At 38.6% G+C, this 144179-nt stretch overlaps 5 protein-coding genes across 10 annotated transcripts; 1 reads left to right on the top strand and 4 right to left on the bottom strand.

Annotated features, from left to right (window-relative positions):
* Positions 1 to 41360: 41360 nt before the first annotated feature.
* Positions 41361 to 45442, bottom strand: LOC118824213. Its single transcript, XM_036594223.1, has 3 exons — positions 45312 to 45442; positions 44659 to 44727; positions 41361 to 43624 (listed from the first exon to the last, which is right to left on the bottom strand). Exons 2-3 carry the CDS (start codon positions 44692 to 44694, stop codon positions 42563 to 42565), a joined length of 1098 nt encoding a protein of 365 aa, XP_036450116.1. The 5' UTR covers positions 44695 to 44727; positions 45312 to 45442; the 3' UTR covers positions 41361 to 42562.
* A 6936-nt stretch (positions 45443 to 52378) lies between these two features.
* On the bottom strand, positions 52379 to 63564 carry LOC118824212. Of its 2 annotated transcripts, none has more exons than XM_036594222.1 (4): positions 63520 to 63564; positions 57563 to 57673; positions 56896 to 56964; positions 52379 to 55892 (listed from the first exon to the last, which is right to left on the bottom strand). In XM_036594222.1, the coding sequence occupies exons 1-4, from the start codon at positions 63556 to 63558 to the stop codon at positions 54831 to 54833; spliced, it is 1281 nt and encodes a 426-aa protein (XP_036450115.1). In that variant the 5' UTR covers positions 63559 to 63564; the 3' UTR covers positions 52379 to 54830. The 2 variants fall into 2 exon arrangements, with proteins under 2 accessions (XP_036450115.1, XP_036450114.1); XM_036594221.1 differs by lacking the exon at positions 63520 to 63564 and adding an exon at positions 61619 to 61778.
* A 1532-nt stretch (positions 63565 to 65096) lies between these two features.
* Positions 65097 to 98605, bottom strand: pygb (phosphorylase, glycogen; brain). The gene is made up of 20 exons (XM_036594220.1): positions 97905 to 98605; positions 88812 to 88913; positions 87990 to 88068; positions 87746 to 87849; positions 87473 to 87604; positions 86067 to 86178; positions 81031 to 81113; positions 77281 to 77424; positions 76258 to 76350; positions 74605 to 74751; positions 73999 to 74162; positions 73709 to 73823; positions 72572 to 72673; positions 72208 to 72355; positions 70661 to 70719; positions 70350 to 70491; positions 69511 to 69718; positions 69218 to 69352; positions 67492 to 67558; positions 65097 to 67106 (listed from the first exon to the last, which is right to left on the bottom strand). Exons 1-20 carry the CDS (start codon positions 98145 to 98147, stop codon positions 66954 to 66956), a joined length of 2532 nt encoding a protein of 843 aa, XP_036450113.1. The 5' UTR covers positions 98148 to 98605; the 3' UTR covers positions 65097 to 66953.
* A 1-nt stretch (position 98606) lies between these two features.
* Positions 98607 to 101835, top strand: LOC118824214 (barrier-to-autointegration factor-like). Of its 2 annotated transcripts, none has more exons than XM_036594225.1 (4): positions 98607 to 99041; positions 99691 to 99758; positions 100884 to 101073; positions 101410 to 101835. In XM_036594225.1, the coding sequence occupies exons 3-4, from the start codon at positions 100948 to 100950 to the stop codon at positions 101554 to 101556; spliced, it is 273 nt and encodes a 90-aa protein (XP_036450118.1). In that variant the 5' UTR covers positions 98607 to 99041; positions 99691 to 99758; positions 100884 to 100947; the 3' UTR covers positions 101557 to 101835. The 2 variants fall into 2 exon arrangements, with proteins under 2 accessions (XP_036450118.1, XP_036450117.1); XM_036594224.1 differs by having other exon boundaries at positions 98607 to 99154.
* A 1215-nt stretch (positions 101836 to 103050) lies between these two features.
* On the bottom strand, positions 103051 to 125608 carry entpd6 (ectonucleoside triphosphate diphosphohydrolase 6). 4 transcript variants are annotated; one of them, XM_036593564.1, is made up of 14 exons: positions 125450 to 125608; positions 123372 to 123701; positions 121489 to 121565; positions 120235 to 120378; positions 118011 to 118086; positions 116132 to 116167; positions 114211 to 114299; positions 112726 to 112805; positions 109745 to 109809; positions 108511 to 108609; positions 107507 to 107647; positions 106851 to 106907; positions 105971 to 106083; positions 103051 to 105469 (listed from the first exon to the last, which is right to left on the bottom strand). In XM_036593564.1, exons 2-14 carry the CDS (start codon positions 123628 to 123630, stop codon positions 105386 to 105388), a joined length of 1320 nt encoding a protein of 439 aa, XP_036449457.1. In that variant the 5' UTR covers positions 123631 to 123701; positions 125450 to 125608; the 3' UTR covers positions 103051 to 105385. The 4 variants fall into 4 exon arrangements, with proteins under 4 accessions (XP_036449457.1, XP_036449458.1, XP_036449459.1 ...); XM_036593565.1 differs by having other exon boundaries at positions 123372 to 123698; XM_036593566.1 differs by having other exon boundaries at positions 125465 to 125608.
* Between the last annotated feature and the right edge of the window lie 18571 nt (positions 125609 to 144179).

Genomic DNA, 144179 nt, shown 5'->3' with positions numbered 1-144179 from the left:
GGTCCCTCATTAGTATTACTATAGCATTTAGTTGTCCAGCCCATGAGAGTAGATCACTGTAGTCGTTTGGCCTTAAACCAGCTTTCCCTGCCATATCTTTTCACAAGTGCGTACTGCCATTCAACTTACTCATGAAGAACTCAGGATAGTCTTTGTCTGGTTCCTCACCAGCATTTCCATAAGTTGCATACAGGCTAAATGTTCCATCAATATACTCCTCAAATTGTTCAAATTAACATGTACACACAATATCGCTTAAAGAATGTCCATTTAAAGATGGCAGGACAGATTATAAAAGATACCTGTACAGACAGGTGTGTGCACTTGCAAAAATTTTACGTGTGCAGACAACCAAATTTTTGTGTTTACACCTGAAAATTTATGACTCCTGTCTATGTGAGTTTTCATTGTGTACCAAAGAGATACCTTTTAATAGTGGCAGGATTTTATATGTGTCCGTGTCATTTTAAAGCTCTAGGTCTACAAATGATCTACACTGATGTTTCCCAAGGGGCAGATCCAAGATGTCTAAGCAGACGTACATTTGAAGCTTGTGCAACTAAACTTGTAAAAGAGAAGCGAAAAGGCTTTTGAACACTCATTGCTTTTAATGTCTTAAAAGTCTTAAAAGTTTTCCTAATACTCTGCATATTCAATCATGCTGCAATGGTTCTTAAACATAGGCTTTCCGTTGGTGCTCTGCGTATGGGCTAGCTATTGGCGACCACAATTACACACAAGACATCACTGGAGAAGTGAGCTTTTCTGCAGCTGAGGAGGAGTTTCCACTTCTGACACCAGGTAAATCTCCAGCTTTAAAGAACAGATCACTCAAGCCCCTCACCACACATGTTGGTGATGTATCACCTCAGCTAGTCAGCATGACCAGGCTTATTAACGAAAGATCATATGCGATTAAAAAGCAAATTTCCGGCCTAAACAGCAAGTTAGAAGCTGTTTTCGCAGACCTCGGAGCTGTTACAGTGGAAGTTACTACACTTGAGCATAGAAAAGGTATAACAACCTATCAAAGTCATGCAGAGGAGAATGGACGATTTGGAGTCCTACTCTAGAAGATGTGATCTGAAATTAGCCAGAGTTCCAGAATCTGCACAAGAGAATGCTCATCTGAAGGATTTGTGGATGTGCCAAAATGTCTTTTTCCTCCATAAGGAACAGCGTCTCTAAATGTACCTTAATCAGCTGGGAGGTCTTCCATTTCTTTGAATGTGTTACTACAAAATAGACAAGTTGCCTAAATTGTCTGTGACTTTATTGACATGGAAACTAATTTACAAACACAGTTTCTCCCATCACTGTTATTATATTGGGAATAACTGTAACATTATTGTAACACTGTAGTATTTTCTTAAAGAACTGGTTAAATTTAAATATTCTTCTAGTAAGTCAGTTATTAAACCCTTAAGGTTACCTGATGAATGATGGTGAATTAATTTGTCATTTTACTTTACCTAAATTTACCTAAAGGTGCTTTTTACCCAACTGATGTTCCTTTAGTTGATCCTGTAGGTGCTAACTGTGGGGAAATTGTGTATCACTCCACCTTTTCAAAAAAATAATAAAGAATAATTTGCTCTCTGTTTTAAGATGAAGCTTCCTCACCATATATTAAAATATTCTGGATTAACTTTGCAGATTGGGAGAAAGTTTGGTTTTTGCTGCACGAATATTTAATAACTAATAAGAAAAGGGAAGTCTCCTGCACAATTTTGCGCAAATTTTCTCTTGTGAAACTTTCTTTGGCTGAATTCAAATGTAAATTGTTCCTTTTCACTCTCAGAAATAAAGGCAGTAAACTGTCACTGGGACAGTCCCCCTCTTGTCACTGGGGTGGGACCTTCAAGGGTACATCTCAGTACCTGAAGTCAGGGAGGGAACTGTACTATAATCCATTGAAATGATATTTTCTAAGTTGTGTTGACTCCACACACCCCGTCTTGTCTCCAGGCTTTTATTAAATGTTCTGTTTTAAAACTTTAGGTTATGAAAAGATACAAATACGTACTTTTCACCTGGGAAAAATTTAAGGTGCACAATTGGTATCAATGAGAAAATCTACGCTGGCTTTGTTTTGTGAACATGTTCTGTTTGGTTACTTTAAAGGTGGAAAAGCAGGCACACATATATATATATATATATATATATATATATATATATATATATATATATATATATTGTATAATATTTAATACTGCAGAGTTTTATGGTTTTATGTAGACACACACACACACACACACACACATATATGTATATATTGTTTTATGATGGTATTTGTGTTTTGTGTTTTGTGTTACTGTGTTTTGATCTTCACTTGAATTTGAGCTGTAGTGTTTTTCGTACTTTGTTGCCTCTGTAAAGGATGATGCATTTTTGAGAGAAAAAAAAACACTGGTATTTCCTGAAGTGCGCTGCTGCCCCCTCGTGAGCCATGGATGTATTACAGCTCAACACAGAGGATCTGACCTGCTCAACACTTTCTAGACTTCACTGAATGGTTTACATGTCTGATCTGTTTAAGGAGTATAAACAGAGTAGATCTCTTAGGTTGGTGGATACAAGTATTCAGCTAGTCAATCCCAGAGTCCAAACTAAACATGATGTAGCAGCATTTTGCTGTTATGCTGCAAACAACTGGAACAACCTGCCAGAAGATCTTAGATGAGCCTCAAACGGAGCGATTTTTAAATGAAGGTTAAATTGTTTCTCTTTTCGTGTCTGTAAGTGAGCTCAGAGACTTCCACTTATTCTTACTCCACTCCCTTTTTAGCATCACACCTTTAATAAACTAATTAATAATATTTTAATAACTCTTCTGTCTTTAATCCACCTTTTAATTACTTATTTCTTTAAAGCTATTGCATGTTGTATCTCTTTATTATTCCTTTTTATTTCTTCTTTTACTTTTAATTTTCATTGTTTTTCACTCTGAAGCACTTTTTTCAGGTTTTTTTTTTTCGCTTTTATTTAAAGCTCACTGCGTAGAACGTGCCATAAACAAACCTGCCTTGTCTTGCCTAAACAGCCAGTCCTAGAGCAGAAGGCAGAACACATCTAACCAATCACAGAACAGGAGGCGGGGAACATACACACATCTCTCCTCTCGAGGACAATGTGCTGCTCAGACCTTCCCCCCTGAGCTAAAGACCTGTCTCTCCTCTTGAGGACAATGTGCTGCTCAGACCTTCCCCCCTGAGCTAAAGTCCTGTCTCTCCTCTTGAGGACAATGTGCTGCTCAGGCCTTCCCCCCCTGAGCTAAAGACCTGTCTCTCCTCTTGAGGACAATGTGCTGCTCAGACGTTCCCCCTGAGCTAAAGACCTGTCTCTCCTCTTGAGGACAATGTGCTGCTCAGACCTTCCCCCCTGAGCTAAAGACCTGTCTCTCCTCTTGAGGACAATATGCTGTCAGACTTCCCCCCCTGAGCTAAAGCTGTCTCTCCTCTAGGACAATTGCTGTCAACTTCCCCCTGAGCTAAAGTCCTGTCTCTCCTCTTGAGGACAATGTGCTGCCCAGACGCCCCCCCTGAGCTAAAGACCTGTCTCTCCTCTCGAGGACAATGTGCTGCTCAGACGTTCCCCCTGAGCTAAAGACCTGTCTCTCCTCTTGATTTTTAGCAGAGATCTCAATCTCAAACTGAGATTGCATCAATAAGCAACATTTAAGTGTTAAAGTGTTTTCCTTAATTATATACTCCTTAAACAAGCACTTTATTGGTCCAACAGAAATCCTCCTGGAACCTGGGAAATACCATCCCTATAGGTTACTAACATTTGTAACAATCTCCAACCCAGCAAGATCTGTAGTTTAGCTGAATGTTCAGTGAGAAATGCTGACGTTCTCCACAGCTACCGAGACGTCCCCTCCCACAAAGGGAAGAACTTCTGCAGAAATGGAAACCTGGATTAGAAACTAGTCTGCTAGTTCAATCTGGCTTCTTTTTCTTTGCTGTGATTTGTAGGCATTTAAAATGCTTAAAAAGAAAAATATCGTAAACATTATCAGTGTGACAGGCTGTCCTGAAAGGACTCCTTTATCTTGTTTCTCACTGAGACTGCGGCCCACTGTACAACAAGGTAGATCTTTCTCAATTGTCCACTGATCACAGCAGTAGTACTATCAAATCTAAAGCTACGCAAAAAGACTGAATGAATAAAATGCTGCTAGGCTGATTCAAATCTGTGAGCCATAAATAAATATGCTATATATACATTGTATAGTAGGAGTTTACATGCATGTCCCCCTTTTTGTTTACTCTCTATCTCTGTGTTGTCTTTTCTCCTAGGCTACCTACCTTTAGGCTTCTAGTTGCCTGGCCTCATTGTTGTTGGCCTCATTGTTGTTGGCCATTAGAGCGCTTTACCATCCACTCTATTGCCGAGTGAGGTTCTATACTGACTGTGCAGTATAGAATTAAATCAACTTAGATAAATTGGATCAACATAAGTTAAATCAACAGTGGTCAATCATTTTCAGCAAATCTTATTGAGATGACTTTGAAGTGTCATAGCAGATTAAGATCAGCTAATTTAGTCCATTTTGTTGGCTCAACAAAATTAAAAGGAAGACTCAAGCACAATTAATGCGACATCACATTCTTAAATAAATCCAACATTTCATTTTCAAGTGATGTATAAAAATAATCAGTCCAGTTCATTAGAAGTTACTTAAGTTTCTTTTTGTTTTAAGTCCTTAAGTGTGTATTACTCAATTTGTCTTAGAAGCTACTGCGTGGAACCACTTAATATTTTCAGGAAAATCCATTTTTTTGGGGGTGGTTATTTGCTAAGTTGCCAGTGAGAAAAGGGAAGAGAAATGGGGAGAATGTGATGGTCGACTTTTCTAATATTTTAATTTATTTTATTAATTTATTAAGCTGATTAAAAAAGATTGTTCTTTAGAACCATGAGTTCTGTATAGAACCATTTCATGCTAAAGTGGTTCTTGCATGGTGAAATGGTTCTTCTGATTGATGAAGAATGTGTTGTACATGTCCTACGCAGCACCTTTTTTAAAAAAAAAAGGGTTCTGCTATTGTTATAAGCTTGTCAACATAACAATCGTACAAACCATTTGCATGCAGTGTTTGTGGTTTTATACGTAGACTGGGCACTACACTGACCACTCTCCTGACCAACTTTGCTGATGCTAATTTATCTCTTACCAGCTGAGACCCCCTTTACAGCTCTGGATTTAACATGACTAGTGAGAAGCTGTGTGCAAAGAAGAGACATGGAGCAGTGCAGCATCCTTGTGGAACGATTTAGGATCAGAATCTTTCTGTAATTTCGTGGAATAATTTCTGCTTTTATACATGGTTTTAATAGTCCTACAGAACAATCACCAAATCCAAAAGACAAATAAAACTGTGCTCAGTTGTGTCTGATTCTTTATACCGGGGGAAAAAATGAGAGGCCATCAGGCATAAATATGAAAAATCAAATATTAGAATCCATATCAGCCTAAAAGTATTTGAAATAGCACTTGATAAATAAATGAATGAGTTGATAAATGAATGAATGAATGAATGAATGAATGAATGAATGAATGAATGATTGAATATTCTTAAATTACTCAAGTATCTGTCTAGCAGTATATTTACTATCAGTGCAGACACAAACTCTTTACCTCAGACCCAGAATCAGTTGCCATGTTTAGTCTGGGTTCAACAAAACCCAGCAAAATCAGGAAATCAGGTCTGCAGTTGACCACTAAGTGAATGTGGAAACACAACAACGCATCTTTTATATCACCCTCCTACACTCCCACACAGGGCATCATTGTGTGGGAATAGGAATGGAGTGGATCAGACACAGCAGTGCTGGACTGAGAAGCAAAAATATCATAATACCCTGTGGGCAGCATCCTGTGACCACTGACGCAGGACCAGAGGCTGACTAACACAAATTGTGCAGCAAAAAAATGAGCTACTGTGTCTACATATACAAGGTGGACCAACAATGTAGGAGTGTCTAATGGAGTGGACAGTGAGTGGACACTGTGTTTAAAACTCCAGCAGCACTGCTGTGTCTGATCCACTTGCACCAGCACAACATACACTAACACACCACCCCCATGTCAGTTTTACTGCAGAGCTGAGAATGACCCACCACCCAAATCATACCAGCTCTGTGGGGGTCCTGTGGGGGTCCTGGCCATTGAAGATCAGGGTAACAAAGTATGCAGAGAAACAGATGGACTACAGTCTGTAACTGTAGAACTACAAAGTGAAACTGTATGGCCAGTGGAGCTGATACAATGATTTTACGCCATTTTAAAACTGCAGGTCAAAAGGATCCACACTGGTTCCATATGTAATATCATAACTGGTAGAATTTTGTGGCAAATGCTTGGAATGTTCCCTTCAAATACAACCCCATTTCCAAATAAAGATGGGACTTTGCGCAAAATGTAAATAAAAACAAAATACAATGACGTGCAAATGAGTTAAACCCTATATTTCATTGAAAATAGTACAAAGACAACATATCGAATGTTGAAACAGAGAAATGTTATTGTTTTTTGAAAAATATATGCCCATTTTCAATTTGATGCTAACAACACTTTCCAAAAAAGTTGGGACAGGGGGCATGTTTACTACTGTGTTTCATCACCTCTTCTTTTAACAACACTCTGTAAGTGTTTGGGAACTGAGGAGGACCAATTGCTGTAGTTTTGAAAGTGAAATGTTTTCCCATTCTTGTTTGATATAGGATTTCAGCTGCTCAACAGTTCAGGGTCTCCTTTGTTGTAGTTTTCATTTCACAATGCGCCAAATGTTATCAGTGAGTGACAGATCTGGATTGCAGGCAGGTCAGTTTAGCACCTGGACTCTTTTATTACGGTTGACATGCTGTTGAAATACATGCAGAATGTGGTTTTACATTGTCTTGCTGAAATAATCAAGGCCTTACCTGAAAAAGACGTCATCTGGATGGCGACATATGTTGCCAAAACATGTACATATCATTCAGCATTAATGGTGCCTTCACAGATGTCGTCACCCATGCCATGCGCACTAATGCACCCCTATACCATCATGAATACTGGCTTTTGAACTGTGCACTGATAACAAGCTGAGTGGTCTTTAGATCTCAGGATACTTTTCCACTTCCCCTCAGTCTATTTTAAATTAGCTTGGGCCCAGAGAAGGTGGCAGTGTTTCTGGATCCTGTTTATATATGCTTTCTTCTCTATTTTAAAGTTTTAACTTGCATTTGTGGATGCAGCAACAAACTGTTTTCACAGACAGTGTTTTTCAGAACTGTTTCTGAGCCCATGCAGAGATTTCCACTACAGAATTGTGTCTGTTTTTAATGCAGAGCTGTCTTAGGGCCTGAAGATCACGGCCAGCCATTACTGGATTTCAGTCTTGTCCCTTACATACAGAGATTTCTCCAGATTCTTTGAATCTTTTAATGTTATTATGTACTGTAGATGATGAAAAGCAAACGTTCTTTGCTATTTTGTATTGAGAGATGTTATACTTGAACTGTTGCGCTATTTGATCACGCAGTCTTTCACAGGGTGGTGAACCCCTCCACATCTTTACTTCTGAAAGACTCAACCTTTCTGGGATGCTTTTTATACCCAATCATGTTGCTGACCTGTTGCCAATTAACATTCAGGTGTTTTTTTTGGGTTAACACAACTTCACCAGCCTTTTGTTGCCCCTGTCCCAACTTTTTTGTAACATGTTGTTGGCATCAAATTCAAAATGGGCCTATATTTTTCAAAAAACTATCAAACTTCTCAGTTTCAACATTTGATATGTTGCCTTTGTACTATTTTCAGTTAAATGTAGGGTTTAAATGATTTGAACATCGTTGCACTTTGTTTTTATTTACATTTTGCACAGCGTCCCAACCTTTTTGGAAATGGGGTTGTATGTTATCACAAACAAAATGAGAGAAATTAATTACAAATTATTGCAAAGAATTTATCTTGCAAAGATTTAAAAAAAAGACCACCAAGAATAAAAATGAATAACAGTCTCAGTCTCATTCATCCTGTAATTATCTTCACACTGTTCTCTTTTGGAAATCTTTTTTAGATGAAAATCTCTAATTAACATATACAGTATTTACCCTAATGTTGTGCTAGATTGTTGATCACTGAGATTTAGTGAAGTTTTAAAATATTCGCCCCAAATTCAAACACAAAATGCAGAAAATTGCTTCATTATTTTCTCTGTTTTTTTTCTTGCTTAATGGTTACCATTAAAAGACCACTACTTTTCTGTATGACGTTTTCTGTGTGTATTTACTACTGCAGTATCCGTATGTTCTTGTCTTTTGTTCCATGTTAAATGAAGCACCGGGACAGTGGAACATTTGCAAAGGAATCTCTGTATTCAGTGTGTTTTATTGTAATGATTTTGAGAGGAAAAACAAGAATTCAGTACACATTTCAATCATTCTAACAGCAATGATAGAATTTTTTACAAAACACACATAACAATGATGTAACTTATTAATATGACAGATCTACAAGGATACCTTTATATCCCAGTAATTATACTTCATACCACACCATAAATGCCACCCATTTAATATCGAAAATTAAAACAAATCCTAATATGCTACAGTTTACCATAAAATCCCTATAAGAAACAACAATAATGGTCCTGTTACAGTAAACTACATTGTCATAATAGAGATAGAAATAACAATCAATACAAATTAAACTAGATTTACAAGAAATCCTTTTCTGAGTGCTCCGTGTTTGAAGTGTTCATCTTCTCCTCTGTGATTTCTGGCTCCTTTTTCAATTTGTCCACCTCCCTCATTGCGTTTTCGAAAGCTGCGTTTATGTTGTTGCACTTGATGAGATTTCTCTCCTGAAGTCTGCAGACATCGAGGACTTCTAAAAGCCGGTCTCTTGGAACTTCTAGGTCCTTGTCATGAGGCAAATGAAAGGCCAGGCAGACTTGATCCCACACATAATACTTACCGTTCTCTGTAGGATACATTGCTAAATAATTTGCAATGGCTTGTGCTTTCCAAATCATTTTCCCATCCTCATATCGAACGAAGTCGCTGTCTTCAAGACGTGGGAGATGTTTATAAGTCTTGTCCTGAGGACTGTGAATCAGCACAGCGTACACAATCTGCTGTTTGTAGAACTTGGTCTTGAAGACCCTCAGAACTGGCCTTTTTCCTCCGCAGTTCTGCTGCTGGTAGTAATCCATCAGCTCAGCCAGGGGGAAGGTGAATCTGTAGTTCCCGTAGGGGGATTTGTCCAGCTGGAAAAGTGGAGAGTTTAACTGTTCTCGAAATGATTCAAGACGTCTTGTTTGCTCTTCTGCATTAGAGAAACGTGCTGAGAAGCGTTTCGCTGCAGACCATATCTCCCCTTCATTTATTTTTAAGGACCACCATGAGAACTCAGTATTAGGGGGTTTAAACATCTCTGACTCCATTATCAACTGGAATGGTCTGCTGTCAGTGACATGGGCCACACTGGAAGAATGAAATTCAACTGGAGTTGGATACTCGTCTGGCAGAGTGATTGATAAGTAATCCCATATCTTTGGTCTTCTATATTGCTCCATTATACTTATGTGTTCTCTCAGCTCATCTACACTCATGTGTTGCCCCTCCACTGAAGACTCATAGATGCCACGTGAATTGGGTTCCACTTTGAATTCCACCTGTAAAGATAAAGGACACTGAAGTCACATGTAGAAAGAACTAGAAAAAAAGTACAGCTGTGGGCTGTATAACATTTCAAAGTGTATAAAGCTACTTTCTTAATCTATTTACAATAGATATTTTGTTTCCTAATAATGTTAGCCTGTGCTTCCAGGAGCAGTGGGGGTTGGGGGCCTCACCCTAAGACACAGTGATCATATCAGCCATCCTGTCTTCCTTGAAGGGGATTTCCACTGATTTTTCAAAATTTCTGCACAATTTAAAGGTTAAGATGTAAACAAAGTCATTCAGAATGGTTTGGTGTGAAATTCTCCATTCTAGGGTGTTACGTCTAACGTACACATATTGTTTAAATGTTTATTAGATCGCCCTCTCGTGAAAAGCTCAATAAATATCATAAAAAAGCTTCTAGTTTTACTTGCTGATGCTTTTAAGGTGCCTGTGCCTCTGTATGGTAGAGATTAAGTCTACCTTACTTGCTCAGTGCCTTAAATTGATTGCCTTAAAGGTGCTGCCTGCCGAAGAAGAAGCGCTCAGTTCGGATGTTGCGTTGGAGTCCACCCCTAGCGTTGTGCCGCCCGGCATGGATCCTGTGCTGTCCGAGCCTCAGTTAGCTCTTCGTTTTAAGGAGTTGGGTGTGGAGATGAAAGACAGGAGCATCAGATACAATCATTATGGGTAAAAGCTCTGGAGATTGAGGCTGATAAAGCTTTAAAGTTGCGTCAGTTTCAATTACAGGCTGGACCTTCTGGCGCAGTTGCTGCGGTGGGGGTCTCTCTCTAAGTGGTGCAATGCGTCAGTTACGTGAGCTAGTTGTACTGGAGGATTTTAAAAATTGTACATGACAGTATGGTGGTCCATTTAAATGAGAAAGGGTCTCTTCTCTTACAGAGGCAGCTGTGTTGGCCAATGAATTTGTGTTAATGCACAAAATTGATTTCACATCTCCATTGCCATCCGAGTGTCTGCCAGGTGGGAGTCATGCGCTCATGCGAGCAGCTGCTCCGGTGACAAGTGGGGTACCGGTTAAGGCGGACCCAAGGGAAATCATATTAGTGAGTCTCGTGTTTGTTTTTACTGCTGCAAACCAGGACACTTGGTGGCAGAGTGTAGAGCCTGGCAGCAGAAGAGAAACAAACACAATGTTAAGAGTGTGGGTTGAGCGCAGCCTGTTGCTCTTCAATTACAACATCCTAATGTTTTATGTGATGAGGTTTATAGACCTTTTTTATTAGATGGGTGCGTTTCCCTTTCTGATCATCACTACTTTACGTGACACTGGGGCTGCGCAATCTTTTTTCTTGGAAAGCGGTCTGCCATTCTCTGCTAGGACACTTTGTGGGTCTTCTGTGTTAGTCCAGGGCATTGAAATGGGACGTGTCAGTGTACCCTTAAATATGGTTCATTTAAAATCGAGCTTAGTTTCAGGGTTTGTGAAAATTGCCGTACGCTCTGAATTGCCAGTTGCAGGTGTCTCTCTCATCCTTGGAAATGATTTGCCTGGTGGAAAAAGTATTTCCTTTACAGGGGTGAGCGAGACACCTGAAATTCGGTGTGGGGACAAGGAATTTCTTTCCATGTTTCCAGCTTGTGTAGTAATGCGTGCCCAGGACCATAAGAATGAAGTGACCTTAGCTGATACTTTCATGGCTTCTTCCAACTCAGAGAGTGTTTTAAATGAGTCAATGGAGGAGAAAATCAGTGCATTAAATTTGTCTGTGGGGATTAGTGAGCAAGAGTCACCTAATATTGGTGAAGCACAGCTTATTCAAGCCCAGCAGAGTGATCCATCTTTAGCTTCATGCTTTTCAAAAGTTGTTCCTCAAAGTGAAATCGCATGTAGGTCTTTTGCCTTTAGATGAGGGGATGACAATGTGAAAGTGAACGCCCTCAAATGCACTTTTTCCCAACATCAGTGTAACATATAATAACTAGGTCAGTTCACTGGTGGTTTTGGATAGTAAATAAAATGTCTATATTTGTGTTGTAGTCATGGTGACCCCTGCTTCCTATCACTACCACTGTAAAGATATCAGTAAATTACCCTACATTGAACCATTTCACATCAGACCACTCTGAATGACTTTGTTTACATCTTAACACTGCATTATGCAGAAATGTAAAACAAATGAGTGTAATTGCCCTTTGACATTTGACTATGAAAGCTAATACCTGTGGAAAGTTATTGGTCAGCTTAAATAACTGTGATCAGCTCAAGTACTTGTGATCATCTGAATTAAAGTAATCATTTTGAAAGGCTTGAGTTGTACTGGATGATGAAAAGTACCAAAGCTGAAGTTCTAAAATGATGTTTGGATCTGGTTCAGTTTGACTGTAGAGCAAATCTGACTGGAAACTCAAAGTGAAAACAAAGCAAAGCCACAAAATCTGGCATTTGAAACTGAGGAGTGAATCTCATGATGCAGTTTCCTCTGATTATTTTGAAATATTACTGTCCAGTGAAACCATGTCAATATATTTTAGTTTTCTTTAATAAAACAGACAGTTCCGGTCCTAAAATCTGATTGGCTGAGCCGTGTTCCAAGCCGTTGTAAAATCCACGATATACCAGGCTATGACCGCCTCACAACAACTGAACTCTGTATCACTGCGCCACGGCACGAAAAACCCTTCTGCTGTTCATGGATTCATCACCTGACTGAAATGCTGATCGCACGGAGCACCGAGTGCACTGATGAAGTAAGAACCTGTATTTTGTTTAAACTGAGGGGCTGAAAACATTTTTTCTTTACTAGAACTTGGCTGGTCAGCTAGCTTACAGGCTAAAAGATAGCAAACACGCTAAAAACTCCATCATTAATATCACAGGCTTGAATTAAGGTACTCACGACATGATTCACTGTAAAACAGCAGTATAAATGTCTAAAAAATGTTACTTAAACGGATTACATGCTTTAAATGTCCGTGTTTGAGACAGAAGTAGCACGAAACCCAGGCTGAATCTCAATCGGCTCCATACTCCCCAGCTAAATAGTGTGCTGTGTAACATTAAGTTAACATTAATTCTAGCTTTTGCTGTCAAATAGTGACTGCTTGTCGAGTATGAATGTCGATGAATCCCAAATGACCATTTTTTAGTGATATTTTGCATTGTCGGGCTGCAGGAGTCAGTATTTAAATTCCTACATAGTGCACTATGTAGGGAGCAGGGAGCCATTTGAGATTCAGCCCCAGCGTGAGAAAAGTGGCGTCGTCAGACTGGCAGAAGACCAGCGGTGGTAATTTGATGCCCAAAAAACACTTACAAACCGAAAGTTTTTGCCTTAAACAGAGCTGTGTTGTCCTACATTCACTGTTATGCGAAAAAAGTTTTTAAAATCATGAAATGGCCAACCGAACGTTCTTCTTCTCCTTGAGTGGTCAATGGTTGCTTAGCAACGATACCGTACTCTAAAGGACTACACTTCTTTGTGGAATACTTGTTTAGAAATTTATTTGCTTGTTGATAAATTTATCACTGGGGTAATTCGTCTCTAATTACATCTTAATGTTTTTTTTTTTGTTGTTGGAAAATGAGTGGAATAATATGAAGAATTCACAGGTCAGTTGTTTACCTCACTCACCACTTTCACCAGTCTTTTTTCTTCTGCAGGATTGTCGGATGTGACGAAGTCTGTCTTGTGAAGTTTGCAGGCCTTGATGGCTGTCTTTAGTTTGTCACTTGGGATTTTCAGGGAATTGTATGGTTCAGTGTTTTTAGGCAAGTGAAAAGCCAGGCACACATGATCCCACACATAATCCACTTGCTTTACACGTTTCACTTCAACTCCTTCATCTGAGGTTGAGATTTTATACTCGATGTTAGCAGAAATGGCCTGTGCATTCCAGATCATTTTCCCATCCTCATAACGAGCAAAGCTGCTCTCTTTAAGAAGTGGGAGGTGTTTGTAAGTCTCATTGTCTTTAGGACTGTGAATCAGCACAGCGTACATGATCTCCTGTTTGTAGAACGTGGTCTTGAAGACCCTCAGGACTGGCTTCTCTCTTGCACAGTGCTGCTCCTGGTACAGCTTCATCAGCTCAGTCAGGGGGAAGGTGAATCTGTAGTTCCCGTAGCGGGACTCACGCTGGAACACTGGTGAGTTGGTGAATTCATACAGGAATGGCTCATGACTTTCTGTTTGCTCTGGTGATAGATTTGGGACGTTCTTCTGCAAATAGAGTTTCTCAGCAGATTTGATCTCCTCTTCTTCAATATTTAAGGACCACCATGAGAACTTGTCATTAGGTGGTTTGAACTCCTGTGACTCCATTATCTTTCGGAATGGTTCCTCAGTAGTGACATGGGTCACACTTGAAACATGAAATTCAACTGGAGTTGGGTATGTTGGCACATTTTTATCTAAGTACTCCAGTATCTTTGGTTTGTCCTCATGTCTGTTTGATTTCAGCCCCTCAGTGTCCTTATTTCTCTGCTGGGCCACCTGACATATCTCCGGCCAGAGTGAAGAATCTTCTTGTATTTTTATTTTCAGGTCTTCTAAACTCATGTGCTTCCCCTCTATGGACATCTCCATTATTCCACGTGAATTGTATTCCACTTTGAAATTCACCTGTAAAATAATAGTAAACTCATATGTTGAACAAACTAAGAAAACACTGATTACACTTTTAAAACAGTGTGTTAAAAACAACACATTGTATCTTTAAAAGACAGTTCCACCAATTTCTGTTCCAAAACAGTCCCAAAATTTCTGCATAGTTTAATCATTGAGACTTCAACAAAGTGAGAGTAGTTTACAGTGAAATGCTTAATTCTAGAGAAACTCGGATTTCTTTACAGTTGAGGTAATAGACTCAATGTCTACAACACAAATATAGGCATTAGATTTTTTTTTCCTTGGGTACTATGTTTACCTTCAAACACCCTGCGTGCATCTTTACACCATTAATATATTTTTTTTTTATAAATTTAAGGCCAAAGCTTTATCTCAAAACTCACAAAACAATGTCTCAGACAGCTTGCAGTGTATTCACAGCCATTTTATGTAAAAACACACTATTGCAGCTGTTAGAAGCATCAAATGCTTTTGATGTCTGGTGTCTATCTTCACCACTTTGGACAATTCTGACCTGGTCAGTTCTTCTAGAACAGGGCATTTCACCCCAATCCCTCCTTTTTTGGTTTAAACTTCGTTCATTTATTAATGCAGAAATTTAGAAACATTAGTGGAATTCCCATCTCAACAGATACATCTGTTTGCTCAATAAAGGACAATAAATTTTGTGTTACATTAAATTCATAATTCGTAATAATTAAAATTCCAATGCCAAATATTTATTTGCATGTGAATTTCTGTGTATAATGGCTGTTAATACCGAAAAAGTAGTCTTTTTACATTTCAGTTTCATAATCCTAGTGGTCTGACTGCCATATGAAAAACAGTTCCCCATTTGCAATTGCATTCCATCATCATGGCGCTTCAGCTTTGACAGAATAAAATTGCAATCCTGTTTACAGTTGCATTTATTTTGCGTCAATCAAACACTGTGGTTGGGATGTCGGGAGGGACTTTTTAGTGTGGGGCCTGTTTAAGAGGAAGTGAGGAGTCTAAACTTTGGCTGTTATGCTTGTTTACGATATAAAGCTAGCAGTAGCAACCACTGCTATTGACATTTTAACATTTGCTAACCAGGCCGAGAAGAATTCTGTTCAGAGTGATTCCCAGATGTTTTGTGTTTAAGTGATTCTTGACCGACTATTAGAGCTTGTAGCTGGACAAGCACCAATGTTAGTGACATCATGACCAGCAGAGGCTCGCAGGACTGTTGGAGGACCTGAACGGTCAATGATGGCTATTCTTATTAAGGAGGCACAGGGCCACTGTGGGCTATTGCATTTTTTTCCAACCTTGCTCCTGGAGGAAATGAACAATAAGATGATTCTGGAAAACAAGGCCGTCTGGCTCATTAACAGATCCTGACTGTTTGTAATGGACATGTTAAAGCAGTGAAAGCATGTAAAACATGGAGGGCAGTGTTTCTCTGACAGTCCTGTGAGTGAGAAGCTCTGCTAGTTGGTCAAGAATCACTTCCACACAAAAATCACTTTGGACAGAATTGCTCCCGGCCTGGTCGGAGTGTTAAAATATCATTCAGCCGCAGTTCAGCTGAAGTTTAGAACCGTCACATCCCAACCACAGTGTTTGATTGATGGGAAGCCTCACTGACAGTGAAAATGCAACTGTAAACAGGATTGCAATTACATTATTATTTTGCCAAAGCTGAAGCGCCATGATGATGACATGTAATTGCCATTGGGGAATTGTTTTTTCTTTTTTCATATGTCAGAGTCAGACCATTTGGTCTTTTTGGTATTAACAGCCATTATACACAGAAATGCACATGCAAATGAATATTTTGCACTGGAATTTGAATTATGTCTTTAATAATTCAAAATTACACTGGAAACGCAACTGTACATTTTCAAATTTGCATTTGAATTTGAATAAAGTCCAGAATATTCTGCCATACTGTACTGTTAATTGTGTAATATTTCAGCGTTTACGTCAGGAGAAAATCTAGGACTTTTTACAGACTTTTTTGGTATTTTTTTACTATGGATCCACAGCTTGAACTATTTCAGTAGAATACTCCATATATGAGTGAGTGCATAGGATAAAACAAAAAAAAAAACAGTGGTAAACTTTTTTGCAAACATTAGATCCACTCACTTGCAGCTCTAGTGGTCTTGGTTTAATTTAAATCTACATTTATATACTGAAATATGCTAATCTCCTGTCAAGTTCTACGTCTGCTTAAAGAGGATCTGACACCTCTCATCTATTATAGGTGGCTTCCATCTTAAGCGGGAAAGTTGGAGAGACAAAGCAGGAAAAGTTCCTTCAACATTGAAGTGCATTATCAATACCTTGTTATCAAAAGCTGATAAAAGATCACACACACTTGAGTCACATTTTTAATAACTGTCAATATTAACTGCTTTTAAAACCACACCCAGAGTGACTGCCACGTTGACAGTTTCTGGGGGACTTTTGCGATCAGATTACAATCCAGATTACAGGTAGTCTGTTATCACAGAACATTTACAGCAGCATGAACTTTAAACAGGATCTGCTGTAAAATTGTAGACTCCTGGTAAATTAACCTCTGTGGTATAAGCTGAAGTTGGCTTTTTATTGAAATTTTCTATTCCACCTTAAATGGTGCAGCTGTTACAGAGGTTTTATAGAGGCGCCAACTGCTGCACCATTTAAGGTGGAATAGAAAAGTTCAATAAAAAGCCATATTCAATCATGTGTTGCAGTTGATATTAAAAACATCTCCCCCTGATTATGGTGACCAAATTGGTAATTGTCTAATGGTATCCCTCTTCATGGTAGAGGCATACATGTAGGGTGTTGTGAGGCAAAATAGTCCCCAAAGAAAATTTCGTTTTTCAGACTTAACCACATTTAACCACATCATCAACATTCCATATAAAAACTCAGAAGAGACATGAAGGTTCACTGGTGGTTTTGGATAGAAAATAAAATGGCTGTATTTGTGTTGTAGACAAGGTGACCCCTGGTTCCTATCAGCACCACTGTAAAGAAATCTGAGTTGATAAGTTTCTCTATAATGAACCATTTTACATCAAACCACTCTGAATGACTTTGCTGACGATTTAATTTTACAGAAACACTGAAAAAAAGGTGGACTTCATTTTTTTATTTCTCAGGTATCCATATAACAGTTAGCTTTACTGTCCGTATAGACACAAATTCCTTACCTCAGATCCAGAAGCACTTTTGCCCATATAAGTTGCCATGTTTAGTCTGTGATTCAACAAAAAACCCAGCAAAATCAGGAAATCAGGTCTGCAGCTGACCGTTCACAACCCAGCACGATGTCCAGTTAAATGTGAAGTAAAAATGCTGCGTTTATATCACCAAGTCCCCTCCTACTTGAGGAATCATTGTGTGGAATAGAAACTGAAACTGGAAAAGTGTGTTTGTGTGCATTTCTCTAGCAATGCAATGACTTTAAAAATGATAATATTGCTGTGATATTGATATAAATAAAGAAAGAGAGTATTCCATCAGCCTTTTCTGAATCTACACTTTAAAATGCTGGATGGTTGTTCATACCACATAGGCTAAATAATGAATCAAAAACGCCACAAACTCAGGATCCCCCTCAGCTTTTAGTGCAATAAAGCCAACATAAGTTCTGGAATGTGTCTGGATCTGCTACAGTGCTGTGGAGCGTATATAACAAATACAAAGGCTCTGTGAATTTTCATTTTACAACCTCATAAAAAGTGGTTCTCCAGTAAAGGCAGTGGCTTTATTCAGAACAATGAACACTCAAAGAACCATTTGAATGCAGAATGTAAAGCTTGCAACCCATGTACATAGAGTACATAGATTTTTTCAGAAACACCCACCATATAAGTGCACTTTGTGGGCTCTGCTGCACCTTATCATCTCTCTTCTGCCCCATTCACCGAAGAAAAAGAGACCATCACAGGACCATCTAACAATTTTTCAGTGTCACAGCTTTCATAGCACAGCAGTGACAGTTTGCATCCTATGGTCAATTACTTTGAAGCACTTTTATGTATTTGCATGTATGACATACATGTATAAATAGTCTACTGTGTATAGTGCACGGGGCCTCTGACAGCCAGGGGCCTTGGGGACCCCAAATACTTGAGAAATTGTCTGTAATGTAATCTGTTTCTGTAATGTTTGGTGTCCCTCATGTCTTTGTTTTGATCAGAAACCTTAAAAGGCTAATGCACATCTTCATATTTGGAAGTATGAACTAATTTGCACATCAGCCCAGAAATGATAGAACTGCTAAAATACTACAGTATTACAGTAGATCAGTCTGCTCAACTCTCATCTCAAACACCATTCTTTTCTTCAGGAGCACATAGGAAATATCTGGCTGTGTATATGTCCTGTCTGTTAGACAATGAAAGAGGTGTTACTGTTCTTCATTAGTAGCTAATGATGATCAGGAACAATATAAAGTGAAACACATGATAATTCATTACTAATGAACTAAGAGTTGATGATCAAGAACAATTTTATGAAGTGAAACACATGGTAACTCATTACTAAGGAAGAAGGAGTTAATAATGATCTGGAGCAGTATTATAAAATGAAACACATGGTAACTCATCACTAATGAATTAGGAGTTAAAATTGATCAGGAACAATGTTATAAAGGAAAACACATGGCAACTCATTACTAATGAACTAGGAGTTAATGCTGATCAAGAACAGCATAAAGTGAAACATGCAGTAACTCATTATTAATGATCTAGGAGTAAAATATGATAAGGAAAAGTATTATAAAGTTAAACTCGTGGTAACTACTTATAAACTAGGAGTTGAAATGATCAGGAACAGCATTATAAAGTAAAAAACATGGTAACTCATTACTAATGAACTAGGAGTTGATGATGATTAAGAACAGTATTATAAAGTGAAGCATGTGATAACTCATGATTAATAAACTAGGAGATAATGATGATCTGGAGTATTATAAAGTGAAACACGTTAACTCATTACTAATGTATCTAGGAGTTAAAGTTTAGCAGGAACAATATTATAAAGTGAATCACCTGGTAACTCATTACTAATGACCTTGGAGTTATTGATGATCAGGAACAGTATTACAAAGTGAAACACATGGTAACTCATTTCTACTGAACTAGAAGGTAATGATCTGGAACAGCATTATAAAGTGATACACATATTACTTATGAACTATCATTTCTACTGAACTAGAAGGTAATGATCTGGAACAGCATTATAAAGTGATACACATATTACTTATGAACTACGATTTAATGATGATCAAGAACGGTATAAAATTAAACACGCAGTAACATTACTAATGAACTAGGAGTTAAAATGATCAGGAACAGCTTTATAAAATGAAACACAATAATTCAAAAAGTAGGAGTTAATGATGACCAGGAACAGTACTAAAAAATTAAATACTTGGTAACTCACCTTAATGAACAAGAAGTTAACGATGATCTAGAGCAGTATTATAAAGTGAAACACTTGTTAACTCATCATTAATGAACTTGAAGTTAATGATGATTACGAACAGTATTAGAATGTGAAACCCAGTAACTCTTTACTAATGAAGTAGGGGGTAATGATGATCTGGCACAGTATTGTAAAGTGAAAGACACCGTAACTCATTATTAATGAACTAGGATTTAATGATGATCAGGAACAGTACTGTAAAGTGAAACACATGGTAACTCATTACTAATGAACTAGGAGTTAACGATGATCAAGAACACTATTATGAAGTGAAACACATGGTAACTCATTACTAATGAACTAGGAGTTAATGATGATTTGGAATAGTATTATAAAGTGAAACACTAACTTGTTATTAATGAACTAGGAGTTAATGATAATCTGGAACAATATAAGGTGAAACACATGGTAACTCATCATTAATAAACTAGAAGTTAATGATAATCAGGAACAGCATTATAAGGTGAGACACGCGGTAACTCATTATTAATCAGCTAGGAGTTAATGGTGACAAGGAACAGTATTATGAAGTGAACCACGCAGTAACTCATTATTAATGAGCTAGGAGTTAATGATGATCAGGAACAGTATTATAAAGTGAAACACATGGTAATGCATTTCTACTGAACTAGGGGTTAATGATCATAAGGAACAGTTTTATAATGTGAAACATGCAGTAACTCCTTAATAATGAACTAGGAGGTAATGATGATTTGGAACAGTATAAAGTGAAACACACGGTAACTCATTACTATTGAACTAGATGTTAACGATGATGAAGAACAGTCTTATAGAGTGAAACACGTGGTACCTCATTACTATTGAAATAGGAGTTAGTGATGATCTGGAGCAATATTATAAAGTGAAGCACATGGTAACTCAGTACTACTGAACTAGGAGATAATGATGATCAACAACAGTAAAAACAAACACAGTATCTCATCACTAATGAACTAAGAGTTAATGATTATCAAGAGCAGTATAATAACGTGAAACACATGGTAACTCATTATTAATAAACTAGGAGTTAATGATGATCTGGAACAGTGTAAAGTGAAACACACGGTAAATCTTTACTAATGAACTAGAAGTTAGTAATGATCAGGAACAGTATTGTAAAGTGAAACATGCAGTAACTTTACTAATGAACTAGGAGTTAAAGATGTTCAGGAGCAGTGTTATAAAATGAAACACAGAGTAACTCATTATTAATGAACTAGGAGTTAAAGATGATCAGGAATGGTATTATAAAAGGGAAAAACACAGTAACTCATTACTAATGAAGTAGGATTTAGAGAGAGATCCGGACAAATATTATGAAATTAAACATGCGGTAACTCGGAGTTAAAGATGATCAGGAACAGCTTTATAAAATGAAACACACAATAACTCATTATTAATGAAGTAGGAGTTAATGATGACCAAGAAAAGTATTATAAAGTGAAACACAGGGTAACTCATCATTAATAAACTAGAAGTTAACGATGATCAGGAACAGTATTATAACATGAAACACACAGTAAATCTTTACTAATGAACTAGAAGTTAATAATGATCTGGAACAGTGTTATAAAGGTAAACACATGGTAACTCATTACTATTGAACTAGGAGTTAATGATATTCTGGAACAGTATTAAAAAGTAAAACACATGGTCTGTGTCTGACCAGCCCAATCGGCATACATTTTTCCATATTGTAGGTTCTTCCTTTATGTATTTTTTCAAACTCATTCTCTGGAATCTCAGCCATTTAATGTGAATTGTATTCTGCCTTGATCGCCTCCTGCAAACTTAAAATTAGAAGATGTCACATCTTTTATTTTTCAAAGCCCATTTCAGACTTTATACCACCGTGGATTTTATGTGTAAAATCTGACCAGCCCAACAGACATAGCTTCTTCTGTATCACTGGATCGTGTTTTGTCAGGTCTTCTAAACTCATGTGTTTCCCCTCCACTGAGATCTCAGCCTTTTCAAGTGAATCATATTCTGCCTTGAACTCCACCTGCAAAGATAATGGTTACTACACAAACTAGAAAACAATCCTGCTGTAGATCCTCTGAAAACTTTCCAAAAAAGTAAAAAAATAAAATAAAATTAGAGGGGAACTGATATTGCTAACTTACTTAATCATTCAAATTAGAAGCCATTCAATATCACCTTCTGTTTATGGTAATAGGGTGGGTAATTGTTTAATGTTTCAGCTACAGAGAAGAAGGCTAGTTGGTGGTGGTCATCACTGTGATGATGTCTCTGGGACATTTTGCTGGCTCCATATGAAATTAAGGCTATGCCACTGACTCACCACACATACAACAACATCTAAGCAACATTTATTCATAATCAGCACACACACAGCAACATATAAGCAACATTTATTCATAATCTGCACACACACAACAACATCTAACTGACATTTTATCACAGATACAGTGCCATTAAAGGGGAATTCCACTGATTTTCAAAATTTTTGCATAATTCTGTCATTGAGACAAAGTAAACAAAGTTATTCAGAATGGTTTGATGTAAAAAGAGGTCATCGTGGAGAAAGTTACAGACTCCGATTTCTTTACAGTGGTGGTGTTTGGAACCAGATGATAGGAACCAGTCCACAATACAAACATTTTATTTGCAATCCAAAACCACCAGTGAACCTACACGAGCCTTTGTCTTTTATATGTTATGTTGATGATGGTAAAAATAATGAAAAATCTGAAAAAAATACATTTTTGGGGGTTATTTTGCCTCACATCACCCTGCATGTATACCTCTGCCATGAATGGATTAAAATAAATGGATTAATAAGACATTTTAGCCAAAATTTTATCACAAAACTACTCAAACAGCAGGTAGTCTATTCGTAACCAGTTATGAAATAGCTTTCTGTGAGGGAACTTTTAGAGGTAGACGTCTGGTTCCTATCGCCACCACAATTCTGACTCTGACAATTTAGTCATATTTAGTTTATTTAGTTAAATGATGCCAGTGTGCTCGCTGCCTGTGATGGGAATTTACACCACCCCTCCCCCACCCAGAGTGGTTTGGTGTCTGAGTCAGAATTGCTCATAGTGGTGGTGATAAGAACCACACCTCTGAAGAGTGTAGTGCCTCTAAAAGCTCCCTCACAGAAAGTTATTACATGAAAGGGTTGCCTGATGTCTGTCATATTGTTTTATGACAGCTTTGAGGTGAAGTTTTGCCTTAAAAAAAACAACATTACATGTTTTGAGAAGAGCTTTTGGCCTAAAATGTGTATATTTTAAAATTCATTCATGGTGGAGGTGTACATGTAGGGTGTTGTGAGGAAAAAGAGTCCCCAAAGAAAAGTCTTTTTTATTTTGAACTATTTTACCATCATCAATATTCCATATAAAAACTCAGAAGACACGTGTAGGTTCACTGGTGGTTTTGGATAGTAAATAAAATGTGTGTTGTAGTCATGGCGACCCCTGGTTCCTATCAGCACCACTGTAACGAAATCGGAGTCTCAACAATCAACAATTTCACACCATGACTCTGACTGTTTATGTCTCAACCGTTTAATTATGCAGAAATTTTGAAAAATCAGTGGAATGCCCTTGATGTGATAGTTGATATGACCACTTTATCTTAGGGCAAGACCCCTAACTTCCCCAGCTTCAGGCAACACAGTCTGACATTGTTATCAAGCAAAATGACAAATTTCTGTTGTAAATGGATTAAGAAAGTAGCTTCATAAGTTTGAAATGTTAGATTGTCTGCCAGTCTTATTATTGCTTTATCGGAAACTAAAGCTTTGAGGATTAAAGTGAAAACAGTTTTGATTTTGAACTGTTCTTCGAGAGTTCATCATGAGTTCTCCAGCCTACAGCTGTATTTTTTTTTTCTAGTTCCTTCTAAGTGAGTTCAGTGTCCTTTATCTTTATAGGTGGAATTCAAATTGGAACTCAATTCACGTGGCATCCCTGAGGTCTCAGTGAAGGGGCAACACGTGTGTAAAAGATCTGAGAAAACACACATACTTTTATAGACCTTTTAATTGTTTTATTTCCTTATGCTATTGCACTTTGTATCTCTTCATTATTCTTTATGATTCATTTCTTCTATTATTAGGGTTCAAGCATGCAATGCATTGAACCCTATTGGAATTGTCAAGATTTTTCTTATTATTCTTTTTCTTCCCTGAAACGAAACGCACAGCCCAAACCGTAAGTCCTAGAGACACCAAACTTGGTCAATAGGTAGTAGTCCCTCCCGCTACTCAGGCGCAAGGAATCAGCCCAGTCGGCCACAAGGGGGCGCTATAGCGCAGGTCAACGCGTTTGGGTCTATAACTCCTAAACCCGATTTTTGCCAGCTAAGCCATATTTTTTTCCTAGTTCCTTGGGTCCAAACAAACAACTTTGCCATTTGGACCGTTTAGCTCCGCCCACTTAGATTTTGAGCTAATTTGCCAAATATGCAAAACCTACTTTTGCGAACTAGTCCTACAATTTTCACCCGATCCTCATCTATTTGGTGTCAAAAAATTCAGAGGAGCCTGAAGGTCAATAATTATCAAAAACATTTTGAGTTTTCCATACAGCATGGCTGCCATATGCAAATGAACCCTTCTGGATAAATTCAAAATAATTCAGAATTAATTGAAAAATCTGTAACTCAAGAATCCTTCAGCCAAAAAAATTCAAACTTCACAGGCCATGTCAGTAGCCCATTCTGAGGTAGCCATTCGATTTTTGTGCGCATAAGTAATTAGGGGGCGGAGCAACAAAAACAGGGCATTTTCTCTGCCCTGTGGATTTAAGGACATTTGGATACATCGAAATTTGTGGTCGCCATTGGCCAATAAGCATTCAGCAGGCCTTTTGACAGGCTTAACATTGACCAATCATGACAAAACTTGACTGGTGTCTATATGTAGCCACTTTCTAACAACCAGTCAAGTTTCAAAAGATTTGACCACTGGGGGGCACAATTTCAAAAATTTACATATTATTACATGTCATTACTATATTATTACGATTTTCACCAAAAGCCTACTGTATTACAGTGTGACAAACAATTTTGCCATAGATGTTTATTACAAAACTGCATAGTTTTTTTGTAATCTATAAATGTTTGAAAACCATACTTTTCGAACTAGTCTCTGGATTTTGATCCAATCTTGTCAAAATTGGTCAAGATCAATTCTTTCGCATCTATAGGTAAAAAATTATCAAAAACATTTTGACTTTTCTACTCAGGGTCATGTGGATTAATCACTAAATTCCTGCATACGTGGCATTGTTAGCTTGGTTAGCTATAACTCATCAGTGATTGGTCAGATCATGTTCAAACTTTGAGTATTTGTACATATTGAGATTCTAATGGAGTGTGCCAAGTTTGGTCCAGATTGGCCTTTGGGGGTGCTTCAGCACTCAAAAACACTGAAAAATCAATAAAAATGCTATTACAATGTTATTACAAGGTTCACATATAAACAATTGGTGCCACGTGACTCAGTCCACTAAGATGAACAACTTTCTAATTACATGTTATGTCAAAAATTGCACTGCTTGTCTTTTATTTTGGCTTATTCATTCAAAGATTTCACTATACAAAGACTTACTATACAAAGGCTTGAGTCCTGTTTAGGCCTAATATAATAAAAGGCTTGAGGCCTTTTTAGGCCTAATGGGCGAAACCAAAAGCTTGAGGCCTTTTTAGGCCTAATGGGCTAAACCTGCAGAAGGGCCCGTACTACTGTTGCGTGCTTGAACCCGCTCATTGCCGCTTGCGGCTATATTTTTTATTTTTATTGTTTTTCGCTCTTAAGCACTTTGGTTTTTTTTTTTGGTTTTTTTTTAATAAATTGCTTTGTCTTGCCTAAACAGCCAGAGGGCAGAAAAAAACACAACTAGCCTATCACTGTTCCTGCTGCTTTAATTACTGGCGCTTTACCACCACCTGCTGTTAGAAACTGACCCTCACGCCTTGGTATGCTCAGGGTTATAGAATGACAATTTGTGAGGTTGAACTGTAAAGATATTTACCCAACACAGACCAACTGCTCTCAAAGAAAATAATGGTAAATGTTTATTTTGTCTTACATATTTGTTTATGTTTATTTTCATAACATAAAACTTTTTTTTCCTTTAGTTAAATGAAACGATTCTCATATCATGTATAATGAATGATAAAGAATCCAATCCAAACACAAACCAATACATTTTTTTATTTGTGCATATTTTGAGAACAAACAAAACTGATCATGAATCTTACTGATCCCAAAAAGCATTACAAGCCAGAGTTTACCATAAAAACAACATAAGAATGATATTATTACCTAAAACGCGTTGCAGAATATCATAGGGATACATCTGAAGCCCAGTAACAAGGATGTGTACTTTCCCCACTGCTCTTCTCCATCTACACCAACGGTTGCACCTTTGGGAACCCCTCCATCTAGCTCCTAAAATTCACAGACAATACGACGGTAATCAACCTTATCCAGGATGGCGATGCAGGTTTACACTTTGGTGCAGTATCAATACTCAGTAGCAGTATCAATTGGTGCTTAACACCCTCAAGACTGTGGAAATGACAGTGGTACCATTATCTGCAAGGATGGAGTCTAATGTAACTTCCATCATGGAAGAGGTACAGCAGAGGGAGTACTTTCAATGTCAGCTGAGAAAGTACAACCTGCCCAAGGAGCTGCTGTGCCAGTTCTACAGAGCTGCTGTTGAATCCATACTCGGCTCATCACTCACTGTCTGGTTGTCTGCCCAGCATGTTACAACCCTAGGGGTCATGATTTTTGCTCTTTGCAGTTTTTTTGTTTCTTTTTTTTATGTATCGCAGTGTCATGACAACTCCAGTCCAGCACGGGGCTCAACCTATAAAAGCTGGATTACGACCAGGTGGAAGCGTGAGGTGAGAGAGAGAGTTACATGCTGTTGCTTCCCGGTTCCCTGACCACCTGCCTGAGAAACGCTCATGCTTCATTAGAGTAACCAGTAGTTTATAAGGTGTTGAGGTTTTCAGTGTGGTATGTAAAACCTATGTTTCAAATGGTGTTGAAACTTTAATATATGCTCCAGCTCATATGGTGTGGATGTTACCTTTGAAGTCTGTATATTCTCCATCAAGGTCTGTGAGGCCTAGACCCTGCAGTATCTTCCTCAGTTTAGGGAGGGAGGACATTTTTGTTTCTCTGTTTTCTCCTGGTTATTGCTTTAGTTAAGGAGTTTAATTTGATGTATTTTCTTTTCTTTTTGTTTGTTAGGTTTAGTTAGTTGTTAAAACTTAGTTAGCTTTGTTATGTTTGTTAATTTCTCCGACCCTCCTTTCTTGTTGTGTTGCTTTGGTTCAGTTTTCTCATCTATACATACATACATCATCTAAACTGCTTATCCTTGTGGGTCGCGGTGGTTTTCTCATCTGTGTTTCAACTTAATTAAATCTCTATCAATATGAAGCTGGATGTTGTATGCGTGGTCGAGGGAATCGGAGGGGCACGTGTGTCTCTCTCTCTCTTTCCTTTTATGTTATGGCCTAACCCTAGACTGGGTCATAACAAGCATGACAATGATGTGCAAATCATTTAAACCCTATATTTTATTGAAAATAGTACAAAGACAACATATCAAATGTTTTTTAGAAATTTTTTAGTGTTTTGAAAATATTTGCCCATTTTGAATTTGATGCCAACAACACGTGCCAAAAACTTGGAATGTGTGCAACAAAGGGCTGGTAAAGTTGTGTAAGGCTAAAAACAAAACCAAAAAAAAACACCCGGTTAATTAGCAACAGGTCAGTAACATGATTGGGTATAAAAAGAGCATCTCAGAGAGGCGGAGCCTTTCAGAAGTAAAGATGAAGAGGGGTTCACCACTCTGTGAAAGACTGCATAATCAAATAGTGCAACAATTCCAGAATGTAAGTGTAAAATAGCTACAGTACGCAGTATCATTAAAAGATTCAGAGAATCTGAAGAAATCTCTGTATGTAAGGGACAAGGCCAAAAACCAGTATTTGCTGGCCATGATCGTTGGGCCCTCAGGCGGCACTGCATTAAAAACAGACATGATTCTGTAGTGGAAATCACTGCATGGGCTCAGGAACACTTCTGAAAACCACTGTCTGTGAAAACAGTTCATCACTGCATCCACAAATGCAAGTTAAAACTCTAAAACGCAAAGAAGAAATCAAATATAAACAGGATCCAGACAATCAACAGTCTGCCCTCCCTCCAGGACCTGTACTCTTCCCATGTCAGGAAACGGGCAGGGAAAATTACCTTTCACACCCAGGACACAGTCTGTTTGAACTATTCCTGTCCAGCAGGCGCTACAAAACACCTGCCGCCAAAACATCCAGGCACAAGAACAGTTTCTTTCCATTAGCCGTTAAGCTATTGAGCGAATACTCACACAAGTCATGTGCCTAAACACCCCAAACACTAATCTGAACTGGGTAATATTCAATTATAGTTATGTAATATTATGTATTATTATGTCATATTTTGGTTTTTAGCAATACTGCAATACCGTGCAACATTTTTGGTCTTTGTTGTAGTTTTTAAGCACTGTTTTTTTGTAGTATTTAAGCACTGTGTTAGTTTCAAACTATTGTCTTCTTGTTATATGTAAACACTGTGTCATGGCGATTGTAACCCAGAGACAAATTCATTGCTTCTAATATTTCTACTTCAAAAACACAATATGATTCTATTCACCCTGAAAATCCACATAAACAAGGAATGACTACAGAATTACATAACACCATACACATGAAAGACAGACTAAAGATAATATTCATTTGTCTCACCTTACTAAATGTACCAGCCTGCACTTGTCTGTTTAATATAGACCTTAAAATGCCTTTACATAAAGTACATCCTTTCTTTTCTTCAAACTAATTCATTTCTCCTCTTCTGATTACTTTCATCAGTCGTTCACAGCCCTGTTTTTTACTTCATTCACCACTTCCACGGCTCTTTTGTAGAGTTTGTCTCTTTCTGCTTTTTCTCTGAGTCTTTTTCTTTCTGCAGAATCCTTAGCAATGAGATTCTTCTTGTTAAGCTCACAGGCCTCGATGGCTGATATTACTTTGTCAAATGGGACTTTCAAGGCCTTGTGAGTTTCAGTGTTTTTAGGCAAGTGAAAAGCCAGACACACATGATCCCACACATAATACACTTTGTTTACATGTTGCACTTCAATTCCTTTGTCTGAGGTTGAGATTTCATAATGGATGTTATCAGAAATGGCCTGTGAGCGCCAGATAATTTGCCCATCCTCATAATGAGCAAAGCTGCTCTCTTTAAGACGTGAGAGAGCTTCAAAAAGCTCGTTGTCTTCAGGACTGTGAATCAGCACAGCGTACATGATCTCCTGTTTGTAGAACATGGTCTTGAAGACCCTCAGGACTGGCTCCTCTCCACCACAGTTCTGCTCCTGGTACAGCTCCATCAGCTCAGTCAGGGGGAAGGTGAATCTGAAGTTCCCGTAGTGGGACTCACGCTGGAACACTGGTGAGTTGGTGAATTCATACAGGAATGGCTCATGACTTTCTGTTTGCTCTGGTGATAGTTTTGGGACGTTCTTCTGCAAATAGCGCTTCTCTGCAGATTTGATCTCATCATCATCGATATTTAAGGACCACCATGAGAAGTCGTCATCAGGTGGTCTGAACTTCGCTGACTCCATCATCATTATCATTCGGAATGGTTCCTCAGTAGTGACACAGTAGTGACAATGGGTCACACTTGAAACATGAAATTCAACTGGAGTTGGGTATGGTGGCACATCATTACATAAGTACTCCAGTATCTTTGGTTTGTCTTCATGTCTATTTGATTTCAGCCCCTCAGTGTCCTTATTTCTCTGCTGGGCCACCTGACATATCTCCGGCCAGAGTGTAGAATCTTCCTGTATCTTTATTTTTAAGTCTTCTACGCTCATATGCTTCCCCTCGATGGACATCTCCGTTATTCCACGTGAATTGTATTTCACTTTGAATTTCACCTATAAAGATAACAGGAAATTCATTGAACAAACTACACTGTTAGAAACAAAGAAATCAACTGGGAGATACATTCTTTGTTCATCGAGGTACAAACAATCTACATGTACCCTCAAAGCTACAACAGTGGTTTTAAGGTCCAATTGTGAACCTTAAATAGGTTTTTCCAGGTGAAAAGTACGTATTTGTACCTTTTCATAACCAAATGTTTTAAATCAAAACAACAAAATAAAAGTCTGGAGATGAGACGGGGTGTGTGGAGTCAATACATCTTAGAAAATATAATTTCAATGGATTATAGTACAGTTATGTTCCCTGACTAAAGGTACCGAGATGTACCCTTGAGGGTCCCACTCCAGTGATAAGAGGGGGACTACCCCAGTGAGCATTTCGAATGTTTTTTTTTCTGAGAGTGTAGGGAAAAAATGTGCATACACTCTTAAAACTGTCGCTATAAACAACACACTGTCTTTAACTAACACTTAACACATCTCTGTGTTCAGTAAAGCACAGTGCCTTTTGTGTTATTTTCAGTGGTGGACAGTAATGAAGTAAATGTAATTCATTACTGTACTTAAGTAGTTTTTTGTGTATCTGTACTTTACTGAAGTATTTCCATTTTGGGTGCTTTCCACTTTTTGGGTGCTTTCCACTTTTTGCTTTCACTCCACTACTTATCGAAGTCAAATATCTTACTTTTTACTTCACTATGAGAAATCTGTTGTTCCTTTTGGTTTATGCGCGTATAAAAACGTAACAAGTCAAAACAAGAGACGTGTGAAGCAAAACCACCAATCAGGGCACAGCGCGCCCTTTGCTCTGAGCTTGTTTTGACCTGTTGGTCATACTGACCCAGTGCAGCACACGATTCAACGTCAGTGCAGCAGCGTAAAATTTTGGGAGACTCTATTCAACATAAATGATGGACTAACCTAACTTTATGTAAATAGACCACAATATAGAAACATGTACACATATGCAGTTGTGACTGACGTGTCTTTTTTATATACGTGTCTTTAATTTATACAAACACTATTTCATTTTATAGTAAATTTGTTTTGGCTAGTTTATGTTTATGAACAGAGACCTACAGATGCAATAAAGTAAAGGAAAACTCATTTGTGAACCTGTGTTTAAAGTTTTTATTAAAGTTAAACTTGTAACTAAGTTGCAAATAAATCTTAAACTGAAACTTTGTTTGTAAAAAGTTATTTCAAAACCACTCGGTTCTGCCTAATGGAAATTGTTTGCCTTCAGTGTTTTGTTCTTATGATAATTTTAATAGACATCAGCATCACTAATTAATAACATTCTATTAAAAGATTGGTTTACCAAGAGTGATACTGGAGTATTTCCACCTAAAATGAGTTAATGAAGCAGAGTCTTGTTACAAAAATGGTAACAGGACATCAGAGTCATAATTAATCTTTTAGTACTTTTACTTTTGGTATTTAAGTACATTTGAAGGCAAATACTTTTGAATATTCTTAAATTACTCAAGTATCTGTCTAGCAGTATATTTACTATCAGTGCAGACACAAACTCCTTACCTCAGATCCAGAATCAGTTGCCATGTTTAGTCTGTGGTTCAAGAAAAACCCAGCAAAATCAGAAAATCAGGTCTGCAGCTGACCGATCACCACTAAGTGAATGTGGAAACACAACAACGCATCTTTTATATCACTGAGTTCCCTCCTACACTCCCACACAGGGCATCATTGTGTGGGAATAGGAATGGAGTGGATCAGACACAGCAGTGCTGGACTGAGAACCAAAAATCATAATACCCTGTGGGCAGCATCCTGTGACCACTGACGCAGGACCAGAGGCTGACTAACACAAATTGTGCAGCAACAAATGAGCTACTGTGTCTACATCTACAAGGTGGACCAACAAGGTAGGAGTGTCTAATGGAGTGGACAGTGAGTGGACACTGTGTTTAAAACTCCAGCAGCACTGCTGTGTCTGATCCACTCGCACCAGCACAACATACACTAACACACCACCCCCATGTCAGTTTTACTGCAGAGCTGAGAATGACCCACCACCCAAATCATACCAGCTCTGTGGGGGTCCTGTGGGGGTCCTGGCCATTGAAGATCAGGGTAACAAAGTATGCAGAGAAACAGATGGACTACAGTCTGTAACTGTAGAACTACAAAGTGAAACTGTATGGCCAGTGGAGCTGATACAATGATTTTACGCCATTTTAAAACTGCAGGTCAAAAGGATCCACACTGGTTCCATATGTAATATCATAACTGGTAGAATTTTGTGGCAAATGCTTGGAATGTCCCCTTCAAATACAACCCCATTTCCAAATAAAGATGGGACTTTGCGCAAAATGTAAATAAAAACAAAATACAATGACGTGCAAATGAGTTAAACCCTATATTTCATTGAAAATAGTACAAAGACAACATATCGAATGTTGAAACAGAGAAATGTTATTGTTTTTTGAAAAATATATGCCCATTTTCAATTTGATGCTAACAACACTTTCCAAAAAAGTTGGGACAGGGGGCATGTTTACCACTGTGTTTCATCACCTCTTCTTTTAACAACACTCTGTAAGTGTTTGGGAACTGAGGAGGACCAATTGCTGTAGTTTTGAAAGTGAAATGGTTTCCCATTCTTGTTTGATATAGGATTTCAGCTGCTCAACAGTTCAGGGTCTCCTTTGTTGTAGTTTTCATTTCACAATGCGCCAAATGTTATCAGTGAGTGACAGGTCTGGATTGCAGGCAGGTCAGTTTAGCACCTGGACTCTTTTATTACGGTTGAATGCTGTTGAAATACAGGCAGAGTGTGGTTTTACATTGTCTTGCTGAAATAAACAAGGCCTTCCCGGAAAAAGACGTCGTCTGGATGGCAGCATATGTTGCCAAAACATGTATATAATTTAGCATTAATGATCCCTTCACACGTCACCCATGCCATGCGCACTAATGCACCCCTATACCATCATGAATACTGGCTTTTGAACTGTGCACTGATAACAAGCTGAGTGGTCTTTAGATCTCAGGATACTTTTCCACTTCCGCTCAGTCTGTTTTAAATGAGCTCAGGCCCAGAGAAGGTGGCAGCATTTCTGGATCCTCTTTATATATGGTTTCGTCTTTGCATTTTAGAGTTTTAGCTTGCATTTGTGGATGCAGTGACAAACTGTTTTCACAAATGTTTCTGAGCCCATGCAGTGATTTCCTCTACAGAATCACTGTTTTTAATGCAGAGCCGTCTGAGGGCCTGAAGATCATGGCCAGCTATTACTGGATTTCAGTCTTGTCCCTTACATACAGAGATTTCTCCAGATTCTCTGAATCTTTTAATGTTATTATGTACTGTAGATGATGAAAAGCAAACGTTCTTTGCTATTTTACATTGAGAAACGTTATTGTTGAATTGTTGCACTATTTGATTGTACAGTCTTTCACAGAGTGGTGAACCCCTCCTCATCTTTACTTCTGAAAGACTCAGCCTCTCTGGGATGCTTTTTTATACCCAATCATGTTACTGACCTTTTGCCAATTAACATTCAGGTGTTTTTTTAGGATTACACAACTTTACCAGCCTTTTGTTGCCCCTGTTCCAACTTTTTTGTAAAATTTTGTTGGCATCAAATTCAAAATGGGCCTATATTTTTCAAAAAACTATCAAACTTCTCAGTTTCAACATTTGATATGTTGCCTTTGTACTATTTTCAGTTAAATGTAGGGTTTAAATGATTTGAACATCGTTGCACTTTGTTTTTATTTACATTTTGCACAGCGTCCCAACCTTTTTGGAAATGGGTTGTATGTTATCACAAACAAAATGAGAGAAATAAATTACAAATTATTGCAAAGAATTTATCTTGCAAAGATTTAAAAAGATGGTGTTAGTTGCTAATTTTACAATGTCTCATTTATCCTGTAATTGTCCTCACACTGTTCGCTTTTGGAAATCTTTTTTTTACTTTTATTTACCAAAATATTTGTAATGATTTCTCTATTTGGCAAAGATGTAATATTTGGGTTTTACGATGTGTGTAAAGGAAGAGAAAAAGAACATTACATTTTGTTTGTAAGAAATAGAAAATACTCTCCCATTACTTGAACAGACTTATAGAAGTTCTTTTTTGCAGTCTGACTGTAACAAGATACTGCATCTCAAATATGAGTATAATTCCATTCTGAGTAAGCGAGCTGAGTCTTTATTAGTCAAATTAAAACAAAAATACTTTGAACTTGGCAATAAGCCTGAATGTTTACTGGCCAGACAGTTAAAAGGTGTGTTGGCAAAACAGGCAATTTACAAGATAAAGTCAAAAAGCGGTAGCCGTATTACTGATTCAAAAGGAATTAATGCTTGTTTTAAAGAATTTTATTCAGATCTCTATTCTACAAGGTGCACGGCTTCAGATGCGGATCTTGATAGTTTCTTAAATAACCTGAACATCCCTAAACTTTCAGATGTTGCAAAAATTACACTGGACTGTCCTTTTACAGAGACAGATGTTCTTCAGGCAATTAAATCCTTTCCATCTGGTAAGGCTGCTGGCCCTGATGGGTTTGGCTGCGAGTTCTATAAAGCCTTTTCCTCTAAGCTTGCCCCACTGATTTTGAGAATGTTATTAGATTCTTTGGAAAATAGAAAACTCCCAAGTACGTTATATGAGGCTAATATATGTCTCATCTTAAAGAAGGGGAAGGATGCTACTGATCCTGCGTCTTTTAGACCCATTTCTTTATTGAATTTTGATCAAAAAATATTCTCAAAGATCTTGGCATTTAGACTGGCAATACATATCTCTGAAATTGTGCATTTAGACCAAACTGGGTTCATACCTAATAGATTTTCATTCTGTAATGTCCGGCTTCTGCTGAATATTCTCTACTCAGATCATAATGCAGATTCGGCTGAAGCCATAATTTCACTAGATGCTCAAAAGGCATTCGATCAAATTGAATGGCCATATATGTTTAATGTCCTCAATCGATTTGGCTTTGGAGACTTTTTCATTACGTGCGTGAGGATGTTATATCTGTCCCCGACTTCATCTATATTAACCAACGGTGACCGCTCTTCTCCTTTTAAATTGTACAGAGGGGTGCGACAAGGTGATCCTCTGTCTCCTCTGCTTTTTAATATTGCTTTGGAGCCACTGGCTATTGGAATAAAGAATCACCCAAAAATACATGGTATTAAATTTGGAGAAGTGAAATATTTGGTTAGTCTCTATGCCGATGATTTATTGTTGTACATCTCAGATCCAGCCACGTCAGTTCCTAGTCATTTAAACTATGTAAATTTGTTTGGTAAATTGTCAGGATATATTATCAACTGGGCCAAAAGCGAGTTTTTGCCTCTGACTGGAACCTTAGATCCTCTTTTCTTAAATGCGCTACCATTTAAAGTGGTTGATAAATATTTTACTTATCTTGGCCTTAAAGTGCCAAGGAATCCCAAATTGTTGTTTAAGCTAAATTTCTTAAGCATGGTAGATAAACTTAAGGCAGACATTGAACGTTGGCGTCTGCTTCTTTTGTCTATGATAGGCCGAGTCAATGCAATACAAGTAGTGATACTACCAAAATGTATGTATATTTTTCAAAACCTCCCCATTTCTGTGCCTGCTACATTCTTTAACCAGTTGGATTCAATAATAATGCAATTTGTATGGGTTATAAAACAGCATGTATTTCTAAGATTCATCTACAAAAGCCCTATTCAGATGGAGGATTGGCCTTACCTGTGCTTAAACATTATTACTGGGCTGCAAATGCTAGAGCTATTATATTTTGGAAATTGGGATCTTCGTACAGTCTAGTGTCAAAGGATAGGCCATGTTGGGTTGATCTGGAAGTTAAGTCAATTATAGGATCTTCTTTGCTAGTTTTTTTGTCTTCAAACATAAGGTCTGCTCGTGGGCTGATTGGCAGAAATTTCATATTGAGGAATTCACTTAAAATATTGAACCAAATTAAGGACTTCTTCAAATCTCCTGCAACCTCCATTCATACACCTCTCTTCCTTAATCATCTTTTTCTGCCTTCTGTTATGGATCATGCATTTTCCACCTGGGCTGATAAAGGGTTATCTAGTATTGGTGATCTATATATAGAAAATAAATTTGCATCATTTGCACAGTTGAGAGATAAATATGGTCTTCCTCATACACACTTGTTTCGTTATTTGCAGGTCAGACATTATGTACAAAAAAACATTCCAAATTACATTTATAAACCAACAGATCATCCATTTTTGGATTTTTTTCTTATTAACCCTTACTCTCAGCACCTAATATCTAAGTTTGTTTCACTCTTATTTTCCTCCCCGGACACTGACCGCTTCAGGGAGGCATGGGCTCCAGATATTGGCACTTCTTTGTCCAAGGAGGTCTGGGAAGAGAGTCTGTCCAGAATCTCCTATTGCTCTAGCAATTCAAAATACAGGCTGATACAGTTCAAGGTCCTAGATAGCTTAGTCTTCGAGTAATGGAGTCTATACAGGACCTTGAACTCCAATCTGCGGATCATTGTCTTCACTTTGTGACAGGTGTGAGATTGCAGATGGCACCTTGGCTCATCAGTTTTGGTTCTGTCCTGTCTTACGTGATTTTTGGTCCAATATATTTTTATTTCTTTCTAATCTACTTGACACCCAAGTGTCTCCTGACCCTGTTGTTGCGATTTGTGGCTATTCTGAGTCTATGGTTGATTTTTCCCGAATTCAGCAGCAGGTTCTAATGACCCGTATGGTCGCTGCCAAAAAGGTCATTCTTCTTAACTGGAAATCATCCTCAGCCCCTTGTTTTAAAAGATGGCTGTCTGAGATGACACATTGTCCAGATGGAGAGAATGAGATGCTGTGATAAAAAAGCTCAGAGACATTTTCATTTGATGTGAAATAAGTTCTTGGACAAGTTAAAGGGACCTTAGTTATGTTCTTCGTTCATCCTCTCCCTCCTTTTTTTTTTTTCTTTTTGGTCTGGACGTTGGATTGGGGTGGGATATGGGAGTGTATTCAAAATGTTTCTGTTTATGTCATAAATGTAAAATTATAAATAAAATTAAAATTGCAGACGATACCACAGTGGTTGGCCACATCAGCGACAATGATGAATCTGCCTGCAGGGAGGAGATCCAGCACCTGGCTGCCTGGTGTACTGATAACAACCTCTCCCTCAACACAGACAAAACCAAGGAGGTCATTGTGGACTACCAAAAAAACAAGCTGCACACACTCTCCTGTCTGAATCAACGGTTCTGAGGTAGAGCATGTCTCCAGCTTCAAGCTCCTGGGAGTACCCATCTCCGAAGACCTTTCATGGACATTCAACACCTCACACCTGGTTAAGAAGGCACAGCAGCACCTTTACTTCCTGAGGAGACTAAAGAAGGAACATCTGTCTCCGCAGATTCTCACAAACTTCTACTGCCGCACCATTGAAAGCGTACTGACCAACCGTGTGACAGTGTGGTACAGCAGCTCCACTGAGGCCGACAGGAAGGCACTCCAAAAAGTGGTAAGACCGCTGAGCATATCACTTGCACATGGCTCCCTGCCCTCAGAGACATTCACCATCAGCGCTGTGTGCGCAGAGAGCGCACCATCATCAAGGACTCCCACCCCAGCTACACACTGTTTAACCTCCTCCCATCCAGATACAGAAGCATTTGGACCAGAACCAGTCCGCTCAGGTCCAGCTTCTTTCCCTCCACCATCACCTTGCTGAACTCCTCACCACTCCACTAATACTCCTACTTGGACATTGCACACAATTGTTATTTATTAATTATTATCCCTTGCATTTCCATAGAACAGATTGTTTACTGTATATAGAATACAACACATAACTGCTTACTGTAACAGTATGTAACATACTTTACATATTGTGTTTATAGTTTTATGTGTATATATACATGTATATATCATTCATAGATATATTTATAATTGTGTATATATTATTCATATAGTTACATATTTCATAGACACATCATATTTATGCCTGCTAATGCACATTTGCACTGTCCGTTATGCACTGTTGCTACTATTTGCACTTCTGATAGACACTGACTGCATTTTGTTGCCTTGTACTTGTACTGAACAATGACAATTAAGTTGAATCTATCTATCTATCTATCTATCTATCTATCTATCTATGAAAAATGGAGATACGAGGCTTTGTTCCAAAAGCAGCGATATATAATATCTTACTGGTAGAATTTTGTGCTACATATTTAATGGGAAAAAGTTTGGACCTTTCCCTTCAAATACATTATCACAAGTAAAATAAGAGAAATTTATTCCTATTACTAATATTAATTTATTACATTTATTATTGCACAGAGTTTATCTTGCGAAGATTTTAAAAAGATGTTGATGTTAGTTGTTTATTTTGTGATGCTGGTGTAGAAACTGTGTCATTATTCCGGAATTGTCCTCACACTGCTACCTTTAGAAATCTTTTTTACTTTTATTTGTAATGATTTCTTTTCATTTTGCAAATATTTAATATTAAATATATAATAATAAAAAGAACATTACATTTTCTGATCAACCTTCTTACTTCAACTTCTCAACCCTTGTGTGGTGTTGATATGTTGTTATTCAGTGGTCTGGTGGTCCCACCGCATTATTGTTTTTTAAATCAATACAGCCGTAAAAAATTATGTAAAAAAAAATTCCAGATGTTTAAAATCTCACAAGTGTCCAGCGTAGGGTTCTCCTTTAGCAGCTGTAGCCAGTCAGCAGCCTCTCCATGTTGTCCACCCTCACACACACACACACACACACACACACACACACACACATATATACAAACACATACACACACACTAACAGCAGGCCATGTAGGAGGAGAATAGAGTGAAGGACACAGCACCTCCTAACTTTAACTTCCCCCAACACCACATGTGTAATATAAATGTGTGGGGTTTTTTCAGTGTGAAGTCACTGAAAATGTGTTATTTTATATGATCTTCACAGAAAATGAACAAAGGCCAAAGAATCTGAGGTTGAAATAGTAGTAATCACTTGATTTTTTCTTTTGTTAAACACTGAAAATGAGTCCCACAGATCTGAACACATTCACAAAAGTAAATTTAACAACAAGTGATCTGTTTTCTTTATTTCTGAACATGAAACTGACAGTGTGTACATTGCATTTCTGCTTCACCAGCATTAAAGCACTAAAGATTCTTCAACTGATTTCTGTTTTTACTTGGTGGTGAATTATTTTGACCCCTAGTCGTATTTTTTGTTGTTCTACACTTTATGTGCACTGCATTATATATGTATGTAATATACATGCATTGTGTGTTGTTGAAAAGTGAGTAGATCCCTTAGATCCATGGATTCAGGCCAGCTAGTCGAGCCCAGAGACCAAACTAAACACAGTGAAGCAGCATTTTGCTGTTATGCTGCAAACAACTGGAACAACCTGCCAAAAGATCTTAGATGCCTCAAATGGAGCGATTTTTAAATGAAGGTTAAAATGTTTCTCTTTTTGTGCTTTTAGTTCATTTTGTTCTTATTGCACTTCATTTTTAGCATCACGCCTTTAATAAGCTAATTTTTAATCATATTTCAATAGCATGTTTTTTTATTCACACAGTCTTTGTATTTTTCAGAAAAATATATTTTCAGAAAAAAGGTACTAAACGGTCACTGGAGCAGTCCCCCTCTTGTCACTGGGGTGGTCCCCTCAAGGGTACATCTCAGTACCTTTAGTCAGGGAACATAACTGAACCATAATCCATTGAAATGATACTTTCTAGGTTGTTTTGACTCCACACACCCCGTCTCGTCTCCAGGCTTTTTATTTTATTGTTCTGTTTTAAAACATTCGGTTATGAAAAGATACGAATACGTACTTTTCACCTAGAAAAACGTATTTAAAGTTCACAACTGGACCTTAAAACCACTGTTGTACCTTTGAGGGAATATTTACACTGTTTGTACCTTGAAAGAAGAGTGTACCTGCAACTGATGAAAGCAAAAAGTACCTGCACAAAACCTTTATTTCTAACAGTGTAATTCATGTTTTATGTATATATTTATTTGCTTTTGTCTATTTCTTTTTAGCAGTTTATAATTCTGTTCCATTTCCTCTTTTACCTTTTATTTTCATTGTTTTTTCACTCTTATGCACTTTATCCTCCTTTTCACTTTGATTTTGTTCTCTTTTGTTTATATAAGGTACATTGAATTACCTTTGTACGGTTTAAATAAACCTGCATTGTCTTGCCTAAACAGCCAATCCTAAGGCAGGAGTCCGAACACAACTAGCCAATCACAGAACAGGAAGCGGAATACATCCTGCTGCTCCTTCTGCTTTAATTACTGGCGCTTTACCGCCACCTGCTGCTAGAAACTGACCCTCACACCTCAGTATGTTCAGGGTTACAGAATGAGAGTTTGAATTAAAAAGTTGACAATATATTAAGATATGTGAACTGAAGAAATGTATCCAACATAGACCAACTACTTTCATTTAAAAATAATGTTAAATGTTTTTGCTTCGTCTTACATGTTTGTTTGTTTTTATAACACAGTTACATGCATAGTGGGTAGTTTATGCTGGAAAGCCCTCCAATTTGGCTAAATTAGAACTATTCTGACAAGAAGAGTGGGCAAGAATTCCTCCACACTGATGTGAAACACTGATCTAGAGCTACAGGAAGCGTTTAGTTGCAGCTGTTGCTCTAAACGTTGGCACAATGGGTTCACACGGGTGAAAGAGGTGTTACAAAACTTTTTTATTCTTTTATATTCCATTTACATTACATTTTATATGAGAATGTGAAACCATTTAGTGTGACAAATATGCAAAACAAGAGAAATCAGGAGGGGTAAATACTTTTTCACACCACTGTGTAATAATATAATGGAATTATTATAATTATTATATTTATTATGATCAATATAAGTAGTATGAGATCAATAATACCAATGATAATTTAAACTAAGCTCCAGCATTCAAAGCAACATCATGGGAGCATTACATGCATATGTTATTATGGGTATATAACACTATAGTTACTGCAACAAAAGGACTTTGCTTTGTTGTTCATTGTTTTATAGTTTACTGTCTGGATTTACTGACTCTTGCACTGGTTTCCCTGAAACATCCTGTCTGTTGTTTCACATTTATTTCTTTTCTCACTGAGAAACTGACTGTGATGAGAAGAATTAAAGACACAAACATACTTGATCAACATTGATTTATAATATTCTTTGTACAGAAATCTTGAATTCAGCATATTTCATCACATATTTTGAGAATTTAAAACAAACAATTCATTATAAATCTTACCCATAACAAAAAGCTTTGCATTGTTGTTTACCAGTAAATTACTTATATGAATGATTGTAGAACTACCAAACACAATGTTACAGTATCACAGTATTACAATGTTTTCACATTTATAAACCGTAAAATTTCAATAATAACAATAAAATGACAATATTATACATCAAAAATTAAAAAAAGAAAGTATTACAATACAATTTACCATAAAAGCCTTAAAAAAGATGTAGTGTCAGGGGATGTGATATTAAAATATATACAAATTCTTTTTTCTTAATTGGGTATTTAAATATGAAATGTATGTTTTGGAAAAAATATATAAACTACATGTATAAAAATACATACAATCTAAAATATTTAATAAATTGTTAAAATGTATTGTATAAAATATGCTTGAGTGCCCATCAGTATACTTGGGGAGCCTCCCAAGAACACGTATATGTGAGAAACATATTCCATAATTCCATTAATTCACCAATTAAAAAAAATACATTTATTTTTTCAGCATGAACAGAAAAAAAAATACAAAGTTAATAACAGAAAATAGACTATGAGTAAACATGGACGTTGTTTTTTGAGTAATTCTAATTAAGCCCTACAAGTGAATGGTATGAATTTGTACATCTACACTCATCATCCACTACTAGAAACCTGAGTCACAATTGTGACGCTTCAGACACGACAACATAATTCACAAAAAGATTAATTATAGATTAATTATAATGTTAGATGTGTCTGTTTTGACTTTGTAATTGATACAATTGGCCTGTCTTGATGTTGGAATAGACTCAATACAAACCTGTCTTGACTTGGGAATAGACTCGGGACTTGCCTATCTTGATTTTGGAAATGCCTCAGTACTTGCCTGTCTTGAATTGGGAATTGACTTGAGACTTGACTTGGGACTTGATTGTCTTAACTTGGGAATTGACTCGGGACTTGTCTGTCTTTAGTTTGGAATTGCCTCAGGACATGCTTGTCTTGATTTTAGAATTGACTCGGGACATGCCTGTCTTCAATTGGGAAATGTCTTGAGACTTGACTTGGGACTTAATTGTCTTGACCTGAGAATTGACTCGGGACTTGTCTGTTTTGATTTTGGAATTACCTCGGGACTTGTCTGTCTTGATTTTTGAATTGACTCAGGGCTTGCCTTTCATGAGTTGAGCATTGACTCAGGACATGCCTGTGTTGAATTGGGAATTGACTTGAGAATTAACTGTCTTGTCAGTAGACACTAATGAAGCATGATTACTCACTAAAGACCTGCCTGTCGACTTGGAAGTTGACTAGGGACTCGACTGTAGAGTTGAGAATTGAGTAAGGACTTGCCTATCTTGACTTGGGCATTGACTTTGTCCCACCAATAGACAGGGGACTCTGATAAAGTAGATAAGGAGTGTAGATGAATAATAACAATGTGGGCACTTCCATATATAATCACCTAAAGATAACTAAGCAGATACAGTTATTTTGAATGATACAATGTATTGTACACAAGTTGGATTTTGACCCAACTCTTGTCTCCTTGTTTTTGCATCTAAACTCATTCTGGAATCATAATTTTGGCAGATTTTCCTTACTCCTCTTCTGATTCATATTTCAAGGCATTCACATTATCTTTGTTGTCTTCTAGCTCCTTTTTGCAACTGTCCACCAACTTCTTTGCATCTGCGAACATTGTTCCTCGCATTGTAGGATCTTCGCACCTATGGAGATTCTTCTCATGAAGTTCACAGACATCAAGAGCTTCTATAAGCCTTTTTCTAGGGACTTTCAGGGCCTTATGAGAAGGCAAATGAAAAGCCAGACACACATTGTCCCACACGTAATACGTGGTGTAGCGTTGACATTTCACAGTTAATCGTGCTTCATTAGTGTCTACTGAAAGTTCAAACTGGTGGTCACTAGAAATGGCTTGTGCATCCCAGATAATTTGCCCATTCTTGTAACGAGCAAACTTACTGTCTTCAAGAAGTGGGAGGTCTCCAAAACGCTTGCTGTCTTGAGGACTGTGAATCAGCACAGCGTACACAATTTCCTGTTTGTAGAACATGGTCTTGAAGACCCTCAGAACTGGTTCCTTTCCTCCACAGTTCTGCTCCTTGTACAGTTCCATCAGCTCAGCCAGGGGAAATGTAAATCTGTAATTACCGTAGCGGGATATATCATGCTGGAAAGCTGGTGAGGTGGTAAACTTCTTCAGGAATGTCTCTGTCATTTCGATTTTCTCATTCTCCAAGTAGAGTTTCTCTGCAGACTTGATCTCCTCTTCATTAATTGCTAATGTCCACCATGAAAACTCAGTGTTAGGGGGCCTAGTGTTAGGGGGTTTAATCTTCTCTGACTCCAGTATTGCTTTGAATGGTTCTTTGGTAGTGACATGGGCTACACTTGAAACATGAAATTCAACAGGAGTTGGATATTCAGGCACAGTTTTATCTAAGTAATCCAGTATCTTTGGTTTGTCTCTAGATTTTGCCTTAATGTTGTCAGTGTCCCTCCGGCCCAAATGACATATTTTCGTCCATATCGTAGGATCTTCGTCTATGTGTTTTCTCAGCTCTTCTAAACTCAGGTGCTTCCCGTCCACTGAGATCTCCGTCATGTCACGTAAATTTAAATCTGCCTTGAACTCCACCTGCAAAGATAAAGATTACTGCACAAACTAGAAAACAATCCTGCTGTAGAACCTCTGAAGGGCTCTCCAAAAAAGTTCAAAAGCACAAGATTTTTTTTCCGTTCTGAAAAGCTGTCAACATATTTCTATAAACAATTCTAATGTGTGTTTTCTATAGAGTTCTGAATGAATGTATTAATTTAAAGTAAGAAAAACTTCAGTCATTGTGATGATTGAGAGATCAGTGCAGAATCTGCTCTGAATTGCTGGATTTGAGTTGAACAGATGTTGGAAGTCCATGTCACGTGTTTTATTTTTCCTATAATTTAGTCAGTGCTAACAGTGTCTGCATGATGTACTGGCCAAACTCCTACTTGTGTTTGCCACCAACACTGGCCTTAACATGGTTCAGTGTAAGTTGATGATCATCAAACCATTAATCTTTGATATCAATGAGATATTTACATTTAAATTGACAGCCCTTTCGGCCAACATTGGCCTGGTTTCTGATGATGGTGATGCAATGTATGGCTTTCTACAGACCCACTGAAAAACACATCCCATGCTAAATTTGGCTACATTGGTGTCACATCCATGTACCCTGTACAGGTTATTCATGCTAGTTCAAAATTGATATTATTTCAATGTTTAAATAAACAGAAAGAAAAACAGGGGGAAGCATCTGTGCAGCCTATTCAGATTTGCCAGATTGGGATGATTCTACTCAATTGCTTCAATTTGGGAATTTTAACTCACTTGGAATTTAGACTAAAATCATTTTGCTTTGAGTGACCCTATACCTTAATTATGTTTATTTTATGTGAGGTCAGGAATGGCTTATTCTGCAAGTAAGTAAAGTTTCTCTGCAGACTTGATCTCCTTTAACCAAAATATCATTTGGAATAGTTTCTCGGTAGTGGTGTGGGCTACACTTAAAACATGAAATTCAACAGGAGTTGGATATGTTGGCACATTGTTAACTAATTAATCCAGTATCTTTGGTTTCTGCAGTTTGACTTAAACCTGTCAGTGTCTGACAGGCCCAACCGACATACCTTTATGTCCTTTTTCTTCTCTGAGATCTCTGCCATTTCATGGGAATTGTATTCTGCCTTTATCTCCTCCTGCAAAGACAAAATTTAGAGGATGTCACATCTTTACATTTTTTCTCACAACAAACCAAATTAGAGCAGATGTCAGAGAGTCTGATCTGCATAATCAACAAAAACTTCATCTAGCCAGGGTGCTATAATTTAGTCAGTGCTAACAGTGTCTGAATGATGTGTTGGCCAAACTCCTCCGTGTGTTAGCCACCAACAAGGACCGTAACATGGTTAACTGTAAGTTGATGCCCATCAAGTAATTTATCTTTGATATCAATTAGATATTTTTAATACAATTTCACAGCACATTCATTGGCCGTTCGTTCTACAGGCTCGCTAAAAAATACACGCCATGTTAAATTTGGCTGCATTGGTGTTACATCCATTAACCCCGGACAGGTAATTCAAACTGGCTCAAAATGAATATTACTAAAAGTGTTTCAATGTTTAAATCCACAGGAAGTAGGTTACAGATAATATAATCTGTGCAGCCTATTCAGATTTGCCAGATATGGATGAGACCTCCAAGTTGGTTCAAAGCCCACTTCAGACTTCTAACCCACTTGGATTTTAGACTGCAAATTCGACCGGCACAACAGACATACCTTCTTCACTATCACTGGATCTTCGTTTTTCAGGTCTTCTAAATCCACACGTTTCCGCTTCACTGAGATCTTAGCCTTTTCAAGTGAATCGTGTTCTGCCTTGAACTCCACCTGCAAAGATAATGGTTACTACACCAACTAGAAAACAGTCCTGCTGTAGATCCTCTGAAGGACCCAAAGAAGTCAAAAATAGAACTTTTTTTAACAAGCTGTCAACCTGTTACCATAACCCATTTTGGTGTTTTGGTGACTGCTATAGAGTTCTGCCTGAATTCACTGAGATCATTTAAAGAGGAACTCTCTTTCTGGAGAAATTTGCTGAGTCAGAATTGTTCACAATTATAGTACTAGGAAGCAGACGTCCAAAGTATTTGATGGCTCTAAAAGCTACATCCCATTAAGTTATTACACAACACAGTGATAAATGTGTTGCTTGATACTTGAGACATTTCTGATAGTTTTGTTATAAAGCGTTGGCATAAAACGTACTTTTAGTAAAAAAAAAAGAGAGAGAGAGAGACTGAACCTGCCAGCGGTCAAGCAGAACAACCCAGAGCGAATGGAAATTGACGGTGTAAGCAAAAAACTACAACCCCATTTCCAAAAAAGTTGGGACGCTGTGCAGAATGTGAATAAAAATAGAATGCAATGACGTCCAAATCATGTAAACCATATTTTTAAAGGAAAATACCACAAAGACAACGTATCAAATGTTGAAATTGAGAAATTGTTGTTTGAAAAAGGATTTTAGCTGCTCAACAGTTCGGGGTCTCCTTTGTCGTATTTCTCATTTTATAATGCACCGAATGTTTTCAGACAGGTTTGGACTGCAGGCAGGTCAGTTTAGCACCCGGACTCTTTTAATAGCCATGCTGTTGTAATGTATGCAGAATGTGGTTTGACACTGTCTTGCTGAAATAAGCAAGGCCTTCCCTGAAAAAGACGTTGTCTGGATGGCAGCATATGTTGCCAAAACATGTATATATAATTTAGCATTAATGATTCACAGATGAGCACAACACTCATGCCATGTGCACTAATGCCCCCTTATACCATCATGAATACTGGCTTTTGAACTGTGCGCTGATAACAAGCTGAGTGGTCACAGCGTCCATAATTTCCAAAAGAATTTTAAATGTTTTTTTGTCGGACCACAGGACACTTTTCCACTTCACCTCAGTCCATTTTAAATGAGCTCAGGCCCAAAGAAGGCGGCAGTGTTTCTGGATCCTGTTTATGTACAGTTTCTGCTTTGCGTTTTAGAGTTTTAACTTTCAATTGTGGATGCAGCGCCAAACTGTGTTCACAGACAGTGGTTTTCAGAAGTGTTTCTGAGCCCATACAGTGATTTCCACTGCAGAATCATTGTTTTTAAAGCAGTGCTGCTTGAGGGCCCAAAGATCCTGGCCAGCAAATACTGTTTTTTGGCCTTGTGCCTTGCATACAGAGATTTCTTCAGATTCTCTGAATCTTTTAATGATATTATGTACTGCAGATAAAAGCAGAAGTTCTTTGCTATTTTACGTTGAGAAACATTATTCTTGGATTGTTGCACTATTTGATTGCGCAGTCTTTCACAGAGTGGTGAACCCCTCCCCATCTTTACTTCGGAAAGACTCCGCCTCTCTGGGATGCTTTTTTATACCCAATCATGTTACTGACCTTTTACCAATCAACCACCAAGTTTTTTTTAGCATTATACAACTTTTATTGCCTTTTATTGCCCCGTCTCAACTTTTTTGGAACGTGTTGTTGGCATCAAATTCAAAATGGGCCTAAAATAAAATTTCTTAGTCTCAACATTTGATATGTTGTCTTTGTACTATTTTCAATTAAATGTAGGGTTTAAATGATCTGCACATCATTGCATTTTGTTTTTATTTACAGTTTGCAGAACATCCCAACTTTTTAGATGACGTCTTTTTCCAGGGAAAAACACAAAACCAACAGGGGGGATGCATCTATACAGCTTATTCAGATTTGCCAGATATAGATTATGTTACTGAATTGATTGATTTTGGACTTTTAACTGACTTGGGCTGAAATCCAGTGACACAATACTTTATTTCATTAAAACAAATGACTGAATTTTCCAGTTCATACCAAAACAATCATAACACTGCCTGAACTTTACCAAATATTTGAGTAGTGACTTTCAGCTAATTTTGAGCAGAATTCAAAAACTCTAGCCAGTACATGTCTAGCAAACACAGCTTTGAACAGTTGTACACACATAAAACCGCACAGCATACAATTGTTCATTAAAACACAAAAACGTTTATTTGCAGTTTACTGTATGTAAGTATGTGTTTCAGGAAGTGACCATTCTTAATGTTCCACACTGATTTTCAGAATTTGGGACACATTTACTTCAAAGCAATGAGATCTGACTGCTCACCATGCGGCCATGAGGGACAGGGAGGCAGTCTCACTACCTGAGCTAAAATGCAGGGGCGTGGCTAAAATAAGGCTCCGCCCACAGACTCAAACTCTGTGTTTGGGTAGTGACATGAAAATGAGGGACAGCATTTTTTTGACCATCAAATCCACTCACTTGCCGCTCTAGTGTTCTTGCTTTAATTAAAATCTACATTTATTTCCTGAATCACGCTGATATCAAATTTACGATCTGACACCTCTTGTCTCTTGCTTCAGATGGAGAGACAAAGCAGAAAAAGTTCCGACATTTAAGTGCATTATCAATACTCATCAAAAGCTGATAAAAGATCACACACTTGGGTTGCATTTAAATAACTGTCAATACCAACTGCTTTTAAAACCACAGAATTCAGCCACACCCAGTGACATCCTGAAACTGTCACGGTAACAGTTTCGGGAAGACTTTTGCAGTCAGATGACGTAATCAGATTATATGTAGGTTGTTACCACCCAATACAGCACATCAGCCAAAAACATTTAGAGCAGCATGAACTTTAACCAGCATCTGCTGTAAAACGGTGGCCTTGTGATAAATTACCCTTCACCCTCTGTGGTATAGAGTGACGTTGCTTCTTCATAGAATTTTCCGTTCCACCTTAAATGGTGCAGCAGTTATGGAGGCCTAATAGAGGCAGATAGAGAGATAGACTAATAGACAGTAACTGCTGCACCATTTAAGGTGAAATGGGAAGATCAAATTAGAGGCCATTCAGTAACGTTCTTAATATTAAAGAATGTCATCCTCTGTTTATGGTATTAAGGTGGGTAATTGTTTAATGGTTTAACCACAGAGAAGAACACTAGTTGGTGGTGGTCATCACTGTAATGATGTCTTTGGGACATTTTGCTGGCTCCATTTGAAATTCAGGCTATGCCACTGACTCACCACACATACAGCAACATCTAAGCAACATGTATTCATAATCAGCACACACACAACATCTAAGTAACATTTTAGCACAGATACAGTGCCATTAAAGGGGAATTTCACCAATTTTCAAGATTTTTGCATAATTCTGTCATTGAGATGTAAACAAAGTTATTCAGAATGGTTTGATGTAAAAAGGGGTAAAATAGTGCATCTGGAAAAAAAAAATTGGGGGGCATTATTTTGCCTCAGAACAACAAAAAATAATAATAATAATTTGGGGGGGATTATTTTGCCTCACAACACCCTGCATATATCCATCTGCCATGAATGGATTAAAATAAATGGATTAACAAGACGGTTTAGGCCAAAACTTTATCACAAAACCACTGTAAAACAATGTCTCAAATATCAGGCAGAGCATTCATAACCAATTATGTAATAACTTTCTGTGAGGGAGCTTTTAGATGTCTTTTTCCTGTCACCACCACTGAGCAATTCGGACTCGGTACGTTTTTTCTAGAATTAAGCATTTCACACCAAACCACTCTGAATGACTCTGTTTACATCTTAACTATTTAGTTATGTAGAAATTTTGAAAAAATGGAGGGGATCCCCTTCAAGTATCCCACTATCCCACTTTATTTGGACTCACTTTACAAAACGTTTATTTTTTAAGAGTCAAATGATGCCAGCGTGCTCGCTACTGTGATGGGAATTCACACCATCCCCCCTCCCTGAGTCAGAATTGCTCATAGTGGTGGTGATAAGAACCAGACGTCTGAAGAATGTAGTGCCTCTAAAAGCTCCCTCACAGAAAGTTATTACATGAAAGGGTTGCCTGATGTCTGTCATATTGTTTTATGACAGCTTTGAGGTGAAGTTTTGCCTTAAAAAAACAACATTACATGTTTGATTTTTTTGGGGGGGGGATTTTTACCCAATTATGTCCCCAAATTTAGTCGTCTCCAAATCCACCCGCTCGTTAGGACTCCCCCAATCACACGATACTATCAACGCTAGGAGGGTGAAGGCTAACACAGGCTGTGAAGCGCCACCGCTTCTTTTCAAACTGCCGCTCACGCAACGTCATTGGACAGCCGAACGCGCTCGGAGGGAAACCGCCAACCGCCAGATCTGTTACGTCAGCTAACAGACGCCTGCGCTGACTAGCATCGCGTTGGGTGATGGGGGGAGAGGGAGGGGCCATCCTCCCCACCCAGAGAGCGAGGCCAATTGTGCTCTCTTGGACTCCCGGCTACGGACGGCTGGGGCATCGAACTCGCGATCTCCTGATGATAGGGCCAACGCTTAGACGGTTGCGGCACTCGGGAGCCCTACATGTTTTGAGAAGAGCTTTTGGCCTAAAATGTGTACATTTTAAAATCCATTCATGGTGGAGGTGTACATGTAGGGTGTTGTGAGGAAAAAGAGTCCCCAGAGAAAAGTCCTTTTTTAAGATTTTGAACTATTTAACCTCATCAGCATTCCTTATAAAAACTCAGGAGACGCGTGTAGGTTCACTGGTGGTTTTGGATAGTAAATAAAATGTCTCTATGTGTGTTACTAGACATGGCAACCCCTGGTTCCCATCATCACCACTGTAAAGAACCCTGAGTCTATAATACACCATTTAACATCAAGCCACTCTGAATAACTTTGATGACATCTTAACGATTTATTTTTTTGAAGAAACACTGAGAAAATGGTGCACTTCCTTTTTTAAATTACTCAAGTATCTGTATAACAGTTAACTGTCAGTGTAGATACAAACTCCTTACCTTAGATTCAGAAATATAATATATATATAATAAAAACACTGCTTATATATCACTGAATTCCCTCCCACTGGAGGGATCATTGTGCGGAAATTGAAACTTACCTGAGAATAGAAACTGAAACTGAGACATTGCATTTGTGTGCATTTCTCTAACAATGCTATGATTTTGAGCTTTGAAAATGATAATATTGACGCAATATTGATATAAATAAAGAAAAATGAATTGCTGAGTATTCCATCAGCCTTTTCTAAATCCACATTTTTAAATGTCGAATGGTTCTTCATACGGTACAGGCTACACAAAGAATCAGAAACATCATGAACACAGGCTCCCCCCAGCTTTTACTGGAACAAATGATAAGTTCTGGAATGACGTCTGGATCTGCTGCAGCACTGTGGAGCATTTATAACAAACACAAAGCCTCTGTGGTTTTACTACGTCATAAAAAGTTGTTCTTCAGTAAAGTCCGTGGTTCTGTACAGAACAATCAACACTCATAGAACCATTTGACTGCAAAATGTAAAGCTTGCAACCCATGTACACAGAGTTGTTAGTTTCCAACTCTTTGGCCACTTTATCAGAAACACCCGACATAAAGGTGCATCATCAACATCATCTTCATCAACGAGAAAAGGGACCATCACAGGACCGTCTAATATTTCAGTGTTGCAGGTTTTGTCACACTGTGTTTTATTTACATACGTCATAAAGCACTTTAATGCATTTGTATGTATGACATTTTTATAAATAGTCCACTGGGGACAGTGCACAGGGCCTTTGACAGCCAGGGGCCTTGGGGGCCCCAAATACTTGGAAAAATCCATTGCAGATGCAAACATTAGATGAACAAACAGCCCTTGAATATGTACAAATGACTTCATATTGAATTCATGTTGCAAGTCATAGCCTAGTGGCAGGCGAGGTGAGCCAGTAATCCAAAGGCTGTAGGTTCAAATCCCAGGACCAACTGAATGTACCTGGTTGAGCACTTGGCAAGACACTTAACCCCCCACTGCCCCAGATGGTGCTGCTCTGTTCCTGGATTGGGCATAGTTAGGCAGCAAAATAACTAATTTGAGTGTTGAGTCAATAGAAGTACATTAAAATCCTATTACAGTATGGACACAATAGGCTACTGCACATTAATATTTTTGTTTATTTTCTAAATGAAAAATACATTTCCAGCCGTTGTCCACCCCTTCATAAAATAAAGAAAAATGAATGGCTGAGTATTCCATCAGCCTTTTCTAAATCCACATTTTAAATGTTGAATGGTTCTTCATACGGTACAGGCTACACAAAGAATAGGAAACATCACAAACACAGGCATAAACATAAACTTGTTCTTCAGTAAAGTCAGTGGTTCTGTACAGAACAATGAACACTCAAAGAACCATTTGACTGCAAAATGTAACGCTTGCAACCCATGTACACAGAGTTGTTAGTTTCCAACTCTTTGGCCACTTTATCAGAAACACCCAACATATAGGTGCATCATCAACATCAACATCTTCATCAACGAGAAGAGGGACCATCACAGGACCATCTAATATTTCAGTGTTGACGTTTTTGTCATACAGTGTTGTATTTACATACGTCATGAAGCACTTTTATGCATTTGTATGTATGAGTATGGGTATAGTGCACGGGGCCTCTGATGGCCAGAGGCCTTTGGGGTCAGAGGGTTGTGTGTTCAAATTGTAGGATTGACTGAATGTATCTGACTGTGCACTTGGCAAGACACTTAACACCTCCCAGGTTACTGCACATTAATAAGGCTAATTTTGCTTATTTTCTAAATGAAAAATATATTTCTAGCCCAAGTCTGTGGCCCACCTATTGAACAATTTGTGTTGGTCACACCCAGTCTGCTTGTGTTCTGCAAGATCTGGAACTATTGTGTTTTTAATTTTTCCAATATACAGACTTAATACCCCCCCCACACCCCCACCCCCACTTACACAAAAACATTTCCGTACAGAACCAGTTTTGTCTTTTAAGCAGTTTTATTGTCCAAACATTAATCCGGTAAACACTCCATACAGTACAGATTTAAAGGTTGTAAAGACAAATAAAGGCCTCGGTGAGCTCAGTGTGCAAACCCCTGTAAACCTATCAAGTACATGCACATATATATGGACACATATACTAATATCATCCATACCTTAACCTCAGTTCTAAGGTCTCCAAGGTTGAAGATCTGAAATGCTGAGAATGGGCTTGTTCAATCTTCGAAACGCTGCATTTAGGATTTCATTCCAGCTCAAAATACGGCTGCGTTCACTATTAAAATGAACAATGCATCTATCCAGAAAGCAGCTTCACTCAAACTGAATGGCTTTTCTTCTCAAAACCTCAGCATAAACGCACCACTGACTGACCGGACGTCTTTACCTGTAGACACCATTGCTCAGAAGCTATATTTCAATAATAACAATAAAATTACAATATTATACATCAAAAATTAAAAATAGAAAGTATTACAATACTATTTACCATAAAAGCCTTAAAAAAGATGTAGTGTCAGGGGATGTGATATTAAAATATATACAAATTCTTTTTTCTTGACTGGGTATTTAAATATGCAATGTATGTTTTGGAAAAAAAATATGAACTACATTGAAATATATAAAAATACATACAATCTAAAATATTTTGTAAATTGTTAAAATCTATTGCATTAAATATACTGGAGTGCCCGTCAGTATACTTGGGGAGCCTCCCAAGAACACGTATATGTGAGAAACATTGTAATTCCATCGATTCATCAATTAAAAAAAATACATTCATTCTTTCAGCATGAACAGAAAAAAAAAATCCAAAGTTAATAACAGAAAATAGACTATGAGTAAACATGGACGTTGTGTTTTGGGTAATTCTAAGCCCTACGAGTGAATGGTGTGAATTTGTACATCTACACTCATCATCCACTACTAGAAACACAACTGTGACGCTTCAGACACGACAACATAATTCACAAAAAGATTAATTAATTAATTAATTCTGCTTTACAAAACTACTGACTGGGACTTTTAACTAGAAATGGGCCTTTTGACTGGAAAAGACCTGCAACCTTCTGCAAGACCAAAGCAGGTACTCTCAGCCTCAGACTCATGGGACTGTCTGATGCATATTTTATGCTAATGAGGTGTTCAGGATGTCCTCATCAACTCATCAAGTCAGAAAACTGTCATCTCACCAAGCTGTAACAACTTTCGTTTGTGTTGTCGTTGTATTGTAAGCAATAATATGGAACTTGCCCATTTGTGTTTGTCACTGTTAGCTGTTCGAGGGCATTGTGGTTGTTGTTCATCTATCACACTGTAAAAAATTACAACCTAAAAATTGCACCCTTGGTCCCACCTCTTAATGAGGCTTTCTAATAAGGTGGATGGTAAATGTTAGATGTGTCTGTCTTGACTTGGTAATTGATACAGTTGGCCTGTCTTAAGGTTGGATTAGACTCAATACTAAACTGTCTTGATTGGGAATAGACTCGGGACTTGCCTATCTTGATTTTGGAACTGCCTCAGGACTTGCCTGTCTTGAGTTGGGAATTGACTTTAGACTTGAATTGGGGCTTGATTGTCTTAACTTGGGAATTGACTCGGGACTTGCCTGTCTTGATTTTGGAATTGCCTCTGGACTTGTCTGTCTTAATTTTGGAATTGCCTCAGGACATGCTTGTCTTGATTTTAGAATTGACTCTGGACATGCCTGTCTTCAATTGGGAAATGTCTTGAGACTTGACTTGGGACTTAATTATCTTAACTTGGGAACTGACTCGGGACTTGCCTGTCTTGATTTTGGAATTGCCTTGGGACTTGTCTGTCTTAATTTTGGAATTGACTCGGGACTTGCTTGTCCTGATTTTGGAATTGACTCAGGACTTGCCTGTCTTGATTTTGGAATTGCCTCAGGACTTGTCTGTCTTGATTTTGGAATTGCCTCGGGACTTGCCTGTTTTGATTTTGGAACTGCCTAGGGACATGCCTTTCATGAGTTGGTCATTGACTCAGGACTTGCCTTTCATGAGTTGAGCATTGACTCAGGACATGCCTGTGTTGAATTGGGAATTGACTTGAAACTTAATTGTCTTGGGTTGGGAACTGACTAAGGACCTGCCTGTCAACTTGGAAGTTGACTAGGGACACTGTAGAGTTGAGAATTGAGTAAGGACTTGCCTATCTTGACTTGGGCATTGACTTTGTCCCACCAATAGACAGGGGACTCTGATAAAGTAGATAAGGAGTGTAGATGAATAATAACAATGTGGGCACTTCCATAATAATCACCTACAGATAACTAAGCAGATACAGTTATTTTGAATGATACAATGTATTGTACACAAGTTGGATTTTGACCCAACTCTTGTCTCCTTGTTTTTGCATCTTAAACTCATTCTGGAATCATAATTTTGGCAGATTTTCCTTAATCCTCTTCTGATTCATATTTCAAGGCATTCACATTATCTTTGTTGTCTTCTAGCTCCTTTTTGCAACTGTCCACCAACTTCTTTGCATCTGCGAACATTGTTCCTCGCATTGTAAGATTTTCGCACCTATGGAGATTCTTCTCATGAAGTTCACAGACATCAAGAGCTTCTATAAGCCTTTTTCTAGGGACTTTCAGGGCCTTATGAGAAGGCAAATGAAAAGCCAGACACACATTGTCCCACACGTAATACTCGGAGGAGGTTTGATGTTTCACAGTTAATCGTGCTTCATCAGTGTCTACTGAAAGTTCAAACTGGTGGCCACCAGAAATGGCTTGTGCATGCCAGATAATTTGCCCATCCTCATAACGAGCAAACTTACCGTCTTCAAGAAGTGGGAGGTCTCCAAAACGCTTGCTGTCTTGAGGACTGTGAATCAGCACAGCGTACACAATTTCCTGCTTGTAGAACATGGTCTTGAAGACCCTGAGAACTGGCTCCTTTCCTCCACAGTTCTGCTCCTTGTACAGTTCCATCAGCTCAGCCAGGGGAAATGTAAATCTGTAATTACCATAGCGGGATATATCATGCTGGAAAGCTGGTGAGGTGGTAAACTTCTTCAGGAATGTCTCTGTCATTTCGATTTTCTTATTCTCCAAGTAGAGTTTCTCTGCAGACTTGATCTCCTCTTCATTAATTGCTAATGTCCACCATGAAAACTCAGTGTTAGGGGGCCTAGTGTTAGGGGGTTTAATCTTCTCTGACTCCAGTATTGCTTTGAATGGTTCTTTGGTAGTGACATGGGCTACACTTGAAACATGAAATTCAACAGGAGTTGGATATTCAGGCACAGTTTTATCTAAGTAATCCAGTATCTTTGGTTTGTCTCTAGATTTTGCCTTAATGTTGTCAGTGTCCCTCCGGCCCAAATTACATATTTTCGTCCATATCGTAGGATCTTCGTCTATGTGTTTTCTCAGCTCTTCTAAACTCAGGTGCTTCCCGTCCACTGAGATCTCCGTCATGTCACGTAAATTTAAATCTGCCTTGAACTCCACCTGCATAGATAAAGATTACTGCACAAACTAGAAAACAATCCTGCTGTAGAACCTCTGAAGGGCTCTCCAAAAAAGTTCAAAAGCACAAGATTTTTTTCTGTTCTAAAAAACTGTCAACATATTTCTATAAACAATTCTAATGTGTGTTTTCTATAGAGTTCTGAATGAATGTATTAATTTAAAGTAAGAAAAACTTCAGTCATTGTGATGATTGAGAGATCAGTGCAGAATCTGCTCTGAATTGCTGGATTTGAGTTGAACAGATGTTGGAAGTCCATGTCACATGTTTTATTTTTCCTATAATTTAGTCAGTGCTAACAGTGTCTGCATGATGTACTGGCCAAACTCCTACTTGTGTTTGCCACCAACACTGGCCTTAACATGGTTCAATGTAAGTTGATATTAATGAGATATTTACATTTAAATTGACAGCCCTTTAGGCCATCATTGGCCTGGTTTCTGATGATGGTGATGCAATGTATGGCTTTCTACAGACCCACTGAAAAACACATCCCATGCTAAATTTGGCTACATTGGTGTCACATCCATGTACCCTGTACAGGTTATTCATGCTAGTTCAAAATTGATATTATTTCAATGTTTAAATAAACAGAAAGAAAAACAGGGGGAAGCATCTGTGCAGCCTATTCAGATTTGCCAGATTGGGATGATTCTACTCAATTGCTTCAATTTGGGAATTTTAACTCACTTGGAATCTAAAATCATTTTGCTTTGAGTGACCCTATACCTTAATTATGTTTATTTTATGTGAGGTCAGGAATGGCTTATTCTGCAAGTAAGTAAAGTTTCTCTGCAGACTTGATCTCCTTTAACCAAAATATCATTTGGAATAGTTTCTCGGTAGTGGTGTGGGCTACACTTAAAACATGAAATTCAACAGGAGTTGGATATGTTGGCACATTGTTAACTAATTAATCCAGGATCTTTGGTTTCTGCAGTTTGACTTAAACCTGTCAGTGTCTGACCGGCCCAACCGGCATACCTTTATGTCCTTTTTCTTCTCTGAGATCTCTGCCATTTCATGGGAATTGTATTCTGCCTTTATCTCCTCCTGCAAAGACAAAATTTAGAAGATGTCACATCTTAAATTTTTTCTCACAACAAACCAAATTAGAGCAGATGTCTGAGAGTCTGATCTGCATAATCAACAAAAACTTAGCTAGCAGAGCTGCCATCTAGCCAGGGTGCTATAATTTAGTCAGTGCTAACAGGGTCTGAATGATGTGTTGGCCAAACTCCTCCGTGTGTTAGCCACCAACAAGGACCGTAACATGGGTAAATGTAAGTTGATGCCCATCAAGTAATTTATCTTTGATATCAATTAGATATTTTTAATACAATTTCACAGCACATTCATTGGCCGTTCGTTCTACAGACTCGCTAAAAAACACACGCCATGTTAAATTTGGCTGCATTGGTGTTACATCCATTAACCCAGGACAGGTAATTCAAACTGGCTCAAAATGAATATTACTAAAAGTGTTTCAATGTTTAAATCCACAGGAAGTAGGTTACAGATAATATAATCTGTGCAGCCTATTCAGATTTGCCAGATATGGATGAGACCTCCAAGTTGGTTCAAAGCCCATTTCAGACTTCTAACCCACTTGGATTTTAGAATGCAAATTCGACCGGCACAACAGACATACCTTCTTCACTATCACTGGATCTTCATTTTTCAGGTCTTCTAAATCCACACGTTTCCGCTTCAATGAGATCTTAGCTTTTTCAAGTGAATCGTGTTCTGCCTTGAACTCCACCTGCAAAGATAATGGTTACTACACCAACTAGAAAACAGTCCTGCTGTAGATCCTCTGAAGGACCCAAAGAAGTCAAAAATAGAACTTTTTTAACAAGCTGTCAACCTGTTACCATAACCCATTTTGGTGTTTTGGTGACTGCTATAGAGTTCTGCCTGAATTCACTGAGATCATTTAAAGAGGAACTCTTATATATTAATATAATATAATATAATATATATATATTACCCTATGATTACTTCTGTGTTTCCTCTCAAAATCGCATTCTCAACTGAGATCAATGAACATCAGCTAATGTGCTTTCGTAGTTACTAGCGTGTAGCTGCAGCTGTTCAACACGGCTAACTCAGATTCAGATCCCTCTCAAATTCACATTCCCTTTGACAAATTAATGCACGGGCCAGAGGACCTGATTCTCAAACATGAATTTGAGAGGGATCTGAATCGGATACAACACCAGCAACAGCTTTTGTTTACAGTTTATTTTTACAGTTTTCTTACCTATTTTTGGAAGATGGCAAAGTCTGTGGAGGACTTTGATAAGGTCTGTTTCCAAAATGTTATAGAGTCATATTGATTTGAACCAGAATACACAAATGACTTGCAGTGGCTTAAAGAAGAGAGACAAACAAGGGAGAGAGAGAGAGAGACTGAACCTGCCAGCAGCAAAGCAGAACAACCCAGAGCGAATGGAAATTGACGGTATAAGCAAAAAACTACAACCCCATTTCCAAAAAAGTTGGGACACTGTGCAGAATGTGAATAAAAATAGAATGCAATGATATACAAATCATGTAAACCATATTTTTAAAGGAAAATACCACAAAGACAACGTATCAAATGCTGAAATTGAGAAATTGTTGCTTGATAAAGGATTTTAGCTGCTCAACAGTTCGGGGTCTCCTTTGTCATATTTCTCATTTTAGAATGCACCGAATGTTTTCAGACAGGTCTGGACTGCAGGCAGGTCAGTTTAGCACACGGACTCTTTTAATAGCCATGCTGTTGTAATGTATGCAGAATGTGGTTTGACACTGTCTTGCTGAAATTAGCAAGGCCTTCCCTGAAAAAGACGTTGTCTGGATGGCAGCAGATGTTGCCAAAACATGTATATATAATTTAGCATTAATGATTCACAGATGTGCATGTCACCCATGCCATGTGCACTAATGCCCCCTTATACCATCATGAATACTGGCTTTTGAACTGTGCGCTGATAACAAGCTGAGTGTTCTTTAGCCTGGAGGACACAGTGTCCATAATTTCCAAAAGAATTTTAAATGTTGATTTGTCGGACCACAGGACACTTTTCCACTCCACCTCAGTCCATTTTAAATGAGCTCAGGCCCAAAGAAGGCGGCAGTGTTTCTGGATCCTGTTATGTACAGTTTCTGCTTTGCGTTTTAGAGTTTTAACTTTCAATTGTGGATGCAGCGCCGAACTGTGTTCACAGACAGTGGTTTTCAGAAGTGTTTCTGAGCCCATACGGTGATTTCCACTACAAAATCATGTCTGTTTTTAATGAAGTGCTGCTTGAGGGCCCAAAGATCCTGGCCAGCAAATACTGGTTTTTGGCCTTGTGCCTTGCATACAGAGATTTCTCCAGATTCTCTGAATCTTTTAATGCTATTATGTACTGCAGATAAAAGCAGAAGTTCTTTGCTATTTTACGTTGAGAAACATTATTGTTGGATTGTTGCACCATTTGATTGCGCAGTCTTACACAGAGTGTTGAACCCCTCCCCATCTTTACGTCTGAAAGACTCAGCCTCTCTGGGATGCTTTTTTATACCCAATCATGTTACTGACCTTTTACCTGTTTTTTTTTTAGCATTATACAACTTTTATTGCCTTTTATTGTCCTGTCTCAACTTTTTTGGAACGTGTTGTTGGCATCAAATTCAAAATGGGCATATATTTTTCAAAAAACAATACAATTTCTCAGTTTCAACATTTGATTTGTTGTCTTTGTACTATTTTCAATGAAATACAGGGTTTAAATGATCTGCACATCATTGCATTTTGTTTTTATTTACATTTTGCAGAGCATCCCAACTTTTTTAGATGACGTCTTTCTCCAGGGAAAAACACAAAACCAACAGGGGGGATGCATCTGTGCAGCTTATTCAGATTTGCCAGATATAGATTATGTTACTGAATTGATTCATTTTGGACATTTTTAACTGACTTGGGCTGAAATCCAGTGACCCAATACTTTATTTCATTAAAACAAATGACTGAATTTTCCATTTCATACCAAAACAGTCACAACACTGCCTGAACTTTACCAAATATTTGAGTAGTGACTTTTAGCTAATTTTGAGCAGAATTCAAAAACTCTAGCCAGTACATGTCTAGCAAACACAGCTTTAAACAGTTTATGTGAACACACATAAAACCGTACAGCGTACAATTGTTCATTAAAACACAAAAACGTTTATTTGCAGTTTACTGTATGTAAGTATGTGTTTCAGGAAGTGACCATTCTTAATGTTCCACACTGATTTTCAGAATTTGGGACACATTTGCTTCAAAGCAATGAGATCTGACTGCTCACCATGCGGCCATGAGGGACAGGGAGGCAGTCTCACTTCCTGCGCTAAAATGCAGGGGTGTGGCTAAAATAAGGCTCCGCCCACATACTCAAACTCTGTGTTTGGGTAGTGACATGAAAATGAGGGACAACATTTTTTTGACCATCAAATCCACTCATTTGCCGCTTTATCAAAAGCTGATAAAAGATCACACACTTGGGTCGCATTTAAATAACTGTCAATACCAACTGCTTTTAAAACCACAGAATTCAGCCACACCCAGTGACATCCTGAAACTGTCACGTTAACAGTTTCGGGAAGACTTTTGCAATCAGATGACGTAATCAGATTATATGTAGGTTGTTACCACCCAATACAGCACATCAGCCAAAAACATTTAGAGCAGCATGAACTTTAACCAGCATCTGCTGTAAAACGGTGGCCTTCTGATAAATTACCCTTCACCCTCTGTGGTATAGAGTGACGTTGCTTCTTCATAGAATTTTCCATTCCACCCTAAATGGTGCAGCAGTTATGGAGGCCTAATAGAGGCGCCAGACAGTAACTGCTGCACCATTTAAGGTGGAATGGGAAGATCAAATTAGAGGCCATTCAGTAACGTTCTTAATATTAAAGAATGTCATCCTCTGTTTATGGTATTAAGGTGGGTAATTGTTTAATGGTTTAACCACAGAGACGAAGGCTAGTTGGTGGTGGTCATCACTGTAATGATGTCTCTGGGGACATTTTGCTGGCTCCATTTGAAATTCAGGCTATGCCACTGACTCACCACACAAATCACTCAACAAACCACTCTGAATGACTCTGTTTACATCTTAACTATTTAGTTATGTAGAAATTTTGACGGAAAATGGAGGGGATCCCCTTTAAGTATCCCACTATCCCACTTTATAAAACTTTTATTTTTTAAGAGTCAAATGATGCCAGCGTGCTCGCTCCTGTGATGGGAATTCACACCATCCCCCCGAGTCAGAATTGCTCATAGTGGTGGTGATAAGAACCAGACCTCTGAAGAGTGTAGTGCCTCTAAAAGCTCCCTCACAGAAAGTTATTACATGAAATGAGTGCCTGATATCTATTTTAAGATTTTGAACTATTTAACATCATCAGCATTCCATATAAACACTCAGAAGACACGTGTAGGTTCACTGGTGGTTTTGGATAGTTAATAAAATGTCTATATGTGTGTTACTAGACATGGCAACCCCTGGTTCCCATCACCACCACTGTAAAGAACCCTGAGTCTATAATACACCATTTAACATCAAGCCACTCTGAATAACTTTGATGACATCTTAATGATTTAAGTTTTTGCAGAAACACTTCCTTTTTTAAATTACTCAAGTATCTGTATAACAGTTAACTGTCAGTGTAGATACAAACTCCTTACCTTAGATTCAGAAGCAGTATTGCCCACATATGTTGCCATGTTTAGTCTGCGGTTCAACGAAAAAACCCAGCAAAATCAGGAAATCAGGTCTGCAGCTGACCGATCACAACCAGCACAATGTCCAGTCGAATGTGAAGTGAGGAAATAAAAACACTGCTTATATATCACTGAATTCCCTCCCACTGGAGGGATCATTGTGCGGAAACTGAAACTTACCTGAGAATAGAAACTGAAACTGAGACATTGCATTTGTGTGCATTTCTCTAACAATGCTATGATTTTGAGCTTTGAAAATGATAATATTGACGCAATATTGATATAAATAAAGAAAAATGAATTGCTGAGTATTCCATCAGCCTTTTCTAAATCCACATTTTAAAATATCGAATGGTTCTTCATTCTGTATAGGCTACACAAAGAATCAGCACATGTACATAGAGTTGTTAGTTTCCAACTCTTTGGCCACTTTATCAGAAACACTCAACATATAGGTGCATCATCAACATCATCTTCATCATCGAGAAAAGGGACCATCACAGGACCGTCTAATATGTCAGTGTTGCAGGTTTTGTCACACTGTGTTTTATTTACATACGTCATGAAGCACTTTAATGCATTTGTATGTATGACATTTTTATAAATAGTCCACTGGGGACAGTGCACAGGGCCTCTGACAGCCAGGGGCCTTGGGGGCCCCAAATACTTGGAAAAATCCATTGCAGATGCAAACATTAGATGAACAAACAGCCCTTGAATATGTACAAATGACTTCATATTGAATTCATATTTAAAGTCATAGCCTAGTGGCAGGCAAGGTGAGCCAGTAATCCGAAGGCTGTAGGTTCAAATCCCAGGACCAACTGAATATACCTGGTTGAGCACTTGGCAAGACACTTAACCCCCCACTGCCCCAGATGGTGCTGCTCTGTTCCCGGATTGGGCATAGTTAGGCAGCAAAATAACTAATTTGAGTGTTGAGTCAATAAAAGTAAATTAAAATCCTATTACAGTATGGACATAATAGGCTATTGCACATTAATATTTTTGTTTATTTTCTAAATGAAAAATACATTTCCAGCCATTGTCCAATATGGACAAACACAAATATGAAATATGGGAACTGTACACACATTTAAGGTCTTATGATTGTTGCTGGTGTTGCTGGGAAGACTCCAAACACCAAAGGGGTCTTACAAGGCCAGAACCCACTAAAGTCTGCAGCCCACCTGTTGTACAATTTGTGTTAGTCAAACCCAGTCTACTTGCGTTCTGCTAAGGCCTACAGCTATTATGTTTGGACTTAATAACCCCCCCCACCACCAACTCACCCCTTCATAAAACAGACCTGAACCGAACCAGTTTTGTCTTTTAAGCAGTTTTATTGTCCAAACATTAATCCGGTAAACATTCCATACAGTACAGATTTAAAGGTTGTAAAGACAAATAAAGGCCTCGGTGAGCTCAGTGTGCAAACCCATGTAAACGCACCACTTACTGACCGGACGTCTTTACCTGTAGACATCATTGCTCAGAAGCTATCACAATAGGAGTGATAGCTTCTGAACTGAATCCAGTGAGACTGAGCAAACCTTCAGGCCTGAAATGCTTCCATATTGCCCTGAATGTTTAGCTAGCATCTCCTTGTTAGCTAAAGTGCAGTTTGCAGTTTTGGATAGTTAATAAAATGTCTATATGTGTGTTACTAGACATGGCAACCCCTGGTTCCCATCACCACCACTGTAAAGAAAGCTGAGTCTATAATACACCATTTAACATCAAGCCACTCTGAATAACTTTGATGACATCTTAATGATTTAAGTTTTTGCAGAAACACTTCCTTTTTTAAATTACTCAAGTATCTGTATAACAGTTAACTGTCAGTGTAGATACAAACTCCTTACCTTAGATTCAGAAGCAGTATTGCCCACATATGTTGCCATGTTTAGTCCGCGGTTCAACGAAAAAACCCAGCAAAAATCAGGAAATCAGGTCTGCAGCTGACCGATCACAACCAGCACAATGTCCAGTTGAATGTGAAGTGAGGAAAAAAACAAACAAACACCGCTTTTATATCACTGAATTCCCTCCCACTGGAGGGATCATTGTGCGGAAACTGAAACTTACCTGAGAATAGAAACTGAAACTGAGACATTGCATTTGTGTGCATTTCTCTAACAATGCTATGATTTTGAGCTTTGAAAATGATAATATTGACGCAATATTGATATAAATAAAGAAAAATGAATTGCTGAGTATTCCATCAGCCTTTTCTAAATCCACATTTTAAAATATCGAATGGTTCTTCATACGGTACAGGCTACACAAAGAATAGGAAACATCATAAACACAGGCTCCCCCCAGCTTTTACTGGAACAAATGATAAGTTCTGGAATGATGTCTGGATCTGCTGCAGCACTGTGGAGCATTTATCATTGTGTGGAATCGAAACTGAAACTGGAAAAGTGTGTTTGTGTGCATTTCTCTAGCAATGCAATGACTTTGAAAATGATGATACTGATGCAATATTGATATAAATAAAGAAAAATGAATGGCTGAGTATTCCATCAGCCTTTTCTAAATCCACATTTTAAATGTTGAATGGTTCTTCATACGGTACAGGCTACACAAAGAATAGGAAACATCAAACACAGGCATAAACATAAACTTGTTCTTCAGTAAAGTCCGTGGTTCTGTACAGAACAATGAACACTCAAAGAACCATTTGAATGCAAAATGTAAAGCTTGCAACCCATGTACACAGAGTTGTTAGTTTCCAACTCTTTGGCCACTTTATCAGAAACACCCAACATATAGGTGCATCATCAACATCTTCATCAACGAGAAAAGGGACCATCACAGGACCATCTAATATTTCAGTGTTTTTGTCATACAGTGTTGTATTTACATACGTCATGAAGCACTTTTATGCATTTGTATGTATGAGTATGGGTATAGTGCACGGGGCCTCTGATGGCCAGAGGCCTTTGGGGTCCCAAATACTTGGGAAAATCCATTGCAGGTGCAAACAGATTAGATTAAGTCATAGCCTGGTGGTATGAGAAGTGACCCAGTAATCAGAAGGTTGTGTGTTCAAATCCTAGGACTGACAATGTATCTGACTGTGCCTTTGGCAAGACACTTAACCCCCAGATGGTGGTACTCTGGTCCTCGATTGGGCATAGTTAAGCAGCAAAACGACAAACTTCCTCTGTTAGATCATTAATATCATATTACAGTATAGACACAATAGAATACTGCACATTAATACGGCTAATTTTGTTTATTTTCTAAATGAAAAATATATTTCTAGCCCAAGTCTGCAGCCCACCTATTGTACAATTTGTGTTAGTCACACCCAGTCTGCTTGTGTTCTGCTAAGACCTGGAACTGTTGTGTTTGAAATTTTTCCAATATACAGACTTAATAACCCCCCCACCCCCAACTCACCCCTTCATAAAACAGACCTGAACCGAACCAGTTTTGTCTTTTAAGCAGTTTTATTGTCCAAACATTAATCCGGTAAACATTCCATACAGTACAGATTTAAAGGTTGTAAAGACAAATAAAGGCCTCGGTGAGCTCAGTGTGCAAACCCATGTAAACCTATCAAGTACATGCACATATATATGGACACGTATGCTAATATCATCCATACCGTAACCTCAGTTCTAAGGTCTCCAAGGTTGAAGATCTGAAATGCTGAGAATGGGCTTGTTCAATCTTCGAAACACTGCATTTAGGATTTCATTCCAGCTCAAAATACAGCTGCGTTCACTATTAAAATGAACAATGCATCTATCCAGAAAGCAGCTTCACTCAAACTGAATAGCTTTTCTTCTCAAAACCTCAGCATAAACGCACCACTGACTGACCGGACGTCTTTACCTGTAGACACCATTGCTCAGAAGCTATAGTAATAGGAGTGATAGCATCTGAACTGAATCCAGTGAGACTGAGCAAACCTTCAGGCCTGAAATGCTTCCATATTGCCCTGAATGTTTAGCCAGCATCTCCTTGTTAGCTAAAGTGCAGTAGAGTTCTTAAAAATCCTATTTGAGGAATAATGCTAAGTGCTAAATCAATAATATTGTTAGACTATGTTACAGTGAGGTGGCAAACAATGACATACACTGCTTTGGTCTTGCTGCAACAGGATGGTGATGATGATGATGAGGACGCCATCCATGCTAATCACAGCACATGAGCCTTCAAACCAGCAGCAGCACAATAGTGAAATGCAGCCATGCACGTTAATTCAAACATACATTTCTGTGGCCATTGCTTGTAACGTTGAGCCCCACTTCATTCTAGTTTTCAGGTAATAACTTGTGGCTTAATGCATTGTTGCTTTCCTCCTTTTGTGGCAGGACTGCACACAGTAGGCACTCTAATGGTTAAGCCTAGTCTAGACTAAATTCAGTCTGGATTCCTGACAAAACTTCTTTTTGTCTAGGATTAGGCTTAACAACATTCATTTAGGTCCAGGCAGTGACCCTAACTGAGGCAATACACCAGCGGTCTTAAAATCCAGAACTTGAATCCAGTTTCCAGTTCTGGATTCTGTAACAACTGGTGGCTAATTGAACTGGTGATGTTATTGACCACCTAAGGCTGGTTTCCCAGATGTAGATCAAGCCTAGTCTTGGACTAACAATTTCCATTGGTAATTCACCACTGATCCTGCAATTTAGCCCAATATCAGGCTTAATCCATGTCTACCAGTGATACCATAACTACCAGTGATGACAAAATCCAGGGCCGGAAACTTGAATTCGGGTCAATTTACAAGGATTAAGCATAGTTCTGCGCTACACAGCATTCTGAATGGAGGTTCTCTATTGAAATGGAAATGTAGCCCATGACTGGGCTCAATCCCTGTCCAGGAAAATGACCTTTAATGACTGTATTTGAAGACCTCTGCAACGCACAGAGGCACTAGCAATGATATATCAAGATAGCAACGCATCTGGATTATGTGAAGGCACTCAAATGGTGTACAGTGAAGAATAATCAATAAATCACACCATTTGTCATATACTGACAGAGTGGTCTATGCAACCATGCCATGAAGCTAAGAGAGGAGCAGCGGGTTAATCTGTAGTTATGTGCAGAAATTAATCGTGAAAGCTAAGGCAGGGGTTAAGCTTCAGCCTGGTCTACACCGGCCATACGAAAAAAGCAAGACATAACTGTCAAAAGCAGAACTGCAACTAAACTGAACTAATCTGGGTGGGCTATAAATCTTGAAATTAGACTGGACACACCTACGGTATGAAAAAGGGGAGGGATTTATTGGGTATCGCCAACAACCTCTGGCCAATTCAATTCTTTCCTCTCAGTCTCGAGGCTCATTAGGTGGTGGGATCTTCACAGCCGACGGCTCCACCCCCCAGATCTCCCGAGCGTATTCCGAGATCGTCCGGTCGCTGGAGAACTTTCCAGAAGCGGCAATGTTCCTGATCACCTTCTTGGTCCACTCTTTGGGGTTCTGAAGTCAGGAAGAGGAGAGAAAAGGTCTTTTAATGTGCACTCCAGCTAACATTATAAGACTGGCCAACAATACTGTAATACTAAATATAGTCATATTAACAGTGTTAACACTCTTAACAAGTTAACAAGTCTCAGAAATTATAGTAAATGACCAATGAGAAGCAGTTCAGTCATAATTAGGATGTAGATCAAATGCTCCACTGCTCAGTTAAATCAACCATAAAACACTACAGTTAAGGCTAAAACACTAAAATGTGCAGGGCAAGTATATTCCAGGACCCATGTTGGGAACCTGTGCTCTACACTATTCCTTTCTTCAGTCAAAACTCAGTGGCGAAGTGACACTTCTGGAGTCGGGTTTGTTGTACATGTAATTTGCTCACCTTGTAGAGCTCATTGACTTTCTCCTGACAGCTGATATAAGCCTCATAATCAGCAAACACCTTGAATCTGAGACAGAAAATAAGCATTGAGCAAATATTTAAGTCTTTTTAGATCAAAACAACAATTCAGTGCTTAATTCTTCTATAAATAACAATGGATGGAGATCTAACTTGGACTAGTACAGACAAAACATCTGTCAGAGGGGTGGAAATATACAAACAAACCAACATTTGTATTATAAATACGTATTAGTGGTGAAACAGCACATCATGAAGAGCACATCATGACATTATGATATAAACAATGCGAAACAGTGAATGTGCATTGTGGAGACGCGACAATAAGAACCCGTTTTTTGTTTAAACTGGAGCTGGCGACTTATGTTCTTAACTAGAACTAGGCTGGTCTGCTAGCTAACAGGCTAAAAGATAGAAAACATGCTAAACAACTCATTATTAATATCACAGGCTTGAGTTAAAGTACCAACGGTATGATAAACTGTAAAACGGCAACATAAAAGTCTAAAAGTCACTTGAATTTCTTACGTTTCATGTTCATGGTCTAGTCAGAAGTCGCGTCAAACCCAGGCTGAATCCCAAATGGCTCTGTACTCCCTAAATAGTGTTCTAGCTATGAAAGTTTAGAAATTCTAGCCTCTACAGCCAAACAGTGATCATTTATCTAGTATAGATGTGTCTGAGTCCCAAATGACCATTTTTAGTGATATTTTGCATTGTTGGGCTGCAGGACCCAGTATTTAAATTCCTATGTAGTGCACTATGTAGGGAGCAGGGAGCCATTTGAGATTCAGCCCCAGCATGAGAAGAGGGGAGCCGCTGAATTGGTGCTAAATGCGACTCGTGGTGGTAATTTGGTGACCAAAAAGTACTTATAAAGCAAAGGTTGTGTGTTAAACAGTGTCATCACATTTTCACTGTTATGACGAAAAAGTAAAAAAAAATTCATAAAATACCCGCAATATACAGCGATGGGCGACTGAACGTTCTCATTTAGCAGTCCATGTTTGCTTGGCAACAACACCGTATTCTAAAGGAACTACATTTCTTGGAGGAATACTTGTTTATGTTGATTATTATTAATAATAGCTTTAAATATTTTCTGTAATTGTGTATTTTATGTTCGCTGCCATTTTCATAAAAGCAATAAGCCACTTGAGGCTGTGCGTTACTGTGATTTTATCACAGGCAAGGCAGTTTTAGGCACTCTGCTTCCCGTCGTGCTAAAGAACACCCTTCCTGTGATAAAATCTTGTGGCTTATTGCTTTATTCTATTAATTATGACATCTAATATATCTGCATTGTTTAAACACCATTTAGCACCTCTCTCCAGCAGCCCTCCTGCCTCCCAGCTTTAGTGTAATTATTAAGCTGTGCAACATTATTATAGTCATCATTATACTTAACTAAAATAACACATCCTCTACAGAGAACAGACTTGAAGTTTTCTTTACAAATTTTAGTGCACAATTTCTATTTATGTACTGATTTTAATACATTGAACCAAAATTTAAATATAAAATGTGCTATAACTTTTGCACGGCCCACATTTTTTGCTTTTTGCCCCCCCGAATATGTTAAATTTAACAAATAATTGTGCAATAAATGTGCAGAAGTGTGTTCTCAGCAGAGGACGTGTAACTTATTTTCATCAACAAAATGTAGTTTTAAACTTTTTCTAATGACAAAAAAATAAAACAAGATTACCGGTCATGATTCATCAGCATGCTGACGATGTCTTTAAACAGCTCTGGCTTCTGGGGGCTGAAGAATCCGGTGCGGATCTGATCCATCACCTGCCTGAGCTCCGGCAGACGATCGTAGTATTCTTGAGCGTTATACCTGCACAAAGACCAAAAACAAGAACGGTTCTACGCTACCAAAAAGGGTTATAGCTTTTAACAACTGCCACAAAACAAATATCTTTATTAATAGAACCATCAAGAACCTTCAAGACTGTAGGTTCCCTGAACATGCATTTCTCTCTCTGTGTGTCTCACCCCTTGCGGTCCATGGCCTCCACATCCTCCACTCTCATGCCGAAGATGAAGAGGTTCTCCTCCCCGGCCTCCTCCGCCATCTCCACGTTGGCTCCGTCCATGGTGCCGATGGTCAGCGCTCCGTTCAGCATGAACTTCATGTTGCCTGTGCCGGAAGCTTCTGTTCCTGCTGTGGAGATCTGCTCGGACAGGTCTGCCGCCGGGATCACTGGACAACGACAGTGACAGCTTAGAATCGCTTGTCTTATAATACTTTCTAGATTTCAACATTACAAACTGGAAAAGTAGTTATGAAATGATTGATACACTGTACTGATTTATTTATAAGAGTATTTTATCAAGTTAAGTGCCTCAAGACTTGATCACTGCTTTTGAAATATGAGACATTAAGATCATTACAACTTCATTTTTTCAGCTCTGTTCATCATTTCGAAGACATCTAACAAATATTTTTACTTCCTATTAATTATTTGAACATTTAAGGTTATGGAGTTCTAGTTTCATATTAGAATCCATTTATATGTTTATCTGCAACAAATGTAGTTTTGTATTGAAAACATTCATTTGAGATCAGTTATAAGACTTAAGGGGCCTGTTAAGGATATAAAATAGAAATAAATATCAACTTACAGGACAATTTAAATTAGATTTTTTTTTTAAAAATCTCTTAAAAAAAGTAAAGAAGAAAAAGGTGCCATTGAATTTCAATTGAGGGCTCAATTTCAGCTTTACAGGCTGATTTTGTCGACACTTTCACTCCCACAGCTGCAGCACGGTCAAAAGCAGGAGTGTCCAGTTCCTGCAAGCTGTGTGATATTTGACCCTGCAGGAGTGCTCACCTTTCTCTGCGAGCGAAACTCTGTAGTTCTCCAGGAAAATCACCTTCAGTCGGTCACCCACCACAGGGTCATTATTCACCACGTCCGCCACCGATGTGATCAGTTTTATGATCATCTTAGCCATGTGGTACCCAGGTGCAGCCTGCAGGGGGCAGCGTAGATGAAAATAATGGGTAGGATAGGACATAATAGTGATGCAAAACTTTTCAACTAGAATTTTAGAAATATTTGTGTTTTTTTTTCAACAAAATATCAGAAAATTGTTGAAATTATTTTTCCAAAATAGTTTGCAAAATTAAGGAAAGACCCACCTTGCCTCCGATCATTATTGTTCTTGGTACAAATTTCTTGTTTGGCTCTTTTTTGATCCCTACAGAAGACAGAGTATTAAAGAAAGTAGTAAAGAACAGTGATTTATCACAATGAAGTAGAGATAAGTAGAGAAATCAAATAGAAACAAGTCAGAATAATAAAAAATGCATTGTAGTAATTTGTCCTTTGGTTTATAATGTGTAATGTACAGATGTTCAAACAGAAGCAGTTTCTCCTCTCTACAGACAGGGGGCAGTAAGGAACCACATGTACTGCACAGCACTAGTGTTATGCTGAGTTTACAAGACATTCTGGTATCTGTGGATAAAAAAGCATTAACACGTTGCTGGTTTGCTGTTGGACTTTCAAATATGAAAGTCAGAGTCATTCAAAAATGAAATCTCATTTTAAAGGACCACCATCAAGGACCAACCAGGTTTCTCACTTTGTTTTAGTTAAAGGGCCCTTAGGGTCCTACATTTTTCCATTTAACCCACATTTGTGTGTTTTTTTGCACCAAAATAGGCGTTATTATTATTTACATGCATTTTAAACAGGGTTTTTGTTACTGTGCCTTTAAGACTGACATAAATGGACTCTGTTCTGATTGGCTGTCCTGCATTCTGAGTCATTCAAAAAGCACTTAGAGCTAAAACACTCCTTTTAACTTCAATATGAATGAGTGGGGCTAAACTGATGTAGGCTGAACAGGTGGAGATATGCAAATGAGTTGGTTCTCATGACATCACAGTAACAATTCATTCAAAGCAGGCTCAGTTTTCATACACTGACTGTATGGACTGAGAAATGAAAGGTACATTTTGAAAATTACTGTGGGCCACGACTTTGGAAATGGGTAAATATGCCTATTTTGATGTAACTTTGAAAAGGATTCTTCCATAAAATCCACACGCCTGTAATACGCCGCTGTCACTATAGTCATGTTAGAACTGAAGTCTGGGGGGAGAAGCAAGGTTGAAACCCCTTCTTTTTCCCAATGTAACACCCTATAAATTCATATCCTCACCTTCCATTCCCATGATGAAGTGTTCGCAATCCCCACTGCATCTCAATCCTGTTCCTTATCAGTCCTACTACAACTATGAGGTGGGTCTGGCCTTCTAGCTACAGGCAGAAGCTGCCCAGAACTCCAGCCCAAGTCCTCAGAGTTCCCCCCCTTTCTCAAATCAGTCTTCCCTCATACTACCACCACCATGCTGAAGGCATGATCTGAACTCAAAAAAAGCTAAAGGGAGCAGCTGGAGAGCATCTGATCATCAGAAAAAGCAGATCGTGGAGTTAACTCACCTCACAGGAGAGTGCATGTCTGCCTGTTAGCACCATCCAGCTTATAAAGAAATATCGCCTCGTTCAGAGGTTCAGAGTGACCAGCTGCTAGTCAGATGTTTGCAAATATCTACATACAATTCTAATTAAAGCCAAAACAAACTGTCATTTTGTCTGTTTATGGTCAGTAATCCGTTACACAGTCATCATTAGTGCTGATGTTGCCTGTGAGAAGTGGCAGCAGAGGCCTTTTTCTTACTGTTATAGTAGGTGATGATGTGGAGGCAGTTGAGCAGCTGTCTCTTGTACTCATGGATTCTTTTGACCTGAATGTCGAAGATGGACTCCGAATTGATCTTCACCTTGTACTCCTTCTCCAGGTACGCAGCTAACTTCTGCTTGTTCTCCTATAAACAGCCCCACACAGTATGATTAGTCATTATATCAGGGATGAAGCATGTTATGGCTCTGTATGACACTCTAATTACCCGACACCACAGACCGTCATTATCATTATTATCCAGTGATATGAGCAGGGAAACGACAGAACACTTCACACCTCTTCTTGCATGATGGGTGAAGCTGGGTGAAGAGTGCAATGAAAAGCATGGAGAGATACTGACCTGCTTTACTTTGGCCACATCCCTGATGAACGCCTCGTTGTCGATGTAGTCCAGCAGCTTCTTCAGCTGGAACAGGTCCGTCATGAACTCCTCACCGATTTTCTACAGAGGAATGACATCACACACAGAGCAGCGTTGCTGTGTCATTAACACCAGAGGTGGGCGACATGATGAGATTTTATTGTTTTTGTGACAAATTCTGATATCATGATATGCTTTTCTGAGCAAACTGTGCATATCGCCAGTAAAGAACACCGACTGACTGCAATGTTTCTTTACAAAAAGAGCACAATTAGTCTTTAGCGCAGCACAGTAGGTGAAATGTTGAATAACATACAAAATTTTTAATGTCTGTTTTAAGGTACTAGTAGAGTATTGTGTGTCCAAGGCTTATATTACAAGCCTCATTGCTCAAATCCAATCTCTCTGACACGATGGTTCACTCTCAATGTGAATGAACCAGCGTCCTGAAATGACCCGCATGTGCACATCCTACTCAGTAACGTCACGTGAATGAATCACACGCGTCATCAGCACAAACTAACGAGCTTCACTGCCAAGATAATTAACTCTGATCAGCTCTCAGCTGTTCGTTATTAGAGCGAGACAAAGGCAAAAAAGGTGAGATGTGCTGCTTTTCTACCGTTTACAGGCTTTAACTTCTGTTCGGCACTGCTGCCATGGTAACGCTGAATGATGGCGGAGGAAAAAAAACACATGAATTCTGATCTGAGCGTCACATTAAGGTCGCATGACGACGAATTGGATACGTATCCCATCTAGGACCGCATATGAAAGTGGATCAGGTTGGATTTGAAAAGATCAGATTTGCGTGTCCACACAGCCCTGAAAACATCAGATCTGAGTCACATTAGGGTAAAAAATCGGATTTGTGCCACTTCAACCTGGTGATGTGAACATACATGTGATACATATTGAGTGTCGTAAAAATGTCATTAAGTATGATCCCTCTGCCATATCGTCCACCCCTAATTAGCACCACTTCCCACGGCTCCGCACCACGAAAATATGAAATTACAGCTAATTATTAACTACAAGGTTGATAGTGTCAGATCCAAGTAGGAGCTGAACTCTGCAGGAAAGTAGCCGGTGACTCCTGCGCTAGGTGATCAGTACCTCAGCGATGATGTCAGCCAGGCCGGGGTTGCAGAGCAAGAGCCAGCGGCGAGGCGTGATGCCGTTCGTCTTGTTCTGGAACTTCTCAGGTTCCACATCATGAAAGTCCTTAAACCTTCAGGGATAGTGAAAGAATTTAACATCACAGCATTAACCTAATAAACCTTAGCAGCGTAAACCTACTGTACGTGTAATTAATTACTTCAATTATTAACTGTATAATCAACAATAACAGCTCCGGGGCTCTGACAGTAAAAGCAGTCAGCATATCAAAACAGGGCTTTACTCACACTGTGCTTTTGACAATCTCTGAGTGGATGCGAGCGACTCCGTTCACAGCGCGGGAGCCCACCACACACAGGTGGGCCATGTTAATCCTCTTTGGATCGCCCTCCTCGATCAGAGACATCCTCCGCAAACGGTCATTATCTCCTGGATACAGTGCTGCTATTCTCTAACACAGACAGAGAGATACGATACGTTTACTCTTTCCAATCACTGTATCAGAAACCCCGTACCACTCACTGGCCACTTTCTGAGCTCCACCTACCTTACAGGTCCACTTTATTGGGGTTAAATTACAGGCTGTAGTCTGTTGCTGCACAGTTCATCAGCCCCTCTCAACCCCATTCTATATTGGTCAGTTTCTAACCACAGAACTGCTATTGTCTAGATATTACCAGGATGGAGGACCAGCACAGACATAGCGGTGTTGCTGGGGTTTTTACACGACAGTGTCACCGAGAGTGACCACCACCCAAATATATCAAGAACAGAGCGACTCTGTGGTCTGACCACTGATGAAGGTCCATCAACAGATGAGCTACAGTCTCTAACTGTACACCAGCAGGGTGGAGCTACAGGAGAGGGGTGTCTGATAAAGTGACCATACTTACATTCAGGTGACGCCGGTTGATCTCATAGATGATCTCCAGGTGTCTGGGTAGGAGTTTCTCAAACATGTAGACAGGCCAACGTTCCAGAGCCTCCGGGAGAACTGTATGGTTTGTGTAGGCGCATGTCTTTGAGGTAATCTCCCAGGCCTACACACACACACACACACACACACACACACACACACACACGCTATTAAGTGAGATCACGAAAGCATTTCGTTTTCCTGATTTAATGAATAATACAGGTAAAAGAAATTCATCGTAAGGTGGATTTTAGAATACAAGAATCAATTCTGATTGATCATAATAATACTTAGCTCAGGAAAGTCAAGGTGAATTTAACAGATAATCAGATGAATAGAAATTAGGAGCAAGTATCTACAGAGAATCTACAGTGCCATCCAAATAAAGTGTTACTATTGTTTTTATTGTTGATCGGATGGAACACCCAGTATTCAAGCTTGCAATCACGAGCTCAAGGCCTTCCAGACCGTTCCCAAACCAACACGTAGGGATGAAGAAAAATTATGGACATCTGGAAGGAATGGGCCGGGTTGGGATCTACTGCATTGCACACTTATGCAGTTGAGCAGCTCAATATGAGGCACCATCATGTTCAGTATTACAAAAACATTTCAAATGTATCCAGATCTAACTTTTAACTTTGAGTGCGTTTACATGCACTTAATAACCTGATCATAATCGGATTTCTACAGTTATCCGATTATTCAAACGGTCATATAAACACCATACTCCGAGTTAGAAATCCAATTAAGAAATCTGATAAAGAGGCTGGATTTTAGCTCAGTAATCAGACTTCTCAGTGCATGTGAACTCTTACTCTGATTTCTTTCGGATTTCTCAGTCTGCGCATGTGCGGATCAGACTGCTGTACTGGAAAAAAGCAAGCAGTGTTGCCATGAGACCCAGCAAAACACTTTTGAAGCGACACTGAAACCAACTACGTTCTCGACAAAGTGAAGGATTTACATGTTCTTCATCTTCTAGACGATGTATGTTCATAGTTTCAGGTAAAGTGATGATGTTTTTTAAAAAAGCCATGGCATTACATTACGTTTGTCACGTCTTCTTCTGCGAGTTTACTGGCCAGGTGGAAAGCAGAAATCTGATTACTGCCTGACTCAGAGTTTCCCAATATCTGATTACTCAAGTGCGTGTAAACATGTTGATCGGATTACTGACAAAATCTGATTTTCTGCAGTTGTCGGATTATTAAGTGCACATAAACGCACTCATTGTTAAGAAATTTTTTTTTTTGTTATAAAATTAAGTAAATTAAGTGCAAAGCATTCTGGGTAGCTCCATCCCAGCAGCTACAACATATTATTGAATGTACTGTTTATTATTGTATTTATTAGTCTCAGAGTCAGAGTTTTGCATCTACACTGAAAATGACCGTCTGATGACAGTGTCAGCATGACGAAGCAGAAAGAGCACACGAGAAAAGTAAAACAAAAAGATCAGCATGAGAGACAAAGGGCTTCGCGCTGTACTATTCTTATCATACGTAAATAAATCATGTGATTATGCTAATCATATGTAAATACGCCTCACTCAAATATTAAATAAAGTTTTATATCTATATCAGTGCGCTTTACAGATTACAGAGTGAAATTTACTCAGCTGCTGCACCTTTTCCCAGGTCACTTTCTCCACATCCACCAGAATCCTCATCAGCTCAGGAATCGCCAGAGCAGGATGGGTATCGTTCAGCTGGATCGCCACCTGAGAGAGAGAGAGAGAGAGAGAGAGAGAGAGAGAGAGAGAGAGAGAGAGAGAGAGAGAGAGAGAGAGTGTGAGAGAGAGAACAGAGAAAGAAGAAAAAGAAAGAGAAGAAAGAGAGAGAGGAGAAAGAGAGATGATAGAGAGGAGAGAGAGGAGAGAGAGAGAGAGAGAGAGAGAGAGAGAGGGAGGGAGGAGAAAAAAGAGAGAAGAGAAAGAGAACAGAGAAGAGAAAGGAAAAGAAAGAAGAGAGAGAAGAAAGAGAGAGAGCGCAAGCGAGAGAGAGAGAGAGAGAGAGAGAGAGGGAGGGAGGAGAAAAAAGAGAGAGGAGAAAGAGAACAGAGAGAGGAGAAAGGAAAAGAAAGAAGAGAGAGAAGAAAGAGAGAGAGCACGAGCGAGCAAGCGAGAGAGAGAGAGAGAGAGAGAGAGAGAGAGAGAGAGAGAGAGAGGGAGGAGAAAAGAGAGAGGAGAAAGAGAACAGAGAGCAGGGAGAAAGGAAAAAGAAAGAAGAGAGAGAAGAAAGAGAGAGTGAGGACAGAGAGAAGAGAGAGAAGAAAGAGAACAGAAAGAGGACAGAGAAAGAGAAAGAGGGGAAAGAAAGGGAGAGGAGAAAAAGAGCACAGAGAGAGAAAACAGAGAGATTTAGGATTAGACAAATACTGACTGGTGTATATTTATATAATCATCTCTGTCGAACCTCCAAAATGCAAACTTTACAAGAGAAGGAAAAAATGTTCTTAACCTGGAATGAAAAAATATTTTTTTGGACCAGTTCTATTTTAACACACTGTAAAGGGTAACTAGCCTTTTCAAATTATGCCAAAAACTGAAAAACAACAATGGATATTAGGTTTTTGCACAACAGTGGTGATCTAGAAACAGAGTCGGGTGTTGGGATCTCTCTTGTTTTTGCTGACGGGGTGAGAGCCTTACCTTATCCGGAAAGCTCTCGTAGGAAGTGCGCACGGGGTCCCTGCAGCCGAACTTGGAGGATTTAAAGCGCCTGATGATGTCCTGCAGAGTGGCGGCTACCACAAAATACTCCTGCTTCAAACGCAGCTCCTTACCCTCGAAGAACTGACACACACACAAACACACATTATAAAACTAGCAGTCCAATGATTAATGCGTCCTCTCTGTTCAGCATTCAGACTCAACAGCAGTGAAAAGGTCTGACGGCATCGCTCCTAAAAGGAAGCCTCATTTTAATATGAAATTCTGTTGCACGGTGGGACTAAAAATGCAGGATTAATTATTTTAGTTCACTGAGTTCAACAACTAAGCAAATACAAGTAACCAAACACTGCACTGTGGTCAAGGTGTTTTGATCATGTCAAAATTCTGTAATTTATCATTCCGAGGTCAAAAGGTCAACGTCTACAAAATTTGGCAGACGTCTCCTTTCGACCCCAATTAATATTTAAGAGGTAATAATATTTCTTAAAGAGGCCTGAACTGCCCAACTGAATCACTTCTTAGTGTCCCAAATCTAGTCATTCTGAATTTATTAAGGCTGATTTTGAATAAAATTGAAAACCAGCAAATCATGAATCAAATCAATGCACTGTCAGCCCAAAGATTCACACCCCAATAAAAACAGATCTCATTATTGCGAAAGAACGTATCAGTGTCTGCTGAAAATCAGGTTTTAAGATTATTAAAATGCTGCCATATTGAACATTTAAGCTATTTTTGCCATACACAGTTCTATTTATAAACAATGTGAAGTGTTTGTGTGTAACATTTATCACGTATAAGCAGACTTACTGTTCTTCATCATCATCATCATCATCATATTATTATTATTATTATTCGATGCTTCCTGTGGACCATTTTCACAGATCACAGTTTTCAAGCTAGAGCCACCTGGGAAACCATAGCAACGGCCTAACAATAGCCTATCAACAACTGTGGATACCACAGCAACTGCCTGGGACACCATAGCAAAGCCCCAACAACACTTTAGCAACAATTGTGGGTGCCATAGCAACTGCCTGGGGATACCACAGCAATGTCCCAACCACATCTTAGCAACAACTGTGGATAGCAACTGCTTAACAACACCTCAGCAACCACACGAGATACCATAGCAATGGCCTAACGACACTTTAGCAACCACCTGGGTTACTATAGCGACGGCCTAGCAAACACTTTAGCAACCACTTGACATACCATAGCAATGGCTTAATAACACCCTAGCAACAACTCTGGATACCATAGCAACTGCTTAGCAACACCTTAGCAACTGCCTGGGATACCATAGCAATGCCCTAACAACATCTTAGCTACAACACTGGAAAACATAGCAACTGCTTAGCGACACCTTAGCAACCACTTGACATACCCTAGCAATGCCCTAACAACACTTTAGCAACACTTTGGGATACTACAGCGACAGCCAAGCAAACACCTTAGCAACTACCTGATGTAACATAGCAACAGCTTTGTCAAGCTAACTTAGTTTGTTCACAAACTTTCCTCTTTATTAATATTATATTAATTTTTATGACTTTTTAAAAATTAGTCGTCAAAACATTTTTTTTTCCATATGTATTATTATTAGTATTCATTTCAAAATGCCACCCCAGTCACCGCTTCCTCTCTATATTCAGAGTGAGAATAAATAAATGCACTTTTATGATTTAAATAAAAGTTCTTATTTTTATACGTATGAATGTATACATACATATAAAAACACACACACACACACACACACACACGTATATATAGTTTACATATTTGATTGTAAACAAATGGACACCTGTCTAATACATGCATGCACACGCGCACGTCTCCCAGGCGTGTGACTGCACTACTGCACTGCTGATCAGTCAGAAGGCTGCTTTGTGGTTGAGTGTGAGTTAAGCGAGTTACCACACAGTAATCCTCTCTCCTTATAAGGGCATTTCCACAGAACCTGCTTAAGTGTGTGCACACAAACTTACTCTCTCACTCCTGTTCTGACACCCCTCTCTCTCCCAGGCCTGCACTGCAGTTTAGTGTTTTTCTGCTCTAACGTGCTGAGACAACTCTCAAGCGGTCTGATAAATGGCTAAATGTATATATAGGCACCCCAGCAATTTTCAACACAGCTTCTGAAATAAACAGAAATTATTTAAAACAATAAGTACAGTTTAGCTAAGGGTGTCAACCTATATCCTTACAAAAACTCAATTCTTTATAAAATCTCATTATGTCACCAAAATTTGATTTGATAAGATACAATACAGAATATTTTTTTAATAAACTGAATGTAGAAGTGTGGCTGGAGAAGCTATTTACACTTCAGTGCAATTTAAACAGTAAAAACAGTCCAGATTTTTGGGATTCTTGCATTTGAAAATAGCCATTGGCCAAAAAAACCCTGAGTTTACTTTATTGGATATTATTAAAGCAATAAGCCACAAGAGGCTGTGGGTTACTGCGATTTCATCATGGGAAGGGTGATCTTAGGCATGAGTAAAACTTCCTTCACTGTGATAAAATCACAGTAACAGCCTCAAGTGGTTTATTGCTTTTATAAAACGGTGGCCATCATAAAATATGATAAAATACACAATTATTCAGAAAATAAATTGAGTTACTATTAATAATAATCGACATAAACAAGTATTCCACCAAGAAAAGTAGTTCCTTTAGAGCAGGGGTGTTTAAAGTGCAATAAGGTCCAGTTAGAGAAAATTTCCTCAAGCAAAGTTTAATACAAAAACTTTGCTATACAGGTACTTTTTGGTCACCAAATTTCCGCTGCAAGTCTTATTTAGCACCAGTCCAGCGGCGCCCCTCTTCCCACACTAGGGCTAAATCTCAAGTGGCTCCCTGCTCCCTACATAGTGCACTACGTAGGAACCTAAATACTGGATCCTGCAGCCCAACAGTGCAAAATACAGCTAGGAAATACTCATTTGGGACACATCCATACTCAATACATGACGCACTATTTGGCTGTAGAAGCTAGAATTTCTAAACTTTCGTAGCTCGAACACTACTTAGGGAGAATGAAGCCGTTTGGGATTCGGCCAGGGTTTGACGCGACTTCTGACAAACACTGACATTTGCAGCGGGTAAGCTTTCATTCTGCCGTTTTACAGTTAGTCGTACCGTAAGTGCTTTAATTCAAGTCTGTGATATTAATGATGGAGTTGTTTAGCATGTTTGCTATCTTTTAGCCTGTTAGCTAGCTGACCTGTCTAGTTAAGAACGTAAGTCGCCAGCCCCTCAGTTTAACCAAAAAACGGGTTCTTACTTCATCAGTATAGTCGGTGGTCCATGCGAGCAGCATGAAAGTCAAAGACTTATTCCATTAACAGCACAAGGGCTGTTTTCGTGATGTGGCGCAGTAATACACAGTTCAGTCCCTGTGAGGAGGTCATATTGTGCGTATATGGTGGATTCTGCCTCTTCGAATGCAGTAAAGCATTTGAAAAAAGCCTGAGCATTTTATCTTGGTGAAAAGCAAACCTGAATTTAACTTATTGAATATTATAATACATTATAAAACCATGCAGTTAAATTGCCACATTCAGATGCCTATTTACAGCCCAGCTTCAGCTACTTTCAGAAGATGCCAGAACATCCTGCTGCCAATAATCCAGACTATGACTGTACACACTTGTGAGAACAGAATAATCACCCTTCAGCGTTCCAATCATCAAAACAGTGCCAAGAACTGTGATTACTCACATTATCATTGGGGTACAGAACTCGAGAGATGTTCTCCGCTAGGTTCCTGTCCAGCACGGCCTGGATGTAATCTCCAACGTTAACTACAGAGAAAGGAGAGAAAAATCAAACAATGAAACAAAGTCTTCTCTGCTTCACTAGATTAAGAACAGCCAGCCAGCCGGCAATATGTACATCCAGCCTTTAGCTGCAGTACAAGTCAGACTGGAAAGGGGAATTCCACCCAGATTTGAAAAATATCTGCATAATTAAATGGTTAAGATGTAAACAGAGTCATTTAGAGTGGTTTGGTGAAATGCTCCCTGTCAGAATTGGTGATGGTACCAGACGTCCACCTCGGAAACCTCCCTCACAGAAAGTTATTATATAAAATGGTTATGAGTGCACCGCTTGACGATAGTATTGAGAAGGTTTCGGCCTAAAATGTATTTTTTTTCAATTCAGTCATGCCGGAGGGATAAATACAGGGCGTTGTGAGGCAAAATAGCCCCTAGAAAAAATAATTTCTTAGATGTATTACTATTTAAATCATCATCATCAACATTACATAGAAGACATGTGTAGGTTCACTGGTAGTTTTGGATAGTAAATAAAACGGCTATATTTGTGTTGTAGTCATCCCTTGTGTACATCCCAACCACTGATGTGTGCAGCAATTTTGAAAAATCAGTGGAATTCCCCTTTAAACTGCATAAAGTTGATCACTGTATTAATGAAGTTTTTTTAGATTACTTTCGGATTCTTTAATCAGAAGCGCATGCTTGGGTTACGCTGGCAGGTTGCCAGATCCTCTCCTGTCTAAGTGGTGTGACTGCATGGTTTTGGCCCAGGACTTCTAGTTAGTATTCCACACAGATAAGCCTCGCTCTGGCAACCACTTCACGCTGGCGTATACTCGTTACTCATGAGCCGTCAGGAGCAAATGAGTGGAACGTTCTGTAGTCAAGTCCTCCTAGAAAACTACAGCTGACATCTAAACTGCTTCACCAATTAGATACCTATCATACACGTTATACCATCCACTTTCAACATGCCGCAAATTCCAGCAACGCATACTTTTCAGAGACCCTCTTACTTTCTTTCAACAATACAATTTTGTGGGAAATTGTACGTGAGCCCAGATTCATGTGCAAATGATCCATGAAACTGCAAGGAGTGGACGCTGGAGTTCGGGCAACGGTCAGATCCAAGCAGCACAGGATGGATGTGAATACATTTAGTTACACTAGTTGGGCGATTTAGACAGTTCACACAAATTTACCCTTCGCCTTTATATTTTGTGCTGCAGCTACGAGGCTAATGTAGCTTACAATTAGTGGAGGTTTATGCAGCCCAATTAGCATTGTGCTAACTGCATGTCTAAATCATGTCTTTGCCTCAAATTGCGACTGACTTATCTATAAAGATAGACTGAAGTCTATCACATAGGTAAAAACAGTAACACCTGCCTGCATTTCATTCGTGCTTTTGTCCGCGTTTGTAGTACAACATCAACACCTGAAGACATTTTCTCGAAACACAATTTGTATCATATTGCTTCGATTTTCTGAAGTTAAGCTGGAACTGAAAAAAGTAGTGTCATATTTAAAGCTGCACTATGTAAGATTGTTGTTAAAACTGAAAGAAGTAGCATTACTGAATCGGGAGAATAAAAACAGGCCTTTTTTACACCACATCATACATTTGTACGCATTAACGTCACACACAGACTCAAAAAGAAGGTCTGACTCGATGTTTAGGTCTCAAATATTCCCAAAATCTACATTGTGCTGACGATATGACAATAGTAGATATTTGACTCACATCCAGGTTCACCACATTTTGAATTGTTTTTCATTGCACTACAAAATGTTCTTCTGCATGTTGCGCGCAATTACACATTCCCACCACAGAGGTCTCCAAATCCCCAAATCTTACACAGTGTAGTGCTATAATACATACTCATTCACTGCACTGCAGTAAATCCAGTTAAACAGGGCTAATTAGCCTCTCTTTGTAATGAAGCAGGAAATTGCTCAGTGTTCTTTAGTTATCAGTAATATCTAAAATATGCAGAGAAAGCATGATGTAAAACAGCATAATGCATCACAATAATGATGAAATATCGTCATATTGCCCACCACCAATATGACATTATTTACACTCGTGCAATTTATACGATGCTGATTATTTCCTACAGCTTCGGAGCTCCAGTGCAAAACTACAGGCGCAAACTTCAGACACTAAAAATGTCTTGATTGACTGACTACAACTGTAAAGCGAGGGAACTGTATAAATTTGATTTCTGGCAGTCTATAGCTTTAACAAGAAGTGACAGGACTGTTACATGCTAACTCTTAATATGCACATTTAGTAAACCTTATTCATGACAAGAATCACATTTTCTTTTTTTTATCCTGGGCCTAGCGTGGGGTCATACTGGAACTGAGGGTGGGAAGTGACCAATGAGAGGCCTATGAATGGGTTTTGTAGTTTGTGACAATGCTGGCACGATTACAGAAACGTTAATGTGCACCGTCCCTGTCAATCATAACTGAATAAAGCAAAGTAGAGTGTGTGCATATAAGTTTAGCTTATCACAGGCTGACAATAGCACTCCAGCCAAAAATAGAACAGAGAGGACACAGTAACAACAGCAGAGTGGAACGCAGTGTGGAGAAAGGCCAGACCCAGGCTGATAGTGAGGGTGAAACGAATGTCTCACACTTGTAAGAGAGTGAAAGTGCGCATGTGTGTGTGTGTACTAGGCCTGGGCGATATCTAAAAACAATTAGCACAACAGTTTCTAGTTAAAAGGTTCATCAGTAATACCCCCCTGCCCCCCCACGTGGCATCTTTGACCAACTTTTTTAGTTTAGATTTTAGCTTATATGCTTTTTTTAAACATTAACTGTTTTAAAGAAAACCTTTAATAAAACTCGCATATCAAATTGCGATACTGAGTAACCCAACGTCTTTTGAGAACTACTTCATCTGTCATTATAATAAACGTTACTGAAAAGTGAGTTACTTCTGCTGCAGATTCAAGGCGATTTTTAGCACTCCCTACTGGAGAAACTTCAGACTGCAGGTGATTTCCAAAGCCACGACCATGCGCTTTCCACATTAAAAACAAGACGTTTTCCGTCGTTACAGCGGCATTTTCATAATTCAGCTAACCATCGTGGCGCAATGTGTACAGAAAATACTGCACACCAGCCATAAATGAGGATCAGAAGAACTTTCTCTCAAGGTTAGAGTTAACTTTGTCATTTCAGCCCATTTTATTTACTGCAGCGAGTCACTTTGAGGTAAACTGAAGTCCCAAAGCACATCGGCATTCATTTTCAGTTACATTCACCTGAAGTAAGGCAATCCGTGCGGTAAGACTAGTATTACAGTGCGTAGCAGAGGGAAATAACACAGGCAGTTTCTTAACAAACCCCTCTCTATCAGTGCTTTTACCTAAACAGCATTTGTCACCTTTTACACATCGCCATCGGGTTACTCATCCATCATCGCAAATATCCAATTACATCGCCCTCTTGCCCAGGCCTGATGTGCACATGTGGTGTATAACTACAGGTGGTTCAGGACGGGCAGTTGCCTTGGGCCTGTAGCGCGCAGAGGGCCCATGGTAACCAGACCACTACTTAAATGGACCGCTTATCACTGGTTGTGCAATTTTACACTCCTGACTCATGAGTAGCTGCGATGACTTAATAATGAATCAACTTCAACCATTAAATCACATTACTTGCTGTAAGTTGGTGTAGTAAACAGCCATAGCGAGTACAAGCTAATTTCATTGCCGATTATTTTCATTCATATATGTTTTTGATATATTTATCTAAGTTCTACACTCTCAAACGTTTCCTTTCTTGTGCTCTTTCTCTCGGGTTTACACTCTATTAACATTATATACTACAGCGCAGGGGTGCCCATACTTTTGGGGCTTGATATCTACTTTTTCCAGGGGACAGGTCATCATGATCTACCTTAAAAAAAGAGGCTAGCCTCTTCCTTTTTAAAAGCTTTGAAACATTTTAATGCACTTCAGTGGCCTATATTAACATCCAGCATTACAGGGCAAAAATCACACTGACCTTATTCTGATAATTTGCACTGAATGGTGTCAGCCGGTTTCTGTAGTCAGGACCACTTTTTTCTTCCCAAGTTCACTTTTAGCTGGGAATTCGTCATCATAGTTTCTGTGTATAGTTCAAAAATGCCTCCTGACGTTCCCCTTTTTGAAAGTGCGATGGCTACTTGGCAAATCAAGCAGATGCATTTGGAATTTGAGATTTGTAAATAAATAAATAAATAAATAAATAAATAAATAAATAAATAGTCCTCCTCCCGCGCTGCATGTAAGAGGTCCGTTTTCGGTTTCTTTGTGCTCGGTCTCGCACTCACCTTCCGAACGAGTCAGTGTGGGTTACAAAAGGAAAATAAAAATGGTGCTACACAAACTGGCTACCAATAAATGACAGCTTTCTAGATTGCTAGAGAGGCAAACTCACAGTAGTGCATTAGGTGGGCTGTGGCGTAGCTATGGTAACATTTCACGTCAGTCAATCATGTTCACCTGCCCTCCGCCAGAAGCAGTAAGAAAGTGTTGAAATTTGATAGCCTGTTTAAATGAGGTGCGATCTACCAATGTACACTCACCGACATATTGGGCACCCCTGCTATAGCGTAACAACATTCGGAACAGCTCTGCAGTGTAAGCAGTGGATGAGTGTTTTATCCATTTCTACAGTGTCAGCAGCAGCACGAGGAACTTTAGCACAGTGTGGGGGAGGGTGGATGCGGTTCTTTGCTAGATATGATCAGCAATTACACCAAAAATGTACTGATAATAAATACTGGTACAGAATAAAATACCTTTTTTATCCCAGTGCTCCACTTTTTCAACTAAACTTCAACGCTTAGTAGCAAACTAAAGCTCTGTAAAACCATGCCTGTGATGATCTGAGCCCGAACCCGAGCAAGCGGCATCAGTGATCATTGCACTGGGACCATGAGTGCCTGGTTACAGCACTTTGTGTACGTACACTTTTGCAGTTTGAAGTCATTGGGGGCTTTAGCAGACCACAGTCTCATGGTGTTCACGGTGTTGTTCTTGTAGCCAGGGACAGGAGTGTCATATGGCATCGCCAGCACCACCTATATGTGTGTGAGAGAGAGAGAGAGAGAGAGAGAGAGAGAGAGAGAGAGAGAGAGAGAGAGAGACAGAGAGAGAGAGAGAGAGAACGTTTCTTCATCTTATAATTCCAATGTTGCACAGCCTCTCCAGATTTCACTGAACAGGTTCTCTCCTCTGTTAGAGGAAGTGTGTTAATCAAATTACAGTTTTTCCTCTTACCCAAAACGTAGTCAATCAGCCAAGACATGTCTGAAGCTTGCTTCTTATGTTTTACAGTGGAGCTACAGGGTTAGTTTAGCTACCAGGTAATAAAAGATTATACTACAGCAGTTAGCATGCTGCTAATTGCATGTCTAAATCATCACATGTTAGCCTCAAACCATGCAGAGGTGTTCAGTTATCTCTGAGAGTCTTGCTTATGTGGTCTCTTAAACTGTATGACACACTGGATGTGTTTACATGCAAAGATTTTTGCCAATCCGATTAAATACAGTCTGATTACAGCTACACCTACGTCTGAGGTGTTTATATTCTCACTCTATTCAACAATCTGATGGAAAATCTCTGTTTACTTGCTCACTACAAGTAATCAGATCCAAAAGTATGTGCATGAGTAGAGAACCACTTAGTGTAGAAGTTACCATGACAACAAGCATCACATGAGTCCAGTCAGAGTGAGATGAGCAGCAGTGAGCAGTGCTTGTGTTTTTATTTACTTTAAAATGATGTCAGACTCAGGAAAACGTCCTCCACATGTCCTTATTAAAGAAGGCCGAGAGGAAGACGTCGTGTTCTGAGACACATAAGCTGGACGTCTGTCCCACCGCCGTCTTTTAAAGACCAGAGCATAAACTTTGTCTCCTCTGCAGACCAGTTTCTGCTCTCGCCATGTTGAACATCATAAACTTTCTACGGTTTTATTTACAAACTTATGAGGTGACGGGAATGTAATCAGATACAGGCGTTTACATGGTTATTATTCTTCTATTTAACTGATTATTTATAGAATTACAAACCTTGCTCAATCGGACAGACACTGTATTCTGAATGGCCTCAACTGGACTAATCTATACTGACTGAGGTGTATTCCGATTGAGCTATTAGTTGGATTATTAATGGATTATTAGGATGCATGTAAACGTGGCTACTGTTATCTATAAACACGGATAACATTCAGGGTTCAATAATGTGGCTGCTGCTGTTTTATCTATGCAACATATTTTTATCCGAATGACAGTTTCTAATTTCAAGTTTACAATGTCTGAACGCGATCGAGTACCCCTGAGCTGCTGATCCGTATCTTGCTTAGCTCACCTGGGTGTCCACCCACTTTGGCCCCTCCTCTGTGTGTTCCACTCGACCATAGAAATGCACAGGGAGCATGTACTCTGGACGGGCCTTCTCCCAGGGGTTACCATAGCGCAGCCAATCATCTGCCTCCTCCACCTGAGAGTCAAATGGTAAAAAGACAAAGAAAAAAAAATGCATTAAAAAAATATACCAAGTATCCAACAGTTCTCCTGTAGACCAACGACATTAACAGTTTTAGCCAGTCAAACAGTAACAGTGAAGCTGCCTCCGCTGTACCTGCCAACCGCTAGAAATTTTCTGGTTGAAGATTCCGAATTCATAGCGGATGCCGTAACCATACGCCGCCAAACCCAGCGTCGCCAAGGAGTCCAAGAAACAAGCTAGATAGATAGATAGATAGATAGATAGATAGAGAGAGAGAGAGATACACACACATCTTATAAAGGTGCGCTCTTACAGTAAAAGGAGCTCGAGATACAAACGTTTTATTACAGTGCTGAGAGTAAACTGCGTCCTTTACCTGCAAGCCTCCCCAGTCCACCGTTCCCAAGTCCAGCGTCCTCCTCGATCTCCTCCAGCTCTTCAAGATCCAGTCCGAGCTAAAATATCAAAAGACAAAAAACACACACTGTAGCATAAACAACAAACAGGAACTCCAGGAATTTTCTAATTTAATTCAACCAGCACTAACAAAATCTACAGTCAGAGGTGGGCAATATGACAATATTAAATGTGATCAATTTTTTTGTTATCATGATGAGCTTAAGGGTTTTCTGAGCATATTGTGGATATTATTTATACTTGAAGAACATATTTGATATCTAGCACACCGTACGCATAGTCAAGTTCAGTGGTAAGAAATAGCTACTGTCAGAACCAAACCTTGTATCTCCAAACTGAGAACTTTACAGGAAAAGGAAGGGGGAAAAAAAAATAAAAAAATACATACGTTACTTTTAATGTAAGTCAATGGAACCAGATGTTTTTCCAAGCATATTTTGGCCGTTCCTTTTGGCCCATTCATCATAAAATTTACATACAGTGTAAAGAACAACAGGCGTTTTCAGATATGTCAAAAACTGAAAAATGACAAAAATGGAGATACAAGCCCCCCCCCCACCCCAAGAGCCACTAAGTGTGTGTGTGTGTGTGTGTGTGTGTGTGTGTGTGTGTGTGTGTGTATGTATATATATATATATATATATATATATATATATATATATATACACACACACACACACACACACACACACATACATACACACACACACACAATATGAATATATGATTGCTGTGCGTTTATGCACTGACTCAGTGGTTGCATGTATCTCCTTATTCTTACCTGGTAGATGGCCTCGTCGCAGGCGTTCTGCAGGCCCAGGTTGATCATGGTGTTTTGCAGAGTTCTGCCCATGTAGAACTCCAGAGAAAGGTAGTAGACCCGCTGTAAGGCAAAAGAAGATCCATACCCATTTGTAACAATTTTGGATGTTAGAGGTTTGAAAAGAATGAGAGCTGACATATAACTGTCATATGACATATAAACTGTCAAAATAAAAATAAATAAACAGCACAATTTTATTTCTCCAATGAATGTGGAATTAATCATAATATGAAAAGTAAAAGTGGAGTTTAGGATTAATATTTAACTGCCAAGTTCTCAGACTCGTCCAAAAATATTGTCTTGCACACCAACACAATTCTGCACCACTAGGAGTGTAAATCTCTGACCTCACTTTCTATTCACTTCTCAAGTTTCACTTTGATTGGACTGTTTTGGTACATTTATGCATATTTTTCAAACACACTGAATACACAGATAAGACTAGAGGAACTTTTTTCTGCAGTAGAGGAACACAGCCAATGAAAACAATACACCAAGCCCTTTTTTGGGATGTTTACACTGAAAAATAGCCTGAGAATATTACTTTGGCCCAAAAAAGAAAACAACCTAAATTGACTGCTATTAGAAACAATTATACATTATTCTAACATTCCAAGATTGACGCAGTTAAACTGTGATGGATACGTCAGATTTCTATGGAAAAAAAAATCAAAATATATTCATATAGTGCTTCCTTACAAAGCAGCTTTACAGAAAATCCAGCAGCGAGGAAAAACCTCCCTCGGAGCACGAGGAAGAAACCTCGAGAGGAACCATGACTCAAGGGGAACCCATCCTCCTCTAGTCAACATCGGATAACAGAACATCAAGAGCAATATGAATAAAGAATAAAGGTCTGACAATCAATATTCCATATAAACTGATGCATTTTACACTCTTTTTACACTGGAAATACACTTTTACAGTCTCTTAAGTTCTAGGTATTAAACAGGAAACATGAGGCACAAACTCACAAGTACTAGCTAATTATTTTGGGTCACATAACAGTAAGTTCCAAGGCAGTCTAACTATATTACGCTGAAATTCCCAATAGGTACTAGATATTAACCGGGTAAGTGTGTGTGGTACAAACTCCGCAGTGCTGTGTGTTTACTTTGGTTAAAAAGTATCAGGTAGTTTGACATTAAAAGAACAAAGAGTCAGTATGTACCTGTTTATTACCTAGAACTGAAACTGAATCTGGGCTTTAAAAGTGAGCAATGATTCTTACTGCACTTTTATTAGGTGCTTATTGTTCCTTATAGTTCCTTGTAAACTATTTCTGTACATATGTATGTACATACATACATACATACTACCTGGAACACTGAGCTGTTTCTGATTTACTTTGAAATCACTAGAAATTCAGTGCAAGTATGTTTGACTGACCTTCTGGTTACTCCACATATTTATGATGTATTTACTTTGTCCTTTAACAGTTTAATATCTAGAACCTGTTACTCATTTCAGTGTAATTTAGTTAGAGTGTTTTTATTTGCAACTTTTTGGCCTAAATAATTACACAGTACTTTAGGGTGTGTACCCCACACTTAGTCAATATCTAGAACCTGTTAGTGATTTTAGAGTAGTTTTGTTAGACTGTCTTTGTGTGCATCAACATTTGCTCAAAATAATTACACAGCACTTTGGGGTTCGGTACCACACACTTACTCAGTCAATATCTAGAACCTGTTACTCATTTCAGTGTAATTTAGTTAGACTGTCTTTGTGTGCATTAATATTTGCCCAAAATAATTGGACAGCACTTTGGGGTCTACACGCCACACTTCCTCAGTTAATATCTAAAACCTGTTATTTCATCATAATTTAGTTAAACTGTCTTGAAACAGAACTTCAGGGAGTGCATTACTGCATATTTGAGGTTCCCTCTCTTTGAGTCAAACAGGCAGCAGGACTAGGGAAGAGATACAATACACATTCACCAAGGCCTTGTCTCAAATTACCCATCAGTCCCACTGAGCATGCTCCAGTTCTGCTGTTCTGCATTCTTTGAGCTGGCTGACTGATAAGGCAGTGACAGTACATAGTGCTTCACACTCAGCCATTTCCTTAAACACGGCGACTGTAAAATAGGAAGCGATGTCAACAGGCCGCTAGGTTAACACTCAGCTACAAGAGTAATGCGTCTGCATTGTGGTCCAGCTACTCTGCACAAAGGAGCAAATTATCAAGTAATGAAATGGACACAATTTCCCACACAGTTACACCATCAGCTGAACTGTGCTGAGTTCATCTCTAACAGACTCGATTAGGTGGTTTCTGACACTTTATGATACACTGTGCATCTATAAACATGAACAAAAGTATTGCAGAGCTAAAAATCACAAGCCTGAATTTTGTCCTAAATCTGCCCAGTGACTGATCAGTTAGGTAGCTATGCAGCTAATTAGAGGGCTGTTAGTTTCTATTACTTCTTAGTGAGCTCCACTGTAAAAAATTAAAAATTCAAAACTAAAATTTTACACTTTACAAAATAAGTAAGCCCTGGTCAAATTAAGTTCACTGAACTTCCAATATTAAGTTACTAGGAGAATAACTGAGTTTTACATTTATTAACTTAAATTTAATGAACTCAAAATTTTAAGTTAAGCCAATATACTCTATTTCGTCCACTTCAAACCACCTTGGGAGTCACAAAATTTTATGTTCATTTTATTTAAGTAATGTTTTACCAAACTGTAAATATGCTGTAAATATGTCTCACTATCTGCTAATATCCTAGTACAGGCTAAAAACAAACAAAAACGAGACTTTACTTTGCTCTGCTTTAGGCTTCAGCTCAGCTATAGCTGCTTTTCTCACATCTCCAGCAGGAAACTTTTCCACAAAAGTAGAACAGTTTTTGTAAAATGTCTCTCAATGTTTGATTTTTACGAGGCTGAAGTCGCTTCTCATTCGCCAGCTTCTTGTTCAAATTTTTCCGTTCCACCTTAAATGGTGTCTGAGGCGCCAGAATGTAACCACTGCACCATTTAAGGTGGAACTGGACAATATGAATGAGAAGCAGGCGAATGAGAAACTGACTTCAGCTTTGTGACTTTTTAGTGTTTGCCAGTTTCTCATAGCTGATTAAACGTATCAGCAAACCAGCTGGAGTGATTATAAGTGCAAATAAGTCTATTCATCTCCAAATTATCGATGTTCATCTTAAATCTTTCTCTTAGTCGTTTCGTTAGCTACTAGCTAGGTAGCTGTTGTCTGTGTTGCTATGCAGTCTGTATGACCAGCAGTCTGCGGCTGATCTTCAGGGTTAAAGGGTGAATTAGCAGTTCTACATTAACTCCAAAATTCATTGTTAAACTGCGCTGAACGATCAGCAGAGCTTTATTTTACTGCAAAGGAGGATTATTTTATTTTTACCTAAACATATAATTCTGCTGTCGAGCCGCAACAGGGCAGCAAAAGAGCCGCAGGTTGTCGACCCCCGCATTAGAGCTTTGGCGAGTTTCCCTCTTGCTGAAGATGCAATTCTAAACCGTGAGGTTTGCGAGCAATACGAGCGGTAAGCTATAAGCTGTAATTATCAGCTGAAATTCCACAAAGTGACCTGAGAAGTTTTGTTAAATGTTCGTTCTTATTGCTGAATGTTACATAACGTGCACCCTTGGTTTTCAACATGTCCTTTTACGTCCCAATAGGTCCTATTTTCACCAGGTGAGAGACCCAAAGACAGCCGGCCTACAGCTCCACCCTCTTCAGATTAACTAGTGTGAATGAAAGCCCTGATATGTAGAGCTCACCGCTCAGGGGTTTGGCTGCAGTCCAGGCCTTTCTTTGGCATATAGAGCTCCTCTCGGCTCTGACCTCACAATGACTGTGCACTTCACTGCAGATTAAAGTTTGGTGAAAAAAACTCATTTACAGCCCTGCCCCCCCCCGAAGTATCTGCACTGGAGCTACAAGGCTAATGTAGCACACAAGCTGTTGAAGATGAGGATCATGCCTAAGTAATCACATACCTGCCTCTGACTGAGCTGAGCTGTTCATGTTTGTCCATGTTTATACGAGCCCATTTCCAAAAAAGTTGGGACGCTGTGCAAAACGTAAATAAAAACGAAATGCAATGATGTTCAAATGACTTAAACCCTATATTTCATTGAAAATAGTACAAAGACAACATCTCAAATGTTGAAACTGAGAAATGTTATTGTTTTTTGAAAAATATGCACCCATTTTGAATTTTATGCCAACAACACATGAGTGTTTTATCTGTGATGTAGAACATAGATTTGACCAAAATAAAATATTTTAAAAATGTAACGGTATAAATATCAGGACTTACGGGTGAGTTGGGTTACACAGAGATAGTATCTGTACTTTTAACATTTTTTTCTCCCTTGTAGCTCCAGTGCAAAACTAAAAAAGCAAATTTCAGATACCAAGCATGATTGTTTATCAACTACATCTGAGGAAATCTGTGAGATAGCTGGTAGTTGCAGCATGTTCTTTAGGTAGGGCTGAACGATTTGGGGAAAATATCTAACTGCGATTTTCTATAAACAAATTTCCAGACCTGTTTCTTTGGCCAAGTGCAGAACATCCACTTTTTCTGGCATCAAGCTTGAGCACAGGGTGCATCAGACCACCGGGCTGTGATGTCACATATACAGAACATGCATGCTTCGTCGCTTCTGATTGGTCTAACTCCTCTACCAGCTAGTTCACAGGCTCTGTGTTATCAGGATAAATAGCGATTTCAATATAAAAACCATTCACGTTTCAGCCCTACACTCTTAAAATTATGGTTCTTTAAGGGTTCTTTAGTAAAGAAAATGGTTCCATATAGAACCATGAACACTCAAAGAACCCTCTGCATGATTATAGCATTCTTTGCACTGTTAAATGGAATGTGCTATAGATGGTTCTATATAGAACCCTTTTGAAAAGGATTTTAAACATGGACAATGTGAAAGTGTTGTTCTATTGTTATGAGGTCAAGCCTATAACAATATAGGAACCCTTTTTGGTGCTATATAGAACCTTTTTCAATGGAACTATATAAAAACACACTATCAATCTGAAGAACACTTTCACAATGCAAAGAACACTAATCATGCAAAGAGTTCTTTAAGTGTTCATGGTTCCATTTAGAACCTTTAGAACCATTTTCTTTATTAAAAGAACCATCTTTTTAAGTGTGTACCATCAGGAGATGAAAAGAGAACGAACGGGATCTCAGACTGACTTTGTGGTCTTATTAATTACCTCCTTTATCACTGAATGCAAACTGCTATAGAGAAAAGGATGGTGTTGAGCTGCGTTTACAGTGAGAACCTCCTCCATGGTTCAGTTTCTGAGAACCCCACTGACTTCCTTGATCCATAGGAGCACATGTATGTCAAACTGCTCTATTAATAGCCATATGAGACTTTACACATGGAGGAAGTGTACAGGCTACTCTGACTTTACCAGCACATGTTGCTTCATATGAACATAGAGGCTCAGGCCCTGCTCTCCCTTCTCAATGAATCAGCAGTTCTCTGTGTATGAAACTGGATCTGTATTGAAAGTACAGTAAGAAACTGACCTTGCTGGACACACCGGCTTATATACATTCCTCCATGTAGTGTTGTACTTTAATAATGTCTCTTCAAAGGCTTCCTTGTTTATAGTCCAAGTATTCAGAAATCTTTGAAGGTCCATGCAGGAATTGTTATTGTTCATCCTGCTGAAAAGACTAGCTGGTTTCAGAGGGCCAAAGCTTGTCTTTGATCTAGGTGGTTGACAAGCTGGACATACAGCTGGACCAGATGACAACATGCCCTGACCAGTATAAAATATGCACTTCTACGCTCACTGTCCATTTTACCAGCTCCACTTACCAAATACTGACGTGGTGGTGGTGTGTCAGTGTGTGTTGCGCTGGTCTGAGTGGATCAGACACAGCAGTGCTGCTGGAGTTTTTAAACAGCTCAGTGTCGCTGTTGGACTGAGAACCAAAAACATGCAGCCAACAGCGTCCTGTGAACACTGATGAAGGTCTGGAGGATGACCAACACAAACTGTGCAGCAACAGATGAGCTACTGTCTCTGACTTTACATATACAAGGTGGACCAATGATGCAGGAGTGTCTAATAGAGCGGACAGTGAGTGGACACAGCGTTCAAAAACTCCAGCAGCACTGCCGTGTCTGATCCACTCGCACCAGCGCAACACACAATAACACACCACCATCATGTCAGTATCACTGCAGTGCTGAGAATGACCCACCACCCAAATGATACCTGCTTTGTCGTGGTCCTGTGGGGGTCACGACCTATATCATCTATAAACCAGCCTTTTAAACCAAGGAAATTTGATAATATATTAATGCTGTTATCAATATAGTACATGATAGAGCTGAACAATTGGAGGAAAATATTTAATTTTATGACCAATCTTGCTATTTAAATATGATTATTTAGTATAAATTAAGCTTCAGGCCCTTTTTCCTCTTCAAGAAGACCAGCACATGCCCTTTTTCTGGACTTGTGGCTTGACTGCTGAATGCTAGTGCTGTTCTATACAGTACTGTTCAACGCCTAATGAGCGAGGGAGGAAGTTTAACGGCTCAATGCAATTATGAAACTGCAGAAAAAGTGAAAGCTTCCTCTCACAACTGGGCCTAAAAAGGCTGTTGTGAAATCATAAGGACGGCAAACGCGTTACAATCACAACTTGAAAGCGTCACCACCAGCCCCGTCAGGAGGCTCTAGTGAGGGTGTAAAACCTGTGATATGCATAACATTTGCATGCCATGGCAGGAAACTGTCACTGCAGTGTTCAATAGTGCTACCTGGTGAATGATCAGCTCTTGCACAATGATCTGCACATTCATCTGCATGCAGAGTGTAGTAATGAGCTGATAAGCTGTCGGGTGTGGTAAAGCAGGAAAACACTAAAAGTGGGGGAACTCCAGGAGCAAGACTAAAAAACACAGTTACAACAAAACATCAGCCAAAATGAAAGGGAATCATTGCTAAAGCTGTTCTAAACACACCAACTCGCCTCCTACAGCAGTGTCGTCATCGTCTGTAGAGTGAAACTCGGGTACCATTGGGAAAATTCGAACAAGAAGCTGGCGAATGAGAAGCGACTTCAGCCTCATGACTTTTTAGTGTTTGACAGTTTCTCGCTGCAGATTAAACGTATCAGGAAACCAGCTGGAGTGATTATAAATGCAAATAAGTCCATTCGTCACCAAATTATCGATATTCATCTTAAATCTTTCTCTTTGCCTTTTATTAGCTACTAGCTAGGCAGGATTGTTGTCTGCACTGCTATGGTGACCATCAGTCTGCACACCAACCTTCAGGGTTAAAGGTCAGTGAATTATCAGATATAGGCTACATTAACTCCAGCGTTTTAGATCATTTTATTTTACTGCGAAGGAAGATTATTTTATTTCTACCTAAAAATCTAATTCTGCTGTGGAGCCACAACAGGGCAGTAAAAGAGCTGCATGCTGCCATCCCCTGATTGAGGCCTTAAGGGGGATAACATGGTCGGTTGGTATGCAGGCTTCAGCACACTTTCCTCGTGGGGTTACCCGAAAATAAAAACATCATATTTTAGACAAACAAAAGTCTTCCAAAGTAAGGCACACAATTCATGTGCAAACATGCAGACTGTGGTTTCGGTATTAACCATGGAAGTGGTCAAGCTGAAGCGCCCTCTCATTAGCACGTTTTAAATGTGCGGCTACACAGATTTGACGTGACAGAACGCAGGTCCAAAGTCTGTGAGATATACATGTGGCTTTATTGCAAAAGGGTTTTACCTAAGGCTGTATGATGTATTTGCGTAATGCATGCTGGGTATTGTAGTGCGAGAACAACCATGGACGAAAGCCCTGAAAGCATGCAAACTGTGAAACCAATGATGCTGAGCGACGCCATGCTGCACTATGGAGCGCAGCATAATACGACAAAGAGTATATTAAGCTCAAGTCAGGGCCAGAATGCCCCTTTAAAAGGCCCTTATCCATAATGTTTTGCATTTTATTTGTCCCCATCAGGTCCAGTTATGACATATGCATGTTTATATACCTAAAACAGTCACAATTAATTTTTTATATGACCATTATCCAACACCCCTTTATTCCTTAGACTTATACAGGCTGTTTTGTTACTGTTCTTTTAAGACTATATTGCCTCTGTTCTGATTGGCTTGTGTATTATATTGTAGAGCTGCGCAATATAACAATATTTGTCATTATTGTGATATGAATTATCGCAATATCACAATATACTTTTCTGATTGTCACAATATTACTTTTCTGACACTTGTGCTGTTTTTTTTTTACCTCGTCGACAAAACAGTAAATCCTGTCAAAGACAGACATTCAGTGCAATTTAGTAAATTCCATATAGAACCATGAACACTTAAAGAACCCTCTGCATGGATAAAAGGTTCTTTAGATTGATGGAGTACGGTAGTTCTATATATAACCTTTTTGAAAAGGTTATATAGCACCAAAAAGGGTTCTTCTATTGTGATAATGAGCTTGTAACACTAGAAGATTTTTGGTGCTATATACACTTTTCAAAAAGGTTCTAGATAGAACCATCTGCACATTCTCCATCAATCTGAAGAACAGTTTCACAATGCAAAGAACTTTCAAATCATGCAAAGGGTTTTTTGAGTCTTCACAGTTCAATATGCAACCATTTTTGTTACTAAAGAACCCCAGAAGAACCATTTTTTAAGTGTCCAATACAATAAAAGGAAAAAAATATCAGTCTTGCATGATTTAATATTACATTTCTGACACCTTCTATGTGGAAACTCACTGGAAGTTTAATGCATTGGCAAGAGTTCCTGGTCCTGGGCCTACACTTCCTCTGTCCTGCACATTTCACTGTCCACCTGCACAAACACTCACTTTAGCCTCGTTAGGTGTTCAGTAATGAGCTGATAAGTGTATGAAATCAAGGAAAACACTAAAATGTGTAAAGCACTTGGACTCCAAGCCCAAAGCCTTGGGAAGCACTAGTTTGGTTCAATGCCAAGCATTTGCAAACCACCACGGCCACCACCACCACGCCCACCTTGGGGTCCTTCTCGTAGTAGTACTGCTGGGTGCGGATCCATCGGCCCACCAGGTGGTCCCGGACTGTGTGCGCGAGGGCGAAGTAGTAGTCTCTTGGGGTGGCCACGTTCCTGTCCTTCACCAGAGTGAAGTGGAGGTGCCTGTTGAAGCTCTTCTTGATCTCAACGACGTCGCCCAGACCCGCGATGCCGCGCACGCTGATCTGCTTCCGGCGGTCGTGGTCACTCAGCGGCTTTGCCATGGCTGGATCTCCAGTGGAAAAACAGTGGAGGAGTGCAGCAGGGGGTCCTGGAGAGCTTCTCACGGCCAGGAGGAAGACCTCACTCCACCTCCGAGCAAGCAGAGCTTCCTGGAGTGCGAACGAGTCGTTCTTTTGAACCGGCTCCTTTCAATAACTCGGACGAACCGATTCACGAATTCTAAGTGAATCGAACTTTTTTGCGGCGTACGAACAGTTTGAGTTTGTGACTATTTTTGCGTCTAAAACTGACTGAAAAGTGCAGTTACAGGACAAATTATCTCGGGTTTTGCTGTAGAACAAAGCTGAAGTCAGCGTCTTCTTCAAATTTTCCGTTCCGCCTTAAAAGGTGCAGCAGTTACATTCTGGGGCCTGAGGCGTTGTTATAGTAACTGCCACACCTTTTAAGGTGGACTGGGAAAATTCGAACAAAAGGCTGGCTAATAGGAAAACAACTCCATCCTCGTTGCTGTAGATTGAGCTGCAAAAGTGACTAAGATTCAAAGAATCAACATCGTGTTCGAACAGTGATTCAGTGAAGTTAACTTTGATGATTTAACATCGATGCAATGACTAACTGCTACCTATTTGGTATGGAAAGTTTACACACATTTCATAGGCTGACGTTTTCTAAGAAAATCATAATCATCATCTCTCAAAGAAGCGACCAGCTCAAAGGAATCGATTCAGTAAACTGAATCAAACTTCGCATCACTCCACCCGGAGCTGGGCTTCCTGAAGAATCAGGATTGGGAGGGCGGGACTTAGAGCTCAACTCTGATTGATCTGATTGGCTAGCGACGTTCAGGGGCGCTTTCTGATAGGCTGAAGGAGATGTCCGTCAAATTAGCGACTACGTGATTGGCTGAGGTTGACAACAGGCCTCAAATCAGCTCGGTTAGACCCAGTTTGCATTTTTGCACAGTTCAGACTACTGAAATGAAAGAAGCATAGAGGGGGAAAAGCGAGTTAAGATCTTTTAATTACTGAGGAGAAACGCGTTCAAAGGTGTAAGTAATCAAGTAACGTAAAAATAATCAGAAAAAGAACCACAGAAGTACTTGAAGTACACGACTACTCTCAGCTGCTGAACAGGCCTATATGATTTCAAACCTATTCAACCGACTCGCTATTCAGACAACTCACTACAACAGTGCTGCCGAGTTTCCAGCTCAGACACACCTGATTCAACTCATCCATTAACTGCCAGGGTTGCAGTTGTTAGAGCATGAAAATCACCACCCTTGTTCAAAAATTAGATTCAGTGTGGACTTTTGTCTGTTTACACTTAATCAAAACAGAACCAGATTCCACTTGGATTTGCACATACATCCCATTTGAGCTGCCTGTGGGAACTGATTGGGAGATTGGAGATGTTTTGGTGTAGAAACAAAGCACGTGGTTATCCAGGAGCTAATAAGTGCACAGACAGAGACCTTAATTGGTCAGGCAGTTTGCAAGGGGATACAGGTGCACAGGTAAGAGAATCAGGATTAGACGTTGAAATCATTATCATTAATATCTTGGCACTTGTGTTTGTGTGCAGATATATGAAGATGAGTTAAAGCAAAGATACCCTTTACTCTAAGGCCTGCTTTCCAGAAGAAATCAGAGGTGGGTACCCTGCTGGAAAAAACACAGACCATAGGGCTAACGTGGCTTGTAGATGGAGCATTAGACTGGGACAAAGCACAGCTTTGTTGCCCTTTTATTATGTAATGTTAAATGTTCTAATAAGCCTAATAAACTGAAAATGGACACATTAATGTATGTAAGCTATGAAAATGAGAATCTTTTAATGTTTTAGTTGTGTTGTGCATTGAGAAGTTGTCACAAGAGTGGCTTCAGATACTGTACCTAGCAATTTTTTTATGTGAAACAGGAAGTTTGCTTTTAAATTGTAAAAATGTATTAAAATGGTCTGTCTTCTGTTAGTTATTTAAATGTATAAACCTAATTTTATTTTGATGACAACCTTGTCCTAAGAGTTTTTTTTGTCAGTGGTGTTACAGAGTTGTGTGTGGTGTGTGGGTTTTAATTTTATTTTTTTTTTTTAATGAAGTCTAAGTGCAATCTTATATTTGAGAAATTTGCCCGAATGCTGAGAGCTGTCATGTGTCACCAAAGTACTGTGTTGGTGGTGTTACTTAAGAAACATTAAGTGACTTTTTAAAAAATTAAGATAAAATGACAATATTGATTGCATGTAGAAATTAGACATATTCCAATCTGACTTTGAAACTAAAGTGACAGAGCTGATTTATTTATTTATTTATTTATTTATTTTTGGTCAATGTAGTTAGCTTTACTGATTCAGTGTAACCAACTACGTTTTACTCTTTATTTACATATCAACATTCATACCCCATTTGCCATCGCAATGGTAGAATAACCCATTAATGCACTTTTCCACTTTTTTTAACTTCAAGAATCGTTACACCCCTAATTCCTTTTCTCACAGATACTTAAGTAGAAATATGCATATTTTATTTGAAAATACTGAAAGTACAAAGTGACTGACTGGTTGCTAGTTTGTGGTACAATCCATCACACTCAACTAATGTAATTGGGCAAGATGAGATGCACCACCAGGACAGTCTGTTGATTTGATTAATAATCTGCCCATTGTGTACAGACAGGTGATCCAGGATCCTTTCACTGCACTGTTCTTACTGCCATGTGTGGCCTTGATTTTGCCAATGTGAGTTAACTGGTTTTGCCTCATCTCGTCACCTTTAGAGAACAAACTGGAGTATTTCAGACCAGCAGCTTCAAGAGGGTGTTGATCATAAGACGACCTGAAATGTCAACCACCTCCCAGAAGCACAGAGACTTCGTGGCTGAACCCATGGGGGACAAACCCGTCACTGCTCTGTCCGGGATTGGGGAGGTGCTGGGGAAGAAGCTGGAGGAGCAAGGCTTTGATAAAGTACAGTGATTCTGTCTGAGAGAGAATCCTTTATGTGGTCTCCATAAATATTGGCATATTTCCCTTTTTGAGTTAGGTTGATAAGATATGATGTACTGGAGACCCTTCAGATCCCTAAGATCATGAGCTTAATCCAAACCAAGAAATGAGATGCAGTGCAGTAGTGTGAGCTGATTGATGAGATTGTTGCATCTATGTTTAGAATTCAACTGACTTTTCTAAATTTCTGAACAATTAAATGTTTAAGGTGTAAAGTCATTTAAGGTGTCTTGAGAAGAGCAGTTAGAATATTAGGGCTAACATGCTAACCACTTGCTAATACGAGTCTGTCTGCAGGCGTTTGTGGTGTTGGGTCAGTTCCTGCTGTTGAGGAAGGATCGTGAGCTGTTTGCTGAGTGGCTAAAGGACACCAGTGGAGCAAACGCACGGCAGGCCGCGTCCTGCTCGCAGTGTCTGACCGAATGGTGCGATGCCTTCCTCTGAGCTCAGCGGCCTTCTCTGAAACTCCTTAAAAAAAACTGTTGCGCACGTTTTCTCAGTGTATCCAGAGCTTTCACTGTTCAGGAGTATGTAGATATGTGGATGTGTAGTTAGTTGTGAGTGTCACTTTTTAGAAGAGTGTGTGACGTGCAGTTAACGTGTAAGGGCTTGCTGATGTTTGCTGATTAAATATTGACTGGTAAAGGTACCGTGTGATAGAATTGTCTGCAGTTCAAAGTATTATTCCTTGTTAATGTCCTGTCCATGTTTCTAAAGAGAAGGAATTAAAGTTGTGACTTTATTTAAATGATTGGTTTTGACCACGTTTTCCCCCTGTTTCTTCTAGAGTAGGGGTGTCCAACTCCACCACTATAAGGCCAATATTAAAACATCTCAGCAAATTTGTGGGCCAGCTGTGTTAAATTATTTTTACTTAACATTTTTACCCCAACTTGCCATTGTTTATTTAAAGTGTGCTGTTGCAGCATAATAGACACTGGATACTTATTCAAAAATAATTAGAATTATTAGATTTTAAACTGCCTATTTGCTTGAACTAGATGCCAGGCATATTTTCTTTTTGTGTAACTGCTGGCCCATAGATTGTTGTTTTGGGGGTGGGGGAGGAGGTCAGAACACACACTATGTTGCAGTGCATGCTGGGGACTGTAGTGCATCTCAGGTTGAAACAGGCTCTTAAGAATAGCAAATGAAAATAATTTCGCAGGCTGAATAGGGACTGTGTCACACGGCTGACTCAGCCCGCAGGATTTGTGTTTGACATGGGTTCAAGAGGTTGGTCAGGTGTGTATGGGGTCTCCAGGACTAGAACTGAGAAATATTGGCATACAGACCACAAGGGGAAAACCCTTTTAATGCTTGTCAAATAGCCCTCACTATTTCCCCTTGGATAAATCCTTGATGCCATCTTAAGAGCTGTTCAATTACTGCATTAGCGCTAACAAGTAAGAGTGAGGGATTGTTTTGACAAATGTATCGCTGTTTGATGTCCATTACTTAATATTTCTAAATTGACATTTCATTTGTTACGTTCAGACTAGGCTTTATGTAGTAAAGTATCTGTTATGTTTGCTGATGTTTTATATCTTGCTAGTTAGCAAGCTAAGGGGCTACGCAGCCAACAACAAAAAGGGCAGCAGGACATGCTTAAACCAGACAAAGCTCACTGAAGCCAGTAGTTGCATTCATAGTGTTCATTCTAGTCTACATATAAACTATGCTGCAAGAGCAGCTGTTTTGAATTCATAGATTTTGTGATGTCACAAAAACTCATTTACATAAATCCTCTTATTTCAGCCTACAGCAGTTTAGCTCCACCCTTTCACATTTAAGTTGGAGTGGACTGCTTTTGGAATGACCCACTATAGGGCTGTTTTTGGTTCTTACATCCACACATATTTCATAAGAAAAAACAAGACAAAAGGGGTGATACACTGTGACTTCAGGTTGACATAAATGAATTCAAGGAGGCGGTGATGTACCCAATATTTCAGTTTTATAATCCAAAAATGACACCAACAGTAAATTATGGCATGCTTCATCAAATACAAACACACATCAACTCTTACCGTTACCCAATCAGCACATTCCATCCTTCAGATAAACAAAACTAAGCGGTTGTTTAAAACCAGAGACATTCAGAGGGGAAGAGGTATGTAGTTACTCACATTCTGCATGAAGTCAAACATGGCAATTACAATCAAGACAGACATTTTTTTTTCCCAGAGCACAAATAACCAGTAGTACAAAACAGCACTGGCTCATGGAGTGACATAAAGACGTGTTTGTGTGTGCAGTAGTCCCGAGTTAAAGGGCAATTACACCAATTTTTTTATGAAGAACTGAATGGTTAAGAATGTAAACAGAGTCAATCAGAGTGGTTTGATGTGAAAAGGTCTTGCTCAGAATTGTTCACAGTGGTGGTGATAGGAACCAGATGTCTGAAGAGTGTGATGCCTTTAAAAGCTCCTCCATAGAATGCTATTACATGAAATGGTTATGAGATATTGTTTTACAATATCTGTGGTCTAAAACATTTTAAAAGTCATTCCTGGTGGAGGGGTATGTGCAGGGTAAAAAAAAAAAGTATTTTTCAGTTTTTCCACTATTTTATCATCAATATTTCATATAAAAGTTCAGAAGACACGTGTAGGTTCACTGGCGGTTTTGGATATTAGTTAAAATGGCTATATTTTGTGATACAGATGTAGAACCCTGGTTCCTATCTTCATCACTGTGAAGGAATCTAAGTTTCTCTACAATGCACCATTTTTCATATCAAACTCAACCACTGAATTATACAGAAATTTGGAAAAGTCGATGGAATTTCCCTTTGAGTGTGAGTGTATATTTTGTGAACAGGACTCGTGTGTGTAAAATTAATGTACCTTTTGTATATGTTTACAGTTTGTGTGCTTGGCACCGCTTATTAGCTTCCTTCCAACAGTCAGGCACAATGTGTGTACGTGTGTGCATCAGCGTTCCGATGCTTCGTCCTTTCTTCTGGCCTTCAGAGGACTTTATACTGGCCTTTTCCAACTCCAATATAATGCTGTAGTAGCAAATAATGAAACAAGGGTAATGCTGCTATTTAGCATCATGCTAACTAGCAACCCTAGCTTTCTTTTATAACTAGTTGCATTATTTACTCGAACAATCAATCCCTTGAAAAGCAGCACTGAATTCTAGTTTCTTAATAGAGAAAGAGTGCTGACCTAGGATCATTACTGGACTACTACAAACATACAAAGAAAGAAAAGGAGCTGATCCTACATCAGCACTCATTCTCAGCTGCATGATAAATAAGAGCTCCTGGGCCAGATTCACAAAAGCTTTCCAGAAAACACTCAGGATTGTAAGATAAACACAGAGCTTCCTAGGAATGCTCTTAAACACAGTCCTCGACCTCGAAGCTGACAAATATTCTCTCAAGAGGGTTTTAACCTCATCATCTCTTCAGTTTTGTCAACTTTTCACTCTAAGACCAAGTGTCAGGTCATCATAAGGTTAAGAAAATAGGTTAAGAACATCCCTTTCAGGAATAAACCCTGTTAAAATTGTTCTTAAGAGAAATTTCGAAACAATTTGAAGGAAAAATAAACATTTAAAAAGACTTACATTTTTATATTAGAATGTTTAAAATATAAACAAAGTCATTCAGAGTGGTTTGGTGTGAAACGCTCTGGAGAAACATAACGAATTGTTTACAGTGGTGGTGAATGGAACCAGACGTCTGAAGAGTTTAATGCCTTTAAAGAGTCTAAAAGCTCCCTCTCAGAAAGACATTGTTTTATGATAGTTCTGAGGAGGCTTTGAGAAGATTATTGGCCTAAAACATACATCTTTAAAAATACATTCATGGCAGAGACGTACCTACAGGCCACACAGTCACCATTTCAGATTTACCACTATTTTACCATCATCATCATTCCATATAAAACTCAGAAGACCTGTGTAGGTTCACTGGAGGTTTTGGATAGTAAATAAACTGGCTATATTTGTGTTCCTATCACCACCACTGTGAAGAAATCTGAGTAGGTTTCTCTAGAATGAGCCATTTCACACCAAACCACTCTGATGACTTTTACATCTCAACCAGAAACTTGCTGAACTTTCCTTTTATGATACTTTTGTGAATCTGGCCACAGGTTAGTGCTTTGATTCCTATTGTTCAACCCTCTTAAGACATCAGAGAACAACGACTCTGTGTGGACACTGTATTAACAGAACTGTCTAATCCAGAAATTAGTTAGTTCTTCCGAGGCTAAAGGCAGCAGTCGGTCACTGGCACCACGCTGGTCTTCCTGACTGGTTAATGTGCACGGAGAGACTCCATGTAGTAGAACGTGGCTCCCAAAGCCCAGCTAGTCTCCACATCGTTGATTTTTCTGGCCAGCTGAAATTGAAATAGCAAAAAAGCCATAGTTATTTTCTGCTCCAGAAAAAGCATAAAGGCTACCTAAGGAGTAACAATGATTACCAACAGGCCGTCTGGTAAGATCCAGCAATTCCTGGTTTTAGCATTAAAGCAATAGTTTGCCACAAAATCAAATGTACAGGTTTCCCCCGTACCCCAAATGCAGTCGACCAGCCAAGACATGTTTGGTGTCTTAAGTGTGATTTATTAGTTTTGCACTGCAGTTAAGAGGCTAATAATCTCAACAGAAAAGACCAGCACCATTCTTTCTCTGCCAGTGAAAGATCAGAAAACTATAGATAATAGCTAGATGAAAATCATGACAATGAGCAGATAGGGGCTTTAAGAAGCAAACCAAACACCAAACATTTCTTGGCTGATCAACTATATCTGTATAAAGGAGGGAACCATGTCAGTTTTAAGCACTATAGAGTTATAGACTACAGAATGAAGGTAAACAGGTGTTTGTGTTTTGTGTGCCTTAAACTCTTTGTCCTGAGGGAAACCCAGCTCCTGCAGCAGCACTGAGATGTAGGTGAGGTCTAAACAGAGGAAAGGATTGTCCCCAGCTCCAGCCTCCATGTTCTTACACGCTACACACAACACACAAAATGGTTTAATCACACTGTTTATGCACACACTTACTCAACATCCATTTAAAACATATCATAGAGACACAATTCACATATAAGGCTGGGCAATATGACAATATATATTGTAATCATGACAAATTATGTCACAATACAATACAATATACTTTTCTGAAAATATTGTGGAATCATCACTACTTGACGACACTGACCAACTGCATGTTTCATTATAAAGAGAGCAAAATTAGTCATGTTTAACTGGATTTAAAGCCAAATACTGACAAAAAAAATATTGGTATCATAGTTTTTGATAATATTTTTAAAATGTAGCACTACTGGTTCTTTTTTCTCTGTTCCAACTGATGAGATGTCTGAAAAAATAAATATCATGAGATATCGTGTACTGTGAAAATTTCTTTAAGTATTACAATATTATATTTTTGTCATATTGCTCAGCTCTACTAGAATCCATGCATTAACATACCCTTTTGTATTCAAGAGATATTCACTGTTTTTTTCCCTCCTCCTGAAAATCTCTTTTAAAGAGATCTGTACTAGATAACGCTCACAATATAGTGCTCTTAATATGTAATTGGACAGTTTTGGCCTCTGAACTCCAGCACACTGGAAGAGAGATAAGAAATAAAACAAATAAAACATCCAGTGTGCTGGAGTTCAGAGCCAAGACCTGTTTCACACTCAATCACTTATGAACTGCACTGTATACACTACATACAGTGAAATCAGATAGCATAAACATATGGTTATACCTGTTTTGGCACCTTCAATGTAGTTGCTCACTTTGATGGAGCCTCCAGTCTTCTCATCTGAGTCAGAAAGACAAGGGTGTGCGAGGGAGACAAGCAGCCTTAACGATTTTCATGTTTTTCTTTAACCTTCTATACATGTACACTGCAAAAAATGGTAACTTAAGTGAAAAGATCTAAATCTAGTCTATATATCTAATATTTCCCATTTTGAGATTGGTGTGCAGTTATTTTAAGATTATCTATCTTAATTCTGGACATTAGTCACTTGTTTTAGGTCATTTTATTCAGTACAATTATCTCCCTATACTGGCAGATTAAAACAAGCAAAACTAATTGCCAATATAGTGAGATACCTATTAAAATTACTTAAAACAAGTAAACAACGTCTCTAAATAAGGTAAATAATCTTAATTTAAGATTACAACAATCTCAACAGGAGCAACTGAGATTTATTGACTATATTTAAGATAAATTTACTTCACAAGATGCCACTTTTTTGCAGGGTATCAGGTACCATTGACCTTTCATGCTGGCTGCATGCAATAAACAGATGTTCAACTTCTATGTTCTACTCATATTGTCTCATTGGCACATCTGAATACAGTGATCAGGAGATGGTAGAACAGCTGCTCTTCTCTGAGGGGTTAAATACGTACCGATGAGGCCCAGATCCACAGCGCGGTCGTAATAGTAGGAGAAGGCATAGAACTCCATGTCTTTCACCTCCTCGGCTTTCCGCACTCGTTTATAGATCATCTTCTCCACTTTACTCAGGCACGATTCGTAAATAGGCTCTCCTGAAACACAGAAAGCAAAAAGCAATCAGTTCACGCAGCATGATTATCAGAGAAAATATGTTTTGGATATGTAGAAACTGGGAATATCAAGTGAACGGATGATTAAAAGACTTCAGCCAGCCTTTAAATTGCCATTTAGGTGAAAGTGTTTATTAATAATGAGCTTTAATGATGAAGAAAGCTATATGGAAACTAAGCTTCAGATGCTGAGAGCTTTTACTGAACTGGGAAAATCTGCTTTTACTGGAATTTATTACAGGATATTAGAAAGCTCCACTTACTAATGTCACTCAAGCATTTTAAAAACTTTTCATCTCTAACCACCTCCAGTCCCTGCAACTGCTTTATATGATCCAAGTTTGTTCTTATTTGATTAATTACTTTATAATACATATAAATAATACAATTAATTAAAATAAATAATACATTAATTTCAATTAATTAAAATACAACAAATGAACTGCTTTTAGCATTTCTATTAGTTTTATTAAATTTACTTTAGCTTAATTTATTTATTTGACCTACTCTTTGGTAATTCTGTCTAGTTTACACTTTATTTTGCCTTCTAAATGGTTTGATATGTTCTCATGTTTTACCTTTTTATTATAGTCTATATTTTCAACCCTTTATTCTCTGTTCTAAAGCTTGGCTACACTTCAAATGAGGGTCACCCTTTACAAACGCTGAGTCTGAATAAAGGTTGACTGAATTCTAAATATAATTAAGCACAGACAAAACTGAAAATGTGGCACTGAAGTAGGGCTGAGGCAGTCTTTCTAGACATCTGGAGAAGTGGGGCACCTTCAAACTGGGACAGAGCCGCTGGGGGAGAGTGCATAAACTGAGCTGAGACCATCACATACCTGCTTTTTGGCCCTTCAGCTTGTAGACGACTTCTGCATGCTCCCACTCGCTGGCATGATCTGGAGCCAAACACGGACTGACCAGCTCCTGATTGCTCGCTGGAAGAAAAACGCAATTACATCAAACACTAAAAGTAGCATAGCCAGTTTAAAAGTGTGCATGATTGAGTTTTGCTGCTACATCACACCTTGCTAATCAGCTCATTAGATAACTGTCCAGTCTACTGCAGTTGGATGTTTCAATCAAAGTGATTGTGAATGTCCTTGTAGTTAAATGTTATTTTAGCATTAAAGGGCTCATTTAGCATTAAAGGGCCCATATCATACCAAACTTTCCTCATTTGTTTTTAAAATCAAGGTGTTTGAAGTCATGTGTAAATGCTGTTTACACTGCACACCGTTCACTACCCACTCCATACAGTCCATATGTGGAAACTAATGTGCAAAAACAGCTGTTTTGAATTCACAGTTTCTATGATGCCACAAGAACTCATTTACATATCTCCACCTGTTCAGCTACAGCAGTTTAGCCTCTGTTTTATACTGAAGTTCTAAACAGTGTTTCACCTCTGGGTACTTCTGAGGCACCATACAGAGCAGCTAATCAGAACAGAGCTCATTTACATATCAATCTTAAAGGCACGGTAACAAAAACAGCCTGTTTGATTCTAAGGGTTGAGGGAAGTTGGAAAATTGTCATGTCAAAGTGAATTATGACTATTTCTTTTAACACAAATGTTATAAGTGGACCTCAAAAGAAAAAAGTAAATTTGATCATATTTAAGTATATCCACAGTCACTCCTTTCAGGAGAGAGCAGCAAAATACTGCCCCCCTGTGGACGCTAGAATCTACAGGGACAGACTTACAATGCCATCTAGTGACCAAACCACGCACATACCTTTTAATACCAATAACTACAAACCATACAGACAGCAGCAGGATAGTGTTACATAACAGCCACCAAAAAATAATAATAATTTGAAAAAAATAACAATAAACAAAGAGAATCTGATTAAAATTTCAAGTGTATAAAATGCAAATCCCAGCAGTGACCTGCGTGTCCAGTGACGGCAGTTTCTCTTTGAGCCCGAGGCCCCTCGCTAAATCAGTGCAACAGCTGGCCTCCAAGGAATTAATCTTCAGTGTTATTAAGAGATTAGATAATGGCTTATTTATCGGGGGAAATGAGGTCTTTAAAAGCCAAAGATGAGCGGAGATTGAAGAGCACATACCAGGCTGTCCCTCAATCCCTCCCAGCACTGCAAGTCTGGCCGACATCAAACCCAGACCCAGGTAGCTAAAGAAAGAGGGGCAAACAAATACTGTTACTTATTCACGTTTCATTTGTACATTTTCAGCACAAAAACAAGAATGCATTTCCAAAAACAGTGGAAGTCTAATGAAACCAAGACAGAAGCTTACACTCTTAAAAAAGATGGTTCTTCAAGGGTTCTGTAGTAAAGAAAATGGTTCTGTATAGAACCATGAACACTCAAAGAACCCTCTGCATGATTAAAGGGTTCTTTGCATCATGAAAGCGTTCTTCAGATTGATGGAAAATATGTAGTAGATGGCTTTAATCATGCAAAGGGTTCTTTGAGTGTTTATGGTTCTATATTGAACCATTTTCTTTACTGAAGAACCATCTTTTTAAGTATGTAGATTTACGTTAAATAATTATTGAAACTTAATTATTTAAGTATATATTTAGTAATACTGTTACACATTGTTACATATACATATAAGTTACATATTGAATCACATGTTCATTCGATTTCTGTATCAACAGGTTCAAATTTTGCCTCTGAGTTTGATTGAAAATGTCAAGAACTTGTTTTCTTTGTGCAAAATAAGGCTGTACGTAACAAAAACCTTCTGTCAAATTCAAATCACAACAAAATATCTGCTCTTCTCCTTATAATCACTAAAGTGGTACGGATTAAAACTCTGCATTCTGTACTTTCCACACAGTTTCTTGGCTTCTTTCAATGAGCCACAAGTTAGAAAGGACCCATCTAAACATTCATCACTTCCAATAGCTGCAACCTACATTCACAGCATGAAACTACAAACCTTCTAGAGTCAAAATCTACAGGAAGGCCAATAAATACAATCTAAAGGAGAATAAAACATATCATACAGTGTCAAAATATAAGCAAGTATATCTGAGATTACTTAAAGTGAGAATTCCACTTTTTAATTCCATTTTTAAACTTTTCTGCATAATTACATGGTTAAGATGTAAACAGAGTCATTCAGAGTGGTTTGGTGTGAAATGCTCCGTTCTAGAGAAAGTCAGAACTGTTCACAGTGGTAGTGATAGGAACCAGACATCTGAAGTGTTTAGTGCCTCTAAAACCTCCCTCATGGGAACTTATTACTTACAGATATGTTGCCCAACGGCTGAGAAGAATGCAAAAAGATTTCCATTTAAAACATATGTTTTAATTCACTCATGGCCGAGAGGTACATGCAAGGCATTGTAAGGCAAACTGTATTTATTGTGTGATTTATGAGTATTTTACCATCTTCAACATTTCATATAAAACTCAGAAGACACGTGGGTTCACTGATGGTTTTGGATAGTAAACAAAACGTATAGACATGGCGACCCCTGGTTTCTGTACAAGAAATCAGTTCACATCAAACCACTCGGAATGACTTTGTTTATATCTCAACAACTGAATTATTCATAAATTTTGAAAAATCTGTGGGATTCCCCTCTAAGTCAGCCTTTGGTCATCTTGGGGTAGAGCTTTATTGGAATACGCTACGAGGGATCATTAGAAGCCAACACTGTGAATAGCAGTAATCTAGTAATCTAAGGTCCTGCTCAGACGCTCTAATTGGAGGCTTGAGTGCTTATGCTCTAATCATGAGAGAGAGCCGAGAGACACACGCACATCCTCTCTCACTCTCTCATCCACACACACACACACACACACACACACAGCTGTATTTGAGGAACTGATTTATCCAGTCTAATGATGGAGCTGACAGATTCGTCTGGTGGTCATGGAGAAGCAGGGTCCACCATTTAAATCCCTAATCAAGAACTGCTGAAATACAGCAGCAGGCAAAGGTTTGGATACCACACGCCTATTCATACTCAGGTTTCTACAAATTTTAACAAATTTCCACATTCCACTAACAGTGAACACATCAAAACTGCCTCAAATTGTGTTTTGCTGATTTTCTAAGTAAAAATAAGTTCAAACATCCTCTACAGAGAACACCCTTAAATATGGTATTTTTCTGTTAATTTTAGGGCACAATTTCTCTTTATTTGCTGAGTTTAACATTTTGGGGGGAATGTGCCATAAATTTTTGTACATGCTACATTTTATGATTTATTTTTTCCTCAATATGTTATGTCAATATCCTCAAATTTCCACCGACTTTTCAAAACGTCTGTATATTTCAGTGGTTGAAATGTAAACAAAGTCATTCAGAACAGTTTGCAGACTGTTTACAGACTCAGATTTCTTTACAGTGGTGGTGACAGGAACCAATGTCTACAACACAAATATAGCCATTTTATTCACTATCCAAAACCACCAGAGAACCTCTTCTGAGATTAGATTTGCTGGTGATAAATAGGCATGAATCTGAAAATCTGAAAGAGTTTCATATAATAAATGTCTCTATGGGAGTTTTTAAAGGCATTAACATTCACATGTCTGGTTCCTATCACCACCACTGTGAACAACTGTATGAACTATTTAATAAAAATCATTGGGCCTCAATCACCAGTATCTTCCTATGTTTGTCCTTAAACGAGGGCAAACATTTTGTGCTTTTGAGTGTGTTTAGATTCTGTTCTTACCCAAGAACAAATCCCAAATAAGAAAACATTGGTGAGTGCCAGAACCTTCGTGAAAACTGCTTAAGTGGGTTTTAAGAAGAATTTTTTTCTTAAGAACAGTTGGCGAATGAAGCCCATTGTGCTCATAGGTCTTGATTGTACACTTTTGTAGCAGTTATAGTTTCTCATGAATATCAAAAAGTGGAAAAAGAAAAGAAAAAGAATTAAAATCATTCTGAGTTAGCATGTCCCAACATTTTTGTATACTGTATATACTGTATATTAATCCAGTGAACATGTGATGCATTTGCTTATATAGAGACGACATCCACACCAGCATCTTTGTTCTTAAGCCATTTTATAATAATACTGTCCAGGTGAGAGCACTCCAAGCCCCGCCCACTTTACCTGTGTGAGTAGAGGGAGTGGCTAGTGTTGAACATCTGAAATGATGTCACATAATCGATCGGTGACGTCTGGATGGTTTTCTGTAAAGAATCACAACATATAAAACAAGGAGGAGTTATCCAAAACAGCCTTTTCATAAAAAACATCTAAATATTTGTGTGGCTGAGCTGTGAAGGATTTGTTTGTGCAGCTCTGTGTGAGGACTGGGTGATGGTCTGCACAGCGTATTTTCTAATTCCAGCTGCTTGTCAAACATGATTCCACAATGACGTATAATTGGTATTAAGCCATGTAACAAAAAATATCTGATGGACAACAGTAAGAAGAAAATCCTGAGTAAGTTGCAACCCGCAAAACCAATTTTGCTGGTAAAGCCGTCACGCGGCCCGTCTGCGGAAGCGAGAGGACGGGTAATGACATGATAAATTGGTCCTCAATCCCTCCTCTACATGCTCTGACCTAGTTAAAGAACAAGAATATCGCCCTGCCTCCCTCTCTCTATGTCCAACAACCCTTATTTACCAGGCCTGCGGGATTAGCAGGGCATTTGCAGATTACAGTATAAGGCATGAGGCCATCGCCATAGTTTGCGAAGATACGGATTCATTATGAAGCATCACCACTGGGTGTGCTGTGTAGGGATCAAACCTTGTATCTCCATTTTTGTTGTTTTTCAAGTTTTTACATAATTTGAAAATACCTGTTGTCCTTTACATTGTGTTTGAATTTCATCATGAAAGGACCAAAAGAAACGCCCCAATTTATTTGGAAAAAAATCTGGTTCCATTGATTTACATTAAGAGCAAAGTTGTTTTTTTTTCTTTCTACTGTAAAGTTCACTTTGGAGATACAAGGTTTTGTTCCGACAGTGGCGATGTGTTACTTCACACTTTAAACAATAATTTAGGTATGAATCACATACACACTAACCAATTAGAATTATCATTTTAGTTATTACCATCATGGTTTTAGTTAGTTGTTTTATTTATTTTAATTGAGTATTTTTTTTATTTGGCTAGTTTACAAGTGGTCATTCTCACAGAATGCAATACAGTACAGGAAACACAGAGGGAAACATAGCTTCTATTATTTTTGCTGTACCATAACATCTGTTTGGGATAGTCTGCCTATCTTGGTAAAGACTCTGTACAGGTATTCCCAGGCACAGAAGACCAGCCTCCAACTTCTTTCAATAGGGAGAACCCAAAACTGATAGCCACTTTCAAAAACATGTTTGACATCAGTAAAATCTGACAAAAACTGCATAACAGTTAGCAGTGTTTGGCACAAATATGGCACAAAAATGCATCTTTTCAGCCTAATGTAAAGCAAAGATGCCATTTCTCAGCAGGATGCTGATGATGATGCAGTGTAATTTAAAACCAAAGCACTAGCATTAGTCTCTTAATTAAGAAAATAATCAACAGGTTAGTTGTAGTAGTAGTCGTTTGTTACTGCCCTAGCATGTATGTGTCTGTGTCCCACCTCGTCTTGTGGTGAGAAAGTGATCTGGGTCGAGCCTCCTCCCAAATCCAACATTCCGACTGTCGGAGTTTTGGATCCGTGAAGACCACCTGGGAGAGAGAGAGAGGTAAGGAGAGAAAGGGGGAGAGAAACAAAGAAAAGCGGGTGAGGGAAAGAGAGGTTAGTGATGGCGGGATGGTTGTTGCATTTCGTAAAACATAAATCCAATAACAGTTAATCAGAAATTCTTGTCTGGCGTTCTGGTCCTGTTCCAGACGTAAGCTTGTTAGCTTAGGGAACGAAATCCAAAGCTGTGAAGGGGGGTCAAAAAGGGGGCTTCAACCTGAACTGAACCACCATAATGACCTGCATACCGATGATTATGGGATGCACAGAAGTTTCACCCGAAAATGGCTGAACAAAAATGTCCAAAAACTGTGCCACATATTTTTTAACATTCAATATGCCAACAACAAAATCTAACAGTTTAAAAATAATTTTCCATATCAGGAAAACCTTAATTTTATCTGTTAAAACACTCTGCCGTAGTATTTTATTGCTGAAGTTTCAAAATGTTTCCTACCTAGTCCATGTGGTCCAAATATGGAAAATAAGCTGCAAACAGCCTGTTCTGAATTCACCGTTTCTGTGATGTCATGAAAACCAAAACATTTTTACATATGCCTTTACTGAGCCTACAAGAGCTTAGCCCTGCCCATTCACACTGAAGTCATAAGGAGTGTTTCAGCCTGCACTGCGTTTTGAATGAGGGACAATACAGGGCAGCCAATCCCGAATAGAGCCACAGTAACAAAACAGCCTGTGCAAGTCTAAGGCCAGAAACATACTCAACGCAAGAATGCGAACGCAAATGACAGCACTCAGCCAACGCACTGCAAATGCTCAGTCCTTCTGCGCAAAATTACTGCGCGTTCTTACATTACTGTGCTGGTTAAAACACTCAGTACTGAAGGGGGCGATAAAGGGCAAATCAGAGAGGGATCTGCTGTTATTCCAGCAGCCTCAACAGCTAAACGTGTACGAGTAGAGAGAGCTGCTTTACCTCTTCTGTTGGAATGGAAATGCGATAATGCATGATATTTTTTATGCTTATGTAAGCCATCTTTGCGTGAGGCTCAACTACTCATCAGCTACGGCAGTCGAGAAAGCACGCTGGCGGTACAAGATCACTTGGACAGGCTTGGCTGTCGTTATAGTGCCCCTTGCTGCAAGGCTCAGAATGCAGCTTGCGCTTACGTTACATTATGAAATGCATCATGACATTTTTAAACGCAACTAGACGCGAAACCCCGTCTTTGTAGCTCAAAGCGTCTAGGAGCCCTAAGAGATAAAGACAGGCTGAAAAATCGTCATGTAAAAACCAATGGTGACTGTTTTTGGTACATAAAATCAAACTAACATTAAGTGGACCTCAGGGGGAAAAATATATAATGCAGGAAATTGTAGGATGTGGACCCTTTGGTGGTAGAATTAGAAACGGTGGTCAGTTTTTTTGTGAGTATGGTTACCCCATTAAAAAGTTTTAAAGGAACACCTCTGTGAAAAATAAATTGCATCTTTATCTATAAAGTCAGCAACAAAAATGGCAATTACATATATAGAATCAGTAGCAGCAACCACCTGGACGTCTGAATTTTGTCAGAACATTTGTCCATGTTTATAGATAATAGTATGTCAAACTGCTAGAACCCTTCTAAACAAGTCTATTAGACAATACTGAACAAATAGACACAGTCTGAGGCAAGTATGCACTTGACTTAAACCTGATGCCAATTGTTGGGGTATACGCTTCCATCATTTGTAAGCTAAAGTAGCCTTGTAGCTCAAGTGCGAAAATGTTTGAGGCAGGAAAACTAGGCACTATTATTCCTATTAGCACGTAAGACAGCGGAGCTGATAGAATTGTGAAGAAGCCTCTCACCCAATAAGAAGTTGACCGTGATCCAAGCAGAGACCCCTAAGAGGGAAAAAAACGAATACAAACATTAGTTTGCATCTTGTGAGTAAAGTCGTGTTAATTCACCATAATACCATCATTATGACTTCCATAAACTGTTTCTATACAGTCAAAACAACATGTGCTACATTTTGCATGCTTTAAGAGCGCTTATCCATCCGTTCTTAAGCGTGACCGAGGCTGCTTTACCAAGATCCATAAGTGCACGGCAGGATCTTTGAGTTAAAACTCCTCTAAATCGTTAAGAAGTGGTCTAAATTGACAACAAACATGAAAAGTTTGGGGCTTTGGCGCTTGGGAAACGAGCAAACGGTCACTTAGCGGCCATAAACTCTTTCCATCTCCGAACTCACAAATACCACTTAGGCCCTGCATTAACAATAAGTCTGTATGATTCACAGAGACGCAGTAATCTGTGAGGATAAGCGGCGGCCAGGAGAGCCCACAATCTCGCCCGTAATCAGCCTGGAGGAAATCTGGTTAGAGAAATAACTCAAATTTTGCTCTCAGCCACCAACACCACCTCACACGTTTCGAAATGATGCATGAACAGAGAGCTTTTACATGCTTTATACAGCAAATCAGCGTTTCCTTAAAACAAAGAACACATGGCTGCCTTTTAAAGCTATGTGTCTTTAAAGAAATCGACATTTGATGCTTGGCAAATTAATGGCAGATAATCCGTCTGCAGAGATTACGTAGGGACATTATCCAGTGCACTCGTTACTGCTTTGGAGAACTACTTTAGAGGATTGGATTAAGGCCTTATATATGCATTATATACCGCAATATCTATACGACTGGAGCCATTACACAACAAATTTGCACTTTGCAACTTGTCGCTTTGTTTTGGATGGTAAAACGTGAGAGAAGCTGTGGGCCTCACATTTGCTGGCTTTCCATTACAGGCATCAAAGAATGTGGCGATTGTACACTCAGATAGTAGCCAGTTTATTAGAAACACCTTGTATGAACGATTTTTAGTCTCCTTCTGCCTTCATAAAGAGGAATTCTGTAGATTTTTCAAAATTTCTGTATAATTTAATGCTTTAAATGTAAACAAAGTGGTTTGACGAGAACAGTTCCTTCTAGAGAAACTGACAGAGTCAGAACTGTTCACAGTGGTGGTGATAGGAACCAGACGTCCACCTCTAAAAGCTCCTTGCTTGCTACATTTTACATTTGAGGTTTAGAGAAATTCCACTGATTTTTGGATATTTTAGACATTGAGATGTAAACAGATCAGTTTAAGGTGAATTTAAATGATTTAAAAATATGTTTAAAGCCAAAATCTTCTCAAATCTATCATCAAACAAAGTCTCAGACATCAGGCAGTGCATCACAACCAATTCTTATAATACCTTTCTGAGCTTTTAGAGGTGGATGTCTGGTTCCAATCACCACCATTGTGAACAATTCTGACTCTCAGTTTCTCTAGAAGGAAGTGTTCATCAAACCACTTAGTATAATATATATATATATATATATATATATATATATATATATATATATATATATATATATATATATATATATATATATATAAACTGTCAGAAATTATTACTACATTTTTGTCCATACTGCAAACTGCTAGTGTGAAGTGTACAGTGCAAAGACATTCATACGTGTAAAGGTACAAACTGTCCAAATTATTGAACTTGAACCAAGATAGGATTCAGCTTGGTCAAGTTTATCACGCCATGGTCTTAGGACAGGACACGGTCTTTAAAGCAGGAGCACTCAATGTTACATGCAAAGGGTTGGCGCAGACATGGACGTAGATGCATTACATACACTTTGTGGATGATGTAGCAACAATTTTGACCAAGGTGAACACACATACCTTCATCTGTACCATCCATGATTGATACACTTTCTGGCCCACTGAGAAATGGAGATTCACCAAACACCTCCTTCACCTAGGGAGGAGAGAGAGAGAGAGAGAGAGAGAGAGAGAGAGAGAGAGAGAGAGAGAGAGAGAGAGAGAGAGAGAGAGAGAGAAACTTAGTTTAGTTAAAGTTAGTAGTTAAAACTAACAGCTTTTTACCTACAGTGCCAGTACTGTACTACGCAGTATATCAATGCTGCCTATGCAAGTTCGATTTGGCTGACTGGAAAGCTACACTAATGCCACCACTTCACCAAGAGGACAAAGACAAAATGATCAAATTTGTATTTTTTCTTGCATTTTTCCAGCATTTTCACTGACTGACCGACTGACTGACCGAGTCACCTCGTTGAAAAGCGCATGCGCGAGGAGTGCAACTAGCCAGGTACCAAGGACAGTTGTAGGAATGAGGAGGTTAGCTAAAGCTGTGTCATTTGATGTGGGTGTGTGTCCTTGCTTGAAGCATTATTGTAATAAGATAAATGAAGGGCTGTGAAGATACACTGTTAAGCTGTGAGGATATACTGTTTACTTACATGAATAAAAATGTACGCATACATATTAGTTCCATCTTTCGCAGAATCTGTCAGACCACAATGTGTGTTAAAACTTAAAACAGAATTTGTCTGATGTTCTACTTCGACGAATTCATTTATAATCAGGCTGACCAATCAGTTCTACATTGGCATCGGGGACTGCTGTAGTTTATTCACTTCTTTTTTATTTCTAGTCTTGTCAAATTGTATTTCAGTTACAAAATATAACGCTATAAACCACATTTGGAAAACCTAATTTGAAACCTGCCGGCCTTCTTTATTTGTATTTTTTTTTTTTCATTTTACCACCACAAACACTGCACTTTGACTGCCCAAGACAATAATTTTAGGCACCCCTGCAGCAGTTTTACACAATTGAATATTTTCAAAAGGAGCAAAATTCAGCCACATATTCATTCATAAATATATCTTGGGAGGGATATATATATATATATATATATATATATATATATATATATATATATATATATATATACACACACATATACATATATACATACACACACACGAACACACACACACACATTCCATCAATTTAAGGGCATTAACTTTGTCCAGCAGAGGTGGAATAGGTGTGCACAGCCACAGTTCAGGACACAGTTCAGGACAAACCTGATTAACTGGTGGTATGAATAGTGCGTCAGTGCTATTCCACTTCACAAAGGCAAACGTCAAGTGGCTGATAAAGCCAGAGTAAAAATAGAAATCCTGAAGACAAGAACATGTTCATCTTCTACAAGCTGATATGGCTGACTGTTAGGAAAATCACCAACTATAAAAAGGGATTTTGTTATTTGTTTAACTTCAAACTTTGTAACACAGCGTGTTTAGTAGGGACGCATCTTACATTTAGCCTTCATATTGAGTCTCATGATTCGGCCTTGATCGAGCATATAAATGGTATCATCCTTTTTCATTTAACCCTCCTAGGTTTCTGATGGTGTACACTTCAAATGCTTCTTCTTACATTTTGTGCAATAATTTCTCACTTATATCTCACTGAAACAAGCAAAGAAAATTCGAGAAAAGTACAAACTCTAAACTGATTTCAATTAGACTAAAAGTTGTGTGTGTACAGTTTTGCTTAAGAAAAATGGTTTTGATTTCTTTGCTCATATCTCAAGGGGTCTATATACTACATTTTTCTTGCATTTATTTTTTTCCCCTGAAGTCCACTTATAACATTTGTGTAGGTTTATATTCTATAAAGTGGTATATAATTTATTTTTGTGACCATTTTCCAACCTATCTTTATCCCTTAGAAGTAAACAGGCTATTTTTGATACTGTGCCTGTAAGACTGATATATGTAAATTAAATCCTCCAACATGAATGGGTGGGGCTGAACGGCTGTAGACTGAATAAGACAGATATATGTAAATGTGTGACATGACAAAAGCAGTGAATTTAACATGTTTTTGCAGCTTCTAATTATATTTCAACTGGACTGTACAGACTGTTTGGGCTGGGAAATGAAGTGCAGACTTAAAGCTGTTGATAGAGATGTTGTATATGGAATGTAAATGTACCTCATACAGTAAGTACACACAAATAATTACATCAACTAGCAAAATAATTATTTTGGTTGTGGATGTTTCTTAAAGACGTGTGAAGTGCTCTGACCTTGTCCAGTAGGTGGGACGCTTTCTCCCCCGGCAGCAGTCTGAGTCCTGCGGTCGCTCGGAGGGCCAGAGGGGCGGAGGCCCAAAGACCAGCAGGGACGACTTCCTTCGCCACCTCCAACAGCTGTAACAGCCCTGCTTTGCACTGCAAAACAGCAGCATCAGCCACATTAGCATTTGCTTCTTGGTCATCAAAGTGATGATTTGGTCAAAAGTCAAATTTTTATTTTTTTCTCTTACTTAAAATGTAGTCAAACAGCCAAGACATGTTTGCTTCTTTAGTTTAGCAGTGGGGCTATGAGGCTAACAAGCAGTGGACAGTTATAGTCACCGGTAATCACTGTGAAAACTGCATGCTTGTACAACATACTGTTATCTATAAAGATGGACCAAAATATGTACAAAGCCCAGACTTGCTAACTGCATGTCTAAATGACCATGCACTCGCTTCAAACCATGTACAGCCCTGATCTAATCTCTAATGGACTTTACTGTGTTGTTTCCACTGTACGGCGTACTGTTCACTATAAAAATGGACAAAAGTACAAATAAAAAAAGATTGTCAAGAAGGCTGCTATTACTGTTTTTAACTCCCACATAAGCAAAACTATTTGAGAATAATTACAGTTGTGTGACCCTCGGTAAAACTAAATGTTACATAACTGGACCAGAGGTGTTCAAACTGTGTGTTGATTTATTTTTATAATGCTAAATAGTAGCTATGATCTTCTATTACTTGTTAGCTACATTAGCCTTGTAACTACAGTGTGTCTGTGCTGATCTAAAACATTGGGGTAAGGGGGAAAACTGTATAAATTAGATTTTTAATTGAACAGTCCTATTAAATGTCTCACAGTAATAAAAACATAATGTTCATGCTGCTAATAATAAATGGAAAGGCCTTGATCGTTTTTATTTACTGTGAGCCTTTAAATGTGAGTAGGAAAATGTAATCATTGATTAGCATTCACACTATAACAGTGTGCGGCATATGGGCTCAGCTATCAAACTGCAAACACAACACACCTGTTTGAAAGTCACAGTAAACATCTATTCGACATCAGTCAAAAGCTCTGTAGGGTATCAAGTTGATCTCAACCACTTAACTTCAAGAATAATTGCTATTGCAGCAGAGAAATGCATAGGAATCACTTAGACCTAATTAGCACAATGTTAGTTAACACAAACCTTTCATATTTTCTGGTGAGATATTTGTTTTATTTTTTTTTGAAATGTTTCTTGCATTCATGCCTACCTTGTCTGGATCATCCGCATATGCAGAAAGTCCAGGTTTTATTGCTTTAAACGTCTCATGTGCTAATTTAGGAGCCTCTGTTGAAAGAAGAGAAAAAAAAACAACAGGTCAGGTTGTCCATGATTAAACAGGGCAATCATATTTTTTACACATATATATATGTATTTGGTCTCACGTAAAAACCTTGTATGTTAGTTTTTTAGCAGTTACTATTTCACATAATTTGAAAATTCCAGTTACCCTTTGCAATTTCAAGATGAACGGACCAATCGAAATACGTATTTGCAAAAAAAATATGCATTATCATCATAAAAATGCCAAGTAATCACTGCAGATTTATTGTACCTACTTATACTTATATATGCTTATTTCAGGGTTAGCAGCACCTTATTTATCCATCAATCCATCCGTCTAATCTCAATATGAAAGTTTTTACTTGTACACTATAGCATGGAAAGCCCTCTGCAGCTTTCTGGTCCTCCAAAATTGGAGATTGGCAACACTGTTTTATATAATATTCACTGATACCACATCCAAACTGTATGGAAACAGATTATATAAAACCCATGTGCTCAAAATCTGGGCCAAAGAGGACATTTAGGACTCTGACATTAAGAGATTTTGATTAACTACTGTGACTATGCTGGAAAAAAGACAGGGGTTTATATGCGAGTCAAAGTTTTAGCGTAATCATATAATAGCAGATATAAACAAATACTTTGGTCCAAGATAAAAACCTCACTTTTCAACTACCTCCCTCTCTTCCATCAGGCTTAAGTGGAGCGAGTGTGACTGTGTGTGAGTGCGTGTGTGCCAAATAGCACAGGCTTAGAGAAATATTAACATAAATGGCAGGTGCTTGCCATCCATTATAATATGACAATCATAGGTTTAACAATAAAGCCCAAAGCAGCACTTAACTGATTTAGCTTAATATTATGATGTGATAACTAAGCCATTGGCAGAGCACTGCTGAAAGTTGCCTCTGGCCGGGTAAGCCTAATAAAGGCAGGCAAACCGGAGGCAGAACAGAGCCACATTCGCACAGATTCAGCACAACCCTGACTTCGGCATTCAGTCGTCATATTAAAGGGTCCAGATCTTACATTTTTCTGCCCTGAGGTCCACTTATGTCCACTTATCCACGTTCACATCAAAAATTGATGTTTTACATGAAGATTTTCCAATCTCATAGAATTAAACAGGCTTTTTTGTTACTGTACCTTTAAGGCTGATTTGTAAATTAGCTCTGTTCTGATTGGTCCATGTTGTGCCTCACACAAAAAGCAGCTGGGGCTGAAAAGCTCTGCATAACTTCAGCATTAATGGGCGGGGCTAAAGTAGGCTGAATACCAGGATGTATGTAAATGTGTTGGTTTTTGTGACATCACAAAATCAATCAATTACAAACAGGCTCTTTTTGCAGCTTGGACTGTATGGACTGGGGAGTGGATTCGAATTTAATAAAAATTTTATAAATTTTATAAAAAAGACCATATCAATAAAATGTAAGAGCATTTAATAGTTACTAATACATTCTTTTGTAAAATGTATTTCAGAAGAGACTTTTTAAGCACCTGTGAAAACCCTGTTATTTACTACTATGAATTTGCATATAAGACCCATTTCCTGTTTTTGGCGAGACCTTAACTTAAGGGTACATTTAAACTCATCTATTTCCTTAAAGAACCATTTCAGCAATAGACAACAAAGCACTCATGTAAATGCCATTACTGTAAATCGTGCTAATCTACTAAACAATAATACTTCAGTGAGCATTAAACTGAACAGTAATAGCCCCAGAACATTCTTAATTTTTGAGGCCTATAAGCAAATTTCTACCGACAACTAATTTAGCAGTAAGTGTTTTAATTTAACCGTACCATTCGGCTCCATCTGAAACTGGAAGATGTGGATTCTGGTACCAGTACTTCCAGCATCAAACATGATCCCATACTGGAAATTGTCACTGATCACCTCTGCCGACGTTGGCCGTTTATGCTGGTCCACCTTGGTCGTATACAGCAGTTGCTGCTTGGACAACGGCGAGGCCTTGCTGTCAAAACGCCGTTTGACGTAAGTGAGGTAGACCACCACGCAGCCCAGCAGCAGAAAGATGAAGGCCAGTTTGGGGAGCTTCATTATGGAGGTATATCACTCAGCGGCGGATGTGTGTGCGAAGTCGTTCCTCCTTCAGGTGAACCCACTACCTGCTGAAAAACAGAGTCAGGTTTACGTTCAGCCCAAGAGAAAGAGCAATTGTCAAACTGTGTTTTGACAGCAAGCCTTTGTGACCCGTTGGTCAGCTCACCCTTGACTTCAGCCAGCCAGATGCATGTTTACCAGCTTTCAGTGAAACAGCTAGTGTTAGCATTACTGTCTTTAGGCAGCTTCTAGAGCTGTCCACTTAGTCATACATACATTTACCTGCCAAAGTGGGAAATACTAACATGTGAAACAAGTGTAAGAACATTTATCAGCATGCTAACCACCTGAACATGTAGTCTAAAGTCTCACATCATAGACCATGTTAACATCAAGCTTGCTAACTCATTTTCTGTGAGGTTTGGTCACTATAAACTACAAATTAAGGATGGTTATATGTAGTAAAATCATTCCCATGAGTATTTTTAAGCTTCAATAATACCAATACATTTCACTAGAGGTGGGCAATACGGCAAATTGTAATAATATGATAATTCAGGATGTTTCCATGATGCACACCATGTCGTGATATACACTTTTTCTGACTCCTGATAAACTGGAAAAACGAAAGGAGTACCACGTTTAAAAAATACTATCAAAAACTATGAATACAATGATTTGTATGCAACATTTCACACACTGTGCTGCATTAAATCCAATAAAACATGATTAATGAGGCTGTCTTTGTAATCCAACATGCAGTTGGGAAGTTTAAGTGCTGACAATATCCTCAGTATGCTCAGAAAAGCATACTGTGACATGCTGTGATGCAATTTATCACAATAAATATGACTGTGATTAATTAAATTTAGAAACACAGCCACTCAGGAATTGGGAAATGTAACTAGACTTGTAATTGGAGTTTAAAAGTGAAGAAACGTTGCTGAATTCGCATCGTCGAGTTTTGGTCAAGCAAAATACGTTGTTAATTTCAAAGGTCTCATTATCAGTGTGGGACTTCAGCAGGACTGAATGATTTTTGAAACATATCTAATTGCGATTTGTCTGATCTATGTTGGGACTGCAACGCAAATTGAAGTCCAGGCCTGATATTTTGGCCATGAAGACCAGAGCATCCACTTTTTCTGGCTTGCGACTTGAACACTGAACATGCCAGACCGCCGGTTAGTTGTGGTTGTGATGTCACAGCATATAGTTATTTGGTTGCTTCTGATTGGTCTAACTCCTCTATAGGCAGTTTACAGCCAACTGCTATCTCTGGATAAACAGAAACCACCCCATGTTCTTCAGTAAAAAGAACCTAAACGGCCCTTTTATGTAGTAGTCATAGTAGATATAGTAGAACCACAGGTGAGAAGAAGCTCCACTAACTGTTGCAGGGGCTCCATCTAAGAGGAATACATGTTGAATACATAAAACTAATAATACTATGAAGACTTTTAGGACTTAAGACGGTAAGTCTGCTGTTAAGCAGCTGTAGTATCAGGTAGGTCAGTCAACATCTACACGGCTGAAGCTGGCTTCCTATTCTCCAGCTTCTTATTGGATTTTTTTCCGTGGAAAGAAACAGACGAACAACAAGTTGACTTATAAAAGTATAAAAACGTCGACGGCGCTTATTCCGTCGTTATATAAGTGATGTAGACGGGCTAACGAAGTTATGTACGCTGTAAACAGTTCCTGAGATGTTAATGAAACAGACGGGTAGGCAGGAGATTAACAAACAGGCTGGCTGATGTTGACAGCTTATTAACTCACGCTACAGTAAAATAACTCGAGTACTGATGAGATAGACCTGGTTTTAACTTGCCAGACGGGGTTCCTTCTTCTGACTGGACTCATCTTTATCATGTCCTCCGCTGTAAATCACCAAAAACAGAAGATAAATCGGTTCGCATTGTTGTTCAACACATCCGGCTAATCAACTGACAACCTGGCCGCGCGTCCCTCTTTGATTGCGTCAGTGCCGCGTGAGTAAGGATGACGTGCGCGTATGGAAACGTTAAAGGGGCGGTCCCATAGAAATACATACCTTTTTTTTCCCATTGTTTATTATATAATTACATTTGTACAAAAGCAGTATAAAGCAGAACAGATGTAGTTAAGTCAGATAACAAATTGCATATGAAAAATGGAAACAAAAAAAGGTTAAACATAATAATAATAATAAAAAAAAATAAAGAAAGAAAGCCAGGGGAATGAACACGTTTTTACAGAAACAAATTAAATAAGGTGCATATATTCATTGTTTTGACAGCTTTTTTGTTTTTGGAGAGGGTAACAGAAGTTGTGTATGGTTTAGCTTCTATTTTGAATTTGAGAAAATCTGGTTTGGAGTGAGTAAATTTGCATTTATGTATATGACATTTTGCCAAAAGAATGATCAAATTAATAATATAATATTCTTTGACTTGATTATTTTTATAATGACTGAAGCCAAACAACACATCCAAAGAGAGATTAAAATCAGGGTCGATACAATCTATGATAAATCTACATACATCCTTCCAAAGTTGTTTTGTGTGGGAGCAGTGCCAGAACAGGTGTGAAAGAGTTTCTGGATTTACATCACAGAAAGAACAATTGCGATTGATATCCTTTTAAATTTAGCAAGAAATTGGTTAACTGGATAGCATCTATGTATAATTTTGTAAGAAACTTTCTTTATTTTATTGGTTCTCATAGAAATACATACCGAGATGTCTGTCGCTCTCTATGTGAGGCAAAACGTCTGCGCGTCCGCCATGTTGGAGCGGTCAAGATCCGCTTGTGGACAAATTCACTTGTATTGAGAGGTGAAGAGTCTCAGGATTAAATCGGCCACAACTTCTTTATGATTCAACCGATTTTCACCAAATTTGTTTTGTTATAATCCTCAGAAGCAGATTAATATAGGTTGCACAGGCTGCTCTCGGTAGCCTTTTATTTCTATATTAACTGATCATGCTAATTATCCGTCCGGACCAGCGGGAAAGTATTCAGTCTGCACCTGACGTGAGTTTAGCGCGAGCTCCGGTAAAAACACAATCAGCAAATCCATCAATGTGTGAATCACTTCTAATCTTTATACACAGAAGGACGAAGCTGTTGGCTTCCTATTCGAGTTTTCCCGTTCCACCTTAAATGGTGCAGCAGTCACTTTCTGGTGCCTGAAGCTGCACCATTTAAGGTGGAACTGGAAAAATTCGAACAAGGAGCTGGCTGATGCACCATTTAAGGTGTAACTGGAAAATTCAATCAAGAAGGTGCTAATCTATTATAAGTATCTACACGGATTAAGGAGTGTAAGGACTATTAAATGAAATAAGATTAAAATAAAACCAGAGGAAAAACAATCACATCAACAGGTTCTCTGTGCATCACCAACCACACGGCCATATCTACACATAAACACCACACAGACAACACGCATCACACAAACATGAGCGCGGATCGCTGTGTTTCCTCTGTTATATAATCCTATCCCACTTTCTGAGTGCGATATTCTTGAAATAGTGTAATTTTGGACAGTATCTTTATTAAACTGCCGCTCTATAATGGTACTGAATGGGGTCCAGCTGCAATGTTGACCGCCACAAAATGGCGGCGCCGTTGACGTGCCTGGCTGGACCCAACGCGGCATTTAGGTATGTATATCTATGAGCAGTCCGAGCACAAAGAGAAAATGAACCACTGCTTCGTTTGTGGGAGCAGACCTGCTCATTCCCTACAGCGAGATTTTCCGGTTTAAAGACTAGTAAAATCCTCCCCTGATGGTGTATCTAATATGTGGGAGGAAGTTCTGAGAAGCACTTTGGGGAGGATTTACTTGTTTGTTTGTTTGTTTTTTCACTAGCTGGCTAACGCAGAAGGAAAGAGGGTCATTCCTCTTTCCACAGAAACGTCCATTTTTGTGTCCCTAGCGTTTAGAGACATATTAGACTTAACAAAAACATGTTAGGCTTATTTTAAAATATAGCAATAAGCTATTTTAACAATTACACCTTTTTCAGCCATGAATTAGCAATATTGGTTTTTAAATCAATTATCTAGATTTCCAAGCACCACAGTAGTGCTTGTGCCCACAGTCATGTGTAAAGACTGAGGCCATATTTTGAAGAAAAAAAAACACACATTTTTCTGCAATTTTAACTACAATAATCTATACATGACTATGGAATATATAAATTAAATGACATAAAGAAAACAAATGGCAAATAAATATTATGAAATATGTAATGAAAGTTGTGGTCCCCAGGAGTCGTGTCACTAAAAATCTCTTATTTTGAAATAAAAATCACACTGATGACATCACTTGACTTCCTTTTACCTATTTTCTGAATATCTATGAAAAAAGCACATGGTGAGTCCACTGTGTCTTTCAGTTATCAGAGATTTTCTCATTTAGCTCATGATTTCATATGAAGCTTTTAGTTGATGTCTCTGGTGTGACCTACTTTATTCTTAGGTCATTGTGAAAAGATGTAATACAAATGGATTAAATTACATATTTTAGTGGACATTCCATGACAGACAACATGTTGTTTGATGCTCTATAGCAGCCATTTTGTAAAGTGCATTTTTCATTAAAAATGTCACTGGTGTTACCCTTTTTATATGTAACACCATTGAGGATTGGTAACACCAGTGACACCTATGGACAGACGGAAAAGTGGACATTTCTGTAGAATGACCCAAGAATGCTTCTGCTTGGAAGTCAAATTTCACGCCTGTTTTTACAGGGTAGTGCAGAATGATTGTAGTGATGGCTTAATAATGAACACACTGTCCTTAGTGTATTCAGTAATGTATTCCATTACAGTACATAAAAAGTCTTATATTCAGAATACATTTAGCTACATTTATCTTGATAAGGAACATTTCAACTCTTCTTCTGTTAATACATAATTTTGTTAATACATTTCATGAAAAAATTACTTGTCATTTGAACATAGTTCTGAAAATTACCTTTTTTTTCTCACCGCCTCCTTCAGTCCACTGCTTGTCCCACAGTCCCCTGAGCAATCCAGAGCGACACCTATGCTAAACCTATTGCTTGCAAACATTTTCACTACTGAGGAGATTATTAGTTTGATCGTCCTTCAAAAGAGCTCAGTAACACTGAGATTAATAACTGATGATCACATTGATTTATCAGTCTACCCAGGCTTTAGCAGAGCTCAGTAACACTGAGATTAATAACTGATCATCACATTGATTTATCAGTCTACTCAGGCTTTAGCAGAGCTGAGTAACACTGAGATTAATAACTGATCACATTGATTTATCAGTCCACTCAGGCTTTAGCAGAGCTCAGTAACACATTAATAACTGATCACATTGATTAATTAGTCTACTCAGGCTTTAGCAGAGCTCAGTAACACTGAGATTAATAACTGATCATCACATTGATTTATCAGTCTACTCAGGCTTTAGCAGAGCTCAGTAACACTGAGATTAATAACTGATCATCACATTGATTTATCAGTCTACTCAGGCTTTAGCAGAGCTGAGTAACACTGAGATTAATAACTGATCACATTGATTTATCAGTCCACTCAGGCTTTAGCAGAGCTCAGTAACACTGAGATTAATAACTGATCACATTGATTTATCAGTCTACTCAGGCTTTAGCTGAGACCTTAGTGTTTATAAAGAGACCATTTATTAAGTTAATCTGTTTTATTTAATTTGTATTTTTTGGGTGGGTAAGTATTCAAGAATTCTAAAAGTATTTATTCTCTAAAAATGTAAAAGTAACTGTATTCCGAATACGGCCTTCACAAAATGTAACTTGGACGGAATACAGATGCTTAATTTCTGTATTCTGAATACACATTCCCAATACTTGTGTTCCATTACATCTCAGCTCTGTGTCCATTACATCTCAGCTCTGTGTATTAATGAGCCTTTACAAGAACTGGGAATACAGTTTGATATGTCACATGTACCATGTGTTTGGGTTTTTTCTCCAATAACTAAACGACAATACACATAATCTTAACAGCAACTCAATCATTTATAGATTTTACATTACAGCAAAAGTTTTCAAACTGAAAATATGAGATATCTTCAGGGCAGATATTTTTGCAAATATATTTACATGTAATGACTGTTTTTTTATTATCTAATACAGTCCTATGGTCACAGCTCAATTCAAGTATGGAACAACAGATAGTTCATGTATATATATATAAATATATATGTGTGTATATATATATATATATATATATATATATGTATGTATATGTACACTGATATAGTACGATATAGTACGTAGCCTGTTTAATTTCAAGGATAAACAGAGGTTGGAAAATGGTTATATAAACAGCATTATGACTGTTTTTTGTAAATAAAACCACACTAATGTTATAAAAGGCTCTCATGCGAAAAAAATCAAATGCAAGAAAAATGTAGATTATGGGCTCCTGAAGTTTGTTGGTTTTAGGATATGGAGACCCATCTGTAGCTACCCAACACCATGCCACTGAAATAGCTATATATATAGGCTAAATTAGACCACCTGCTAGCATCCTAGCTATTTCATATTTTACCATCTCAAAGCAATGCATTTTTAAGAACTAAATTATTGATAATTATAGTCATAAATATAAATACTAAACAAATCCAAGATGGTGTTGCTTCTTCTACCAGTCCACATGTGAACTAACAATTTCCAAAACCCAAAGAAGAAATTATTCTGATTGGGCCTTTATTTCAGAAAAGCTTATTGTGCTCCAAAAGCACTGATTGACAGCCAGAGCAACAGGTCTAAAATGCATCAGGTTGTTTTTTTTTTATTTTTTGCAGTTTGAAAGACAATTTTCCCTCTCTTTTCCCTCTTCAGGGACACTGAAGAGCCAATTACTGCCGCATTGCGCTTTTGTCAATATGGCACCAGCTGGTCTCCCTCGTGAGCTCGTGTCCGGGCCATCCCACCTCCACCAGACCCCCAGTTTTGTTAAAGTTTACTGGGCTGAGGCGGCACGGTTGACCCTCAGCAGTTTTCCATTCATTGCCTCAATTAACCATCATTAGGCCTGATATATGGGCCAGTCTGTGTTCAACAGCGGCGCTTTCTCATTTTCTCATGTGACACATGCGACGCCATGCATGAATATATATTAGCCAAGGGAGTGACCCATATTGAGAGGGCCTGGCTGGGTGGGACAGTGGGAGGAGGAGTGTGGAGGGAGATAGCTTTACTGATATTCAATTGAAGTTCTTTAAAGTGATAGTTTGATTTAAAAAAAATAAAATCTATACAAATTTCAAATAAAAGTGCAGCCCAAATGTAGTTGATGAGCTGAAGTAGTGTAAGATTACTCCGCCAATTAGCATTGGGCTAACTGTGTTCCTTGTCTGTGTGGAGTTACATATATTTGGTTGTTCAAAGTTTGCTTCTTTAGTCGAGCTACGAGGCTAATGCAGATAACAAGTAGTATGGGATTACTACACCAATTAGCAGTGGGCTAACTGCTTTCCCTGTCTGTGTGAGTCTGTTAAGGAATCTCTAATTGACCTTATGTGGTTTCTGACAATGAATGACATACTGTTGTCTATAAACATGGATAGAAAGTCAGGGATAACTTTCAAGTTTCAAGATAGCTGTTACGACTGTTTTAGTTATGAAGCTAAGAAGCTAATGTAGCTACCAAGTCATGAAAGCTGGAAGCTTGTATCCCCATCTTCTTACCCCTAATTAACTTGCTTATGGTTTCTGAAACTGTATGACATTCTGTTAGCTACAAAAATTGACAAAGTACTGCAAAAAGATACTAATTTTAACTTTTCCATACATTTTTTTCAAGTCTACAGATAACAGTATGTCATAAAGTGTCAGAAATCACTCAAGCAAGCTAATTAGTGGGAACTAGTTAACTAGTGGGAAATAGGCTTCCATGTTAGCGATATTAGCTTTGTAGCTTATAGCTATAAACAGTAGTAGTGACTTGACGCAAGCTGTGTGAAAATTTAGACGTGCAGTTAGCGCATATGCTAATTTGGTTAAGCTATAAGCTTACTTGTTAGCTAAATTAGCCTTGCAGCTCCGTTGCTAAAATAGAAGCCAAAGACTGATGAACTATATTTGGGGTTAGGCAGACAAATTGTGTGAATTTGATATTTTGCCAAACTATTCCTATAAGAATGCACACTTGTGCTGTTATCGTGGCGTTTTATAGAGATTTCCCACCCACCACAACTGCTCATCTCCCCTCCACGTTCATTAGATCTTTCTCTTACTTTGCAGCAAGTGTGTGATGATTTAGAGGTGCAGTTAGCACAATGCTAATCGGTGACCCACATATGTTGCCATTATTTGTTAGCCTCGTAGCTCTAGTGCAAAACTAAATAAGCGAACGTCAGACACCAAACATGCCTTGATAGACTACATTATTGAGATTTGTCTCCAAACTATCACTTTAATGCAAGGTGTCTGCAAGTACACAGAGAGAACCCTTCAAATGGCCATATGGTCACATTTGCAGTGTGCGTATGTGTCCCTCTATCTAGGGCACATGGTTCCAAAGGGCGTCGATTGCCTTGTGTGAGGCCTTTCTCTCTTATCAAAGATCAATGCAGGCGGGACAAGGGGAGGGCAGAGAGGCCCCAGAGCCCCCCCCCCAAACTGTTGCTTTCTCCAAGGATGCACCGTCAGACCCACACATGAGTTCACCTATTGTATCCATGGCAGTCATTAGTGAGTTACACCAGCAGTTTGAGTGACCCTCAGCCTCACATTGTTCTACATTATTAATTGGCTGAATGGTGGTTTGCATGGCTGTAGAGTGAAGAGAGAACGCCTCAGCACTGACACCAGCCTGTAATTTTCTATACAGGGCTAAAACTGATACATCAGCACTGTAATTGATGATCCAAGACATATTTGGTGCCAGAAGTTTGCTACTTTAGTTTTGGATTGGAGCTACTAGGTTAATGTAGCTTCTAATCAATAGAAGTTGATGACTTATTAGCGTTGTGCTAACTGCATTTCTAAATCATCATACGCTTGCCTCAAACTGTGCTGTTGCTCAGTGATCTCTAATAGACTTGCATATGTGATCCATACACTAAATGACAAACTGTTATAAACATGGACAAAAGTAGCATAGCTAAAAACAGCAAAGCTCCCTGTATGTGATACAATGACAGAAACCTTTTATGCTGTGTTCAGTTTGGCTCGGAAGTAAGAAGTGGGAGCATGGAATTAGGTCAGTTTTGACCTCGGTGTGATTGAGCTGATGGGTGCCTCCATGAAAGTGAGTATTGTTCGCAAGCTAGCCAGCTAACATGATAACGTTCTTGATGTATTTCTCAAATATGGTCAGTGTCATAGTTTATTTAACTACTATGTCTGTGTGTTGATTGATCTAAAGGAGGGTTCCCAACATTTTTGCACTCATGGTCGACACAACCAACCACAAAAGCTTTCACAACCCCCGAGATTTAACTGCCCAGTCATTTCAAATGAAAGCTAAAATAACACAATAATCAATGTAGCCTGTTGAAGTTCACTTTACTGTATAATCCTGCAACAGAGAAAAAATTCACAAGTTTTCTGTTTGTAGCCATTTATCCATGATGGATTGATTCTATATGATCAAACAGAGAAACAAGACCAATCGCTCAGCTCCACCTCAATATTTAGGTATTTTTGTTGTTTTATTTTTTGCAAATAATCATCAGAAAATTATTTCTCATATTTCAACTGATTGGTTTGGTTAAATGTCTATATATTGCAATTTCTTTGCAATTTAAAAAAATAGATTACTGCCAACAGCATCCTAGTAGTACCACCATCACCCAGAGGTCATGGCCTACAGGTTCAAAACCACTGATCTAAAGCAAATATCATGTGAAAGTAGAGAAGTTGTTTTTATTACTATTGATTTGACATCGTACGCAGAGCTCGGAGTTGGTAACACCACCCAGGAACTCCCAGCTGAGGGGCCGTTTTCTTAGACTTTTCCTAATTGGCAGAGGGAGCTTCAGTCGAACAGCATTAATAGCAACACATTACCTACATTCATGCCTACCTTACACAAGTGGCCGCTCACAGCACAAGGGCAGGAGGGGGCAGTGAGAAGCAGTCTGTTTAATCGGAATACACTAGCCCTCAGTAAGGTTAGCCTCAGTGTGTTAATTGGCTAGCCATGCAAACTCTTTTTTTTTGAAGTCTGAACATTACATACATGCTGTTTCTGAATAACTGCTTTGTGTGATATTAAGTTTGGTTTAGAGCCATGGTGAATTACCTTTTTTTTGTTGTTGTTGTTAGCCATGCAGCCTCTAGCTTGTTAACTAGCAAGCCAGTTAAATAAAATGTAGTCATGTAGCCTTTAGCTAGGAAGCTAGTCACCTAAACAGCTATTCTAAACACAGCAGATGAACTTATGATATTTATGCTTTATGAACAGCTTTGCCTGCCATTGTTTTTGGGTTTGAAAAGGGAAATCGCAGTGATTTCTGAGCAAATTCTGCTGAAGTGGACATCTAACAACCTTAAGCTAATTAAGTAAAGGGCAAGTCCACTGATTTTTCTAAATTTTTGCGTAGTTCAGGGGTCAAGATGTAAACAGTGATTCAGAGTGTTTTGATGTAAAGCGGCTCATTGTGTGAAAAACTGAATGACTCACATTTCTTTACAGTGGTGATGATAGAAACCAGGGGTTGTTATGTTTACTGAACAAATATTGCCATTTATTATTTTTCCAAAAGAAACAGTAAACCTACATGGGCCAGGATGGCAAAACTGTAGAAAATCTGAAAAAAAAGGTTTTCTTTGGGGACTATTTTGCATGCATGTCCCTCTCTGCCATGTATGGATTAAAAAATACATTTTAGACCAAAATCTTTTCGTGTAATAACTTTCTGTGAGGGAGCTTTTAGAGGTGGACGTCTGGTTCCTATCACCACCACTGTGAACAATTCTGACCTGGTAAGTTTCTCTAGAACAGAGTATTTCACACAAAAAACTCTGAAGGACACTGTTTACATCTCAACCATTTAATTATGTGGATTTTTTGAAAAATCAGTGGAATTCCCCTTTAAGAAATGTGCTATATTAGCCTTGTACTTTCAGTGCAAAGCTAAAGAAGCAAATTTCAGGCACTAAGCATGTCTTGGCTGATGAACTACATTTGTGGTAAGGGGGGAATTTTGATTTTTCACTGAACTATCACTACCACAGCCTCGGTGGCAGTACGTAAGTAAGTCACTTTGAATCACCCACTAACCCCGCCCTCTTGCAGCACTGATCTTTAAATATGTAATTTAATCTGTTAGTCCCTAATAGCTTTTTTACCCATTTAATGGGTCAGACAACGTGGTTAATGGCCCTGTAATCTCCCTCCTACCGGCAAACATTTTTAACAATGATAATGACAACAACGCAGTAACCCTGGGCAGTGGATGTGGAGATTTACATAGCAGCACTACTCACTGCACTTATGGCTCATTATCTAGAAGCACTCTCCATAGTGAGATTAATAATCCAACTAAATTATCAAAGACACAGCATGTGGACTCCTGCTGAACCCGTAAATGTAGCGCTGCCCAAAAGTCTCGTGTATTTGGGTCGTACGCATCTATTTGCTAAAAAAAAAAACACAAATATTGCAAAAAATGAGTAACATTAATAGAGTAAGTAGTGATTTTATGTGTTGGTCTTTTGCACAGTACTGTACATGTCATTGCTGTAGTAACAGAACCTCTTTGATACGATTATGGGACAAGTAAAACAATGTTTTCTAACTATAATATACATTACTTTATTGTATCAATTATTAAATAATTTAGATCCATTCTTTGTGAAATATACACACAATATGAAGGGCAGCTGCATGTTCAAATTGTGTTTAAAAGTACTATTGATAATATAATAAAACTAATAAAAAGATTATGATAATACAGAACAATAGTCATTAAAGGCACAATCCACCAATTTTTCAAAATTTCCGCACAAGTCAGTCCTTGAGATGTAATCAAAGTCATTCAGAGTGGTTTGATGTGAAATGCTTCACTGTAGAGAATCTTACAGACTCAGATTTCTTTACAGGGAGGGAGCTTTTAGAGGTGGACGTCTGGTTCCTATCACCACCACTGTGAACAAATCTAAGTTGTAAGTTTCTCAACATTCTTAAAAAATTGTTTTTTTAAGGGTTCTTCAGAAAAGAAAATGGTTCTATATAGAACCATGAACACTCAAAAAAACATTTTCATGCTTAAACAGCTCTTTGCATGGTGAAATTGTTCTTCAGATTGGTGGAGAATGTGTTGTATGTGGTTCTATATAGATATACAGTATTGAAAAGAGTTCTATATAGCACCAAAAAGGGTCCTTCTGTAGCATACACTCTTAAAAAGATGGTTCTTGAAGAGTTCTTTAGTAAAAAAAATGGCTGACGGAGAATGTGCATGAATGTGCTATAGACGGATCTATGTGGAACCTTTTTGAAAAGGGTTCTATATAGCACTCAAAAGGGTTCTTCTACTGTTACAATCTTGACATTGTAACAATAGAAGAACGCTTTGGGTGCTATATGCTATATTTGTTTGAGTGTTCATGGTTCTATACAGGACTATTTTCTTTACTAAAGAACCATCTTTTTTAAGAGTGTACACTCCTGGCAAAAAGGGTTCTATAAAGTACCAGAAAGGGGTCCTTTGGCTTGTAGCAATAGCGGAACCATTTTTAGCGATAGATAGAACCCTTTTCAAAAAGATTCTATATAGAACCCTCTATAGCACATTTTCCATCAATCCGAAGACCCTTTGACAACACAAAGAACCCATAAATCATGCAAAGGGTTCTTTCAGGGTTCTTTGTTCTATATAGAACCATTTTCTTGAATAAAGAACCATTGAAGAACGATCTTTTGTGAGAGTGTAGAATGGAGAATTTTACCTCAAACCACACTGAATGACTTTGTTTACATCTTAACGTCTGAATTATGGAGAAATTAAAATAAATAAATAAGTCATTTGGTGGAATTCCTCTTTAACATTTTCTCATGGACTTTTTGTACTATCAGACTACATTTCTAGGAATTGTTATCCATTTTCTAATCTTGCAAAGTGAACAGCCGTATGATTTCTATACAGAATGAGGGAACCAGTTCTAAGAATTTGAGATTTAATTCTTTCTGTATTCCGAATCACAGTTAAAAGTATTACTAGTCTGATAAAAGCGACATGCATTTTAAATAAAGACTTAAAAGGATTTTGCAAAGCATTTGCAGAGGCATTAAAGCGCTGCTTCATCCAATGTAGCTATGAATGGATAACATAAGCTTTCATTTGTTAGCCATGCTAGCACTGTCTGGTTGAATGTAAGAGTGGTGTTCGTCCACCACATGACGAGCTCTGACCAAACTGCTAAAGTTAAAATCCTAGAACAGAACTGGACACAAATAGAAGTTAGTTTATCACTGTACTTCAATGCTGGTGATTTGTCCATGCGCTACTCTCTCGTAATGGCTTGTTTTCATTTGTCATTTAGATTGCAAGCTGCATAAACCAATAATAATATAAAGAAGCTATCTAAGCTCGGTTCAGAACAGTGGCCTAATCCTGCTCTTATTGGTTATTCTGCATGTACTGGACCTTAGAGAGACCCACAGCCACCCTTGGGTTGAATGGAATTAGATCTACTTTGGGAGAATTAGTTATTGTTCCTTATTACCAGAGTATTTTTTTTCACTTAACATCCCAGAAAATTCCCTGAAAATCCTATTGAACAGACATTTTAATTTCATTTCTGGTGGCTCAATCATGTAGCGGGCAACGTAAATAATCCAATAGGATTAGGCAGCTTCTTTCATTCCGTCTTTTATTCCCATTTTAGAGACATTTGTGAGTGCTCTTAAAGGAACATTCTGTGCAAAATCCATAATATCTGATGTAGTCAGTCAAGAGAATTCAGCATTTTTGTAGGACAAATTAACAGTAAATTTCCGTTTTAAATGCCATAGCCACAGACAAATGACTGTTAATTCACTGCCAATGTGCTGTAAAGTGAATGAAATGCCACATACTAAAAGTTTGATTCTGCTCGCAACACTCCTTAAAGAGAAGCAGCTAACAGGTTTCGGCTTATCTGAAAACACTAACTTCTCCAAACGTCAGCTTCCCAACCACTATCCAGAGAATAACGCTACACGTTTAAAACATAAGCCCACCCGTGGCCTACGCTTAACACATTTAATCATGTACGATAGCAGTTTAACATGTATATGAGGATATATAGCAGAGATGGGCGTTAACTCACTTGGTGAAATTAGAGGTAGCTCCGTCCAGATGTCCACTTCCATCATCTAATCCACAGAGAACCCACGGACTTAAGAGATGAAAGTGGAATCTTCTATTAATTATGATTCTAATATACTTATGCTGAATTATATCCCAGATAAATCCTTCAAATTATTTCCCAATAATCCTCCTTATCAGGTCACGTGGAGTAGATATACAGTATATATGAGTGCGCAAAGGCAAGTAGGAGGAAGTCACATGGTGCCGTCTGGGTTGCAAGGATGAAACCCCACCAGCAGAGAGATGAAATACTGAGATGTTGTCCATCATGGCTTAGAGTGAGAACTGAAATAGCTTGATTAATTAGAGTTGATGAGACTCTGACAGTAAATTTTTCATTCATGAAATATAAATTATACAGATAGTTAGACAGATAGACATATTAGACATATAGTAGTTAGGTAGATGGACGGACAGATGGACGAACAGATGGACGAACAGATAGATAGATAGACAGACAGATAGATAGATAGATAGATAGATAGATAGATAGATAGACGGATGGACATATTAGACATATAGTAGTTAGGTAGATGGATGACAGATGGACAAACAGATAGATAGATAGATAGATGCATGGATGGATAGATGCATAGATGGATGGATGGATGGATAGTTAGACAGATGGACATATTAGACATATACTAGTTAGGTAGTTGGACAGAAAGATGGACACACAGATGGATGGATGGATGGATGGATGGATGGATGGATAGTTAGACAGATGGACATATTAGACAGATAGTAGTTAGGTAGATGGACGGACAGATGGACAAACAGATAGATAGATAGATAGATAGTGAACAGTAGAGTTTGGTTTCTGTACTGTACATTTTAAATGATCTTTAGATGCTGTATAGCTACGCTGTGATATAACAACTCCCAAATGGTAAGACAGCTCCTAAAAATGTTTCCCATGCAGCAATAAACACTTGCTTTCATTTGCCCTCTGTGCCATCCAGATTACCCATCATGCCCTTCTGGGCTTTTATTCGGCAAAGCGTCTCAGTGCAGGGGAGTGCTGATCTGAGATCAGTTATTTAAGTCCATTATCAACATTAAAATGTCTGCAGGCAGATCATAGACCAGCACACCTCCTCCAAAACCTCGTCCACTCTCTCGATTATCATCCACTGCATTAGCCTGGCCCAATCCAATTTTCATTCACTAGCATGCTACCTTTTATAGATGGAAAATAAAAGGATAAAAGAGTAATGCCCCTTTGTGTTGTTATATAATTTTGAAGAGGGAGGTCAAACCAGGGAAAACATAATAATATTAATGGAATAATTTAATGCAATTTACTTTAGTTAATGTGCTCTGCTTGGGGGCGAGGCTAATCTGAAGGAACTGTTTAGTAAATCAAAATGGAAGAAGAATCCCAACTACAGCAAATCCTCTATTGTTCTCCACCACCAATCACTTTAGTTCAAAGCTGGGAGAGAGAGTATGTGTGTGTATGTGAGAGAGAGAGAGAGAGAGAGAGAGAGAGAGGGTGAGAGAGTGAGTGTATAGCTGTGTTGCTGTGACCCTAGTCCCTGTTAGCATTAGCATCTCTGCAAAGCACAATTCCATAACAGCGTTTCTATTCGCTTCTGGTTTTCCACATTTACTACAGAGAGCCATGTGTAACACAGCAGTTCAGCCAAAAATCAACAATAACATATATATTAACATATTTTTCTTTTTCCCAAATGTGTGCTTAACGTGTTTTGCATTAGCTCACTTTGAGGCCAATGTAGCTGACAAAGTTTGGAAGTTTAGCCACCAGTTAGCAGTTAGCCTCTTCCAAACTTCATGCCTACATCTTGACACACCATATACCCACCAATTAGCATGCCTAAATGTGGTTTCAGACACTGTATGACATACTGATATCTATAAAAATGGACCAAAGTAGACATCACATCATTAACAGCAGCAGCAGCCATTTTAAGCCTGATTTTTGTCTGCATTTGTGTTAATGTTTACAGATAACAGAGGAGGGAGTGCCAGAAATCTACATTAGCAAGTCTATTAGAGAGGCAAGCTATGTTAGCCCTGTTAGCTATGTAAGCTAAAATAGCTCTGTAAAAAATGTCTTGTTTCAAGTTAGGAAGTGGGCTGCCTTAAAGTTTTAAGATTAATTGTGCGTCTAATTAACTTATTAGTTGAAGTTCAATGAACTTAATGTTTTAAGGGACCACATGCAGTGCAGTAAAACAGTTGTGTGCAAAATTTACAAGTTTTCTTGATTTTCTAAATATTATACAACAGTTAGTTCTGGCCACGCAAGCTGACTGGTTGAGAAGCGTTCTAACTGTGCTGTTATTTTGCCATAACAGCATGGTTTTTTCACTCCGTTAACACTGTATCACTCTGCTGAGACGCCGTTGCTAAGCAATGACTTTGACAGCTGTAGGAGACACTCAAACCATTTGAACTTTTTTACTTCTTACTTTGCGCAAAAACAGAAAATGGACACGTTTAAGATCACATTCTACCAACAGCCGATTTGGTCAGACTCTGAAGATGAGACCACACGAAATTCCCAAACTGTCATCACCACTGAGCAGCTTTTCAGTCAGCTGTGACAGAAGAACCTAAACAACCTGGAATCAGCCAGAAATTAACACAATACCATTCGCCAAACAAAATGAGCTGTAACATGCTTTACAGACTGGCTGGAACAAAACAACATTAATATTGATCTGGCAAAAATTGACAAAACTGAGCTAAACTTGATATTGTGGCAGTTTTATGGCTCAGTCCGATTCGGTCAGACCCTGAAGATCAGACTACACGTTTCGGTTCATTTCTGGCTAATTCCCGGTCGTTTAGGTTCTTCTGTCACAGCTGCCGACTGAAAAGCTGCTCAGTGGTGATGACAGTGTTGGAATTTAGTGTAAGGAGCTGGAGAACAAACTGCCGGCTATGCAGCAAGTGAGAGGAGTTTGTTGCTCTGACGTAGCAAAAAGCTGCTTGTTAAGGAACTATAATTTGGCTGAAGGAATTGTTAACATTAAAACACATTAAATGCCGCGTTCACGGCCCAGTTAATTTATTTCTTACTTTATTTATTTAACTGTTGTATAAAAGCAATAGAACACTTGAGGTCGTGTGTTATCGGCAATAACATCACGTTTACGACGAAATTACAGCTGTGATGTTATTTAGCGATAACACACTCCCTTTCATGTTCTATTGCTTAAACATAATCTAAAGGGAACAAATTCATGCATGACATTTTTCTGATCTTTGAGAGTAAATATCATCACAAGTCTGCTCTGATGAGAATGAAGCCTGTCCTAAAACATCCCTTCCCTCTGCCTCAGAATACCTGCTTTGTTTTATTGGCTGGTGACCCTTATAGTCAGTTACAGGTTTGGGATGTAACAGAATACAAGTATTGGGAAAACGTATTCGAAATACAGAAATTCAGCGACTGTATTCAGTCCAAGTTACGTTGTGAAAAAGCAGTATTCGGAATACAGTTACTTTTACATTTTTAGAAGAATAATTTTAGGATACTCACTCTCTATATGTAAGCAATATATACCATCTTCAAAAGAAACCCCATTACTTCTTGTTTGTTAGCTATTTTAAAATCAGCACATGGCATGTAAAGATGAAATCTAAAGAAGAGCTCAAAAAAACAGCTTCTTTACAAACACTGAAGTTTCTTCTAAAGCCTCAGTAGACTGATAAATCAATGTGATGATCAGTTATTAATCTCAGTGTTACTGAGCTCTGCTAAAGCCTGAGTAGACGGACAAATCAATGTGATGATTAGTTATTATATATATTATATATTCAGGACAGTGTATTAATTATTTGACATTCACTACTTTTTCAAAGTGTTCTGCCCAACTTTGGTCATTTATCAGTCAACGCACACTCAACCACTTCCCTTAGCATTAGCATATCCAGTACTAAGCTTGGAAGTACAACTTTTAGCTCCAGGATTGTGACTGTAAAATGCACAATGGCCTTCCAGCCTTAAAAGCAGGCTTTGGTAAACTAACGTCACTACAAGGGAAAAAAATAAATAAATAAATAAAACAAAAGCAAATTAAGTTGCGGTATTAGCAATAAAATTATGGGGATTAGCATTTCTTTGTTTGGGAAATGAAAGGGCAATGGTAGAGAGGATGATTACTGTTCTGCTTAAAATCCCCTTGGCGTGGAAGGGCCAGAGCCGAAACAAATCAAATCAACCCGGATGAGCAGAGGGGCTGCGCTAAAGCAGCAATCATAAACTCCCAACTTTAATCATAAGTATTACAAAAAACATATTTCTGGATTAGCAGAGCTGCCCTTAAATAAAGGATCCCAACTTTAGATTACGGCCCTCGCAGTTTCAGGGCTTTTTTTATTAATATGGGCAGAGCGGGCGAGGGGGCGGCTTTCGCTGGGAAATCTGTTCCAATCTGATTTGGGCGGTGCCGGTGGGGGGTGTTTAAAGCTTGTTAAACAGTACAGGGTGAGCACTGTTCCAGAGCTCCAAATGGACATCAGAGACGCTTTAAGATGCGTAACTGAAATGATTTCACTAAATGTTCAGAAGATTGTCATTGTTTTGTCATCTAAGATTACAAATAACTCTAATGGCCTTTTTTTAAAGGGCAATTTTTCAAAATTGCTGCATAATTAAACCATTAAAACATACACAAAGTTATTCAGAGTGGTTTGATGTGAAATCCCTCTGTTATTTTTTACTTAGAAATCACATGTCATATGGCCATGGGTGCCTAAACTTGTACATTTGACTCTATGTAGACTTCTCATTTAAGCAAAAAAAGACACAGCCCCCCCAAAATGCGCCCCATATTAGAAACGGTGAAATTTTAGACACTGGTGGAGTGGCCCTGTGAAGAAATACTGAGTACTGAGTGCTACCCCCCACCCCCTGTGTCTGTCTTTAATGTGGTAATGCTTTTTTGTGCTGTTTGTTTGATCACCCTACGGTCACTGTCTCTGATTGGTCTTTAAACAGTAGACGTTTAATATCCGGATATAACCTGTACGTCATTGTTTTTTTTTCTCTACTAACACTGCATGATTACATTAATGATTAAGGAAATCAAATCACTTAATGCATTAGCGAATGAGGCCAGTCAATCACCCTCCCGGCTGAATGACTCTTGATATTTGCTTTTAATTTAAGCAATCCAGTAGAAGACTCATTAGAGCAGCGGGTAGATTAACTCGTAGAGATGTCTGTGGCCTAATGCCTCTCTCTACACGCGCTTAATCCGGGTTATCTTGGCTTTGAGGCCTTCAATGAGATAAGCAGTAAAATGAAGTGATGCTTTCATCAGCAAGACACCTCCTCCTCATCATCATCATCATCATCATCATCATCAAAATCAACTGTTCTTCTTTATTTCATTCTGTTTGCTGTATTAACTGTATTAACTGACATTAACTGCTGTTTCATTAACAAGACATTTATAATATTCGCAAATAAAGTATATTTCAGGTTGTCTACACTCTTAAAAAAGGTGGTTTTTCAAGGGTTCTTTAGTAAAGTCAGTGGCTCTATATAGAACCATGGGCACTCAAAGAACCATTTGCATGCTTAAATGGTTCCGTGCATGGTAAAATGGTTCTTCAGGTTGACGGAGAATGTGTTGTAGATGGTTTTATATAGAACCTTTTTGAAAAGGATCCTATATAGCATCTATATAGGTTGTACACTCTTAAAAAAGATGGTTCTTTAAAGGTTCTTTAGTAAAGAAGATGGTTCAATAAAGAACCAGGAACACTCAGAGAACCCTTTGCATGATTTAAGGGTTCTTTGCATTATGAAACGGTTCTTCAGATTGACAGAGAATATTCTGTAGATGGTTTTATATAGAACCTTTTTGGAAAGGGTTCTTCTATTGTTACGAGCTTGACATCGTAACAATAGAAGAACCCTTTTGGGTGCATATAGAACCCTTTTCAGAAAGGTTCTACATAGAACCATCTAACAGCACTTTCTGATGAACGCTTTCATGATGCAAGGATCCTTTAATCATGCAAATGGTTCTTTGAGTGCTCGAGGTTCTATATAGAATGATTGGTTTTACTAAAGAACCCTTAAAGAGCCATATATTAAAATGTCTGTCATTTACAGTGTGTATAATCGAAACAGCTGCGTTAAGTAAGTTAATGAGCAAAAGTTGCTGTCTATCTCTATAATGATCTATCTGTCTGTCTGTCTATCTGTCTGTCTATCAATCTATCTATCTATCTACTTATCTATCTATCTA

The sequence above is a fragment of the Colossoma macropomum genome, unplaced genomic scaffold, assembly GCF_904425465.1.
Source record: "Colossoma macropomum unplaced genomic scaffold, Colossoma_macropomum, whole genome shotgun sequence".
NCBI lineage: Eukaryota > Metazoa > Chordata > Actinopteri > Characiformes > Serrasalmidae > Colossoma > Colossoma macropomum.
Note: the sequence above shows the minus strand (reverse complement) of the source record. Positions and strands in the feature narration are given on the sequence as shown.

Coding starts and splice junctions, on each gene's coding strand:
- entpd6 (XM_036593564.1), bottom strand. CDS start 123,630: ATGAAGCTCCCCAAACTGGCCTTCATCTTTCTGCTGCTGGGCTGCGTG. Junction 120,379..121,488: donor ATGCGGATGATCCAGACAAG/GTAGGCATGAAT, acceptor GCTGTTTTGCAG/TGCAAAGCAGGGCTGTTACA. Junction 107,648..108,510: donor GCTGAAGGGCCAAAAAGCAG/GTATGTGATGGT, acceptor TCTGTGTTTCAG/GAGAGCCTATTTACGAATCG.
- LOC118824213 (XM_036594223.1), bottom strand. CDS start 44,694: ATGGCAGAGATCTCAGAGAAGAAAAAGGACATAAAG. Junction 43,625..44,658: donor AGAAGAAAAAGGACATAAAG/GTATGTCGGTTG, acceptor TTATCTTTGCAG/GTGGAGTTCAAGGCAGATTT.
- LOC118824214 (XM_036594225.1), top strand. CDS start 100,948: ATGTCAACCACCTCCCAGAAGCACAGAGACTTCGTGGCTGAACCCATG. Junction 101,074..101,409: donor AGGAGCAAGGCTTTGATAAA/GTACAGTGATTC, acceptor GTCTGTCTGCAG/GCGTTTGTGGTGTTGGGTCA.
- LOC118824212 (XM_036594222.1), bottom strand. CDS start 63,558: ATGGCAACATATGTGGGCAATACTGCTTCTGAATCTAAG. Junction 57,674..63,519: donor ATACTGCTTCTGAATCTAAG/GTAAGGAGTTTG, acceptor TTATCTTTGCAG/GTGGAGTTCAAGGCAGAACA. Junction 55,893..56,895: donor AGAAGAAAAAGGACATAAAG/GTATGCCGGTTG, acceptor TTATCTATGCAG/GTGGAGTTCAAGGCAGATTT.
- pygb (XM_036594220.1), bottom strand. CDS start 98,147: ATGGCAAAGCCGCTGAGTGACCACGACCGCCGGAAGCAGATCAGCGTG. Junction 81,114..86,066: donor TGACTTCAAACTGCAAAAGT/GTACGTACACAA, acceptor CTTTCTCTGTAG/TTAACGTTGGAGATTACATC. Junction 72,356..72,571: donor ATGTGGCCAAAGTAAAGCAG/GTCAGTATCTCT, acceptor GGCTGTTTATAG/GAGAACAAGCAGAAGTTAGC.